This window comes from Pantherophis guttatus, chromosome 2, assembly GCF_059756535.1.
Source record: "Pantherophis guttatus breed Tessera chromosome 2, ASM5975653v1, whole genome shotgun sequence".
NCBI lineage: Eukaryota > Metazoa > Chordata > Lepidosauria > Squamata > Colubridae > Pantherophis > Pantherophis guttatus.
The window spans coordinates 79,072,169-79,208,879 of record NC_142064.1 but is presented as its reverse complement, the minus strand read 5'-3'; the positions used below and the strand labels follow the sequence as shown (position 1 = coordinate 79,208,879).

Sequence of the window (136,711 nt, the reverse complement as noted above, 5' to 3'; positions counted from 1 at the left end):
TTTTTATTGTCTCTAAAGCTTTGGAAACGTGTGGGAAAGTGGAACTGCTGAACTGAAATTAGAATTTTCCAAGGCTGCTGGAAAGTGTTGAATGCAGCTCTGATTGTTAGATCAACAAATAAAATTCTGTTCTGCTCCTCTAGAAACATCAGGAAGAGGAGCACTTCCAGCATCATAGAAGACCAAATAAGGTTTGGTGTTTCTATGACCTTGCATTAACTAGAATGGCTGAAACAGCAACTGTCTGCAAACAAAGTGCAACAGTTGTCTGTGCTATATTCTTGATCTTGTTAAAATGTAGTACAATTCCTATGAGTCACCCATCCATCACCAGTGCTCATCATGTATTAGGTCCACCCAGGCATTATAGAAATTTGGCACCTCACATCTTTGGAAAATTGCTTCAACGTTTTTGCTATTTTGTCTTGTACTTGCACTTTCGTTCTCTACAGCACTTTTTAAAAATCTTTCATTGTATTCCATGTATAAATATGTGGATAGCAACATCTAGGTACTTCTTAGAAAAATAAGTGTATCTGAAACAAGTATGTCTATTTTTTTTTTAAAAAAAAATTGTGGATGTTGAAATAATTAAGAAAGTTACCACAATAATTATTGTAACAATCTGCTGTCTCTTCCTTGGGTGGGTATAATAGCTGAACTGACTGATTGATTTGTTGATTGATTGATTGACTGATGAATGGAATAAGATAACTCCATCCCAACCTTGGGCATCTTATTACATGAAACAATTAAAATAAATGTCCAGAAAAAGAACTTCAGCACCATCTGAATGAACATCCCTCAAAGGGCTCCACAGCCACTCCAGTCCAAGGCCTGGGGCACAGGCCAAGGTTTAAATTCGTCTTTCAGTAGAGTCAGTGTGGGGCCATACAAATTTCTAGGGGAACCTTATTTCACAGGGTAGACACTATGTGTTTTTTTGGATGATGTTATCTAATTGGTGGCTCATCATGTATGCTGTCTGATTGTAGAAGACAGGTGGACACTATAAAAGAAGGATGGCCTCTCAAATAATCAACCTTTATGCCATAAAGGGATAGGTAATAATCAGCACCTATAGTTATCTGGGTATTTGAGATGTACAACTGAATCACCAGTGCTCTGAAGACGCCTGATGAAAAACCAATGAATAAGCTCCCCAGCAGCCTTATGTAGATATTCAACAGAGCTATCGGGAAATCTTACATCTTAGATATTCTTATAATGCCTGGTAGAGATGAGTTATGATGAGTTTTATCTGGTTTTGGCTTACCATGATGTGTGAAATCAGCTGTGGTTGATAGCTTATTGTGTTTGTGCAAATCCAGCCTAAGCCATGCTTAAGCAAATGATGATTTGCTTAATGTGAAGCCTAAGGCAGCCGTGGTTAATAAAAGAAAAGGATTCTCTATTTGTTCATCATAAGCCCCAGAACTGTAACCTTAAATTGTATGCCTTCTTCTTACTAGCAGTGTATTTAAATGCATGCCTCATCATAGGCATGCTAGTTTCCACACACACACACACACCGATATTTAAGATTTACCTAGATCTTTTTCTCCCTCAACATCTGTCTGAATGCACAAAAGAAGTATCTTTATGTTGTATATAAATATTTAGGCTAGGAGTTAAAGAACTAATGGAACTAGCACCTAGTTAGGCTTCTCATACTACAGCCACAAATGCCAGATGAAAACTCTTTTGGACATCTTTAAACCAGGTTCTGACAGGTTCTGAAGAACCGGTAGCGGAAATTTTGAGCAGTTCAGAGAACTAGCAAATACCACCTCTGTCTGGCCCCAGAGTGGGGTAGGAATGGAGATTTTGCAATATCCTTCCCCCAGGAATAAGGATTTTTGCAGTATCCTTCCCCTGGAGTGGGGTGGAATGGAGATTTTGCAGTATCCTTCCCCTGCCATGCCCAATAAGCCACGCCCAACAAGCCACACCACGCCCAACAAGCCACGCCCACAGAACCGGTAGTAAAAAAAATTGGATTTCACCACTACTTCTTGAATACTAGCATGACTTGGTCAACCCCATTTAGAGTCTCAAGACTTTCAAATAACTTTTTCTCATGTAAAATTCTTATTTCAAGCAATGAATCAGTAAGAAAATCTTAGAGTTTTACTCACAGGTTTTTCTCTGTGAGGTAATGCTGGCAGCAGCCTAATCGTGCTGACCTGGGAGCAAGCCCCATCAAATATATGAATCTCACTTCTGATTTACTCTTTAGTTAAGGCACTGGTAAAAAAAAAGAAATAAATAAATCCAGTTTTAAGCTAGACAGCACAAATGGAGCAAAATAGCTTTCCAGGAGCCCCCTTTGCTGATGAAAGAACCACATTTACTAATGAACATAACATTACCGTTGCTGTAAGCATATAGATATACCCCCCGCCACACGCCTATACACCTATGTTGTTTTTTATTCCATAGCTGTGGTGAGTTCTGCTGCACATTTATGCCTACCATGAAAAAAAAATGTGCAGAATATAAGTAGCTTCCATGGCTAGAAGCCAAAGGCTTTAATTTCTTATGGGTGAAAATTCACACACAACCAGGAGAAACTTCAGAAGCAAGAAGATGGTGATGACTAAGAATGTGGGCTGTATGTCATAGAAAGGAAGGCTGGAGAAACAGGGCACATTGGCAAATCAGTGAGCTTTGCAAAAACACCATTTGTGGAGACAACTGTGCAGGAAGCTGTGGGGTGGGTGGTTCTACCGAAAGGAACACTGGCATTTGGAAGAGGCAGGAAACCTTTTCAGGAACAAACAGCTCCAACATATTGCTAGAGTCTCCATGTAGGAGAGCTGTCCTTCATTAAATGCTGTTCCTTCCATTGCTTAGTTTCTATGGCTTTGATATTCCTAGCTGTTTCGAGGGATACTTTCCTGAAGAACTAAAAGTCCTGAAACCAAACAGTTCAGTGGGGACTTAAAACTGGCACGTCTATTGCCCAGATACACAACTGTCACGGAGATAATACAGGCGTGCAAACTCGCTCCAGAATTATTTACTTCCTGCTGCATATTTATTTGATTGAACATTTGCCACCTCCTCTTTGGTTTTAATCCTGAATTGGTGACCATCCTCGGCTGCCTTTGGCCGATCTGAGAAGCTAAGCAGACTTCGCAGGCTAAGCAAAGAGCCACTTGCCCAGCTTCTAACTTGGTGCTGTCCCAATGTTGAGAGAGGGGCACATTGTTATCTAGCAATGCCAATATCATGAATTTATCGTGTTTTACCTAGGCCTTTTTTTTAATCAAAAGGAAAATACGCATTTATTTAGTGAAATTCTGGGAAGAGAGCTCTCAGTGTCCAATGGTAATAAAGAAACATGGTCAGTGCAACCTGACTTTAGCAATTCCAAGCAATTGTCCCCACCCCCTGGAAATTAGCTTGAGTTATTCAGTTAAATTCTTCAGGGCATGTAAGTTCTCCCACTCCTTGTGCCTAGAATCCTTTACTCTTCCTCAAGCCATTAAGAAACATTAATGAAAGAAGAATTGTAGTTCAATAAGAGCCCTGGTAGCACAGTGGACTAAAGCATTGTTATTAACATCTGCTGCTTGCAATTACTGCAAGTTCAAATCTCACCAGGCTCAAGGTTGACTCAGCCTTCCATCCTTTCAAAGGTAGGTAAAATGAGGACCCAGATTGTGGGGGCAATAAACTGACTTTGTATAAATATACAAAAGTATGAAGGCTATTGCTTAACACATTGTAAGCCGCCCTGAGTCTCCGGAGAAGGGCGGCATATAAATTAAAGCAAAAAAAAAAAAATTATTCTCACCAACAATTTACATGAGAGATACTGAGTTACACCTAGTATTCCTAAGGAAGGATCTTTGTGATATGTCCTATGTGGATGACCTTGGAAGGTGAGGGAAAGAGATGCTGCCTAGGAAACTATCAGAGAAGAGAGGCAGGAGTCCCCAGTGTCTTAAAGGTCAGAGAAAGAAACTTAGGAAGGACCCACCCATCCTAACAGATCGAGCCATTAAATGTGGCGGCAGGATGCTTGTATTCTCTGGCTTGCAAGATTCTGTTAACGTAGCCTTATAATAAAGTAGAATTAGTTCATCTGGCTGTGTTTCCTGGGAGGGCAAACACGATCTGACATCCTTTAAATAGCATGATGGAAACCGAACATGAGATATTCTGCACCTGGAAAGTATGTAGCATTTGTTAATGAGGCCCTTTGAAATGCTATAATGAGTTTGAACAGTTCCCACTGCTCTAACGTTCCAGAATACATGAATTATTATTGGTGATTAACTCAGTGTTAGGTCATAATCCTGTGCATCATTACATTACATTAAAGTAATAAGCAAAGAAGAATTTACTTTGCATCAATTGCAGTGTCGGACATCCAAAGTCTAGGTTTAATTTTAACTAATTTAAGAAGTCAGACTAAGTTTTGTTATGCTTTAATGTCAAGACAATCTATATATTCAGTTGTTGTTTTTTAACTGCCTTGCTGAATCAAATAAGAACATCTATTTTTTAAAGAGATTTTCTGAAAAGCTTCCATGAGCAATCCCCAAATATCACTGATTTTTTTAGTTTGAATAAAACTGCTTGCATCCCAGTTGAAATCATACATGCATCCATACACACACATATACACACACATTTATATTATTCCAGAATTTGGGCTGGAATAATAATTTGTGTTGTCAGAGAAAAAAATCTCTGCATGCACAATCAATTTCTCATTGTTATATTTTGAGTATAGAGAAGCAACGTAATTTGAACTATTTTACTTTTGAATTCGGTTTAGTGCTTCAAATAAATGTGGTTTTTTCAGAACCAGCAGGGGTCATCTTTAATCACTGTGAAAATAATTTAAGGCATTGCATCTCCGCTCTTAAAATTAGTAGACTGCTCCCAAACAAATAGCCTGTTGATTTCATTGGAAGGACCACTTCACGGGGTCAATAAAGAGGTGTGTGATGAAACATTGAAAATGACAATCTTAAAGCCCAAGGGAATTTAATTTAAGGGAAAATATTTATTTGAAGCTGTGGATTCTTGGTTAATATCTTAAGATAACAAAATGTATGCTATCCCCTGATACTGATTTTATTATGTGTGTTTATTGTTAGATATTATATGAAAATAGTACGATAGAATTATTATTTTTTACCATGAAACAGGGTTGTAAAAAAAAAAGCTTGGTATATAAATATATTACCATCTTCTTGAATGTATGGCTATAAATGCTGGATTTTAATCATTGTGGTTTGCATACAGTTTTTCGACACTCCTGCTCTGTATTCCTGGCAACTGTGTCTCATCAGGCGCTCTGTATAACTTAAAACCTTTTAAGTACAATAAATAAATGAATACTTTTTTTTTAAAGGGAATGATTTAAACAAGGCTTTGGTGGTGCTGTTTTTTTTTTTCCTTTTCCTTGTCTTAGTTCAAACGGAATGGTAATGGGAGGGAGGGAGGGAGGGGAAGGAGAGAGGGAGGGAGAAAGATGTGAGGCGGCTGGCTCTTGCAGAAGGCACCTGCAATTTTTGTAGCATGCAATTCTGCCCTCCACTTTTAGGTCATGCTGGAGAACGTAGAGAAGATTGAAATCTGCAGAGGACCAATTACCGATCGCCAAGTTGGCCCTTGATATTTTTAGATAAAAGCCGCTTAGCAGCCAGAACGGAACTGTGCTATCTAAATCAAGACAGTCCAGAAACATCCCCTGAGTGGATGCTCAGGAGAGAGTGGGGGGAGGGAGGGAGGGAAGGAGAGAGAGAAAGGGAGTGGGAGAGAGAGAGAGAGAGAGATTTAGGCTCATGGGGAATATTATGCCATTTTTAAAGGTCTGCAGTTCCAGATAAACAACTGGTTGGGTTGGACTTTATGCCTCCCTCTGGTGAGCCAGTCATTGTCCTTGCCACCCAACAAAAATAGCTCATTAGCATAAGACGGGAAACAAAAATAGCATAATTAGCATAAGATGGCCTTAACATCAGCTGTCATTAGGCTTATTTCATGACAGGCACCCTACCCAAAACCTTCCAAGAAGGTGGAGGACGGCCACAGAATCTCCTCAGCTCAAACCTGTTACTGAACGGAACAAGGTAGCAAGGAACTGTAGACAGGGAAGTGATTTTTGAAGGACCAAGTGAGTTTCAGGGAGGACCTAGAACTGCATTTTCTGCAGTTTGCTGACAGTTGTACAGTTCAGCAAAGTCCTGCCGTTGCAGTTTTGGACCTCCTTAAATCTCTCCCAAAGCCTGCAACATGCTTCAAAATACGAGGTAATACAGATAGTCCTCAACCTATAACCACAATTGAGCCCAAAATTTCTATCGCTAAGTGAGACAGTTGTTAAATGAGGATTGCCTCATTTTACGACCTTTCTTATCACACTTGTTAAAGTGATTCACTGCACTGTTGTGTTAGTAAACATGGTTGTAAAGTGAATCTGCCCTCCCCGTTGACTTCGCTGGTCAGAAGGTTGCAAAAGGTGATCCCGGGACCTTTTGACCCACATGATCAAAAGGTTCGTTGTACAAAGGGTTGTAAGTCGAGGACTACCTGTATCCCAAAGGCTCCAAATTATTTGGAGCATACATTTTATTACATTGCGGAAGCTAATAATATTTGCAGTTGTGAAATTTAATTTGGAAGTGTGAGCTGTCTTGCAAACTCTGACGTCTTTTAGCTTTCTTAGCAGTTATTTTTATGTTTGTTTTTCTTTTCTACAAAAAAAAAATAAAATCTGTAACCAGCAGTACATGCTACAATAATCCAAGGGCAAAATTTTAAGTATTCCCATTGCTCAAATCATCATCAGTTTAGGTTGCTAGCATCTGTTTCAGTCACTAAGCGAAAAATCTGCTTAACTTTTTCTATTGCAAATCCCAAATAGACAATAGTTATATTTCTTACCATACACTGAAAGAAGCACCCGCCCCCCAACCTTTTGGGCACCAGGGAACGGTTCCATGGAAAGAGGTTTATCCATGGACCGGTGGGGGTGTGGTTTCATGTGCTGCCTGCAATCCCATGGATGGGGCTTCGCTTGTTTGAACGGCCCGGTTTCTGGCATGCCGCAGACTGATGCTAGTCCATGGACCAGGGATTGGGGACCCCTGCACTAAAAGACTTGATTACCTTACTTCTATGTATTTAAAAGTAGCCCTTATAACCAATGGTTGGATTCAGCCGGTTCGCACCACTTCGGGAGAACTGGTTCTTAACTTTTGGAGCAGTTTGGCAAACTGGTTGTTGGAAGAAATCATTAGGGCAGAGAACCGGTTGTTAAATTACTTGAATCCCACCACTGCTTATAACCCAGATTTCTGACTTCCAGACCTGTGAAAAGCAGTCGCAAGACTAAACCATATGAAGAACGGCTGCAGGATTTAGGTTTGGCTAGTCTAGAGAAAAGAAGAATTAGGGGTGACATAATAGCAGTGTTCCTGTATTTGAGGGGCTGCCACAAAGAAGAGGAAGTCAAGTTATTCTCCAAAGCGCCAGAAGGCAGGACAAGAAACAATGGTTGGAAACTGATCAAAGAGAGAAGCAGCCTGGAATTAAGGAGAAATTTCCTGACAGAACAATTCGCCAGTGGAACAGCTTGCCTCTAGAAGTTGTAGGTGCTTCGTTACTGGAGGCTTTAAGAAGAGGCTTGGACAGTCACTTGTCTGAAATCGCATAGGTTCTCCTCAGTGGTAGGTTTCAAAAATTTTTACGACCGGTTCTGTGGGTGTGGCTTAGTGGGTGTGGCATAGTTTGGTGGGCATGGCTTGGTGGGCGTGGCAGGGGAAGGATACTGTATATTTATTTATTTATTTATTTATTTATTTATTTATTTATTTATTTATTTATTTATTTGTTCAATTTATATGCCGCCCTCCTCCGAAGACTCAGGGCAGCTTACAATGCATTTATAGCAATAGCCTTCATTCTTTTGTATATACCTGCTTATTAGGGCTTTTGGCCCCCCATAAGCAGTGTTTCTACAAAGTCAGCTTATTGCCCCCACAATCCGGGTCCTCAATTTACCTACCTCGGAAGGATGGAAGACTGAGTCAACCTTGAGCCTGGTGAGATTCTCCATTCCCTCCCTAATCCAGGGGAAGGATACTGTAAAATCTCCATTCCCTCCCCACTCCAAGGGAAGGTTACTGCAAAATCTCCATTTCCTCCTGATCAGCTGGGACTCGGGAGGCAGAGAATAGGGGCCAGTCAGAATTTTTACTACCGGTTCTCTGAACTACTCAAAATTTCCGCTACCGGTTCTCCAGAACTGGTCAGAACCTGCTGAACCCTACCTCTAGTTCTCCTGCTTGAGCAGGGGGCTGGATCAGAAGACCTCCAAGGTCCCTTCCAGCTCTACTGTATGGTATGAATCCTACCATTTCAAATATCTGGAAACAAGGATATATAATGTCTATGGAGATTCCCAGCCATCCAAGTTATGGTTGTCCCATAGGTGCTTTTTTCAAGAGGCAACTGGACTTTCTGGTTTTTCTTTGAAGACATTTCGCTTCTCATTCAAGAAGCTTCTTCACAAGTGCAGAAGCTTCTTGGATGAGAAGCGTCTTCAAAGAAAAACCAGAAAGTCCAGTTGCCTCTTGAAAAAAGCACCTTTGGGACAAGGATATACAATGTACTCTAAGCTTATGTTGCAAAGTCCAATGTCTGCAAAACCTAAAAACCCATTGCAGATTCAGAAGGAACGCTAACACCAAGCTCAGTTCACGTGGCACAGACAATTGGGTCAAACCATCATGTGTCAGTGAATCGTCCACTTTTTATTTATTTCCTAGCCATGTGCTTTTTCACTTTGGCATATATGCATTTTGGACCGATAGCACCTGACCTGACTTAGCACTCACCAGATGTGTTGAAACAGCTGTTCTGCACTGCATTGTGGATGTAATCATGTTATTTGTGACTAAAACTAACATAATTTTTAAAACCTTATTTTATTTTGGAAACCTTGGGAGTACCTTGAAGCATTGGATTTTGTCTGTTCTTTTCACTAAAATATACATAATATTCCGTTTTCTGCTACTTTTTAATAAGGCTGGATTGATTGGTGTGGCAGAACACGGCAGACTTAGAAAAAAACATAAATGTTGTTCACTACATCAATTCTGGTCGTAAGTTGAGGACTACTGTTACTTTTAAGTATGGCTAACCAAAGACTACTAAACAGTATCCAACTCTTGACCTGGAGCCTTATATTGTAATTTTGTTATTAGCTATGTGTTAATATAACACTAACACTAAGGGATACGGTGGCTCAGCGGCTAAGACACTGAGGTTGTTGATTGAAAGGTCGGCAGTTCAGCGGTTCGAATCCCTAGTTCCTCGTAACGGGGTGAGCTCCCATTACTTGTCCCAGCTTCTGCCAACCTAGCAGTTCGAAAGCACGTAAAAAATACAAGTAGAAAAATAGGGACCACCTTTGCTAGGAAGGTAACATCATTCCGTGCACCTTGGGCATTCAGTCATGCCAGCCACATGACTATGGAGACGTCTTCGGACAGCACTGGCTCTTCGGCTTTGAAACGGAGATGAGCACCGCCCCCTAGAGTTGGGAACGACTAGCATGTATGTGCGAGGGGAACTTTACCTTTTACTCTGAAAAAAGAATGGTACCCAGAGCACTCAAGTAACAGCTTCAAATATTTTCAGAGAGTTCCTCACTTAGGCAGGAACCTTGGTCCTCACTGCAACACTTTTGTCCGTACGTATGGGTACAAACAATGCTGAAATTGTACAGAGTCCTCGCTTTGCGACAATTAGGACCAGCAACTGTGACACTTAGCGACCCAGTCGCCAAGTGAAATGTCAAATCATGATGGGCTTACAATATCAGTTCTGCCACTATTGTGAAACAAATCACTACAAATTATTAAACGAGACTTCACATGTCTGTGATTTTATTGCCTGCTTCTCAATTGAGTTTGCTTGTCAGAAGCCAGAATGTGAAATGTGAAAATAAACAATGATGTGACCACAGGACACTGCAATAAGGATAAATGCCTCTCAGTTGCAAAGTGCCCAAATGTCAATCGCATGAGCATAGATGGGCTGTGACAGTCATAAGTGTGAGAACTGGTCGTAAAAATTAATTTTTCAGTGCCTTCACAACTTTGCATAGTCATTAAACAGAGCAATGGTTAAGTGAAGTCTATCTGCGTTCACGTATGGGAGTCCTCCCTACAGGCCTGCTTCATTCATAGATTGCCCTGGGGTGTCCAGAATATTGAATTCCATTTTCCACTATGTCCTACAACAGGAGTGTCAAACTCACGGGCCACGGACCAGATGTGTCATGTGCTGGCCATGACCACCCCCAGTTTAGCGAAGCAGGGGAAAAGTCGTGATATGTCACATGATGACATGACAACGTGAGTTTGACATCCCTGTTCTAGAACAAAGGAGTTGTCCAATTGGAAATGTTTATTTAAAAAATAAACAAACACCATTTGTTTTAAATGGGTTGGGAAAATAATATAAAATCTCACAGGCTGAGGACATTACCTGGTTGGTAATGAAACATCAGCAAGAAAACAACCAAGCTCAGAGAGACCCCTCAGACTTCTTCGTCCAAGCCTTTCTAAGATTCATCCTGGAGCCTTCCAGTCTGTTTAGCTGAGTTTGGAACCCTTCAACCAAAGACCCATTTCTCCAGGTCAGCACAAAAGGAGAAAATCAGAAAGGCAGATACTTTGCAATTCCCTGCCCCAAACTTAGAAATGCAGAACTCAAAAAAAGTATGTGCCAACGCTGAAACAAAAGCTAGTTGTGTAGCTGAGTAACAAAATAACACTGGAGGTCTTCTAGTCCAACCCCCGGCTCTGGCAGAAAACCAAGTTTCCTTTCCAAGTGTCAGGCAGGAAACCAATTAATCTTGAACATGGGGAAATTTTTAATAAGAAACTCCCTTATTTAAGCAAGAACGAAGTCAAATCATTAGCTATAAAATAGATCAGTGATGGCTAACCTTTTCTGGACCGAGTGCCCAAAGCGCGCGCACCTGAACCGCCAAAATGCAATGCACTCATGGCCCCCGCGCATGCGCCCCCCACCCCTGCGCATGCACACATGGCTTCCTGCATGCACCCCACCCCTCCACGCATGCATGCGTGCCCGCCACGCATGCCCCCCACCCCCCATGCATGCGCGGCAGAGACCGAAAGACCAGCTGGCCAGTGGGAGGCACGTGCGCATGCACAGCAGAACTGAACTCGGGCGATGGCTCGTGTGCCATCAGAGAGGGCGCTGCGTGCTGTCTCTGGCACACATGCCATAGGTTCGCCATCACAATAATAGATCTTGTTTTTGATATAAAAAAAAATCAGTGGAAGGCCACCACAGAAAACGTTCCAAGTAAAATTCGTCGTCGAACTAAACTAGCTGCTTAATATCCACTTGCGTCTAAGAGCACACGTTCAAAGTACATTGCAGAGACCGTGCTTGGAGAGGAGCCATCTGGGCCACTTGGTTGGATAGGCAGGCCAGCTTGCCTCACTTGATCTTTTGTTGGGTTTCCTCCCTGGTTTTTGTAGAAGACAAAGGACAACCGAAAGCCATCTCCTTTGGAAGAAAGAGATCGTTGCTTTGTCCATTTCTGCTGTTTCGAGACTAACCAGCAAATCAGAACTGATTTAGTGGGCAAACCCATCTCCCTAATGATTCCTGGCAGAATGAAAGGCCGTCTAGTTTGCGGCAATTGTGCGATTGCATAAATGGGATTACATGGGAGAGGATTTGTTGGGAAACAAAAAGCTACATTCCATTTATTCAGGCCTTTCAGCATGGGGTGATTTAGATATGCTTTAGGGGGCATGTCGGCCCATTCCAGAACTACGCATTTGTCAGACAGCTACATTATCTGTGAGTGACAGGTGCCAACTTTGGAACAAACTGCTCTATATATATATATATCCATCCTCCTAAATCAGAGGTGTTATCTCCCAAGTACAGAGATGGGATTGCAGCTTTAAAAAAAAAGGGGGGGAGATTAAATGCTCACCTATTATATTCATTGTCATAACTTCACTGAAAGAAATGGACCTGTCAGATCTACGTTCTTTCAGAAAGAGTTGACTTGCACTTTTCAGCTCTTCCTGCAAAGTGCATTTCATTTGCTGACCCTATTAAAATCTATTCTAAAATAGGACAATAAAAAGCCCAGAATTGCTTTTTCATATCTTTGGCTGTCATCCCACCATCAAAACCGATGCAACTTACATTACTTTCAGCCATTTATGGAAGGGCAAGAACATCATTTTGCAAATAATGTTAAATCAGTACAGAAAAATCAGTTCCTTCTATACAAAAAACCAGTTCGCTCATTTTGCCATTGATCATTACAGTAAATAGGATGTGGATACCTTCCATTCAGCCATTCGCTTCAGGATTAGGTAGTGTTCAGATTTGGAGAGGCTCTGAAACTCCATAAAGTATCAGAACAAAGCTATATTTAAGCAAGCAAGAATACACACGCAGAGAGTCACAAGTTCTGAATAGTGTGAATTGTTTCCTAATTTGCCCACATGATCCTCTTCAGATCGACACCTCTCTGTAGTTGAGTTTTCAGGAAAAGGAGCAAAAAGAGAATAGGCAAGAGAGGCAGAAGGAAGCAGAAACTCTTCCCAACAAATTTGTTTGGAGAACTAGCCTTTTTTTTTTTTTGCATGTGAAATGCTAAATGAATGGTATACGTGAAATGTACCTTATAGGTATAGGACTATTTTGCTGCTTCTGCTACTTCTTAAGTTGCATTCATTGCAAAATGAATTGAAAAGTTTAAATTTAGCTCAACATTGCCCTCTCGTGGAATGAAGTGCTTCCTTCTCACACAAAGGCCAGAAGGGAACTGCAGCAGGAAACGCAGTAGTTTTTGGTCATCTGAATACTAACGTGAGTGTGGCACTGTTTCACGGACCACCAATAGACCGCCCGTCCCACCAAAAGCTTATTTTGTAACAATAAAATTCTTTATTGGCCAAGTGTGACTGGACACACAAGGAATTTGTCTTTGGTGCATATGCTCTCAGTGTACATAAAAGGACAATATACATTCGTCAAGAATCATAAGGTACAACACTTAATGATAGTCATAGGGTACAAATAAGCAATCAGGAAACAATCAATATCAATATAAATTGTAATGATACAAGCAACGTTACAGCCGTGCAGTCATAGTGGGAGGAGATGGGTGATAGGAAAACGGTGAGAAGACTAATAGTAATAGTAATGCAGCCTTAGTGAATAGTTTGACAGTCTTGAGGGAATTATTTGTTTAGCAGAGTGATGGCGTTCGGGAAAAAACTGTTCTTGTGTCTAGTTGTTCTGGTGTGCAGTGCTCTATAGCGTCATTTTGAGGGTAGGAGTTGAAACAATTTATGTCCAAGATGTGAGGGGTCTGTAAATATTTTCACAGCCCTCTTTTTGACTCATGCAGTATACAGGTCCTCAATGGAAGGCAGGTTGGTAGTAATTGTTTTTTCTGCAGTTCTAATTATCTTCTGAAGTCTATGTCTGTCTTTTTGGGTTGCAGAAATGGTGATCAAACAGCACGTCCTGCACTTAAGGAACAATCAAGGTTGACAAAAAGGAGCACAGCATGTTATCTTTTCACAGCTGCCAAAAATGACAGCCCCTTCCTGTTTCTGACCTGTCCAATCAATGCACTGCCACAGCAATGGAATATCAATGAAACCCCTCCCCCCCACACACAAAGGACAAGACAGCCTGACCCTTCCAGTCCTAGATAGAGGGGGGGTCCCGTGATTGCATCGCCTCCCCCCACACGCTTGCCTCCCCCTCAGCGATTCTCACCTTTCTGACTCCCAGATATTGTGCAGCCGGAGTCCGATCTACAAGATCAGTGTTGTGGGAACAGGGCTGCCCACCCTGAAGGCACCATACTTCCGTTTCCATTCCGTTCCATGGCATAATTTACAGCAGGAGTTAAAAAGTGCCGAATTTGAATTTGGTAGACCCACATTCCAGTCCCTTCTCAGCCATGAGTGTCTCTGGGCCAGTCCATCTCTTTCAGCTGAACAGACTTCCACAAGGTTATTGGGGGGGGGGAGACAGGTGGGGGTGAAATGCTATGTATGGCAGAAGGAAGGAAGTCAAACTAATGCATATTTTCAAAAGATTGCCCACAAACAATGGATATTCCAGCAGCAGGATTTTTCTGCCACTAACAAGGTCATAGGAAGAGAACCACACTCTCACTCTTGAGCATTTAAATAGGGTGGCCAAGAAGATGGCTACAGATCGTGTTGAACCTCAAGTGAGGTAAAATCTCCAAAACGAAACTGTGACGTCCTTTCTTTCTCAGCCAGAGTCCATTATTTCATTAATATTATTGTCTAAGATTATAGGCCTCATCCCCATGTTCTTGGGATGCTACCTTAATAACTCTTAAATCATTGGTCACACTAGTTCTTAGACTGCGAATCTATTTACCCACAAATAATAAGACAGCAAATGCTGTCTTATTTTTATAATTTTTATATGATTGTTATATTATTCAGCAAAAAAGCTGAAGAAACAGTGGACTGGCTAGATATGAGCTGCAAAACGATCGTGAAGACTGACTGCAGACAACTGCATGACAAAGTAGCAACAAGAATATAGTGGAGTATGTGCAAGAAATATCATCTGCCTGCACGCAAGAACTGGTGGGACCACAAAATAGACAAAGTAATAGAAAATGAAGACGTTAAAGTGCCCTCGGACTTTAGAATTTAAATAAACAAGCACCTACCACATAAAACCCCAAACTTAACAATTGTCGATATGAAAGACAAGACAAAAAAAAAAAAATCTGGAGAGTGGCTATGGAAATACCTGTAGAAAAGAAGATAAAGAACTGGAGAAAATCACAAAGTACAAAAACCTGCAAATAGAATGACTGTGGCAGAAGAAAGCAAAGGTAGTACCAATGCTAATATGTACCTTGGGTAGAATCCGAAAACATCTGAAGGACCACTTGAACACCATTAGCATTGACGAAATCACCCTTGGTCAATTGCAAAAATCAGCTTCACTTGTACCAGTTTAACCCTTAGCAAAAATAAAAAAATGCTTATCCCAACTCCTTGAGATGGACTCAATAGGTGGACAAAAATGCCAAATCCAGTCTAAATATTCGGCTGTGTGACCAATCATAATTTCTTAAATTTATATGCCACCCGATTCCCAGGACTCTGAACAGTTTACAAATACAAAATACAAAAACTTTTCAAAACAAGAGAAAAAAAATAGCCTGGATAAGGAATATGAGATTTGGTAAACTTTGGGGATGTAAGACATGAAAAAAAATCTTTAAAATTCCATATGCTGAAAATTCTGTGCCTAGACAATATAGAGATTATTATTCTGTCAGTCCTGGAAGACATCTTTTACTTTGGATCTTCAGAGCTGCCACGTTTAGTGCTGTGGGAAACTGGGAGGGGGGATTGTATTGCGTAGAGAGATCTAGCCATAGTAACATTCTTTTGAGAGTCAAGGACATCCTGCCCTGCACCTGGAGTGGGGTGACTGGGAGGCGTCTCCAGTTGGGCCGGTGCCTTGATTGGACCATGTGATGAACAGGTGGGTGCTGGGGCAGGGACTTTCTTTCTCCTGGGTGGGGAAAACCTGGAAGCTTTCAGATTCGGGTTTTTCCAGATGTGCCAATATGACATCTCTAATAAAATGGAACTTTGAGGAACTTCTGGCTTCGGAGTCTTCTTTCGTTGGGGGCGTTACTTGGAACTCTGACATATTCATTCAGACCTTTCTGACTCTTGGCAATGGGCCGTGTCTCTCCACATCTTCCGATCCTGCACTACTTGAGTTCTTCTAACATTAAAAATGCAAATACTACCAACAGATACCACCATGAACAGACCCCCAATATTGATAGGAAGAACATACATTTAATTAATATAAAAACAGGGATGAAATCCAACTGCAGACTCAAAATTAAGAGCTACTATAATAGAGATCTGCCTGCCTTTCCCTCTGCAGATATCAAACATTCTCAACCACCAAGCTGTGTGGAGCAAGAGAAACAAAATTCTATTACCAGAACTGAAGAAACTTCTTGGATGAGAAGCGAAACGTCTTCAAGGAAAAACAAAAAGTCCAGCTGCCTTTTGGAAAAGCACCTTTGGGACAACCATGACCTGGACGACCGAGATTCTCCATAGACGAACAAAATTCTACTACCTGAGCAAAAATCGATATGCAGAGTTGGATTTTATCCCAATTGCTTTTAAAAAGGAAATCTTCAAACCAAACCACACGCTTAATTCGTATCAAATTTGATTTAATTCAGTAGGATGCACTTTTGAGTATACAATTAAAAAGATTAAGCTTCTTGGGGTTTGTTTGTTTTGAATCCAAACAAAACTGTTTCTAGCCCTCAAAGTTGCTCTCTTTAAAGAGCCTTTAAATGGCACCATTTCCTTCCATTTGTTCTACACATGCTAACCCACTTGTTTTAAGAAATCCTTCAAAGTTCCATATCCTGTAAAAAAAAAAAATCACAATAAAATTATTACCCACCCTAAATATGTTTCATCATTTATTACAATCATTCTTCCAAGACGTATCAAATTTTAGTGCAAGATATTTTCTTATTCATTTAGTAGCCCTGCGTTTTCTCTATAAACATGGGTGTGGAGGCTGCCAAAACATATTTCCATGATGAGAGCATCGACTACCATTTTTTTTTGCCTTATATCAGGCAACAGCCATGGAGGATGAAAACAGAAATTGCATATATATCCAGTTCTCTACATCTGTGGTTTCCAAACAGGTATGCCTATACCCCAGAGGTGTGCAAAATTATGTATTGAGGTTCAGTAAGAAAATATTAAAATATCTATTTGCATTTATTTTTATCCAAAAGTAGGAATTTAATCTATTCTAAGAGTATACAAAATATATTGAGTGTCTGTTTTATAATGTACATACTGGTACAAAGAACAGGGATATCATCATCACATGATATATCATATAAATCAATAAACATACATATATTGGGAGGGCATGATCAAAACCGTTTTATTGGTAAGGATACAGAATGAAAGAAATCTGGAGACCACTTTTCTAGATTATCGCTTGTATTTCAAACTCACTTTTAAGAAAGATGTTTCAAATGAAGTACCAGTACTTTTTTACAGTACAACAATGAAGAATGAAGTCATTTGTTCATCAACAGAAAACCGAGTGGATTTTGCATAAAAGCTTACTGAATTTCAAAACATCGTCAAGATACCAAACTTGAGTCCTTAATCGAGTGTTTACATCCCAGAGAAAGTTTGTCACTATTATGTATAAAGGAAAGAAGCAGAGCACAGATGCTTTCAAACTCATTATTATTATATACCTGAGAATGATTGGATCTCCTAACCTTTAAAAAACAAATGAAGCAGCCATATGAAAATGTATTCTCAGCATAATATATGTCACTACAGAACATGCTGTACATAAAAGTATTTAAAAGAAAGAAATAACCCCCCAGTTGCAAGTAAAGCCAAGAAAATTCACATTCCCACCCCCCAAGAATGAGCTGGAAAATACTTTTTTGTTGATATAACTGAACAACTGGATACTAGAGTTACTCTAACTAAACAGTGCCCCACGATTGTTTACTAGAAAAATCCTTTCCATATTTCCCCCACAAAATGAGACACATACAATGAAGAATTTTTACATTTCGTAAATGTTCACTTTTGTATTTTCCAATTATCTGTACAGCCTTGTGCTGTTCTTCAAACACATGCTGACTTCACATCAAATGTAGGTAGATGATTATCAGAAGTTGTAATTTTTTTTAAAAAATGTTGCTGATACAAGACAAAAAACATCAGGAGCATCTAAGAAAATACTAAATAATTCGATGAGACCATCTAATCCTAAAAACATTATTTCCCAAACTCAAAAGCTTGTGTCCCAAATTGCTAAAGTAATTTGATAAGAAGTATTACTGATTTCCTTTTTATTTTCTTGTAATCCTGTAAACAAATATTTCAAGATTTAAACGCTTGATAGTAATAGTAATTGAGAACTGCAAACTAAGGGAAAAATGGGTAACTTTTTAAATAAAATAAAATAAAAATAAAGTGATCTGTGGCCTTTCAGCACGCATTTTACAATATCCAGAACACTACAAATTTTGCTGCTGGTTTACTGACGTACAACTGTCAATTTTCAGCGGGACAAATTCCCTAATTGTTGTTTTGTTTAAAAAAGGGGGGAAATCATCCTTTAACCTTCTGCCCTTCCACAATATTCATCCCATTTTTGTCGGTCGCTGCATTTTTCAGAGTCCTCCCAATGAACCTGCAACACCTAGCAGCAAAATGGGTGTGAACCCCTGGCAATTATTTAAGAATACCAATAACTAGCTAACAAGCAGAGTGAACCCCTTGCCTATCCACTCCTATAACAATGTAAAGGCCTCAAATAGCTGCCTCAAATCACTCAGAATTCAGAGTTTGTCCCAACACTCAAAATTGTATGGGATTAAGGTCTGTGCTGGTAATCAGCTGGCAAGAGATGGGGGAGGAACTGGCGAAGTACAACTGTATCATTGCTGTGCTGCGATTTCATCTGCACTTATTTTGTAACCGGTTGGCCAATGAAATGTGCCTCAAGTCATAGGGGGAAACTTCTATTGATATTCACTAAGGTAGACTGTCCCGGTTTTGAAAAATACAGATGTGTCTTCCATTCTTCGACTGCAGGAACCAAACACTGTAGCTCAAAGGGGGACCACTGAATTATCTTGTCCTAAAACGGGGGACTAGGCCGTGCTGACAGAGCCTTGCGACACTCACTCACAAACAGGCATGGAACTAGGCCGGTCCAGAGCTTCCCCACAGTGATAAAGCTGTCTCAATCAACTCACTTTGGAAAAGTTCCACACAGCCAGTGGCTCCTAACTGGGAAAGTTGGCCCCATTTATTTCATGCTCCATGCAACATTTCTGGCAATGCATCAAGGAACTGAGCAGTCACAGCCAAATGGAATAGAAAGGAACGAAACGTCCAATTCAATTCCACAATCAAGCACAGATATTTACCCAGCTTGGTCCATCAGCAATTGAGAAACGTTTGATGCAAGAAGTGTTTCCCCCCCCCTTGTTTACAACTTTATCTTGGCTTTGTATCCAGGGATAGAAATGCCTGCTTTTGTTTTTTGCGTATGCTAGAAAATAAACCAAGTTATTTGCAGACTGTATTTTCCTTTTCCACCCAAACTACTAAGCCATGGCCGATTATTTATAGGGCATCTCATCTTATATTAGCCCGTACCTTAAATTGAAAGCATTTAAATACAAAAGAGAGGATTCTTTAAAAAGTGACGTTAAAAGCTCCAAATTCATAGGACTCACTGCAGGATCATCTACAGGGTCAGTCAAAAAATAATAATAATAGTGAGTATACAATTGAAGCCCCTTTTTTTTTCTCCTGCATCACAAAAAAAAGGGGGGAGGACTGAACTTTTAACCACATGGCCACAAGCACCATTTTGATTTCATTGAATCCCTGACATGTATTTTAACAAAGGTTCAAATATTTCAGAATCTGGGAAACATCCCAACTCATGCACAATTTAAGAAGTTTTCAAACACCTGCACAAGCCAAAGCGCTGATTCTTCGCTGGCCTTGAAATTTAGTTACATCTGCTTAAAAATGGAAGTGAATAATGAGGCTTGATTGCTCTCTACATAACTAACTCCTAAAAGTGTGTCATGGTAACAAGAGGCAAAAAAAACAAAAAACAAACCAGACGGATAATTAAACTCAAACCTTTCCAAGTTCATTTGCTTGCTTGCAAAGAACATGGAATTAAAATAGAGATTGAGAGATAAACTGGTTTTTTGTTTTTTGTTTTGCAGAAATCTGGTAGATGATTACTGAATTGCTCTCCTTCCGAGAACTCGGCTGAAATATGACTTAACTGCCTGGAGACCGAGTAAAGCCTTACAACCAGACAATTTTTATTCCTTCACTGACTTTTCTTCTACATCTTTATTTTCTGAACTGTAGTAAACAAGTCTCCAACGAGTGAACTATTATATATGGATAAAAATACCCAACATTGCCACAGGTTTATGGTATTTTGATGGATTAAGAAGAGAGCCAGCTTCTCAAGGATTGTTCCCCTCTTAAACTGACCACAGAGTTTAAAGGGATTTCATTTGCTCAATTAATGTGTAAATATACACCGGCAGCAAAGGAGGGACATCTGCAAAGCAATTCTGTTAAATCCTTAATACATAAATCTGGTGATTATTTCCCAACCAGAACACAGCCATCAACATACTCGCAGACACCCACACCCGTTTTTTCCATTCTTCCTTGCTTAATGTGGCAGGGTAAGATGTCACCCAGTTCCCTGCCCACTGAGGGTGTGACAGGCAGTCAAAACAGAAGGGAAATTGCTTTACTTTGGGATGGGGGGGAGGTGCACTTGTGGAAATACAGGCTTTCTGCTTTCCGTGCTTCCTCGTCGTACAGATTCAGGCATTTCTTAGGTCACTCAGAACAAACTTTTTTTTTTTTTTTGGAGATTCTGCTCTGGCCACCTCATTAGGTGTCCTTTGCTTGTGCAAGGACCCCCCTTAGCCAATCTTCCCACTAGAGATTCAGGCCTTTTGGAGAAAAACAGCAGGTAAAGAGGACGGGACACTTCCGTTGCCTTTCAAGTAATCTTGAGGGGAGACTTCTTGTGAGCACAGAGGAGAGTGACGTAGGGCACCCCGATGAATGCCCACTTCTCACTGGGCCAGAACTTGATGACGGGGCCTTGTTCGGGGATCTCGGAGACAGCATCAAAATAGGCAAAGCAGACGCAGCCCAGGTAAGCTGCAATACAGATGAGGATGTGCCTGGAAAAGAGAGAAGGGAAAGGACTGAGGTTTGCTTCGGTTTCAGGTCTTAGAACATAGACTAATAGATTTGGAAGAGACCTCGGAGGTCTTCTAGTCCAACCCCCTGCTAGAGTAGGAGACCCTATATCAGTGATGGCTAACCCTTTCTGGACCGAGTGCCCAAAGCATGGGTGTGCACGCATGAATGCATGCGCACATGCCCAAACCCCCAAAAGGCAATGTGCATGCGGTCCCCGTGCATGCACGCATGCCCCCCAAATGCCCATCCCTGTGCATGTGCAGCCCCCCGCATGCGCCCCGCCCCCCCACTCTTATGCAGCAGAGGCCCAAAGACCAGCTGGCTGGTGGGAGATGCACGCACATGCGTGGTGGAGCTGAACTGGGGCAATAGCTCGCGTGCCCACAGAGAGGGCGCTGCGTGCCACCTCTGGCATGCGTGCCATAGGTTCGCCATCACGACCTTATATCATTTTGGACAAATGATTATCCAGTCTTTTTTTTTTTTTTTTTGAAAGCTTTCAGTGATGGAGCACCCCTAACTTTTTTGTTAGGAAATTTCTCCTTAGTTCTAGTTGCTTCTTTCCTTGGTTAGTTTCCATCCACTGTTTCTTGTCTTGCCTTTTGGTGCTTTGGAAAATAGTTTAGACACACACACCCCAATCTTTGTAAGAGCCTGTCAAATATTGGAAGAGTGCTATCATGTCCCCGCTAGTCCTTCTTTTCATTAGACTAGGCATACCTAATTCCTATAACTGCTCTTCGTATGTTTTAGTTTCCCAGCCCCCTAATCATTTTTGTTGCTCTTCTCTGCATTGTTTCTCAAGGAGGGGCATCGCTTGAGGTCAGTGGAAGTAGCAAATTTACGGACTTTTGCAGCGAAGGAAAACTATGAAGCTTTCTCAAGAAATGGAGAGCTTTTGTAAAAGTTTTTTATTTTTATACTGCTCACACAACAATGCAGAAAACGTTCAGTAACTGCTCTGCCGTCTGTGGCACCCTGGAAACAAGGCGTAGAAGAGACTGTGTGCATTGTGAAGGCAAGCATGGATCCCAGGGCTCAACTCAAGGATACTGAGAGAGCCCAGGGGGAGTTGTTAACACTTTTATATGTGCATTGGCAATTTTTTTCCTCTCTGGAAAGAAGGCAAATTAACTTCCTTTCTCAGAGATGCTGATTTGAGACCTCACAATATGAATCAGCTGCTTTTCTGAGAACTGGGTCTATGATTTATGGGAAATAGGGTTCAAATCAGGATTTGAAGCAGAAATGGTGGTAATCCTTGGTTTGTGGGCCACCTGGAACCACTGGACTATTTTTTAATGATTTCAAAGGTCTTCGGACTCTGAAATTTGATAATAAAAATAGGAGTCATTGATTGTAGCTGGGGAATAATGGTTTAAACCAGAGGTGTCCAATCTTGACAACTCTGAGACTTGTGGACTTTAATTCCCAGAATTTCTCAATCAGCATAGCTGGTTGGGGAATTCTGGGAGTTGAAGTCCACAGATCGTAAAGTCTTAAAGTCGTAAAAATCTTTGCCCCTTATGTAATCCCTCTCCTATCTTGTGTCATTGATCCGCCTACTGTAAATCTGTAGCACCTCCAACCAAAAATATCAGCCTCCAGTTATGGAAGGAGGCCCAGCAATTTCCTTATTCTGGCGGATCTTGATATGCCACTGTCAGAACACAAATGAGGGAGCAGAAATATATTTTTCTACCAGAATTTATTTTGTTGGTGCTATCTAACTTGACTGATTCATGGAACAAACTAATCACCAAAAACACCTTACGCAAGATCTGGTTTTAATATGAAACACACCAAGAAACTATCCTGCTATTGCAATGAAAACAGATACACACCAGTAAAGGAAAATACTTTAAAAAGGAGACTAAAACGAAGACTCACCATACGCAGTGTAAATAGGGAAAATTAAAAGATGACCAAATCTCGCAAAATACTTTGTCACTAATCCAACAAAATAGTGCCAACATCCACCACAGGCCAGAAAACAGTCCTAGCTTATAAACTCGGACATTGTCACACCTAGAGAGAAAAGTGATAACTGGGAGTTACATCGGCAATAGTGTAAATGAATAAAACTGGTGGAAGTTTAAATCAAGCCAAGTCAACCTGGATTATTAATCAAAATACAGTTTTTGGTTAAGTCTGTTGAATTACTGATTGACACAAATGAAATATCAAAGGTAGGAACGTCTACAGGTCAGAGTCCAAACAATCAAGATGGACTGATCGAAGCTCTGCCCAAAAACCACACAGCAATTTAGCCACTACCTTTTGAGACCATAGCTGACCAGAAACATGCAAGCAACCAAATTTCAATTTTAAGAGATGTTATAGCTTTTGATCTTACTGGATTTATCCTTCTATCTAAAAAGGTGAATTTGAAGAGTTTTGCTTCCTTTTGCACCAATATACTATCACCTAAGGCTCTTTATTACGGCAATAACACTTGGGGGAAGATGATTTTTGCTTAGTGAGAAGAAAATCTGTCAGATTTCTTCCATGAGTTCAATTTTGGTTTAAGTTTGGTATTGTATATATATGGTTTATATTAGTTGCATGTGTGTATTCTATACATCAGGGGTCCCCAACCCCGGCACTGGGCCGTGGCATGCCAGCAACTGGACCATGTAAACAAGCGAAGGCCCATCTGCGGGGTGCAGGCAGCATGTGAAACCACGCCCCCTCCCGTCCACAGAAAAACCTCTCTCCACTGAACTGGTCCCTGGTGCCTAAAAGGTTGGGGGCCACTGCTTTACATGGCACCGCTACATTGGTCCATAACTTACAATTATGAGAACTTTTTTGAACATTTACCATAGATGGTTTGAATTTTGATGTGATGGCTGTCCCGTGTTGTGGCATCTAGTCCATGTTCTGTATTTAGGGGAGTATTCTTTGTATTTAACATCAGAGCTTCTAAAGTCTCAAAAGGGGATTCAGGCCACGTGCTACACTAGGAGGTACTAAGTTCACCTTACGTTATGTATTAAACAAGTTTATAAAGGGGACGGGGGATGGAAGAGACTAAGAGTACTTCTCCTAGGACGACACTACCACTGAAAAAGCCAAAGGACAACTTTCAACTAGAAATGGGATGAGATTGTGCTGGAACAAACTGTGCCAGCATTGGACAGCCTATTTGGTCTAGTGCAGGGGTCTGCAACCTTAAACACTCAAAGAGCCATTTGGACCCGTTTCCCACAGAAAAGAACACACCGGGAGCCACAAACCCCTTCCCGTGCCTGACTATTTTCTGAGCGGCCACAAAACTAGCATATGTAATTGAATTAAACGTTCTATTTTCTTCTGAAACTTTTCTTTTCTTGGATTTTATCCCTGGTTGGCCTACCATGGATAAAACGGTTGAAAAGCTCGATAAATCGCATGCCAGCAGGTGTCGCACATTGTGACACATATTTTGAGTGACTGGGAACCGCAGCAGAGGGGTGAAAGAGCCACATGCGGCTCCAGAGCTGCAGGTTGCTGACCCCTGGTCTAGTGAGTAAGGTACCAGGCTACAAAGTGGGAGACTGCGAGTTCTAGTCCTGCCTCTGCCATGAAAGCCAGTTGGATGACCTTGAGCCTGTTCCTCCTACTCAGCCCAAGTCCCCTCACAAAGTTGTGGTTGTGTGGAACATAAGAGGAGGGAGGTGTGTTGGATATTTTTGCCGCCTTGAGTTATTTGTAAAAGTAATAAAGGCGGGATCTAAATAAATGAATTAAACATAATTTATCTGCTTTGCCTCAGTCAGTCTGGTACATACCTTTTAAGTTCTGCAATAAGCAGGGCGCTGCAGGGAAGTCCTAATGTCATCAAGGAGATGTTATTAATGGCGGGTTTCACAAAGGCGAGGCATGTAGTGACTCCAGAAAGAATGCCCACTGCAGCTTTGAACCGGCCTCTGCAAAATATATGTATTTTTAAACAGGTCACTCTGGGATGAAATAAAGACATAAAAACAGGTGTCAAAAACTATTTGCCCAGTATAATTGATGCTTCAGTTGTTCGAGAGAAGAAAAAAACCCCACAGGTTTTGCAAACCCAAATGCGTTTGTTTTAAGGGACATAGAATGGAGGACCACATACTTTACTTACTTAGAAAATGGATATGCTGCCTATTTCAAAATGTACAAGTACTATAGATCTCAACTTACAGCTGGGAAATTTGATCGTCAGTTGTTGCAGTCACCACAAGATCAGACTTGATTGTACAACAGCTGTTAAGTGTATCAGGTGAATTAAATCCAGTTTATCCAATGTCAGAAAATGGCAAAAAAGTCACAAAACCTGATCACGTAACAGTGGGATATTGCAACCAGTCATAAATGTCCCAAAGGTGCTTTTTCAGGAGGCAGCTAAACTTTGTTTTTCCTTCCTTTGCTGAAGACGTTTTGTTTCTCATCCAAGAAGCTTCTTCAGCACTGAGTGGATGGTGGGAAACGGAAGGATTTATACTTCTTGCAGACAGGTTGGTCATTTGCATTCTTTTAGAGAGTCACTGAGGCCACTTGGAGGTTTATCTGTGTCCTCAGGGTCACCCACATCCATGCAAATGACCAACTGTCTGCAAGGAGAATAAAACCTTCCATTCCCCACCATCCAATCAGAAGAACCTTCTTGGACGAGAAGCTAAACGTCTTCAAAGAAAAACAAGACAGTCCAGTTGCCTCCTGAAAAAGCACCTTTGAGACTACCATGACCTGGATGACTGAGAATCTCCAGAATTTTAACCAGTCATAAATGCGTCAGTTGTCATGTGCCCAAAATGCAATTACATGACCAGGAAGTGCAGCACTTGTAACTTTGAGAACAAAGGTCGTAAGTCCATTATAACTTTGAATGGTCATTAAGCAATAGATCACAAGTCAAGGATTACCTGTAATAAAAATGAAACAATCACAGCTTCCGTAAAAGGCATTTAATCTTATATTCTAGGTGAGCAGGAATAATTTAAAATCCCTGTGCAGCAACAAGGAGAGGATCTGGTTTAATTCCAGCAACAGTTTGTTCCACTTGCATTATGGAAAAACCCCCAAAGTACAGGTAGCCCTCAAGTTACAACCGTTCATTTAGTGACCACTCGAAGTTACACCATCGCTGAAAAAAAGTGATTTATGACCATTTTTCATACTTATGACTGTTGCAGCATCCCCATTGTCATGTGATCGAAGTTCAGACACTTGGCAACTGACCAAGTGATCATTTATGACCTCTGCAGTGTCCTGGGATCATGTGATGGCCTTTTACGACCTTCTGACAAGTAACGTCAATGGGGAAAACCAGATTCAATTACCAACTGCAGTGATTCTCTCAACAAATGTGGCAAGAAAGGTCATAAAATGGGGCAAAGCCTACTTAACCAATGCCTCACTTAGCAACATAAATGTTGGGCTCACTTGTGGTCGTAAATTGAGGACTACCTGTAATTGCAACAAAATGTATGTAGCAAGATCTGGAAACAGTGCCCTGTTATTGACCCAAGAACGCAAAGCAAACAGTAAAGGAATAAATGTCAGTTGAGAAGGATCAGGGCCATAATTAAGTTCCAGTTCAGAAGATTTATTGCTCCATCCTATGCAGTGACTAGATAACTTGATGTAGAACGAATTGAGTCCAATCCTTCCTGAATTCCATTGACCCTTATCTGGTGAGAATTTATTCACACGAGATAAGTGTCAAAAACAAGAATCTAGTCAACTATAATGTACAAAGCCTTACACAACTTTAGACCACGGATGTCAAAGTCGTGGCGTCACACTGCCGTCACATGACAAATTGCGATCTTTTTTCCTTTCTCAGAGCTGGGGTGGGCGTGACACCTCTGGCCCGCAGGCCGCCAGTTTGACACCCCTGACTCAGACCAAAGTTAGGTGTTTAAGACAACTTGATGGAAGAGAAGAGCAGGCAAAACGAGTCAAGTCCAACCCTTCCTGAATTCTGTTGAATTCCTGAATTTATTCACACCAGTTAAGGATCAACAGAATTCAGGAAGGGTTGGTGGGAACATAACGACTCTAGGCTGATGAATTGCTTTACTCATTCTGCCAGCTCTTCTCCTACATCATGTTGTCCTATGCCTTAGTATACTCTAGTAAGCACCCTGAATTGTGTTCAAAAACACAAAAGGCAAAACAAGTTGTTTGGTCATTTTGAAGGTGGTTCTATTCATCATCACACTCATTACTGCACAACTGCTTTCTCTGCCAAGTACAATTTTGGTGCTGACTTTATGGGTGACCACATGAAGAAAATTCTGAGGATATGAGTACATGAACCACCGATACTAGATTGCAAGTTGAAGATTACCTGTATGTGTTGAGCTACAGCAGAGGTGTCAAACTCAAAGCCCATGGGGTGCTTAGATCTGGTCCATGGGCCGCCCTGGAAATAGCGAAGGACTGGGCCATGGTGCCTCTGCCAGTGAAAATGGGAGCTAGGGAGGGCCGCATGCGGCCCTCCCAGGCTGTTTTTGCTGGTAGAGGGCTGCAGGAGAATCCCCCCAGGCCCACCACAGGTGCCCCCAACAAGGGTGACGTCGAGCTGGTCACACCCATCCTGGCCATGCCCACCCCTCCCGAGGTCAAACACAGCCCTGATAAGGCCCTCAATGCAATAGTTTGACACCCCTGAGCTCCAGGATGAAGACCAAACAATGAACTTAATTTAGGAATTCATCAGAATACATCAACAGCTCTCCCTTTAAATGAGCCCTATTCTATGGTCACATGCTGTTCACACTCCCAAGGGCTAAATTTTGTTTTAAGTGGCAAAAGGGAAATTTATAATTGGTCCTCTGAGAATTGCAGCAAAACTGGTAGAAGAGTTTACGGATTTGCACCTAATTCTTACTACACAGAAAACTATAAGCAGGGCTGGCACCCTACTGCCTATTTCAACTGCCAATTTGGGAGACAGTAGCAAAATGTTTTCATTTCTTTAAAAATAAGCATATGAAATTACACTTACAGAAACAATGAAAATAACTGTCTGGTGAACAAGGGGAAAAAAGGCATATAAAGGCATGTTTGCTGGAAAAAAATGGAAAGTGCAAGGATAATATTGTATTATGTGTATACAAAAAGAAAAATCATGGCAAAAACTGTAGTTCCAATTCACAGAGCAAAGACTATAAATAATATTGACTATAAATAATATTCCAAGAGAAAATGCAGGACAATTTTGGAAATTAAAAAGAATTGCTTTGGAAGTGAAAGAAGAGGGAGAAACACATAACTCTGGATGAAACTGAAGTGAGGGAGGGCTTAAAACAGAGGTCTTCAAACTTGGCAACTTTAAGACTTGTGGACATCAACTCCCAGAATTCTCCAGCCAGCATAGCTGACTGGAGAATTCTAGGAGTTGAAGTCCACAAGTCTTAAAGCTGCCAAGTTTGGGGACCCCTGGCTTAAAGGGACATTTTATAGATTTTTATGGGAATTACCGGGAGCTACTTTGGTGTAATGGTTTCAGGCATCATCTAAGCATTTTGAGTTTTAGTCCTGCCACAGGCACCAAGCCAGCTGAGTGACCTTGGCCCAGCCACTTTCTCCACCCTCGGAAGAAGGCAATGAGAGTCAATACTGACTGAGAGAATTAAAACAAACACTGGGTTATTGCCCCCATCATGATGAAAAACAGGTAATAAAAGCTGTATGAATATTGACATTTTGGAAGCAGGAAAAACTGACTGCTGCCAACTTGGGGAGAAAAAAAAAGATCAGTACACAATGTTTAAACAAGCTTCAGAAAATACAGATAATCCTCAACTTACGACCACCATTGAATCCCAAATTTCTGTTGCTAAATGAGACAGTTGTTAAATGAACTTGGGTCCATTTTAAAACCTTTTTTTGTCACAGTGGTTAAGCGAATCACTGTTGTTAAGTTGGTTGTTAAGTGAATCTGGCTTCCCCATAAACTTTGCTCATCAGAAGCACTCAAAAGGCGATCACTTGACCCAGGACACTGCCAAGGTCATAAATATGGGTCAATTGCCAAGCGTCTGAATTTTGATCACGTGACCATGAGGATGCGGTTGTAAGTGTGAAAAACGGTAATAAGCCCTTTTTTTCAGTACCGCTGTAACTTCGAGCAGTCACTATAAATGAACTGTTGTAAGTCGAGGATCCCCTGTAAGGCAAAAACCATGAGATTGATCTGACTTCCATTAGCTGTGAAAGAGGCAATCGTTTTAAATAGACCTAAATTATAAAAGCCCTTCCAACCACATTTTGGCAGCAAGGCCAGATTTAGCAGCGGGGATGAAGGAGAAGTGCAAAAGTGCAATGCATCCTTATCATAACCAGAGGATTTTAGCAAAGTGAACTACCCACCATAGTAAAATTCTCTGTAGAAACCTTGCACTCTTGCACTTTTATTTACTGAATGGGACTTCTGCGGCTGTGTTTAGCTCCGTCAGACTTTCTGCCTACCTTGCCAGCCATCGGGGTGTGTCCTCAGGGGCAGATCCAGTATCTCAAGCCGCTCCCACCATTGCAATATATAATCCCCAATCAATGTCAGCCAGAACACTCGCATCTGTTAGGGCTCAACCACAATGCTACCTCAGAGTGATAGTAATGCTGAAGCCTAGGAATGTTGTGGACCACCAAAAGGATGGAGACTTCTCCACCAAAGATCTACAGTCCCAGACGTTTGTTTTTGTGTGTGTGTGTGTGTGTGTATACAATGTGTGTATTTATATCTATAGTTCTATCTAGATCTATCTATCTATCTATCTATCTATCTATCTATCTATCTATCTATCTATCTATCTATCTATCTACCTATCTATCTACCCTGTCTGCCTGCCTGCCTGCCTGCCTGCCTGCCTGTCTGTCTGTCTGCCCTGTTTTCCCCAAAATAAGACATCCCCTGATAATAAGCCCAATCGGGCTGCGCTTATTTTAGGGTTCAAAAAAATGTAAGACAGGGTCTAATTTTTGGGGAAACACAGTATCTATCTGTCTGTCTGTTTATCATCTATCTATCATCTGTCTATCTATCTATCTATCATCTGTCTATCTATCTATCATCTGTCTGTCTATCATCTATCAATCTATCTATCTATCATCTATCATGTCTGTCTATCTATCTATCTATCTATCTATCTATCTATCTATCTATCTATCTATCTATCTATCTATCATCTGTATGTGCATATGCATATATTTTTAATTACTGACTTTTGTTCAATAAATCATCAACCGTCTCTGAAGTGAGATGGCTATAAACCCCTAAAGTAAAGGGTAATTTCTTTAATTCAGATTGCCTGATGACAATGGGAGCTGTAGTTTAATTGATGTAAAAGGTGCTACACTGGGGGAAGGACTAAGCTATTTTTCGTAATTTTGTCACATGGCAAATAAATCCTTGGTGAATAATCGGCCATATACTTATGAGAGATAGAACAAAAGAAAAGGATTAATTGCAAATATGATATCTCTGCTCCTCTCGCCTTTGCTCTGAGGCTCAGGGGCTACACGTTAATCCTATAATCTTTTGGGGAAGAGCTGCTGAGGGATTAGACCAACCATCTCTAACCCAATTCTCTCTCATTACCCCAGCAACCTCCAACAAACATGCCACTGGGAAAATCCTAAGCCTTTTCATAGCTTTCTTCCTTGTGTCAGTATTTCAGCCTGCTCGGCATTATCTGTATAACATTATGAGGAGCATCCTAAGTACAAAAGAATTGAATAATATATCGGTGGCAGCTATGTTGTACAGTATTGAAGAATCCAGGCAGAAAAACTAGATTTCAGTAATTCATCCAGAATAAATTTAGCCACATTACCCTATGGCAGGGGTGGGCAAACGTGGCCCTTTTACAACCTGTGGTCTTCAACTCCCAATTCTGGGAGTTGAAGACCACAGGTTGTAAAAGGGCCACGTTTGCCCACCCCTGCCCTATGGGATATTTATATACTACTAAAACTACCATTGTCATGACTTTTAATTGGGCAAACCAGTGCATCATAGGGCACCAACTTTAAACCAAGGTACCTCAAATGAGCTAACTTACAGTATGTGTCCAAAATCCAGACCCATAATTTTTGAGGGAGTGAAATTTGGGAAAGTTATGGCTGCTTCAGAGCTGATGGCTGCTGCTGCACTGCTGCTATGATCACGTGAACTTCATTTTCAACATTTCATGACAGTTTCCCAGCCAGTCAAGCAATTCCTTGCTCCTCCCCCACCCAGCACCAGCCACTTAACTTGCTGAAAGAGAAGTTGAATAGGGAAGGAATAAAGGCCAAGCAGCCTTCCTGACCCACACTGGCCCCCATGCAACATCCCTGACCTGCATGGCACATCTCATATACTCTCAAGCATCCCGAGGCACCTTTCTCTACCCGCAACCTCCCCATGTGCCCTCTCCCATCTACAAGACACCTCTCATACAGCCCTGCAACCCACACACACCATTTGTGACCTGTGCCACACTTTTGCGTGCCCTACCTGACCAATGTGGCATCTCTTACACCTCCCCATGATCCCCCCCCAAAGGGGCTGCATACTACCTGACACATGTGGCCTCTCTTACACATGCACACACCCTCTTCCTGAACTGAGCAGCACCTCTTGCACATCCCCATGTACAATTCCTGATTCACAGCCCAACACACCATTTGCGGGAGGGCAGAAGCAGGGAAGGGAAGGGGATTTCTAATGCTGCCCATCAGTTTTCCACAAGGAAACTCAACAGGAAGTTGGAAATAGCTCCTACTCTCACCGTTTTGCCCATCCACGGTCATTCTGTTTCTCTGTTTAAGTAAGGAAATATCTCTGAACCAATGACCCATTGGGGCATGGATTTATTTTATTTAATTTATATCCCACATGTATTGCTTTTATAGACATCTCAAAGCAGTGATCATACCTAGTACTCTTTACTCCTCCTATTATCCCTCCTCTACGACAGCCCTGTGAGTTAGGCTGAGAGTGTGTGACTGATCCAAGGTCACCTAGCCAGTTTTCACACCTAAGGCAGGAAATCCATCATCTCCTGATTTCTAGAGTGGTGCCTTAACTACTGGACCAAACTAGTTTGTGTAGTTCTTCCTAACTGGGTAAATTCCATCAAGATAGTGCCCTTTAATTTTCCTCCTTAATTCAACATGCAAGACAATTTTGAACTTTAACATTTATCTTCTTCCCTTTTTTTTTGCATCAGTGTTATGAGGTAGCTACATAGATACACTTTCCCTAATCTTAAATTTTGGGGACAAACTGGAGTCTTCTGCTTTGTCATTTGTCTAGCACTGGCAGCAATAGGAAGACCGTAACACAGGGAGGTTAGCTGCAAGTTGGAGAAGCTGTAATGGAACTAAATCCCAATCTGCTTGCCTATATAAAGATAAATCTAAAGCTAGTTTACAACACATCAGTTCGAATTTCCTGCACTTGTTTTTTGTCAAGAATCTTCTTTCTGTGTTCCTTCTTTCAAGAAAACAGTCATGATATTAAGGCATAAAAAGCTGAACACAATGCTTTCCAGAGATATTTACCTGTCATTCCTAAACATTTTGGGCAGATACCTTCTGGGGAACCACATAGCCAGAGCACACATCAGAACCCAAAGTATAGCAAGTTCATCGAGCATCTGACCCAGGAAGCTAAGCGTAGCATGGAAGTAGACAGATCCAATTCCTAGAGAGATACAGTAAACAAGTATTATTCTACCACTAAGGCATGGGCATATCATTATTTTCCAATGTCTGAAAAATTAAACCTTTACACATTAGATGAAACATACTGTACAAGATGAAAAGCCAAGTTATAAAAGAAAGGCAACATTCACCCTCCAAAATCAACATTAATTTTAATGTACTTTTCCGCCAAATCTTCAATTTGTGAAGATTTTGCTTGGCCAGCCAGTCTTATAGAAATATTTAATTTGAGGTTCTTAAAAGCGCTGAAGCAGGACAAATCTTACACGGTCCTTTGGTCTACAGTGGAGTAATGGGTGATTTTCCCACATAATTTTTTACTTAGATTTTTATTCTGCTTTTTTTATATACTGCATTTGGTCAACTCCAAGTGGTAAACATACTTAATACTTCAATAGAAGAGAATATTTGTAACTCAGGGTTGAAATGAGGGGCTCTTGGTGCTCTCTGAAATTGTTTTCTTGCAGATGTTTCATTACCAAACTAGGTAATATCATCAGTGAGGTTTGCTCTCTTTTTATATACTAGTGCAGGGGTGTCAAACTTGTGGCGTCAGGCGGCATTATGTGACGTATGGGGACTTTTTTCCCCTTCGCTAAACCGGGTGTGGGCATGGCCAACGCATGATGCATCTGGCCCGCAGGCCGGGAGGTTAACAACCCTAGTGTATTAGTGGATTTTCTTCTCAGTCTTGGTGGAAATGTTCTTGGTGGTTTCTTGATTAAGCTCTCATTTACTGTTTGTTTGTCTGAGTTGGTGCTTCCTTGATTGGGGTTTTGTTTACTTCTTGATTATTGTTCTAATGTTAATCTTGGTGTTAATCTCTGCTCATCTGGGTATTGATTAATGGTCTTTGGAGTTTTCTTTTTGATCTTTCTCTTTTTTTGGCTTTGCGATTGTCTCTTTTGAATGATATGTAGATGTTGTTTATCTATATCTTCATGAGCCGGGGTGGCGCAGTGGTTAGAGTGCAGTATTGCAGGCTACTTCTGCTGATTGCCGGCTGCCTGCAATTTGGCAGTTCGAATCTCACCAGGCTCAAGGTTGACTCAGCCTTCCATCTTTCCGAGGTCAGTAAAATGAGGATCCAGATTGTTGGGGGCAATATGCTGACTCTGTAAACCACTTAGAGAGGGCTGTAAAACACTGTGGTATGTAAGTCTAAGTGCTATTGCTATATGTGCCTGTTGATTGCTGATTTGTCCCAGTGCCAGGCTTCCAGAAATTCTGTAGTGTTTTTTAGACCTTGGCTTGGTCTAGGATGCTCATAGTTTACCACGTAATACTCCTGCCTCCTCTTTTCCCCACAACAATCCTGTGAGGTAGTGAGACTGCTCAAAGTCACTCAGCTGGCATTTGTGCCTAAACTCAAGTCAGGCCAGTACCTTCACCACTACTCCAAACCGTTTTCCCCATTCACTGAGATTTCATACAGGGAAGAGCACCAGTTATATGTTTTGGACTTCAATTCACATCAGGTCTAGACACTTTGAACAATGACACAGGAATGTGGAATTTTTATTTAAAAGTATATGGACAACACCTCGTTGTCTACCTAACTGAAGATAATGTCAAGAAGATGTTCTGTAACATAAATTGCTAGTTATGTGACTTTCTTAATAGAATGGTATTTAAATTACACTTTTATGATAATATTTGTTTAGGAGACGCCCAGATGAACGGCTATATAAATATTTTAAATAAATAAATACATAAAAGTAAAATATTGTACAATCCAATTCTCAGTCAAGGAAGAGAAACAGAGTGCAATCATGCTTATCCAAAATAAAAAAAATAAGATTAAACAATTTTGACTTGGGTTGTTTCTGTGTGTTTGTATTTTAATGACTGGGTATTTCTTCAGATTTCTATGGGAACAGAACTTATGGACAAAAAGAGTGACAACATAACTTAGCAAAAACTGGATTGCTACATCAGTTGTAATAGCCAAAGAAATCAGTGAAGTAAGATGAATATATTAGTAAGGCTATTATATGATACATTAAAGGGGTCATGATGGTATCAGTTTCCAATACTGTTCTTCTTTTTGAGTACATATTCTGCTTCTGAATTACATGTAATCCTCAACTTACAACCCATTCATTTATGATTGTTCAAAGTTACAACAGCACTGAAAAAATGTGACTTATTACCTTTTTTCACACTTAAGACTTTTGCAGCATCCCCAATATCATGTGATAAAAATATGGATGGTTGGCAATTGGCACGTATTTATGACGGTTGCGGTATCTATAATCATGTCATCACCTTGACTTGACAAGCAAGTCAATGGGGAAGCCAGATTCCCTTAACAATCATGTTATTAACTTCATTGCAGTGATTCACTTAACAACTGTGGCAAAAAAAAGGTCACCAAATGGGGCAAAACTCACTTAACTGTCTTGCTGAGCAAGACAAATTCTGGACTCAACTGTGGTCGTAAGTCAAGGACCCACCTGTAGTTATATGCTTAAACACCCGCTCAGTTGAGGTATCTTTTGATTTCATGGTAGTACATAATTTAAAAATGATAATAAACTCCTAATTTTCATGTCACATCCCATAAAAATTCAGAATAACTTACCTACAACCACTAGCAAGGTCCATATTAAATATATTCCACTGTTGAAGCAGGTTGCATATTGTCGGAATAAGCACATACATATAGGGGGCAGGACAAAAAACAAGACGTTGCTTATCTAGAGAAAAAAAGTGGAAAATATTTAAATAAGCAGAAAAATTACAGATTTTTTTTTTCTCCATTCCTTCTCTCTAGTAGGAATTTTGCACCATTAATCAAACGACAGCCATAACAAAAAGGAGACCGTAATTAATCAGTGGTTTGCTATTTTCACTGTATACAGCAGCCTTTCAGGCAAAGGCCAAGGTGAAGATCTCCCTGTACACTGTTGTGACACATCTGTGATATATATATATTTGCAGTTAAAATTGGTCACATTTGCTCAGTACCATTTGAGCAAGATTTTGAGACGATTTCTGCGTTTGCAGAGATCAAGGGGTCAAAGAGAGTTCATCACAGCATAAGCTCTGCCATCTGTTGACCAACGCCCTACCCAGCTCCTTCAGGCAATCAACTGGGGTAGTAGATGCTGCTGACTTGCTGGATTGTCTTAATCCAGGTATATTTTTGTATTACTGTAGGAAGGCTGTGCAGAGAGTGGTGAGGACAGCAAAAAAGACTATCGGAAGTTCACTCCCTTCTATCCAGGACGTGGCATTTAAGAACTGCTTGACCAAGGTTTGCTCTACTGTCAGACACTCTACACATCCTCTCCAGGAACGGTTTTCTTCGTTATCTTTTGGGATGAGACTTTGTGGTACCGAAACAAAACTAGATTCTGTAATCATTTCATACCATATAGTATCAACCTTGTTAACTTTCAAGTCTTTTTTCCGCTATGTATTCTAAATGGTCTGTCGTGTGTGTGGTGTGTGTGTGTTTGTGTGTGTGTGTGTGATGTGTATTTGAGAGCAGGCATCAGAATTTCATTTTTTTAAATGTGTGCTAATGTGTTCACAGAAAAAAGGGACAATAAAGTTTCTCTTATCTATCTATATTGGAAACAATTCCCATTTCCTCTTTGAGGGAAGATTTCAGAAAAGGTGGTAAGCTTCAACTACAGAGGATACTAGAAGAAACAGGTTATTCAGATCCCTTCAAGTCAGGATCTAGCCCATGGAAGTCTGTACAAGGAGTACTTGCTTAATGGCTGCCCTATTTAGTGATGAGGGTGCTGAAAAATTAACCACAGGTAGTCCTTGAGTTACAATAATTGGAACTGGTATTTCTGTCATTAAACAATGCAGTTCTAAAGTGTGATATCACATGCTTTGCTTAGTGACTGCCGTCATTAACGAAATCCCACTATTGTCATCAGGGTGGATAAAAATCATTTTTTTAACTAAAAATTTAAAAAATGATTTTTAAAAATTTAAATCAGATTTTTTAAAAAAATTTTATCGGATTTATTTTAATAAAATGCTTTTGGAATAAATAAATATCTAAAGATAGTTTTCTATTTGAGATACATAGGCTGTATATTCTGCAATATTGGGACTGTCGGTGAGTCAACAGCAGGTCAAAGGAGGAGCCACTGAGGGACAGAGGTGACAGTTGCTCTTTAAAAATTATGATTTAAATTGAGTTGATTTAAATCAAGCCTTTTTATTAGTGATTTAAATCATGATTTAAATCGTTTTGATTTAAATCAAATCCACCCTGATTGTCACTATTTGTCCCAGACACAACCTTCGCCGTAATATCATAAAGCAGTTTCATGAGGACAAACTACTTAATTCCTACTACAGGACCTACAGGTAGCTTAGCAAATATTGCAGGAATAAGTTAACAAAATCACCTCCAGTTAATGAAGTACATAGATTTTTTACTTGGTGTGGTTTATCTTCTTATATGTCCAAATAAAAAAAGAGATATAACTAAACTTGGATGATAGGAAAAGTGTACGCAGTTTAAGTTTTGCAAACTTATTTGCATGGTGAAATTATCGTCTTTATTATTTTCAAAGCTACATCTTGTTTAGCACAGGGGTGTCAAACTCAAGGTCCGCAGGCCCACTTTGGAAAAAGCGAAGAACTGGCTCACTGTGCCTTGGCCAGGGAAAACGGAGCTCGGGAGAGCCACATGCAGCCTACTTGGGCTCTGTTTTTGGCTGCGACAGCCTCCTGCAGCCTTCTGCCAACAAAAATGGAGCTCGGGGAGGCTATGTGCAGCCCTCCCAGGCTCCGTTTTCAGCCACAACAGCCTCCTGCAGCCCTCTGCCAGCAAAAACAGAGCCTGGGTGGGCCGCGCATGGCCTCCCTGAGCTCTGTTTTCGTAGGCAGAGGGCAGCCTTGATGAGTGACATCGAGCTGGCCATGCCCACCATGGCCATGCACCACTGCCCCCCCCCCCAGGTCAAACAAAACCCTGATGTACCCCTCAGTGAAATTGAGTTTGACACCCCTGGTTTAGCACAATTTCTACACCGATGTAAAACTGTGGAGGTTTGTCAACCAGTACTATAGCCTCTTCAATGTAACTAAATTTGTCCAGAATCCTCTTTTCCTAAAGCAAGATTTAAAATGACTGCAATATTTGAGACCATTGCTTTGCTCTATTAATCAACAGCAATCCATTTAAGCTTTATCCTCCAATATGAAAAGTGAATTGCTTCCAAAGAAGGTACTTAACTAAAACCAAAAACAATCCATCCAGCAAAGCTACAAACCCTTAGAATGAGAATACACATTCATAACTTTGGAACTTTTCTATCATCCGTCTGATTTTACATATTTCCTATTACCCCCCCCCCCAAAAAAGCCTTAACGTTTGTGATCAAGCTACGTTTAAACTGACCAGAAATGAACTAGGTTAACTTAAGGAGGTCAAATTTACGGCTGTATGTTCACAACATGCTAAGCTTGGTTAGCATTTTGGGTGGCATAGTGTACTATGTTAACGTTAGTTTAGTAAGCATCATGCTTCAATATATCCTGCAGACACCTCCCTCCCAAAAAGGGGATTAATTCAGTAACCAGATTAAATGTGCTGTGTGAATGTGCTGTGAATGCGGTTACCTCCTAAGGCCCAAATAACTACTACTGTAATAAGACGTAAAATCCAATGAACTGTTCTCTGCTGCTCACAAGGCACTAAAAAACTGGTTTTGCCATTTAGCTTGGGCGCTGGTATCATGGATGAGCCCATTTCGGGGTTTTCCTTGAGTGTTTCAACTGCTATTTCAGTTATTTTTAATTTTGGTCAGCTTTGTTTTTACCATTTACATTGTTAGCCATCTGTGTATATGAGATGGACAACCTGCTAAATAAATACATTCCTCTTTGTGTGTCTATTCCAGTTGATTACTCAAATCTTAGCCGCTTTAGGAAGCTGTGGATCTTCAATTCCCAGAATTCCGCAGCCTGAGAGTGGAGATCCAGGCACTTTGTAAAAGTTATACTAAAGTTGAAAAACGCCAGTATACACATAGCAAAAACCTCACAGAATTATATTGCAATTGTGTATCCTAATAATAATAATAAACAATTAATAACAATTAATAATTTTATTATATATAAATATATATTTTTATAATTTATGTAATATATATATATATATATACACACATAAATAATATAAAAATATATAAATAAATATATTTATTATATTATAAATAACCAATGATATTTGTGATACATTTTTAAATGTTCAGTTGAACTGAGTTTCATGTTTAATGAATAAAAGATAATAATAATAATAATAATAATAATAATAAAATATAATAATAATAATAAAATAATAATAATAACAATAACAATAATAATAATAACAATAATAAAAAATAGTAATAGTAATAATAAAAATTTTTTTACCGGACTTGAACATTTTGACTCTACAAAAAACCACTTTACTCGGAACAGCTTACATCCTCCGACGATACCTTAACAGATCTTAGGTTTCTAGCTGCTGAGCTATTAAGCAGCCTCAAAGGCTGTGAATCTCACTAAAGATTTAATAATAATAATAATAATAATAATAATAATAATAATAATAATAATAATAATAATAATAGCAGCAGCAGCAGCAACGGATCCCGTTACGTTAACATTCTCACGTTAGAAATCGTGACTCTCCAGCCGAGTCAAGCCAGGAAACCGTGGTTTACAAACCACAATGGCACATTTTGAGCCGAAAAAACCTAGATCCACCACTGGGATCTCGGTTACACGGGGCAGTCGGGGTATCACCCCACCTGATGCACAGGTTCCTTCTTTTTTCCAGCCCATCAAGCAAGCAAGGAGCTTCAGCCGGACTATTCCAGGAGCGGCTCCCAGGCCGGCTTAGCGTGTAAGCAACGCAATATTTTGTGTTTTTGCAAAAAAAAAAAAAAAACCCCTCCAAAAGCAGCACCCACAAGCGCGGCAACGATTGCAAACGCGCGCGCTCTCTTTCCCCCCTTTTGCAAAAGCCGAGAGGCGGACGGTCGCTCAAAGTTACGCACCGTGTTGTAAAACTCGGCGATGGTGGGCACTATGGTGTAGTTATCCTCGCACCAGTCCAGTTCGGAGCTGCCTGCCCGGAGATGATCCCACAAGAGGAGGGCGATCATGGCAAAGCTTTTAAGACTAGGCTGCCCCGCAGTTACAAACTCCGGGAAACGCTCATCCGGCACCGGCTCGGCTCAGCCCAAGCTGCTGAAATCATTCAAAAGGCAACCCCCCCCCACCACCACCACCAAGCGCCCCCCCGCCCCCCGTGCACGCGGCAGGATCGCCGCCTGAGCGTCCCGACGTTTTCACCTTAGCGCCTATCTCTCTCTCTCTCTCTCTCTCTCTTGGTGCCGCTCGATCTCCGACGGCGGGGGCGACTTTTTGACGGCAGCGGCGCACACGCCTCCTTCCCAGCTGATCCGGGCCGTCTCAACATCGCGCCTGCGCAGCGGGGGGGCTGTCACGTGCTCTTTTCTTCAAAGCCGTTGCCCTTCCCGGTCAAGCTTGTGAAGCGCCGCGGCGCGCGAGCTTGTTAGTTAACTCGAAGCGGGTTGGAAAAAAAAAAAAAAAAAGAGGGCGGTTAGCTATGCTTTTAAGAGGGGCTCGAGCCTTTTTGTGTCCGTAGTTGGCAGGAGCCTTGGTCCATTGAGCCACCGTGGCTGCAATTGGAATCCGCTTTTTTTTTTTAAATGTTAACGCAAATTACTTTTTTTTCTCATGAGGTTTTTTTTCCAGCGTCTTGGGTTCTTCGGGCTTCCGGCGACCCGAAAGTGTTCTGTGCAAATCAAAACTTATCATTTCTTTTCTGCATGATGTGGAGGGGGAGGGTTTAACTCCAAAAGGAACTGCTCAAAATAGTTATGGCCTTTATGCAGTGCAAATGATACTTCAGGAGAGCATGTTTCTTATCGTGCGGAGGAAATGATAAAAATTTGAAACTATTCGGTTGCGGGTTCAATGTATTTGAACTGCCAAGTTCGTATTTTCGGCTGCTCCTTTGGAGATGGACAACTCGCCCAAACTTCTTGAAGATGCCAGAAGCAGAAGGGGGAAAACGTTGCTGCTGCCTGCCATGACATGATGGTTTCTATCTATAGGGGAATTTCTGGAAATAAAAACGCAACAAATTTTTATTTTCTGTCTTGTCATCCTGCCCCCAACTGATTTATATATGAGGTGGCTATTGCATTCACCATTACAGTTATTTCCCTGTCATGAGGGAGCATTCTTTGCTTCCACAAGGTCCTGGTTTACTACATAGAGCAAGCGGCTTCTTCAACTCTTCCAATGAACATGAGAAAATATTTGTATTATGTATTATTTTCCCATTCCGACTAGTAGATTCAATTCATCAGCCATCCAGAACAAAATGGAACAGGATGATTGTGAGGGGTCAAAGTGGGCTATAGCTAGTCCTCAACTTATGGCAGTCATGGTCATAAATCATGCAGGTCATTAAGCAAGGCACATACATAATTAACACTAGTAATTAGCAGACTTGCTGGGGTAATAGGTTTTCCAAGCCCAGAAACTTGCGTATAGAGTCCAAGAATATAGCTTTGTTGTTGTTTCTATACCAGAGGCAAAATGTCACCTGTCAATTCTGGAAGGTGGCTGTGGTGAAAACATTTCTGCTGCTCACATTATTGGGGTTCCAGAGGATAAATAATGGATTTTTTTCCATTGTGTATCCCAACATTGAGGTGAATTAAAATAGGTTTCAGAAAGTAGCAACCCCTGGCTTTTTCTGGACTCAGAAGTCAACTAAAGCTGGTAGGAGAAGATACCAGGGAATTTTAGTGTAAATTAGATCCGGAATTTTTTTTTTAAATCCTGAAAAAATGGCAGTGGAAAGCAATTTCCATACTCTCACCAAGAAAACTACGCAATTCTCAATTACCAGGAATTCAGCTCAATTTAAGGGTGTCTTCATTTTAACAGAGGGTGTAAATTTTCCCATTATAACATAGGTAGTGACTGCTCTAACGAATTTCCTGTCTTACAGGAAAAACTTCATACAAAAACATGATGTGTAGGAAATGACTAGGCTCAACCTAAGGGATGGATCAAAAGCATTATCAGTCTTGAGTTTCTTTGCCTCCACAAGAAATCTAAATCTAGACCAGGGGTGAAATCCAGCAGGTTTTAACAGGTTCTGGAGAACTGGTAGCGGAAATTTTGAGTAATTCAGAGAACTGGCAAATACCACCCTGGCTGTCCCCAAAGTGGGGTGGGAATGGAGATTTTGCAATATCCTCCATGCCCACCAAGCCATGCCCACAGAACCGGTAGGGAAAAAATTTGAATTTCACCCCTGGTTTAGAACATCTTGAATTCCTTATCTACCACCAAATTGCTTTAACTTAGTAGTTCAGATTCTTGTAGAGAACTTAAGATTGCAATAAATCTTTATACCTATTTGAACTACTGGATCTCCTGATTTCTCTGGTGCGTGGCAAGATGTTTATCAATATTTTCTGGTTCGGAAGAAACATGACATAAATTTCATAGTAATCTGGGAGTGCTATCTTTGTAGGTGGTGTCCCTTGGACACTCCTGTTGTTTCAGTTCTTTTGAAAGCCATGGCCCTGGTGGCAATGCCATGCTGTCATGCAAGCTGTTAGTAGCAATTATTTCCATCTAAATTATTCAGTTCTGTTTATATGACATCTTAGTGTCGTTATGACACTAAGGTTTTAAAGAAGATAGGTTTTCTCGGGCTTTTACCATTTCACTGTTTAATGTTAAATCAAAATGATTTTTTATTCTATTCATGGCATATTTAAAAAAAGGAAAAATTAGACTGTCAGTTTAATCCTCTTCAGTATTTAATGCATATTAAATATTCATATAGCAGACATCACTGACACAGTTTTCCTTATTTGAAATAGTAGAAAGCTGTGCATAGGAATGAAAAAAAAAATGCCTATGCTTTCCAGAGGATCAATTTCTCTCTTTCGCTCTCTCCCCCCTATTCTCTCCTTCTCCCTCTCCCTCTCCCTGTATTATTGGCTAACACAGGTCACAGGACAAATAAAATTGAATAAAGAGTACTTCTAATGTCTTGCTATGCTTTTTATGTACAATTAGCTATAAAATTAATCTGCAGAAATTATGTCTGAGAGCAAGCTGTCCATGAAATGGGAGACATCAATGCAGAGTCAAATGTGTGAGATTATTGTGAAGGGAAATTTACACTTTGTCATATGTCTGGGTTGGGTTCATAGATCAATCTAAAAATAAAATGAACAGCTTCTTGAATTTTGTCAGACTGATTCTCCCAAATTGATCAAAAAGAAGCAGAAACAGATGCCCCAATTTATATGGGCAGTGCGGGGTGTGGGGGAAAAAGAGAGAGCCCACACAACAGTAAGCAGATAATTATTACAACTTCCAGATCACCAGATGATTTGTATCAGATCAAAACATTGATCTGTCTAATCCAGTATTTGTTCCTTGAGTAGCAGTGGAGCTTCATAAATAGACCTTTTTACCACTGGTAGAATTCAATTTTTTTTTACTACTGGTTCTTTGGGCGTGGCTTCGTGAGCGTGGTGTGGCTTGGTGGGCGTGACAGAGGAAGGATACTGCAAAATCCCCATTCCCTCCCCACTCCAGGGGAAGGATACTGCAAAATCCCCATTCCCTCCCCACTCCTGGGGGAAGGATATTGCAAAATCTCCATTCCCACCCCACTCTGGGGCCAGCCAGAGGTGGTATTTGCTGGTTCTCTGAACTACTCAAAATTTCCGCTATCGGTTCTCCAGAACCTGTCGGAGCTGCTGAATAACACCCCTGCTTTTTACTGAAGCTTTTCAGGCCTTTCATATGCCAATATACTGTCTTCTCTAACTGTGGCCTTTCCCTTAGATGAATAAAATGTCCGATGAGTATTTTCTTGTTACGTTGTTTGTCTTCACATCCTTCTTTTGCAGAGAGAAAGCATATTTTTCACCACCCCCCTCAGGAACACCAGATACATCTTAAGAGAAAACAACAGAAAGTCACAAACTGGTCAGTATTAGTTACTCTCAAATATCAGCCACATCTTATGGGTGGCATAGAAATTTAATAAATAATGACCAACTAGATAATTGCTTAATTAAATATAATAACTTAGTAAGTGGTTTCTCTGCCTATCAGTATGATATTCACTTATTCAGTCTCTTTTGGAAGAGATTGTAACTCTCCTAAATAGGGAGTAGGTTACACGGAGACTCTGGCCCTTCTTCAGAATCTCTAGAGATCATATCACTAAAATTTGGTAGTCCATTTCCAGGTGGTAGATATAGAATTAAATTATAGAAGATTTAACTTGCCAAGAAAGTAAATACTGTCCTTCCAAAAGGGTGAACTTTTAACTTCTCGCTGTCAGGCTATAGCCGTGATGGCGAACCTATGGCACGCGTGCCACAGGTGGCACACAGAGCCATATCTCTGGGCACGCGAACGTTGCCCTAGCTCAGCTCCATCGCACATGTGCATGCCAGCCAGCTAATTTTCAGGCCTTCTGGACCCACCGGAAGTCGGATAACGGGCTGTTTCTGGCCTCCGGAGGGCCTCCAGGGGGTTGAGGAAGGCAGTTTTTACCCTCCCCAGGCACCTAGAAAGGCTTTGGAGCCTGGGGAGGGCGAAAAACAGGCCTCCCAGTCCCACCCTGGCATCGTGTGCCAAAAGCGGGGGGGGGTGTCGCACATGCATGTGCGCGGGGCTGGGTGCATTGAATTATGGGTGTGGGCACATGTGCGCGCAATCCCCCCCGCACTTCCCCCGCCTTTGGCACGCGACGGCAAAAAGGTTAGCCATCACTGGGCTATAGTGAGCTTTAGCCACTTTTTATTCTCCCCTCAACTGGTCAGACCAAAACCAAGAACAAGAAAAAGTAACAAGGAGTCATTTCCTTTATTCTTCACTTATAGATAGAATCTTGCCAAACCAAAGCAATTGTTTTCATAACAATAGATATAATCTGGGAACAAATAGGAAGGAGCCATTTTATGCTCCTTCTTACTTCATGCTGACCAAACTTTCCAAGCTGCAGTGAATCCAAACTACGTACCACCACTTAACCTTATCTTAAACTGTGGGAATGCTCATGGATTTATTGATTTATTAAATATATACAGTTGCTGTATATACAATACAGGTATTCCTCAATTTACAACACAATTGAGTCTAACATTTCTGTTGCTAAGCGAGATGGCTGTTAAGTGAGTTTTGGTCCATTTTACGACCTTGCCACAGTTGTTAAGGAAATCATTACACTTGTTAAATTAGTAACATGGTTGTTAAGTGAGTCTGGCTTCCCCATTGGCTTTGCTTGTCAGAAGGTCGCAAAAATTGATCACATGACCCCAGGACACTGCAACCATCATAAATATGAACCAGTTGCCAAATATTTGAATTTTGATCATGTGACCATGAGGATGCTGCCACAGCTAAGTGTGAAAAACAATAATAAGTCACTTTTTTCAGTGCTGTTGTAACTTCGAATGGTCACTAAATGAAGGACTACCTGTAATTCTAGGTGGCTCACAACAAAACTGATAAAACAATCCTGTCTACCATGTAAGGGGCATCATCACACCCCCACCAAGGTGTCATAATGTTAATCAGTTCTATATTCTGGCTCCTCTCCATCCTAGTCCAGCACCTGAGGGAAAAGCCTAATCTTCATGACTTTTCAAAAGCAGGAGGATAGGCCCCTTCTGTATCTCAGGTAAGAACTGTTCCAAAAGACTGGGCAATCCCAAAGAAGTACACCTCTACAGTACCATCAGATGATTATGTTTAAGGGAAGGAATCTGGAGCACACTCACCTATACAACCCAGTGAGATAGGCACATGCCATGAGGGACAGTCAGCCAGTCAGCTGTGGCAATAACGGCCCTGTGCCATTCAGGGTTTTATTGCCAATGTTGTGGTCAAAACCGGCTTCACCCAAAGCCAATTAAATCACTTTGAAGATAGGTGATTTTATTAGGCATCCAAACAGTGCAGGCACACTGGATTCCTGGCAAAGCCTTGTTGGGCAGCCCTGATCCAAGGCTGAACTGTAACTTATACATTTAGGCCTTACGACATTGTAAATGCAAGACAAGGAAAAGGCCGACAGAGTGTAAAATTGCAGCATAATGTTGGAATGTTTTTGATAAACCCATTTGGGTGACCCACTTATTATTTATCCCTTCCTACTGGGTCAGAGTTCCACCTCTATTATCTCTGAGACATGGCCACTGTATATAAACTGGGTCATGGGTTTACTGGATCATGGGTTCTGGACCGATTCTTCCCCAAATTGCCACTTAGGATTAATTCAGCTTGCTGTAGATGTTTTATTACAAGGGCGTTTTAAGCAGTTCACATGTTTGTGTCTGGGGGAAAAAATCCCATAGGTTTAGAAGTGAATACATCCATGGGGCTAGTGCAGCTTGCACAATATAATGTAACATGGGTAAAACATGGGTTGCTCAGAACTGTATGAACCGTCACATTTTTGACCAGATGTAGCTTCTAGGAGGTCTTCAAGGATAGTCACATATAGAGCTTTTGTAGTTGGGAAGTGACTTCCCATAGTCATTAAATGCCCAGGTAGCCGCAAGTACTTTTAACCAGCTTGGTTCTTTGTCTCTACTTCTAGCCCAACTATAAGTAGTTCTCCTCTTACAACAGTTTGTTTAATGACTGTTCGAAATTACCATGACAAAAGGTACTTAAGACCATTTTTCACATGACCATTGCACCATTCACATGGTCACGTGATCAGTTTTCAGACACTTGGCAACTGATTCATATTTATGACGGTTGCAGTGTCCCAAGGTCATGTGATCACCTTTTCTGACCTCCCAACAAGCAAAGTCAATGGGGAAGCCAGATTCACTTAACAACTGCAGTGATTCCCTTAGTAATTGTGGCAAGAAAGATTGTAAAATTGGGCAAAACTCACTTAACAAGTGTCCCACTTAGTAACAAAAATTTTGGGCTCAATTGTGTTTGCAAGTTGAGGATTACCTGTATTGACAACAGTACTATAGGCCTTAAATATCCACTGCCTTGTCACCTCTTGCTGGAAATTCTGTTGTGTGGTATAGAAAGAACTGTTTTTAAAAGTACTCCAAAACAGAGCAGCGATATTGTTATCCCAGGCTAGATTTCAGTTCAAAGATTTTACAAGCTTTTTTGCAGCAGTCATTAAGTGGCAATCATAAAATAAATCAATTGTTTACTATAGGGCCTTTTTGTGCCGAGTGCCAAAAAGGTGGCCATGTGACAAGGCTGGCCATCAGAACTTTGGAACTGGGTCATAACTAGTTTTGGGGGAGGCATCGTAACTTTAGATGGTCACTAAGCAATTGGTCATCACTGACTATCGGGGGCGAGTCTTTGGCTCCCGCGGAGAGGGCGTGCAATGTGGGAGTCCTCCTGGATACGCAGCTGTCCTTGGAGGAACATCTGACAGCTGTAGCCAGGAAGACCTTCTGTCAGGTTCGCCTGATTCGCCAGTTGCGGCCCTTTCTTGATCAGGATTCCCTGTGCACAGTCACTCACGCCCTCGTCACCTCGCGCCTGGACTACTGCAACGCTCTCTACATGGGGGTCCCCTTGAGGAGCACCCGGAGGCTCCAACTGGTCCAGAATGCGGCCGCGCGGGTAATCACGGGAGCCGCCTGGCGCTCCCACATAACACCGCTCCTGTGTGAGCTGCACTGGCTCCCAGTGGTCTTCCGAGTGCGCTTCAAGGTGTTGGTTACCACCTTTAAAGCGCTCCATGGCATAGGACCTAGTTATCTGTGAGATCGCCTGCTGCTACCGATGACCTCCCACCGACCTGTGCGCTCCCACAGAGAGGGCCTCCTCGGGGTGCCATCAGCTTCAACAATGTAGGCTGGTGACCCCAAGGGGGAGGGCCTTCTCTGTGGGGGCACCTACCCTCTGGAATCAGCTGCCCCCAGAGATAAGGAGAATCCAAGACCTCGGTGCCTTCCGCCGTGCCCTTAAAACTTTCTTTTTTCAGCAAGCCGGGCTGGTTTAACGTTTTTTTTTTTTTAAAAATTTAATTGGTTTGTTATTTTAAATTGGGGCCAAATTAATATATATCTTTTTAATTGCTTTTAATGTTTGTATTGTATGTTTTTATCTGGCTGTACACCGCCCTGAGTCCCTCAGGAGAAGGTGCGGTATATAAATTCAAAATAAAATAAAAATAAAAATAAAATAAGTTGAGGAGTACCTGTATGTGGCAGATAAACTAAACTAAACTAAAAAACAATTAAACCTCAGTTGACCAGTCATGATGGGCAGAAGATCATAGCTATTGGCCTATCTAGCAATGGTCAAGGCATATGGAAAGTTGTAATTTGGAATACAAAAGGAATACATGGAAAGAATATGAATTAACAAATTAGATGAAAGGAGGGAATATTGACATGAAGCATACCTGTGCAATTAAGAAAAAAAAGCTTGATATTGTGGACTATACTTGATAAATACATACCTGGAAGGGTTAAACCAATGTTTGTCAACCGTGGCAGCTTTAAGATGGGTGGGCTTCCAGACTGGCTGGAGTATTCTGGGAATTGAATCTTAAACCTGCTAAGGTTGAGAATCACTGGACTAAACTATATAGTATAATATTAATATAATATAATGGAATTATAAGGTAGAAGAGACCTTGGAGGTATTTTTGTACTACCCATCTTGCATCAAGATGCTGCTGCATTGTTGGGTGAAAACCTGAAAGATTTGCAGCAAGTTATATGATACAATGAGGAACATAAATCAGAAAAGAACAATGTGATATACGTTTCAGAGGAAAAAGAAGTGAATGATTGTGAATTATACAAACATGGCAATTTGTGTACTTTAGAAAAAAAAAGTGAAAACAGCTGTATCAATCTAGGAAATGGGTAGGTCAGGAAAACAAAGTTGAATACCCTTGAAACACCCACCTTAAGAAGGGTGTTTAATAAAGCAAAAAGAGATAGGATCAAAAATGAATGAGGGCTGACAGAATGTGGATTGAAAATTAAAGTGAGCAAGCACTGTGAAGGAAGTACATTTAAATAGTTTAGTTATTTAAAGAGCAGGCAAAACAAATGCATGAAGAAAGAGCAAATAGGTGAAGAGGAAGGGATAGACTGAGAAAACCATGGTTGGATAGAGTTAATGATCTCCCCAAGCAGAAAGATGAGTTTAAAGAATAAAAAGCAGTGTATGGGATAATGTATAGGTGTGGTAAACACTGATCATTTATGAATTTAAGGATGTATAGAGTGGTAAAGAGAATTAGATTTGTTTAAACCAGGCCTGTTAAACTGACGGCCCACGGGCTGGATGCATCACATGTAGGCCACGCCCCCCAGCTCCACAAAGGCAAAAATGTCACAATACGTCACATGACGTGATCAGGTTTGATACCCGTGGTTTAAACCAATGAATCCCAATTTTGCTAACTTTCTAACATACGTACTTCAACTCCCCAAATTCTCAGCGATTTCCATGCTGGCTGGGGATTTTCTACGTAATTATAGGTAGTCTTCAACTTGCAACAGTTTGCTTAGTGACCATTCAGAGTTACAACAGCACTGAAAAAAGTGATTTATGATAATTTTTTACACTTATGCTTATTGCAGCATCTCCACGATCACATGATTTAGGTTCGGATAGTTGACAACTGACTCACATTTATGATGGTTGCAGTGTCTTGGGGTCATGTGAACAACTTTTGCAACCTTCTGATGAGCAAAGTCAATAGGGAAACCAGATTCACTTAACCACCGTGTTACTAATTTAACAATTGCAGTGATTCACTTAACAAATGTGGCAAGAAAAGTCATAAAATGGGGCAAAACTCACTTAACAAATTTCTCACTTAGCAACTTAAATTTTGGGCTCAATTGTGGTCGTAAGTCGAGGACTACCTGTAACGTCACATGAGGATGTTGCCAATATTAAAAAACTTGGCTTAAGCTGTATCTCTTTTACTTATGCCATAATTTTATTGGGTCTCTATGTCCTACTTTTCTTCTGTACTTTATACTGTATTACATTCATTATAGTGATGCCATCTAACAGTCACCTATATTTTTTCAGCCCAGTCATGGAATTCTTACCTTGGTCATTATTGTTCCTCATTTCATTCTGTTGCCATACTATACAGTATTTTTTAAAAGCTGAGAATATATTTTATTTTATTTTTTACAATGTATTTATTGCCTGTCTTTAGGGTCTCTAGGAGGCTTACAGATATTTAAATATATCTATAGTTTAATATATAATATATATTAATTCCATCTTTTTAGGTGCAATCTCTGACACTAAATTCCATAATTTAAAACAAAGTATTTTCTGTTGTCTCATGTCTTTCATTTGTTCCAGCTGTTGCCATTATCATTCAGATGATTTACATTAATCTAATTAGGACAAGCCACTGTGTTGCTATTATTTGTTTTGTGAAACTATTTCCTTATACTTTGCATTTGGTCAAGCCTGGCACTACTTTGTTTAGGAGGAAATAGGTATCCCACTTGAAATATTAAAAATAATAATATAAAGTTATAAAAGGGCCAGTTTGGTACAGTGGTTAAGGCACTGGGCTAGAAACTGGGAGACAATGAATTCTGGTCCTGTTTTAGTCAGAAATCCAGCCAGGTGCCTCATTCTCTCTGTTCTGGGAAGGAGGCAATGGCAAACTACTTCTGGAAAAACCATGCCAAGAAAGTCTTGCCAAGAAAACTACGGTATAGAGACTTCTCCAAGCAGCCACCAGGAGTCAAAGGTGCAGATATGCAAAATAATAATAAAAATCTATCTGTGTGACTTCAGGAGCAGAACAGTCTTGCAATAGAGCTAAAGATGGAAAACATGAAACTGGAGTGTTTAAAATCCTCCAAATTGGATTTGAATATTTGAAATATGTATATATTTAATCTGATTATGATTATTTTACTGAACGTTACTCTCTTAATTTTATATTTTTGTATGTGATAACTGATTTTCAATATAGCTCTGTACGGTTTTTTTCATAAATCTGTTAGAGCCAGTGTTTCTCAACCTTGGAAGCTTGAAGATGGCTGGACTTCAACTCCCAGAATCCCCCAGCCAGCAGGAGTTGAAGTCCACCCATCTTCAAGCTACCAAGGTTGAGAAACACTGTGTTAGATCACAAACAACTTACCTACTAAGTAACTCTTGGTCAGTCCCACAAAGATATGCAAAGGAAAAAACCCTCTCCTGAACATGCTTTTAGGGTAAAGAAAAAAAAAAATCTTGGACGTCTAATTTAATTCTCCAGTCTTACGATGGAAGAAAAAAAAGACCGCTAAAAAGAAAAGTCTATGTAACCCGGCAGCTCCGTTAGCAATAAACAATGATCATTCTAATTTTTCTAGCTCTGCCGTCGCGCAGGAGTCGAACGAGCCGCTTCCGACGGAGTCTCGCGAGATCCCTCGCAGCCTCTGTGACTTCCGACTGAGCGGAAGTAGGGCCTCTTTTCCGTGGCTGACCTGGAGCGAGCGGCCGCGTTGGTGCCATGAAGGTAGGAGCCGAGCCTTGATTTTTCTCGTCTGGCTTTTCTCGGGGCTCGTAAATAATCATGTTGGCGGAGAGAAGGCAGCCGACGGGGGGAGACGGAACACAAGGCGGTCGTGGGAAGGTCGCCGTCGAGGGGGATTGACACGGATTGGGGAAGGCGGGAGGGCGAAGACGAGAAGCAATGGTGTTTCAGGCTTCCTTTGCAGGCGCTCTGTGTAAGCCCCAGCTTCGCTCCTTCTCCCTTGTTTCTAGTGGGATCTAATAACCTTTTCCTTGTTTCTGGTGGGATCTGATAAGCTTTTTCCTTGCTTCTGGTGGGATCTGATAAGCTTTTTCTGGTGGGATCTATTTTCTGGTGGGATCTAATAAGCTTTTTCCTTGCTTCTGGTGGGATCTAATAAGCTTTTTCCTTGCTTCTGGTGGGATCTGATAAGCTTTTTCTGGTGGGATCTATTTTCTGGTGGGATCTAATAAGCTTTTTCCTTGCTTCTGGTGGGATCTAATAAGCTTTTTCCTTGTTTCTGGTGGGATCTGATAAGCTTTTTCTTTGTTTCTGGTGGGATCTATTTTCTGGTGGGATCTAATAAGCTTTTTCCTTGCTTCTGGTGGGATCTGATAAGCTTTTTCCTTGCTTCTGGTGGGATCTGATAAGCTTTTTCCTTGCTTCTGGTGGGATTTAATAAGCTTTTTCCTTGCTTCTGGTGGGATCTGATAAGCTTTTTCTTTGTTTCTGGTGGGATCTGATAAGCTTTTTCTTTGTTTCTGGTGGGATCTGATAAGCTTTTTCCTTGCTTCTGGTGGGATCTGATAAGCTTTTTCCTTGCTTCTGGTGGGATCTAATAAGCTTTCCCTTGCCTTCCCCCGTTTTGTGCAATTATTTTTAGCTCAATATTTCGTTCCCTGCCACCGGCTGCCAGAAGCTCATCGAGGTGGACGATGAGCGTAAGCTGCGCACGTTCTATGAGAAGCGGATGACTGCAGAAGTCTCGGCTGATGCTCTTGGTGAAGAGTGGAAGGTAAGGCGTCAGGTCTCTTTTTTGGGGGGGGGGAACGGGGTGACTTTGCATTGCTACCTTTTACGGGGTTTCTTCCTGCAAGGTGGCAACATGGATCAAGGGAACCCCCTTGATGTGACCTGGTCCACAAATTTTTGAATGGGTTGCAAGCATTGATATGATTGCACACAGAGATCTCTTTTGTGCTTGAATTCTGAGTTGACAAGTTTAGAACTTAACTTAGAAGATGGGTAAATAAGAGTTCCAAAAAAAAAAGATGTGAATAGGATCTGGGAAAAAGGTAATAGGACGCTAGGAAGTGTGGCTTTGGTGGGAACTGTTGAAATGGCTTTCAGAAAGCAGATAGCTTGATCTGTCAACTAGCTCGCTATTGATTGTCAGGCCAGCACGAGTGGGTCTGAGCTATGTAGCCTTTTTTGTGAGAAAAAGTATATTCAAAGCTTAAGTTTCCAGCTTGCTGAGCTGGATTTAGATTGGCAAAAGCTTTTAAGTGGACATTAGTTATAGAATTTTTCCCTAAAAGGTTCTTGGTCATTGTTATGGGAAAAGGTTAATAGTTTTGAAAAGGGCCTTCTAGCCTTGAGACACCAAGATCTTCCTCAGTTATAAGATAAATTCCACTTACAGAAAAAATCCTGCAAATAACTTATGTTATTTGGAGGGCGGGGATGCCCCCTTTGTGCTGCTTATTTGAGTGAGGATCCTCAAGCTGAAAAGGAACAAGTTTAATAATCACAGTAGTTAAAAGTGGGGCTATATTATTGTCCATTGGTATTTGAAGCGAATGATAACATGCAGTTATGATTTATAAAGTGCTTCTGAAAAGTTTAAATTGCTCCTTTTTTGTAGGGATACGTTGTCCGCATTAGTGGTGGCAATGACAAACAAGGCTTCCCCATGAAGCAAGGTGTCCTCACCCATGGCCGTGTCCGACTGCTGCTTAGCAAGGGCCACTCCTGTTACCGTCCTAGGAGAACTGGAGAACGAAAACGCAAATCTGTTCGAGGATGCATTGTTGATGCCAATTTAAGCGTCTTGAACTTGGTCATTATAAAGAAAGGTGAATTGTTCGTCTATTTTTCATTTGAAGGGGCAGCACATATTAGCGAGAATTTGTCTCGGAAGAATAGAAAATATTCTTAAGCACTTTCACCTTGGGCAAAGATTGCCAGCTTTGGTCCCAGACCATACCTTTGGCATATAGTGAGGCATAACCTAAATGAATAATATGACTTTTGACAAGCTAATAAGAATAATAAAATATTTTCAGACTCCCTTTTACCTTTTTTAAAAAATAATGCTTGTTTTGTAAAGGATAGCATTCAGAAGCCGGGGCTGATTTGTGAGGGATGATTTTTAGCATACGTTTGCTAATAATGTAATAGCACCTATTGTTTGACAACTTTTTCAAGGTGAGAAGGATATTCCTGGATTGACTGATCATACTGTGCCCCGTCGCCTTGGTCCCAAGAGAGCTAGCAGAATCCGAAAGCTGTTTAATCTCTCCAAAGAAGACGACGTCCGTCAGTACGTTGTGAGGAGACCATTGAACAAAGAAGGTAAAAAAAATGGAAGTAATACTTCAGCTGTTTTGTCAAGAAGGAATTACATAGATCAAGTAGTGCTTTTCTGTTGGTCCATTCAAATTTTTACAGAAATCAAAGGAATCCGAGGGCTTGAGGGAAGAAATACGATAGCTAAATGAAAGTGTCATTTACTTCGTTTTCTTTTTACCTTAGACTTCTTAAGCTTTGATACATCTTGGTATCAAATATCCTGGTTGATGTGCAGATGTAGGTATATTTAGGTATATATCTAAATTTATAGTCCGTTGCTGTGCATTTTTCAAAGGTGGCATGCAGTAGCTTTTTAAAGCGGAAAAACATTAATTTGTAGGAGTTACTATAGGTATACAAGGTTTCTGCATCTACTGCACTGCAGAAAGTTGTAACATCATCTGATTAAATCAGAGTAAGAGAATTTTTTTTTCTGGGATAAAGACTGCACTTGAGACTAAAATGTTTGAATAAAGCATGACATTTACTGTGATTACTCTTTTATGATCATTACAAATCGTTCTGCCTGGTTTAGCATAGTACATTGAATCCATGATCAAACTGCATTGTTGGTTAGTGATTTCTGCATTTGATCCAGAGGTCTTTATCTGCACACGAATGCTTGAGATCAATTTCAGTTATTCATTTATTTTATTTTATTTTATTTTTATATCGCCCTTCTCCTGCGGGACTCAGGGCGGTGTACAGCCGAGATAAAACATAGCATATAAAATTTAAAAACAGTTTAAAAAACAATTAAATAATTTCGGCCCAAAATTTAAAACAACCGAATTAAAACCGAATTCAATTAAAACTCAGAGGATGGGATCAAGCCAGCCCGGCTAGATGGAATAAGTGTGTTTTCAGGGCCCGACGAAAAGTCCGGAGGTCTGATATCGTGCGTATCTCAGGGGGTAGGTCATTCCGGGGGCGGGTGCTGCCACAGAGAAGGCTCTCCCCCTGGGGGTCACCAGCCGGCATTGTCTGGCCGACAGCACCCTGAGGAGGCCCTCTCTGTGTGAGTGAACCGGTCGGTGGGAGGCTATTGGCGGCAGAAGGCGGTCTCGCAGATACCCCGGCCCTAAGCTATGGAGCGCTTTAAAGGTGGTCACCAACACCTTGAAGCGCACCCAGAAGACCACAGGAAGCCAGTGCAGCTCGCGCAGGAGAGGTGTCATATGTGAGCGCCCCGTCGCTCCCATAATCCCCTGCGCGGCCGCCTTCTGGACCAACTGCAGCCTCCGGGTGCACCCCAAGGGGAGCCCCATGTAGAGAGCATTGCAGTAGTCCAGGCGGGAAGTGATGAGTGCTTGAGTGACTGTGCATAGGGAGTCCCGATCCAGAAAGGGGCACGACTGGCGTATCAGGCAAACCTGATAAAAAGCCCCCCTGGCCACGGCCGTCATATGCTCTTCTAAAGACAGCCGTGCATCCAGGAGGACACCTAAGTTGCGAGCCCTCTCCGTGGGGGCCAGTGATTTGCCCCCAATAGCCAGTGATGGCACCAGCTGGCTATATCGGGACGCCGGAAGCCACAGCCACTTGGTCTTGGAAGGGTTGAGTCAGAGCCTGTTTCTCCCCATCCAGGCCCGCACGGCCTCCAGGCACTGGGACATCACTTCAATGGCATTGTTGGCCTGGGGTGGAGATGTACAGCTAAGTGTCGTCAGCGTACTGATGGAACTCCACCCCAAAGCCACAGATGATCTCACCCAGCGGCTTTACATAAATGTTGAACAGAAGGGGCGAGAAGACCAACCCTTGTGGCACCCCACAAGCAAGGCGCCTCGGGGTCGACCGCTGCCCCCGTCAACACAGATTGCGACCGGTCAGAGAGGTAGAAGGAGAACCACCGCAAAACGGTGCCCCCCCCCTCCCAGTCCCTTCAACCGGTGCAACATGATACCATGGTCGATGGTATCAAAAGCCGCTGAGAGATCTAACAGGACCAGGATAGAGGAACAATCCCTATCCCGAGCCCTCCAGAGCTCATCCACCAACGCGACCAATGCCGTCTCCGTGCTGTGCCCAGTTATAAATGTATTTGTTTCTGATTATCTTTCAAACTAGGTTTAGTAGAGGTAGTCCTCAATTTACAACCACAATTGAGTCCAAAATTTCTGTTGCTAAGTGAGACATTTGTTTACGATTTTTGTGGCCACACTTGTTAAGTGAATCACAGCAGTTAAGTTAGCAATATGGTTGCTAAGTGAATCTGGCTTCCCCATTGACTTTGCTTGTCAGAAGGTCACAAAAGGGGATTCTGGGACACTGCAACCATCAACAAACGTGGCTTGAAGCTCCTGGGAGGGAAACTGTCCAGCAGCAACAGTTCAGATGTTGGCTTGCGTGCTTCAACTCAGCAAAAGGCAAGCCGAAATTGGAGACTTCAAAAGGCTCCCAGCTATCTCAACTCACAGTTGCAGCTAGCTCCGTGGGAGTATCTTTACACAGCTTTTCGGCTCCTTTTCTGCTGCAGCCGTCAGGACTCCTTAGCTGAGTTCTCCTCCCTTCTGCAGCTCTGCTCTGGGCTCTGCATCCAGGTGCTTCAGCACTGGCTCTGCATCTAGGCCTAAACAGCGTCTAGGCCCAGTAGCAAGCAGAAAGGTCTGTGCTTATATGGGGAGTTAATCTGCAATTAACTAGGGCGGGGAAGGCTTGCAGTTAATTGCAAACAGGATATGGCTTGATTGAATCCATACTGTTTGTAACTGATCAAGTAGCTACAGCAATTCTGAAAACACTCGTGACAAAGTCAGTTGCTAAGCGTCTGAATTTTGATCAGGTGACCGTGGGGATGCTACAATGGTTGTAAGTGGAAAATGGCTAAAAGTCCCTTTGTTCAATGTTGTTGTAATTTGAACGCTCACTAACGAACTGTTGTAAATCGAGGCCTATATAAGGTGATCCTGCATAGTAGTTTTCAATTGGCAATACACATGAGGAGCCGGTGCTCAAAAGTTCTGCCCAAGAACATGTAATTAAACCATGACTTAGAGGACTTAAACTTTTGTCATCTACAGGTAGTCCTCGACTTACAACAGTTCATTTAGTGACCGTGCAGTTACGATGGCACTGAAAAAAGTGACATGACCAGTTTTCAGTTTGAAGCATCCCCATGATTGTGTGATCAAAGTTCAGATGCTTGGCAACTGATTCATACAACCGTTGCTATGTCCCAAGGTCATAGGTCCTCGACTTAAAACCCTTTGTTCAGTGACCATTTGAAATTGCAACCGTACCCAGGGTCACGTGATCCCCTTTTGCAACCTTCTGACCAACAAGTCAATGGGAAAGCCAGGTTCACTTTAACAACCAGGTTAGTAACTTACCAACTGCAGTGATTCACTTAACAGCTGTGGCAAGATAGGTAGTAAAATGGGGCAAAGTTCACTTAAATGTCTTGCTTAATAAAAAATTTGGGGCTCAGTTGTGGTCGTAAGTTGAGGACTATCTGTGTATTTTTTTTTGAAGAGGAATCAGATTGAATTTTGTGCCCGCCAGAGTTTGCCAGAACAGGTTATATGTTGCCCAGTACACCTTGAATTTCCCTTTCGCATATTTCATTCTATGTATTATGTGAAATTATGCCTTTGTATCACACTGTAGATGGGAAGACATATCCTTAATGATCAGCCAATTTATCCTGTGTAGTTATTTTACTTTTGCATTACTGTTTTAACTGTAGACCAGGGATGTCAAACTCGTGTCATCACGTGACTTTTCCCCCCTTCGCTAAATCGAGCATGGGTGTGTCCAGCATCCAGGCTGCGAGTTTGACAGCCCTGGTATAGTCCATCAGCCTCAGATTTAAATAATTATTCAAATTATTGACATACCTGTCTTGCCCATCTTAGGAAAGAAGCCAAGGACCAAGGCACCCAAGATCCAACGTTTGGTGACCCCCCGAGTCCTGCAGCATAAGCGCAGACGTATTGCTTTAAAGAAACAACGAACTCAGAAGAATAAGGAAGAGGCTGCTGAGTACGCCAAACTTCTGGCTAAGAGAATGAAGGTCTGCTTTCCTATATATGCTTGGGGAAGGGAATTCTTTGGTGGGAGGGTTATCTTCCTTTTCATGTGATTCTCGAACGTGAAGCCATGTATCATAGATAGATACCTCACTGCAGAAAGTTGATGAGCTTAAAGCTGAAACTGGAGGAAATAGTTGGCTTAAGGACTAAACACCCACGCATGTATAATAGGTGTAATTGAAGTTATACATAACATGTATGTGAATATTTCTTATTCCACAAAGTGATTAGCATGTGTGTGTGTGTGTGAGGAGGGGAAGCCACCTATTAACTTCAATAAAGTACTGACATGGTGAAATATGTCCCAACACATGGAGCAAATAAAATAAGTTAGGTATTTTTTCTAACCCATCCCTAGCTATTTTAATCCACAGGCAGTTGAGGTTTTAAACCATGTAATTGGTGCATTAGTGGAAAGATCAGTTTCTCAGTTATCCCTATTTACAATGTTGGCTGTGTGATTTTGAGCCAGGCTCTCACTCGGCATCACTTGTGTGATATGAAGAGTGAATGAATGAGGATGATGCTAGGAATATAAATATAGTAGTTTTACTATACAGAATCACCTAAAAATGGCTTACACTGCTTTAGGGAAATATTTGACTTTGGATATTGGGGAACAAGGAGATTGTTGAAAGTATTTCATGTAATAGCAGAATTTATGAACAGGAAGATGAGGCTGGGGAGATATGCTTTGTTAAGGCTGTTGGTGAGTTCACAAGGTGAATGTAGCTGACATTTCTGGCCATTGCCTTAAATGTTATTACAATATGCTTACATATTTGGAAACTGACAGCTACAGATAGGAGTTTCTGCTATGGTGATAGAAAAGAAAGTGCTTGCGACTTCACACAATGAATTTACAGCATTTAAAGAGTTGAGATGCAGTTTTATGCTAATATGTAATATTCTTGATCCCTTTTTCAGGAGGCAAAAGAAAAGCGGCAAGAACAAATAGCTAAGAGGCGTAGACTTTCTTCTCTGAGAGCTTCTACATCTAAATCTGAATCAAGCCAGAAGTAAGCAATGAACTGAGCTCCTAAAAACGTTAAAATAAAGTTTTTATGATCAGAACAAACTTGATTCAGTGTTATCCTTTTTGCTAATTCCTGTCAGTTTAAATTACCACTTTAATGAACAAATGTCTCTGGTAGATTTCTGCTTGATGCAGAGGTTTCATTTTTGTATCATTCAGCGCTGTGATGATTTTGGCTTTTCCTTACTCAGCAAATGGCCTCTTATTTATATCATTCTTATAGCAATAGAACTTAAGACTTATACACCACTTCACAGTGCTTCATAGCACTCTCTTGAACATATTTTCCCCAACAATCTGGGATCTCATCTGGGATGATAAGCTAAGTCAACCTTGAGCCGGTTATGATCAAACTGTTGGCTGTGGGCAGAGTCAGCCTGCAATATTGCTTTCTAACCACTATGACATGGCATACGTAGGGAACATATATTTAATTTTAGCTTTAAACCTCTGCTAAACAGTACCTCCTTCATACACAAAAAGCAGACATGAGAAGATATATCTGTATACTTTTATTTATTTATTTTTATGATAATATTAACAAGTGGTTTCTAAATTACTGAGGGTTCCTATACAAAAGTAATTTTAAAAAATTACCACCCCTTTTATCTACAGGTATTTGTTAGATTAAAGCAAGCGTACAGCTGACATCGTATTTTTACAACAGAATTATAATTATTGCATTGGTAATAGAAAACTCTCCCATGTCAGTCTTTTCTTTCCATATTGCAAATGCATAATGAAACATTTCTAAAGAAACTCGTGCATTTTTCTTTGATTTTAAATCCTCTCCCTTTTTATACTTCGACTATCTACATTGCAGGATAATTTCCAGTTTCTCTTAACGGTGCTTGGAAGATTAAAAATAAATGTATCAGTTAATACTGACTTCAAAGATGATTTTTGCAAATTTTCCTTAAAATATGAAAAGCTTGGGGATGTTCAGTGCTTCATTTCTAAATTACTAGAAGCTGTAAAACATGTTTTCTAACATTACTTCTATGAAGTAATGGTCAAGTGGTCAAGAGTAACATGCACATTTCTCTTAATATGTGTCTTTTCTAAAGCTATGGTTATCTAATGCATGTTTTAGAAACAGCTCTTTTTAAATTATAAACTTAATTTGAAGCCAGATATAGTAGTGTTTTAGATATGCAGATTAGCTAATGAGCATAAACCTGTTGTAAATGATTTTATAGCAAATCTACTTTATAAAATACAATCGAAAATGGGAAATAGTAGCTTCATTGCTAATTTTTTTTTAAACGAAAGATTTATCTGACAATGGATTTTCCAGTCTGATGCGCAGTAATAACATCAATAGTAGTAAGTTGTGTGCAATTTTATATTCCCATATTTTTCCCTCTTACAATTAAATAACTCTGAATTATGTGAATTTTTACATGGCATTTGAGAGCAGATGCATCTCATTTAACTCAAGACTTGTTTTAGAGCAGTGGTTCTCAACCTGTGGGTCGGGACCCCTTTGGGGGGTCGAATGATCCTTTCACAGGGGTCGCCTAAGACCATCGGAAAACACATATTTTCAATGGTTTTAGGAATAATTTTATTGTTGGGGGTCACCACAACATGAGGAACTGTATTAAAGGGTCGCAGCATTAGGAAGGTTGAGAACCACTGTTTTAGAGTATAAATACATAAGGTTGCCCTGAGGGATATTTTTCTACCCCTCTCCAAAACACATGGATTTTCAAATATGTATAAAAATTGGCTGTACAAATAATAGTACAGTACAAATACTGTACTATTATTTTATAACTCTGAATACTCTCCTTTTATTGTTTTATTAAGGTTTTCAAAAGTATTCACCACCCACTGAAATGTTAACCTTTGAATCTGTAAATAACAACAAAACACTTAAATAAATCCCACAGATTTCACTTAAAATATTAAATATTACCTACATCAAAGGATATTATGAGATCCCAGAATTTGCATAATCACTAGTTCTTCCTGTGTGGCTTCTAATATACATGCAGTAAGGGCAAAATTGGCTATTCCTCTATAGATGGTAAGAGGGGATCTGTGTCTACTTGATTTCAAGAGCAAATTTGGAAATAGTTTGTGATTAGTGAAAGCTCAATTGCAATTGGATCTCTACCTTTTGAAAAACATTGAAACACTGAATATTGTTTTGATCTATACATATTTATATTAAAATAAGATCAAAGGTGAAATATTCAAAAGGCACAAAAGCTTTGGTATGAAGCCTACGTAGTATTAAATCCACTGTCATGGATCTAATTAACATTCTAAATTATACTTTGTTAACTAGTTTATTGGGCAGTTGGCTAGGCAATCTTGGCAAGCGCAAGGTTGTTGAATGCTTGATAGAAATTGAACAAAGATTTTTGGTCAGCAATGCCCATTTAGGGATGCTGGAAAATTTCCTTCCAAGACCCTCTCATGGAATTACATGTTCACTATCCTGAGAGGGGCGACCCCGTAACTAACAGTGAATATGGGGATACAGGTGGATCCTACACTGGTGTTCCAAATGACAAAATATTTGTACTTCTGGATCAACAGAAGTTGTACTGTGTACAAGGCTAACAGCAGTTCATAAAACCAGTTTTGAATTTTGACTTGTATTAGCTAATTACAGAGGGATCAAAAAGATTACCATTAATTAAACATGCAATGTTTTAGGGTGGCCCACTTTGCTCCCGATGACAAGTAAACTATAAACTATCAGTTAATTTATAAATGAAACAAGAAAACAGTAGTGGTAAATAGCTTTCATTTTTTAAAAAAATCAAGAGCATTATTTTTGTCCTTATGTTAATATATAATTGTTATAATGTAAATATGACTATATAGAATTGTGTTTCACAAGAGGTTTATTAACATAAAATCATGCGTAGATGAAAAACCCATTGTATTTGCAGATGGACATAAGTGATTCAAAAATTAAAATAGGTAATTGTACAGAAAGTGTTAATACCCTAATCCCCCAACACTTCCTTGAAAGGGTGAGACCAGAAAGTAATACAATGGAATCTGTTTTAAACAGTAACTTTTAAAAACATGGAAGTTGCTTTAAAAACAAATTTCCAAGAATTTTGAAATGTGACTTAGAATATTTTTTAAAAAAATGCTATCACACCAGATTGTTCCAAAAAGTGCAAAATGTTGTGTTCTGTGTAATGTTGTGCTAATTTCACTTTGACTAAGATTTGCAATAATTTATCTCCAGCAGTACTACTAAAGAATGAATAATTATATGGGCAAAAGACAGCCTTGAAAAGTCATGATCAAGAATGCATTTTGTATCTAAATCTTAATCCGTTTTTAAAAATCATAATTGTTTCTTTGCAAAAATATTGAACATGCCCAAATCTTTATTACAACACTGCTTTAAATGAATATCTGATGTTGGGAGATAAACCCAGGAATTGTCAAGAAAAGTGAGGTGTGAATATAATAAGCAGGGAAATAAAATATTTTAACATTAAAAATTAGTATTTTCATTTTCAGTAAATTCATCTTCAAGTGTATGAGTATAAATACATTTAACAAAGACGTATTCAACTCAGCCAGTGCAAAAAAGATACATATCCCTCAGGTTAGAAAAAATAAGCAGGGATGGGACATTAGTGCACTGAAATTTTAAGCTCTGTTCCATATATGTATATACATATGTGTGTGTATACATATATACACACATATATGTTTGTGGATCTGTGTATTTGGGTATATAGACCCACACATGCAATTTTCTATGAATGCTAAAAATGTGAATATTTCATGCCCCTTTATGTACCTTTGTTCATCTACTCTGTTTTCCTTTATAAAAAGTCTTAGAGCCACTCCGGGTAGACACCCATCATTGCTTCAGAAAACATGTACAGTTAAAAAAAGTTACTATGAAAAGAAACAATAAGCTTTGCTTTACACAGCCACGATAAAGGTTATAATATTTGTGTGAATTGGGACAGTGATGGCTTTTAAAAGGCCCACTTGCTAAACCTACAGCCTATTCTTTTGAACCAAGGGAAATAACTGCATTTCATAATGAAAATGTACATGAAATATGTACATATAAATGTAGTAGAATTTCCTCCATACATAAATCAATGTACTCTTGAGCTAGAAGTCTAATTTACGCTAGAAGGAAGAAGTCTTATGAGAAAGAAAGTAAATGAATCTCCCTTTGTCGTCACTCTTCACTTCTACATAGAAGGAAGGGAAGGATTAAATAGAGCATGGTTGAAAGTTAACTCTCAATTTGATTATTTTGAGTTAGTATATTTAATTCATGAGCTGGTATAAATATCAAGTGTCACAGAACAATGTTACTCTTAAGTGGATTGCACACAGCAGTTGTTTTAACTAGAATTCTGGAGCTTGAAGCCAAATTTATACATTCCCAGTTATCTCTCCTTTTTTTCTTGGTAAGTCTTCCACTGTGGAATCTATATGAGAGGTGCCCCAAAGCATTTTCTGCACCACTCTACATTGTCACTGGGTGGAGAATCAATCTTTTCCATTTTTTTCAGTACTTCTGCTGGAAGGCTTTTATATGCAGCTCTGTATTCGTTGTCAAAGGCCTCTGCAAACAGGAAGACAATTTAAGAGTCAGGAAGCACAGAAATTGTACTGCACGAATTGATTTTTCATCCTTTTATTCCCCCACAATTCAAAATCCAAACATATTTTATGAGATAAGATACATCTCTTCACTCTTGGTTTGCTTGTCCAAAACCCCCCTGTGGTGGTTAAAAGTGGTGGATTAAGAATGATAGATCAAGGTTTAAATCTATTCTTTGGAAATTCACTGGGTGATTTCAGCAGCCAAACACACAGGCCAACCTACTTTGTTGGGAAAAATTAAGAACATTGAACTCTTTGAGGAACATGGCTATAAATCAAATAAAATGAAAGTTACAATATTCAAAAAACAAAACAAAAACTCAGCCAGTTTTGTTTGTAATGCTATATATACTGCTCAAAAAAATAAAGGGAACACAAGCAGAAGACATCCGAGATCTGAATGAATGAAAGAGCCTTATTAAATACTTTGTTCATTACATACAGTAGTTTATACACTGCTCAAACAACTAAAGGGAACACAAAACTACTGTATGTAAAGAACAAAGTATTTAATAAGGCTATTTCATTCATACAGATCTTGGATGTCTTCTGCTTGTGTTCCCTTTATTTTTTTGAGCAGTGTATTTTTAATATTGGTTTGATTTTTTTTTTAAAAAAGCAAGAGTATAAACTGACAGCTAGTACTCCCCTGTCTTCCAGGAGTAATTTTTGGAGTAAATCTGAAGCCCCTGAATCAGTGAAACATGCTGTAGATTTCCTACCAAACAGATATGAGTCATGCTATAATAGATTAGCTTTCTTACCAATATCAATATATTCTCTTCCAAGGGACACCAGGGACAGGAAAAGGATTTCTCTGTAAAAACTCCTGTAAAAGATGCATAGACATTTAGAGAAGTTCAACACCACCTTACAAGTTTAGCCTATAGCAGGGGTCTCCAACCTTGGCAACTTTAAGACTTGTGGACTTCAACTCCCAGAGTTCCTCAGCTGGCAAAGCTGGTTGAGGAACTCTGGGAGTTGAAGTCTTAAAGTTGTCAAGGTGGGAGGCCCCTGGCCTATAGGAAGGAATTTATGTTAACTTTCAGGTGAATTTCATTAATCAAATAGGCTCTAGCCTTTTTTCAGTAAGAATATTCACATTAGTGACTCTAATTTTAGAATCAGCATGCAAAAATCATCTGAACTCTCTGAAGAAATGCTCTAAAAGTACCCAGATATTAGTATTTTACTGGCAGAATTCTTTAATCTCTATAATTGATTCCTTTGTTTCCAGTTGTAGATTTAGAGCATAAACTTTACAATCACTACACACTAATTCTTACATATTCCAAGAGGGTAGGACCAAGAAAAAAAAAGCATTTAAAACTAATTCCCCACAAAATTAGATTTTCAAGTAATAAAATTGACCTTTTTGTTTCTTATGACTGCTTTGTGCACAAAAACATGTATATAAACACATATATATTTCTCTCTCCTTCCAATGGATACAAATGAGGAAAAAAAACAGGATTGAAATGGAATATGCAGAGAACAGGGAGCAAAGGCAGATGTACAAATGAGGCAAGAAATTGTACAGGTATTCTGAAAAGGATTAAAACAAGAGGCCAGCAGGCCATTCCCAGCATAAATAACTCTTCAAGGCATCTTGATTATGGATGCTACACAGTTATATGCACCTCCACTAATTTTACTTCTTTTCGATAGCTATTCTGCTCTTTTCAGGTGTTATATGCCACCTTCACCTATTATAGGTTATCAGGGGGAAAGACCTGCTTCAAATAAATGCTATTTGCCCAGGCTAACTTGTTATCTCTAGTTATATTTACTTCATACCAAGGAAAGCATCTACATACCACCTAATGTGGTAAAAAAAAGGACCCAATGGACAACTGAATGCTAAACATACTCCGAGGGATGCATGGAACTTTTCAAAGAGTTAATATTCATATCCAAGTGGTGATGCCCTTTACCTTTGCCGTTGCTCCCACTTAACTCTCTGAACAAGGAGATTAATAGGTGTAACAACATCATTGTGCTGAATGTTCAGTTTGATGTTTTCAACTAAAGTGCTTATTGCTTGTTGCTCTTCAGAATTGACGGAGGGCTTCTTTTCTGCAGAATCTAAAAGAAGGGAGAAAATAAAGGGTTTTTTTTTTTAAAAAAAAAGTCATGCAACCCAAGAAAATTAAGACCAGCTGCCTGCAATTACTGCAGGTTCGAATCTCGCCAGGCTCAAGGTTGACTCAGCCTTCCATCCTTTCTAAGGTAGGTAAATTGAGGACCCAGTTATGGGGGCAATAAGCTGACTTTGTATAAATATACAAAAGGATGAAGGCTATTGCTTAGCACATTGTAAGCCACCCTGAGTCTCCGGAGAAGGGCGGCATATAAATCAAAATTTTTAAAAAAGAAAATGTTGTGCAACAAAGACTTAACATATAAGATAAAAGTGGCAGAATTGAGAGATCCGAGATGTACAGAAGAAGAAAAGGGCAAGGAGGGAAAAGAGGAAAGGGAAAAGGGAAAGGGAAAAACTAAACACAGTTTTGTTAACTGGAAGAATAAAGATGATCTGATGATCTGAGCACTAGATAGATTATATATGATAATAGTTGAAGACCTATGCAGCATTTTAAACTTTGCACAATATTTGATGAATGTTGTATTCTGCTGGAAGTCAAATCCATGAGGGTGATTCCCATTGCATTTTTACAGCAGAGCGGATTTGCTTTCTAGGTGCTGCAGCAGTAACAGCAGCACAGATTTTATCAAAACAGGCATATGGTCAAAATCATTTCAATTCAAAGAACTATGCAATAAAATCAAAGTTTAGTCTCAGTTTTAGAAAAAAAAACCAAGTAACAGTAAGAAAATCTTATTTATATAGAAGACTTTCTGTGGAGAACCAAGTTCTTATGGCATCAAAATCCTATTGCACTTATTAAAGTGGAAGCTGTTATGACTGTACTGGCCAAATTCTGATTGGGATTTTTGTGCTTCTTTCCCTGATTCTCAATTCTGAATTCTTCTCAATTCTGGAAAAGTGTACATATTTTTTTCTTTGAAAAATTAAATGTTGAGCTACGCGGTGTACATTATATATCTAACACTGCAGAATTGAAAATGTTCTCCGCTCATGAAAAAAAACTTTGTCCATCTACTAATTTATGAGTAGGTTTTTTTAGGACATAAAAAAGACATTTTGAATAAAATATCTGAGGGAGATGAGAAGTTAAGAAATACTAAGTAAGTAAGCAAGCAAGTAAGTAAGCACCCTGTTTCCCCCAAAATAAGACATCCCCTGATAATAAGCCCAATCGGGCTTTTGAGCACATGGCAATAAGGCCAAGCACTTATTTCAGGGTTCAAAAAAATATAAGACAGGGTCTTATTTTCGGGGAAACATAGTAAGAAGGTAAGTAAGTAAGTAAATGAATAGCTGGTTTTTGTCATTTGGAAAAGTTGCCCTCAGATGTGCATAAGTAAATATTTCAGAATTTCTAACAACAGCAAAGATTTTTATCTGGACAAAATTCTCACAAATGTTTTACTCACTCTGATTTCTCCAAGATACATATAGTGGATCCCCGGGTTCTTGGTGAAGATTGATGTTGTCCCATAGTAGCTGTATGTACACTAGCTTGCTGTCTTGAGACAAGTTGGTCAGAGGAAGCTAGAATGGAGGAAGCATATTTTTTCTTACCCCTTTACTACAGACTGAGAATCCTGCCAATGTTTAGCAGCACCAAATACACAAATCCTAATTTCATTATTTTTCTACAAAAAGGGAACAGATGCTTGAAAGAGTTTGTATCTTCTGATTTAAATCAAGCAAAATTGAGGAACAGGAAAAGATTTGTTATCAATCTACTGCAAATGAAGGACTCTTTATAAAGCAGATGGGGAAAAGCTTTTGCTTAGATACTTTCATAGAGAACAGTGTCATAGAATAAGAACTCACTTCCTATATAACTGTACTTTTAACCTTAAATGTTAAATAACTAGTTAAAGCTGCTTCAATGCATTTTGCTTTTGCTTTGTTCTTATCGGCCTTTATTATTTTTATAAGTAACTGAGGCGGCAAAAATTTATTTATTTATTTATTTGGTTTTTATGTTGGTTTTATTACTTTATAAGCAACTTTATAAGCAAATATATCTAATACTCCTTCCTCCTCCTATTTTCCTCACAACAATCCTGGGAGGCAAGTTAAACCGAGAGAGACAGTGACTGGCCAAAGTCACACAGCTGGCTTTCATGCTTGAAGAGAGAGTAGAGTTCATAGTCTCCTGATTACCTCAACAACTAAAACAAACTGGCTCCTCCAGTGACAGCATGATCAATCCATATCTTCTAACTTACTCTTAATCAAATCTCAAAAGGATTAAGGTGTTATCTCAATATTACAGTTCTCTCTCATTTTAAGTCTTAATGTGAGCATTTACAAGTTTAAGAATTCCAGTCCAGAGTTCATTAATTTTCAGTAAACGAAGAAAATGTAAAGGTCCCTTCTGCTTTATTTCTCTCTCCCCCCCTCAACTGAAACCAATGGGACAAATCTTAATTTTGACCTTTCCATCAATATTTTGAATGGAAAAAGAACATAATTAACCATTTGTTCTGGACAATCCACTTCTGTAAACATATAAACCTCTCCCACAACCCTTGGACTGGATTGCCCTAATGAAGTGTTTCACAATCTCAGCAAGTTAAAAATGTATGGTATGCTGGCTGGGGAATTCTGGGAGTTGTCTGCACATTTTAAATTTACTATAGTTGAGAAATACTGCTCTAGGGTTATGAAGTAGAGTCATTCTTTTTCAGCCAGTGACATGTGTTGAAATTCATCCCATCGACATATTTGACTTCAAAGTGCAAGTGCTTCTCCAGATATATTCATTCAATACTATCAGTAGAGGTGGTCATTTCCAGAATGAACAAAGAGGAAAAGTAATCAGTTTTTAGTTCCTCCAAATATTAAGGGTCTGCATTTGCTTGTGGTGCCAAAGCGTCACCTACCTGTGTTCCATTGTTGCAGTGTTCAGATGTTAGAATGAGACCGGGCAAGTTACTTGGGAGGTCCAGGCGTCGGAAATACCATACCAAATTCCAAAAAATAATGGGATGCTGATTGATGAATGTTGATGTATGAATTACTTGTTCTCCTTCATTCTCCAACAAAGATTCAAGCTCCTTCCGGAGAACCAATGGGCTCAAATAGGGAACAGATACAGGCAAAGGATTTGTCCTTTTTGCTAAGGGATCCTAAAAAAGCATCAATGATCATTAGTGAGCAAACAATGCTTTATCACTTCTACCAGCTTCTCTCCCTAATAAAAAAAATCTCAATAAACCTCTGAGCTGCATTAACAGGAATGGCATCCGTGCAATATTGTAAACATACAAATATCACCATCTTATCCAGTGAGTTACAATACAAAAACCATTTGAGAGAAGAGAGAGCTCTGTTTTCTAAAAGGGATCATATACAAAACATGGAAGCTGAACTACAACTGAGGCAGAATAAACAATGGGGGAAGGGGGAAGTCTCTTGATATCTACCGGTAGTTCCTGTACATATTACCAGGAAAACTTTGGTTACCTACCACTGTCTCTTGTAAACTATTAGGGAGGCTAACTGTTGAAATGCCATGAGATGGTCTTTGCAGGAGATCAATATTTTGCAGTGGGCCACCAACACTGTGACTCCGAGTCAGAGAAGTCCCGCGTTTTGATGAATTATTTGTAACAGGAGGCTTCACGCGTTTGACATTCTTGTCTTCTTCCTCTGCTATACTGATGCTGAAACACAATACAAACAGTCATGAATATTAAAGCTAGCAGATCTACAACAAAATATTTCAATGAGCTTCTAGTTCACTAGTCCAGCCAATCAACCATCCCTTCTCTTCCAAGCATTTTTTACCCTGAAATCTGCTCAGAGAGGTGATGGGTATGTGATGCAGCATTCTATAAGGTCTTTCCTTCCCTTCCAAAAATGTTATATTTTTACAAATCTAATTGTACTGATTCCTTGTGAGTTTCTTAGTATTGTGTTTCCCCGAAAATAAGACCCTGTCTTATATTTTTTTGAACCCTGAAAAAAATGCTTGGCCTTATTGCCATGCACTCAAAAGCCCGATTGGGCTTATTATCAGGGAATGTCTTATTTTGGGGGAAACAGGTACTACTAAATTTGTGGCTACAGTAATTCAGTTAAGAGCATTATTACATATTTTATATGATGTGATGAATGAAATGAGTTGAACTCTTCATCCTTCCCATACCAACACTTTCCTGGGTCTTGGCATTTCATTCCCAAACAAGGCCTTTTCTACAAAATGGGGAATATGATGCCAGTCCAGTGTCTTATATTTGAAAGAAATCTGTTTTTCAAGTGAACCAATAAATTTCTCCTAAGCATAATGACTCAAGACAATCCCATTTAATTCCTGTCTGTACCTTTGTGTTGCTGGGCTGCTATTTTCCTCACTGATGGTCTGGTTGGCACTTGAAGATTCTGAAAAACTGATCAGATCTGTGGTAGGGATGGAGGCAGATTTCGGTTCCAGAGAATCCGTGGTTAATGGAATGTTAGTGCTGTGTAAACTATCACCAGAGGTACTTGGTTTCAAAAGCAAACTGGTAAGAAAAGAAACAGGCAGGAAATATACAATTAAAAAAAAGGAAAGGAATGTGATCAGCATAATTTTGTCCTTTGTAATAGAGATGGTCCTTGATTTATGACCACAACTGAGCCTAACATTTATGTTGTTCACCGAGACATTTGTTAAGTGAGTTTTGTCCCATTTTACGACTTTTCTTGTCACAGTTGTTAAGTGAATTACCACAGTTGTTAAATTAGTAACAAAGTTGTTAAGTGAATCTGGCTTCCCCCATTTACTTTGCTTGTCAGATGGTTGCAAAAGGTGATCACATGATCACAGATATTGTAACTGTCGTAACTATGCAGTTGCCAAGGATCTGAATTTTGATCACACTACCATGGGAATGCTGCAACTTTTGTAAGTGTGAAAAATGGTCAAAAGTCACTTTTTTCAGTGCCACTGTAACTTCGAACAGTCACTAAATGAACTGTTGTAAGTTGAGGACTACCTGTACTTCCTGTTATTCCAAATTTATCATGCATATCAATTGTTTTTAATTCCTACATTAAGACTAGAGGACTCAATCAGCATTGCCACTCCGGTTAAAAATGAGATTTATTGACTATTTATAGTCAATAGAATCATAACACATAAACACTAAGCACACTAAGAAGAAGTGAAAACCAAAACTAAAACTCCTTGACTATATAAATAGAAACTTATCCATATCCAGCATGTGATATAAGGACAATTTAACGGGCATACCTAATATTTGTTTGGATGACTACCAAGTTTGCTATTATCTGCAAAGGATAAATTATGAAGGTATCTCAAAACTATTTAGTCGCTACCAAAGTTTACCAACCTTGCAAGGCCACGTAAGTCTTTAAATTCCACATTAAGGAGAGGTAAAAAGGCACTTTTGCAAAATGGACATGTAGAATTCAAATTAGAATCATCTGCAGTCCATCCTGCCATAATTTCTTCATCATAAACCAAGGCACCACAGGCTCGACACTGAGAGCAGCTCGACATTAAGACCTATTTTAAAAAACAACGTTTTCTTTACAGTCATGAAAACAAACATTTAAAACTACAAGTTGTTTTGTTCATTAAGAAGACAAAAAGATCCATATTTAACTGACCAAAAGCATATCTAGTTTAGCACACTATTTCAAATCTTTTTCTACTTCATACTTCAACAGGCAATTAATGTTTTCAATCTGCAATTATACATATTTGACACAATCTCTCTCACCTCTGGGCACCAGAGATGTGTAAGACTGCAACTCCCATCAACTCATACTAGGACTGAAGATGAATTTCAGCCTAAAGTGCCTGTAAGGCACCTGTCAAAACTTAATAGTGACATGTTAAACCAGTGTATGTATTAACAGTAAATACAGACAGTATATGTGGGTCAATGGATTGAATGCAAATAATATATGAAAAGGCACAGATACTTTTAAAAACTATTTAAGTAATAATTCATTTCAAAAACAGTACTCTTCAAAGGAAACAGAAATGTTTTAAGGTTTATTATTTTTTAAAATGTTCTGAAAGATAATCTTTATTCAAGATTATAAATTTTACCTCCATTGCACAGTTTTGGAAGATACTGGATAGACTGGTATTGTACGAAGAGCCATGTTCAGATTTATCAGACTCCAAAACTTTCATACCTCGTGAAAATTGATTTTCCCCTGTGTAAAGTAATGTGGAACAATTTAAAAATTATTAAATTACATATAAAAAGATAAGGAAATATTGACATGATTGCAATATTTAACCACAACTCTTATTACTCCATTATTCATCAACAAGCCAGAATTCAGAAGGAAAATCTATAGTGACTAGCTCTATTTAGAAGAACTTTAATTTTCAAAATGGACAGGATGAAAGAACAATTTTTATGCAGTTAGTTGTTTGGGGACAAAGAAAAGGAAAAGGAAAAATTCTATTTACTAAGTAGCAGGTAAGCTTCTTACAATATATTTTTCTCCCACACCATGTTTCCCAAATGCAGAATGTCATAAACAGTTAATAGAAGAAATTTTGGGTATATCCAGGCAACAGTTTTAAAATGTTGGAAAAACCACTCTACTTATAAGGAGAAAAACAGAGCCAGCCATCTTGCTGGAGATGTACTAATCTGGATTTCTGCATGAAGAAGGATAGACTTGATGAGCAATTCAAAGTTTATGGTACCTGTAGGATAGTGTGGCTTCCCTAAGTCTCCACTGCTGTTGCTGCTTCCAAGACTTGTGGTGCTCTGCGCAAGTTCACTGGTAACCAGTCCTGGGATTCCTATTTTTGGTGACTGACAGACACCTAATATATGATCTTCAAAGCCAACAGGAAAGGTAAAATCAGGATGGCTGGTTTCCTCCTTCGATTAAAAGGTAAAAAATAAATTCAGAAACTTACACTAATGTAAAATGTTCACTATTTAGTTATTATTATTGAAAATGCAAGGGCCAAGGTCCTGACATTTCAGAAGTGTGTGTGATTTGCTTTCTTGTTTAATGTGTTTGCAATGTATCTCTCGAGAGACAAAGAATAACTGGTTGAAGAAACTTCTGAAATGGATTAAGAGGGAAATTAAAGCCTGAGAGAAGAAACCAATAAAATATCTTTGGTAGATAAGGAACAGAATAATGCTTTTCAGGCCACTGAGATTGGGTGATTTTACAGTGTATATAGGAGATAAAAAAACTCCCCCAAAGAACAATGATATTATTAATGATGATGATGCAAATATTTTGCAGAAGTATTATTATCTAGTGCCACAAATATGATAAACGAGACAAGTACTTCAAATAGATATTTCTAACTAGTCTTTCTTTTTTGCAGGAAATATCATCTTAAATTCATAGTGGTTTTCCTTTTTACTAATAATAAAAAAAATCCATGGGACCTCATGAGATTATATGAATTTTAGTCATTTTATTGTTCCAGAATAAAGGTTAATAAATGCTATTGCAAATATGGTTATCATTTTGCCCCCGCCATAACACATGGAATGGAATTTAAAGAGAAATCCTGCTTTTCAAATTCCTCACAGTCTCAAAATAAAATTAACCTAGGAAGTTGCAGGCAAACAAAGAGAAAATTTGAAGGCAGCATGAAAGCCTCAATGGGGCGAATGCAGCTTATGAATTGCCTCCTATCTGCATTAAGAAAACATAGATTATAACAGGAAAACAAAATGCATGCTTCAGGTAAGAACAGTATAACCAATTTATGTTCTGTGTTACAATATTATGGACGACATGGGTGAAATTCAGCTATGTTAATCAGATTAACACTGTTTTTCTGGAATGAATTCTTCCTCCCTTTTTTAATCCAAAGAAATGTGATCTAAAAGTTTGACCCAAACATTTGTGGCACTTTCTAAAATAATGTCAGAGCAAAAGAGAAATAATTTATAGGAGTAACATTTATTAACGTAAGTAAGACCTCAGTGATCTCTGACATATTAAGATAAAGTGTACGGTGTGAAGATTACTTGATACAACTGAACTATCTAAACACTTACATAGGTGAACTAAAAACAAAGAGGAAAAAATGCACATCATTTACCTCATCATCTGAATAACTATATGCTGATGACACTGCTCCCCACATCTTGCTGGCGACATTAGCTGCTTGTTTCATGCCAGATTTCAAGACCTGTATTTTAGGCCCAGATAATATGTGGTCTAGCTTCAGCCCCGACAGAGAGGTGACAACTGCACCCAATGAAGCCTGAGGAGAACGACCCAGCCCTGTTAAAGATATTGACCGTTCTTTTTGGGTGCGCGAAAGAGCCAGTTGCTTTGGCCTTCCAGTAAAGGTTTTGGACCTGGAGACAGCTGGACTTTTATGATTAACATTTTGAGTCTGTGGTGGTGGGGGCAGGGGTGGGGGAATGGAATCTAAGCTTGATCTTCTCTCAAAACTGGGCCCTAATGAACTAGGGGAATCCTCTTCCCGATTGCTCTCTTTCCTGTGTAATTCCATACTGGAAGATTTGCTGCCCAAGGGACTTTTTAAATTCATGTAACTTTCAATTTCCTCAGCCAGATTCCGTGCTACAACTGGTGACATGATCTTTTCTTCTGGCTCGGCAGGTTTGGTGGCTTTTGTTTCCGTGGCCAGCAAAGATAAAGGATCCAAACCCATCTGAACATCTTCCCTTTCAATTGGTTTGGCTACACCATAAAAACTATTCCTTTTGTTTGTTGTCTCTTTGGGTTCTTCTTGCTCAGTTTTAGACTGAAGGGTATCAGGAGGTCTGGGGCTACTGCACTCCGATTCAACTGTGCTGTCACTAAGTCCGTTTTTCAATTGATCTTCAGGTTCTTCCACAACAGGTGAAGACTTAGCCCCTACTTCCCATGTATTTTCTTCTGCATGAGTTCTGGCACTTTCTGACCCAAAGAAGAACTGTATGCCACCGGCATCATCAAAAGTATGAGATTTATTCATATGGGGTGGAGAGGTTTTGGCCCCTGATAGAGCAGCGGTGAGGATCTTTGCATCTGCTCCCATCATTATTGCAAGATCACTGGAGTTAGAGTCTAAGCTGTTCTTCTTCAGCAGCATGTCTGCTCTGCTTTCAGTACTGAAACTGCAACTCCTTTCAGAAAAATGTTTTTGCCTTTTCTTCCCTTTTTCACTTGCTCTTTTGGGAGAAGTGTTACAATCAAACACTGAATCCTCAATAGAATCCTGAACAATAAACAGTGGACTGCATGTAGTTCCTTAAACAAAAATATACAGGTCAGTGTTAAAATAATATCTCATATAAAGCACTTTTTTAAAAAAAAAATATCTATTAGAGAAAACATGGAAAAGGGATGTCTTGGCAATCAAAATCACCATATAGAAACCAACTGAAACCAAGACTGTCAAAATAAATCTAATATAACATGTTAAATAGCTCTGACAGAAATATTTAATACTAAAATATTTATAGTACATTTCAAAATAATATATCACTGATACAGAATTTGAATGGTCTTTTAAATGGGTGGGGATTCTATATTTGTATATTTTAAGGGAACTTTCTGTGTCCCTTAAACATTTTAAAATAGCAATTTTTGGAATACATACATGTTTATCAAGAATCATTCCCTCAAATACCACAATTATATAATTGCTGTTGTATATCCAAAATTCTGCCACGAGGGCACATTAAAAAAGATTCACAGCAGTAAATCCTTTACTCCCTGGCATAAAAGATCCGCTGGGTTTCAGTCAACCGGTTATGCTTTTCTTTGTTACACTTTGTTACACTTTCTAAAAGAATGGTAGCAAAATATGTGGAAAAGAGGACAAGACTTTGTCTGTCTACCCACTGGCAGGATAACTCTGAAAACTGAACAGAATGAAAGGAAATTTGGTAAGATAGGAGAAGCTGACCAAAAAAACCCCACCCAGACGACAGAATGTGGCTAGAGGTTACAGAGAAAAAAATTCCAGGAAAAAATCACGCAATGTATCTATTCTTCAGGGAGAGGCAACTGAGTAATCATCTGGAATACTACCAAGGCCTCTCTGTCATATGACCCAAAGTGAAAGTTATGCAGCCTACTCTGTGCTTCCCAGGGCATAAATACTCAGAAATGTACACACAGATATGTTAAAAGCAGAACAAAACCAGAATCACAGAGATAGCAAAAGGGCCATGCTCTAATTAGACTATTTCATGCATGCACAAATACATACAGAAGGAATATACACCCTGTTTTCCCGATAATAAGACCCAACCGGAAAATAAGCCCTAGCATTTTTCAGGATGCTCGTAATGTAAACCTTACCCCCAAAACAAGCCCTAGTTAAGATTGTCAGCCAGATGGGCACACATAATACTGTATTTCCCCGAAAATAAGACCTAACTAGAAAATAAGCCCCAATGGAGCAAAAATTAATATAAGACTATTTTCAGGGAAACATGGGTATGATCTAATCAGAGAAAAGGCATTATTTGCTTCTCTGTGTATATATAATATGTGAACACATGATGGAGGATCTGATCACACACAGACACATGGAGAAACAAAACATGCCTCTTCTCTGATTAGACCCTTACAAGTACACAACCAATATTTAATCACACCTTGATTAAACATGAATGTGCACATAGATGCTACACATAATTCCGTTACACAGAAGAAAACCGAAACACCTCGTATAACTCAACATTTCATGATTACAGCCAAACACCAAACATGCCTTGTCCTTATGAAGCAGACAATGATCATTCTTGATTTTTTAAAAAAAAAGTGTTATTTTTTATAAATCTTGGTCATGAAGTCAGCCAAAAAGATGGTCATGAAGTCAATCATGAAGCCAGCTAGCAAGTGGAAGACACAAGAATTGTTTCCAAATATTAATTATTGAGTTTATCTCCTATCTTGATAATTTTGTGGCCACTCCTTGGAAATAGTATGGATATAGTTTGCCATTCCCTTCTTCCAAAACGTTTTTCAACCTTACAAACTAAACTACCAATCTCCCAAACCAAGGCTGATCTTTATTAGCTTCAAAGCCTAAACATGATTAACCAGATGCTGCCATTGCTAGCCTCTGTTGGGGGAATGGCACACAGACTGTTGGTTTCCTTCATCGGAACCTTTTAAAAAAATTATTAATGTTAAGAATTAGCAAGGCACATTTGAAGAAACTAAATCAAGTTTAATTTGGTACCGATATTTACTGAATTAGTAAGAAAAACAGATAAAAATGTTAGAGGTTTTAACACACATGTATCAAATGAGCCTCATTTAATTTTTATGAAGTTTATAAAACTATTGGGAATCATATAGCCCTTGCAATTTAAACTTAGGATAAATATATATAAAGCGTGAGATTACATTTAGTAAAAGAAAAATAATCATCAGCATCATCAATTAAATGAATACCACAGTCCTTAGATTAGGTATTTTCTATTATTTGGGTTTTAATCAAGAGCCTAAATAATGGAAAATACCTAATCTAAGGACTGTGGTATTCATTTAATTGATGATGCTGATGATGATTTTTCATGGAAGTATCACTATATGTAAGACAGTGGTTCTCAACCTTTTCTTCGCCACTTACCCCCTTTAAATTCCTTTTGTGGCCACAGACTACCAAGACATAACTCAATATTTAAATCATAATAACATTACTTCAAGCCTTCGCCGACCCCGTGACTGCATTGCCGTCCCCCAGGGACCCACGGACCACAGGTTGAGAACCACTGATGTGGGAAGTTCCACACAGCAAGGTGGTTGTTAATTATTACTGAATGATTTTTTCACATAATAAATTTATTCTCTTGGACAAGTCAAGCACAGCATCAATGATTTCTAATTTTATTTCTAATAAGCCAAATATATTGATTAGCTTACCACCGCTGCTTTTCGTGCCAGAACGAACAAACATACCAGAAGGAATCTTCACAATACTACCTGAGGAATGCAAAGGCACTTCCACAGGGGTTTGAGATTCTATATTAGAGTGCTGTTTTTCTGCAGATTCATTGGTGCCAGAAAAATCTTCAGAAGAGAGAGAGAGAGAAAGAGAGAGTTGACTTCCATGCTAGTGAAAGTAGAGAGAAAAATGAATACCATATCTAATAGCAAGTACCTAACTAGCATTTCCCTGAACTTCCAGTCAGCATGTTTTTTCCAGTAAATCTGGGAAGAGTCTAAGTTGTGTCCCAAAAAGTACAACCAAGACAATCCTTTTACAGCACATTTATTTTTATATGCAGCTTTATCCCCCCCCCCCCATCAATAAAACAGCCATCCATATTATAACAAAGTATTTAGAATGGAGAACAAAATCTTGAATAGGGGGGAAATTGTAATAGAGTTAGAATTTCTTAAATGGTAGGGTTGGCAGATTATCCCCAAAAGTACTTTAAAAACCAGATTGTATCTGTATTTTTGGAACCTTCTTTTCAGTTTTGTTTTGTTTTTTTAAATTTGATTTATATGCCGCCCTTCTCCGGAGACTCAGGGCAGCTTACAATGCGTTAAGCAATAGTTAAGTTCTTTTCAGCTGTAGTCTCCATCTATGGAATATTTTCTAAAGAAATGTTCACCTGATCTTCTGTTCTGTTTAATATCTTTGAAGATTCTTTTTATTTTCCTAAGCAATTTAAGAAGCATGTATTCATTTTAGAACTGGAAAGTTTATGCTAAATTTATTGCCAATATTAATTCTGCTTGATTTTTATCATTCTTAGTGTGCTTTTTTATTTTTATTATTATTATTATTTATTAGATTTCTATACCGCCCTACTCCCGAAGGACTCAGGGCGGTGCACAGCCAAACAATAAAAACACATACAATACAAAATTTAAAAAATAGAATAAAATCAAATTAAATAATTTTGGCCCCGACAAATTTAAAACCCCAAACTTTTAAAACCAATTTAAAATTGAATATATAAATACTAAAAAATATTTAAAATTTTAAAAATCTTTTATAAAAGAGGGGGAAAATTGTTCTTATACTGCTTTCCTTTTCTTTTTACTTATTTAATGTCTTTCAACTCACTGCAGACCACCCAGCCAATCCTTCTTTTGAGCGATGTACAAGCACAATCAATAAAGATAATCCTCTTTAAAAGTGACATTCCAGAATGTAAATTCTGCCATTAGATCCCAATTAAACTTAAAATCATGGAAACACTAAGTTGGAAAGTGCCGTTTAAGCTATCAAGGCCAATTCTTGCTTAGTGCGGGAATCCAAATTCAACTCCAAACTATCCACATAGATGGCTGTCCAACCTCTGCTTAAAACACATCTAATAAAGATTAGCCCCAATCATCTTGGTTACTCTTCTCTGAATCTTTTCCACTCTGAATCCTTAAAATACAACTCCAGAATTAAACAGAATAGTGGAAATGGAAATATTTCTTCCCAAGATTTAGAAACTATATTCTGTGGATACAACCCATAATTGCAGCTGCCTTTTTTTACAGCTACAGTACATTATACTTGTTGATTCATACAGGTAGTCCTTGACTTACGACCACAATTGAGCCCAAAATTTCTGTTACTAAGCAAGGCAGATGTTAAGTGAGTTTTGCCCCATTTTATGACCCTTCTTGACACAATTGTTAAATGAACCATGGCAGTTGTTAAATTAGTAACACAGTTGTTAAGTGAATCTGGTCTCTCCATTGACTTTGCTTTTCAGGAGGTCACAAAAGTTGATCACATGACCCACAGGGACACTGCAACCATCATAGATATGAGCCAGTTGCCAAGCTTCTGGATTCTGATCACATGGCCATGTGAATGCTGCAATGTTCGTAAGTGTGAAAAACAATTTTAAGTTGTTTTTTTTCAGTGAAGTCATAATTTTGAACGGTCACTAAACGACTGTAAGTTGAAGACTACCTGTGTTTATTTAGTAATCAACTAACTAGATCTTTTGCAAAGTGCTATAATCAAAACAGATAAAACCAATTCTAAATAAGTCCAATTTAGAAAGCCTATTTTAAAAGAAAAATTATCCCATCCATCTAACGCACCTTCAATTAAGTCTTCAACTTTTGCAGCAAGATCTTTTTCTCTAAGCACATCTGTTGAATGAAGGTGGTCCCCGTCATCCTTTATAAGTTCATCTTTGGAACCGTAGCCTTGATCTGACTGACCTCCTGTGGGGGAGGAGAAGGGGGGGAGAAACAAGACTTGACCATTTGCTTTTCTCTCTCAGAACATAATATTTTAATTACAAGAAATGTGTGTTGCAATGTTTTATTTTAAAAAAAAAATTATTAACAAAGCGTATCTGAAATTCGGTGAAGAAAGAACAGCAGCAGAAGGGGCAGTGAAAGGCATGTTTGAGATCTAACTTGCAGAGTCTATTATTATAGGTGAACATTAATAGAAAGTGATATGGGTAACCCAAAATAGAGAAACAGGAATCACGTTCGTTTCCGTTCATTTCATCAAATACAATCAAATGACTCTCAGGGTTGACCAGATTTTTTTTTTTTTTAAGTCTTAAAAATATCTGTGGTAAAATCAGCATAAAATCAAAACAGTGCAATAGTAACAGTAACTCATGAATAAAACAACTAAAAAAAAAAAAGCAGAAATGGACCAATATAGTTAGGGTGCTCTAGAACAGTTCAAGGAGGACGCCAGCCTCATTTCCACAGGAAGGCCGTTCTACAGAACCAGCACTACTAATATGAAGCCTCAGATCCCTTTATCTCCTTTAAGTGAGGCACTAACAGCAGTTTCTCCCTATATGACCGAATAAGCCAGGTTCATCCTGGTTGGGGCATGTGGTGCTATAGGTACCCAAGTGCCAAAGCAAAAAGTTTTATAACTCCTTATAAATCAGCCGTTATAATGGCACATATCAAGGACTTTATTAACCCCTTTGCATCTCTTCCTTCTGAGGTAAAATGATTTCATTGCTGTTGTTTACTTGTTTATATGCATATCTAAATTCATATTCCCCCTGTATTAATCTCGCCTGAGTTCTACTAATCTGGTATAAGCCCTACTCTCCTTGGCTACAGAATTTAGCTCTGCTAGTGCTACCTTCATAACCTCAAGAGTGGTGTTTTTCTTAATTCTAATACCGTTTCCCCCAAAATAAGACATCCCCTGATAATAAGCCCAGTCGGGCTTTTGAGCACATAGCAATAAGGCCAAGTGCTTATTTCAGGGTTCAAAAAAATATAAGACAGGGTCTTATTTTCAGGGAAACATGGTACAGCCTTTCCTAACCAACTGGCTTCTAGATTAAGTGTGACTATAACTCCCATAATTCATCAATAATACCAATGTATTCAGAGGTTAAAAAAAAATGCTGGGACTTGAGGCTGAAATTCTTATATAACCAGTTTGAAAAACACTGATTTTAAATTTATGTTTTTCAAACCTGTCAACTTTAAGGTGTGGAACTTCAATTCTCAGAATTCTCCAGCCGGCATGCAAAGTTGCCAAGTTTGGGGGGAGGGAGGGAAATACTGTCCTAAATGGTGGCACACTGTCTCCATACTCCTCTAGTTACATGGCCAGAGATAAAAAGGCTTGCAACTTGAACAAGAGTCAAATCCCAGACTGAAGAAGCACAGCATCTTTTCTATTGAATAATAAATGGAAGGAGCAAAATTCCATCAATTAGTGAAAGCTGAGGTATATGCTATGTGTGGGTGGGTGTTTCCAAAGTAACTTGCTATTATTTAAAATAGCAGGTTGAAAAGTCAGTCACTGTTTTTTATATTGATTTACATTAATTCATGGGAAAATTACCTGCAGGGTTTAACATTCAACAGCAGAATTAATGCACATCTGCCTCCAAGGATTCGCACCACACAAGTCTGCACCCCACACCATGACAGCCAAGGACAAATGCAGCACCAAGAGACAGCACAGAGCAAGAAGCAGAGCAACAAGGATCAGAGAGAAGGAATATTTAGTTATCTACTACTAGACAAATACAAGAAGCCATCTACGCAAAACAGAGACAGACTAAAATTGTTTTAAAAAGAAGGAAGTCAGAAAGTTTAGTAGAGAAAACTGAGGAACAGGACAACATTTAGATTTACACCTAAGAGCAGGATTTTAAAAATATGATTATCTTTGTTTCATTTAAAATATGTAACTTACAGCTAAGTGACAGTCAGGAAACTCTTTTCAGAAAGATTCAGCTATCTGCACTTTAAAAACCCTTTACAAACTTATCTTTAATCACCAAATGTGGGCTATATATAGAATACTCCCCACCTAATACAAGTTACTGTGAAATTTTTCTGAAACACAGTGTTCCATGCTTAGCATAAAGTGATCCCAGTGTACTCCTTTGCCCTCATAAAAACTTTACCCAAGTTCAAATAAATGTATTTGGGATACAGCACAATCCCCAGGAAGATATACGGTATATTAGAAATAAAGAGCACCAGTTGCAGCACTCTATCAGTGCCTCCTTCACTCAAACATGTATTTTCCAGGATCACATAATTCTATCAGGATTTAGTTCACTGCATGTCCTCACATATAATTCACCTGTGCTGAAAAGCCAAAAAAGTTGCAGGCTGAATAAACATAAAAGTTCAAGTTGGTATAAAACCACAATTCTTTACACTGAACTAATACTATCATTTTCCACTTGCCTCTTCCTCTTCTGCTGATTAGCTATTTTTCTCATAAACGAGAGAGAGAGAGAGAGAAACAGAGGGAAAAAAAGCTACCTACAACAGTTGCACAAGTTAAGCGTGTACATCCAACTTGTGATCTATACATGCAATCTGCTTCCTGGTGAAGCAATCTGGACCACAGTTTGGATTCTGCTATTCATGGGACTGGCAGGGAGCAGAAAACATTTATCTTTTCCTCTTTCTATAACACACAATCTTTGTAATAGAAACATATTAATGCCAGCAGCATACAGTATTAGAAAGACATTGCATAGTTAGTGAACCCCAACAGATCTAATACCTGTGCTAGAGTGATTATCAATGGAATCAAGCCTGACTAAGTCTCTGACGAAGAGTGTGTGCTCCCCACTGTTAGCATCATTAGAACTATCCACACTACCATGGCTCACCGTGTCCCCATCACTTCCACCTGGGATCTTCTGTGAAGCTGAGGACAGGAACAATAATATATTAATTAAAAAAAACAAACAGCAGCAGTATTGTAATCTACAATATAGCTGAAGGATTGACTCAAGACCTTTTTTGGCAAATGAAGACCAATTCACTCAAATCAATGTGCTTATTGCAGGTTATTTTGGGGGATCCAAAGCCCAAATCCACACATCCCCTTCCTTTCAGTGATATCTTAAAGCTCCTGCTTCACAGTACAGCTATTTAAGACATATTGAAAACAGCACATAACCCCACACGCATTGCAGTACCCCATTTGATACTCTGCACTTATACTTTAATTGTGCCTGTTTCCTCACATGCAATCACATCACCGCATAATAAGAATTTATGACTAATCTAAAGCAGCAGGATTTATATTTTGTTTATGGCAGTTAAGGATTGTGACATTACCTGGTACTGAAGCAACCTGTGAAGTCTGTGTAGACTTTTTGAGACATTGCCTTAATTGTGCCATACTGTGTACCACATTTCGCAATTTTGTCCAAAGAAATATACCGCTACGATTACTGCTAGGCCAGGGATTCTCCAAAACTGCCTGAAAGAGTGAAATTACTAAGAAAAATATTTCCAAAAAGTCAACATACAGTACTTGACATCTGTATAATCCATGCTCTGTAATCTCAGTCAGATAAAATTATATCACTGTTATGCAACGGTGATAAGGAAGGAAGTTATATATAAATTTTCTTTATATAGTATTTACTAATTCTTTGCTTACCTTATTGTAGTAGCCATAAGTAATTGCGTTTGGTTCTATGCCAGAATTTTTCATCTCAAAGAGAATCCGCACAGCCAGAACAGGATGGCCCCAAAGTCCACAGAGCAGCATTAAAACTCTATAACACACCTGAAAAATATTGAAAAGAGTATAGATGTTATAGATAGTAAAGCATCAAGTGTGACTATTCTTACAATATAAGTTTCTCTTGGCAGGTATCATCAATCAGCAGAGGGAAACTAGTTTAAAGCAGAGAGGTATTGTATCACTGAATTAGAAAGCTGCCAACATATTAAAATAATATCCCAAATACATACCATACATAACTTCTGGTCCAATTCTCTCAGCTGCTGCCAAAATCAATAAACCTATTGATACTGTAGGAAGGCAAAACTACCTATTTTTACCACAAGCCAATCCACAGAAAAGAAAACCATACAAACTGCTTAGCATTACAAAAAAAAAATCATTGCAATCCTTTCTTAGATTAAGTACTTAAAGGGGACTGTACTGCAATTAATTGGTATATTTTTGTGAAATTTTAATTCGGGTAAATATGACTAGGAACTTGCTTAAGCACATCTAACTTATAATCATCTGTTTTTAGAGAGCTCAAGAGGGCTGGAGGAAAAGGAATCCTTTTAATTTTATTTCCACAATCCTACAAAATTCTCCCATACACTATCTAAACACACCGTGCCTACTGAAATTTACAGGATCTTCTTCCAGGTTAGGGTAAAGAAGAAGGCCAGCATGTCCAGGCAAGATGGGACTGAATTGTGACTTCTCTACTTTACTGCAACGGGGGTGCAAATCTGAGGAATGTCCTAGGACCTAGGTGCTTGGGCAAACTGGCAACTGCAGCAATGGGCTAAGTCTCCCTCTGACTGCCAAGTTTATCTGAGTGTTCAACTGGAAAAGAACAACCTAGCCAGTTGTTGCTCTGGCTCTCTAAGACCTCCAGCCCTCTTTTCTGCAAGATCCAAAGTTTCCCCATATTTCCATTCTCTGTTTTATTCAAGACCTCTATTCCATCATGCACTCCGTTCCTGATCCTGTTACAGCTGGACTGAGCCCAGGTCTTCAGCACACGTGCTTGACTCTTCCTGGACCCACAACCCATGTGACATTCACACCCCTTCCAGACTGGTTGTGTTGGCAGATTCCTGCACTAGCATTCTGTTTGCCTCTGACTGCTTACAGTTCCTTGAGCCTAACTCTTTAGCACAGCTGTCTACTTCTCTTCCCCAATCCATCAATCTGTGTGGTTCTTTAACCCTCCTCATAGACTACTAGCTCTTTACTTTTCAACTCTATTCTAATATGCTTGTAACTTCCTTCAAGGTTAAGGCCAAATTTAAAGGAAAAGTTCTTGGCACAAAAGTGAAGCTATTCAAACTTTGAAGATGCATTTGAGCTAAGATATTGATTCTCCATTGCAGTACTAGTGGAAATAGGGACAAGTTTCAGAATTTTTTTTTTTTTAATTTACAGAAGACTGAAAATGACAGAGCTAAAACAATTTCCTTTATCTGCCTCTTATGTAATAATGGTGCCATGTTTAATCATTTTTTTCCCAAAATGTCAGGTTTTTACCTACTAGTTTGTATTTTTAATAGATGAACTGCATGGTAAAATTTCATACACAATGAGCATTTGAATGTAAAATGATGTAATCTCAAGTAATTATAAAATTTCTTACTTTATAATAATCACAACCAGAAATTACAGGAGAGTTGGATATTAACAGTATAATGAAGCAGATTTTATTCTCTTAGTGGGGATATCTACAGTATCTATAGTATGCTATAAATATCTCCCAATGAAAGGGAAAAAAAAGAATAGAGAGGGATCAGAAAATTGTTCTCTACTTTCAGATCTAGCCAAGAAAAAATATTAAGATATTTATGTTACAAATAAAAAGATTTAATTCTATCAGTAATTTGGGAATGCACAGAATGATGGGTCATCTGGTATCAGTTGCAGGTGGTTAACAAAATGTTTTCTTACTGCATTAAATGAGCTGTAACTTGCCTGTTTTACAAACTATATCAAGCTATCTTATTTAGAACTGATTGGAATTTAAAAAATTTACTGGAAATCCAAAGTTGCAGAACATTGTCTTTTTGTGGAAAAACAATAGGCCAGTATAGATTTTTTTGTTCAAGAACCTCTCTTGATCCTAGTGTGAATATGCAAGCAACCAGATGAAGGATTAGTATGAACAAGTGTCTCCATTTTGTCAACTATCCTTGCACATACATGCATGTACACGCACATAAAGTCCAATCTTGGGAGATAGGTAGCAGCGTTTCTGAGTTTTCAAAAAGATGCTTCATACCTTTGCACCTCAGATTAAAGGGTGTTTGCAAAGCACCTGATTATACAATCTGCACTGGACTAGAAGGCAGCAAATATCATAAATATTATTCCCAGACAAAAGATACATCTGCATCCTTTTATAGCACCCTTATAGCATTGACTTACTTCATCTAGTGGTTCCACATCTGTTTTTTTCATTTTAATAAGAACTTCATATGCTTGCTGCAGGGCTCTGACTTTGGGATGTGAAAGTCTAACATAGGCTGGGAGACAAATAAACCATAAACTGTAACAATGACTGAAAAGGAATTTGGCCCACTGTGGGGCGTTTGTGTAGCATCTTTTGGCGAGTTTATGGGCTGCTTTTATCTCCTGCAAAAACAAAAGAGTAAAAATAGACACATTTTAAAAGGAATCTAAGGAGTGTCAGATAACATGCTTTTTTAACAGCATACAATGTGGAAAAAAAGAATATGTGCTTCTGCTTGTTATATCATTTCCCCCCCCCCCCAAACTTATTTCAACTCTGAATGTATCTTAAAAATAAAAATAACCTGCTTGGTTCTCTTTGCCATAAGTGCTGGACTATTTGAAATGTTGCTTTTAGCTGGCTGTCTCTTGAAGGAAAGTTTGAGATCTTGTGGTCGGTCAAAGAGCTTAAGCTCTAACTTAGGGAAGGTCTTGTAGCTGGAAAAGAAAATCAAAATTATATAACACTGTCTTCCATCCACAATAGGACAATAAAATGAATTTAAGGTCCACCCATTCTAAACAACAGCACACAAACAAATTGAAATGATTCTGAAAGGAGAGGATGCTTATTCCAAGATGAAAAGAACAAAAATGGATTATATTGGGAAATAGCTTTAAGCAATTTGATGCATTATTTTAAAAGTTTCAATTGTACGATATTGTCACATGGAACTATTTTTCTTATGAAAGAATTTGAGGGAATCAATACTTTTCACGTATCAAAATAATTTCTGAAATCATTCTGATACCCAAAGGACTCCCAATTTAATTATTTATTATTTGGAACAAGTAACTAAGAAACAGTAACAATGAGTAACTTCCATGCTAGAGGTGCATTATTAAGCAAGTTATTAAAAATAGCAGAATATGGTCTATAAAATGTTCCAAATTTGCACTAAATTTGAACCACTCCAATTTAAGAGGAAAATCTTTTTTCAGTGTTTTGAGTTGAGTTTTTAATTCAAAACAAGGGTGTTTCAAACTGAAAGAATTCCAAAATACTAATCAAAAGTAGATTATCAGTGGAAACAGCATTTCAAAGTTGAAATAATTCAAATTCCATGTGTTTTGCGTACCCCTGATGAGTATGTTGGCTAAAAAATTATTCTCTAAATTTCAATATTTAAAAGAAATTAAAAGTCAAGGTAACAGTAATTTTAGTAAGACGAACTTTCAGTATAATGGACACTCTTGATAAAATATCCTTGTCCGATCTTTTGATCTCCAGATGTGAGAGGAACCATATTTTCTAAGATTCCTACCTACCATGGCTACCCCGAACCCATCTGGACAACACTAAATTAGAAAAGGCTGGATGGAAATAAAGAGAAGTTTATCCAAGTGCCATTAAGAGAATACCTATACTTTGGTAATCTTTCCTGTCCATCGTCTGGAGGTGGCTCTGGTGGCATTATAAATACTGTATGTTCACTCTTCTGAGATTCATCAAATTCAATTAACCGGATATCCTCTGCAGAGTCTACATCAACCTGCAAATATGTCACACTTTAATATCACAATGCTATTTCAAAGCCTTAAGGATGCAACTGTAAGCAGAGTGTGATGTATAAGAAAATATAGAAGAAGCTATGACTATGTACACATCTTGCAGCTGTCTGCCACTAGCACCGCTAGAAGATCCACAAAACACTAATATAGCAGCCATTCAATTTTCAAGTAGCAGATCTAGAAAAAAAGATATATTAAGATTCCCAGACAACTACTTGATCAATCACATCTTCCATTTCCATCTTATTACCATACATGCTTAATTATCAGCAAATTCTTGTCCCATGAGAAGTAAATAAATACCTTATCTCCTTTTTCTGATCCTTTCTCAGGAAAAAGCTAAAATAAATATTAGAAATAAATGCTTAATTTTTGTAAATAAGCACAATGTTTTGCTATTATGTATAGTGTAAACTTTTAAATTTTCTTGCCTAATAGAATCTTGCCTGAATCTAATGTGGATAACACGAGAACATTTCCAAGATAAAACACAACAGGCAGTTAACATAAAAACTCAATCGCACTATGGTTAAAGAGTTAAAATGTTGCTCCCCCAAAATAGTCATGCCCCAAATTTAAAGCTAAATGATATATTTACCCAATAAATATCTTTACCTTTTCTACACAGTCATCAAAAAATGCTAATCCTGTATCTTTGTCACTCACAAAACTGCATTCTTCAATGAAGCGGCTAAAAATCTGGGTCTTTGTTAAAGCTGTGTAGAATTTTGTGTAGGCACGGTCTCTACTCTTTAAAAATCCTAGTATATATAAAGGAAGAAAATACAATAGCTATACATTACAATTACAATTATCTCATTTTTCTCTTTATTCATCTCCTATAACACTGAGCAGGGTTTCTACAATATGGACATTCTGGGTACACACCTATTTATTGAAAAGACCCTACACAAATTGCTTTCAGCATATATCCTGCTCTTTCGATACAACACCAAGTGTCAGTATTTTAAACAACATAAACATAATAGCCAGATGACAGTAATTTTTTTTTTAAGTTCCGCTTCAGAGTTTTGAAACGTAACATCTCTTTAGTATCTGTGTCCTGTTATTGGACACAGGTTATTGGAAAATTTAGAACTCTTAAAGCTCTTTACAGAATTGGGAGATAGTGCATTCTTCTTCTGAATTCTAGCTGACAGAATCACTTCATGTGACTCTTTAAAGAGCAAGTTTAATCCCACCTTCTATAATATGTAATTTAGCATTTTAGACAAGCAGAGACAATCCTATAGAACAGATGACAGAGAGGGAATTATCTGCCAGTGTTTGCAGGTCCTCCCCCCATTCTCTGGTTGTGTCTACCCATCACACAAAATTGGACTGTGGACATATTTTGGATTCACTCAAAAGAGATCATCTAATGGCACTGAGAACGTGTGCCTGGCCTGAATGCCAGCAAAGCTCATACTCTATTCTATTCTAGTCTTTATTCTATTGCATACAAAGAAGAAACTGGCAAGCTGAGAAGACGAGCATTTGTTACATTTGAAGTTCGACTGGTATTTTGTTTGAAAACTACCATTTATTCCCGTTGATCTCCCGATCTTACCTTGAAGGTCAAATAGGGAATCCACAGCAGTAGTTTTATTTGAAGGTGCTTGTGTGATTGGCTTAAGAAAAATTCGATATCCTTTTAAAATATAGGCCATAAAACGCAGGAAGGCTTCCTGAATCTCCATTTCGAATTGCGTCATCTTTTTCTGCCAGGTGAAATCTGCCTCTATCGGCTTCATTTCGACGGCAGAACCTTCTTGGGGCTTTCTGTGAACTGGATTAGAGAGTGGAATGAGGCATATAGAATTAAGGAAACTTAAATACTTAATTAAATGAATGTAGTCAAACACCACCAAAGAGACAATACAGAATAAATGTTTGAAAAAGAATGAATTTGCAGGAAGCAGTGGTTAGAATGGAGTATTGCTGGCTAACTCTGCACACACCCTAGAGTTCAATACTCACTGGCTCAAGGTTGACGCATGACTCCATCCTTCCGAGGTTGGTAAAACCAGTACCCAGATTGTTGGGGGCAATATGCTGATATTATAAACCGCCCAAAGAATGCTGCAAAGTGCTATGCGGTGGTTTATAAGTTTAAGTGCTATTGCTATTTCTATTTCTGTACTCTCAAAAGTATGCTTTGAAATCTGATAATTTCTACTACTGTATTAGGTATTTCAACTTCATAAAGTCTTATTATATTCTACCTGTGAGCTGTAGAAACAATGGTGTCTAGTAAAACAGCATGATTATTCATATTAAATCTTGTCACTGTGCTTCAAAAATTAAGGTTTTTATATTTATTAAATTTTTATTTTGCATTAACACAGAAAAAAATTGAAGAAAACCATAAATGAGAAAAACAAAAACCAAAGAAAAGAAAAATTGAAATATCTAAAAAATGACTTTATAAAGATATAAAACTGGATGGGACTGAACCAAAATTGTTATTGCATACTACCTGGTTTCCACACTGACTTTGCTTCATACGCTTACTATAGTTTCTATGGAAAACTATAAAAATGAGGTTTTTCTGTTGATTGAATTGTTTTAAATATCTTGGAATAATTCCCCCCCCCCCCAAAAAAAGTGTCTATGGTTGTAAACATTTTAAATTGCATATCTCTGTGTCTATCTGTATATGGAAACAGTATGTGGGAAAACAAATAGTTCAGCTGAATTTTCTTCTTTTCCAAAGATTAGTTCCTTTTAACCTCATTTGTTTTACCTAAGGCAAGTTGTGGTTTCAATTTCCTTAATGTGCCAAGAAGGCTTTTGCAAGGTTTCTTAGGGAGCAGCTTCCAGTTCATATTCTTCTTATCATCTGATCTATATAGCAGAAACAAAGGTACATATATCAAAATGAGTAATATATAAAAAATGGAACCCTCAGTTTTTACTGTTTCCTGATACTGAAACAAGAATGAGAATGGACATTTACATTCTCCCACTAAAATTCCAAAACTCCTTTCATTGTTTTAATGCCAAGTGACTTGAATAAACTTTGGGGTTTCTCTGATAAGCATTAAGAGTCCTCTCAGCTAAATTTAGATTTCATTCCAAAACTATACCAACTTTTCTTTGAGTATTTTTATTTAGATACGTTATTTCAACGTACAGTATCTAAATAAAAGTTTATCTTGAGATATGATTGCAGCATTATTTTGACAATGAATTTTTGGCCTCATATTTTCAAGCTTGAAATTATATCTAGTAACACGCAATATTATATTTTTATCAAAGTGTTTAGAGTTATAGTCAATGTTGAATGTAAATAGTGCCTGTATAGAAAAGCTGGCTCAAATATTAATTTTTCATGCACAGGCACTGAATCTTGACAAAACATTTTAAAACTTAAATATTCAGGTTGAACAAAGATGAATCAGTATATGTGCAAGTTATTTTGCACTGTATGCAAAAAAGTTGTATGCTGAAAGAAAACTGCAGAGAATGACAGAAAATGTGAAAAATAATGTTTGCATCAGGACTTTTATTTATGATCCTGTGTTGTAATTGCTTAGGTCAGTAAAGTATAAAGTTTCATTCAGATATAGAAGTCTCATTCAGCTTTGCTTCAGTTTTTCAGCACAAAAGAAAGAATGAGAATGAGAAAGAAAATAAGAGAAATGGGGGGGGGGGAGTCACATTAAATCATTCTGCATAATTTCTTACATAAATCAGGAGTAGTGAACCTACAATCTTCATGGCTCCTGTTGAGATTTAAGTAGCTCAACATAATTTTCAAAATTATGTGAGTTGAGTGTGGGACAGTTAAAAATTCAACACTCATTGTAGGCCAATTTACAACTCACTTGGTCATTAAACAGATCTAAATATGAGAAATGACCTTGCTCAAGACAATAGCATAATTAGTTTAAACCTGAACTATCAAGATTTTGTACAAAACCATGCTAAAAGGAGACTAGGATTAAGACCACAAGACTTCTAGAATTTAAGCATACAGTTTAGGCTTGTATATAAATCTGAAGTAGTATAACATTATCCAAATATATTTGGTTCTGAAATTTCTTTTTTTCAGAGCATTTTCAAAAATTTAGAGCATGAAAGTCTAACAGCACAGAAGCTTAAAACACACCATAAAGCAAAACATTGCCAGTTCAAAATTCATCCTTACCAATGAATTAAGCTGCTTAGGAAAGTCAATATCAGTCACTCTACTACAGAAATGATAAAAGAATTTAGGAATAAACCAATATTGCTTTACTAATTGATAAGAGTTGAAATGGATTCAAACAAACTTTCTTCTCCTAAAAACATGGTTATGTAACTCAAATCTTAGTATATCAATTCAGACTTTTGTGCTGGATTTGGTTAATTAACCATAGAGTACCTCTTGTATAAATATACTTTGAAAAATATATTATTTCATACAATATTGTAATTTTAATTTTCTTTATCGAACTCCAGACAAGGTAAACAAATAAATTATGTTGTATATGCTCCTTTTTATGAAACCAGAACATAGGAATCAATCCACACAATCAGTTCTGCAATATAAAACCATGTTTTTGAACTGATAGAACTTTACTTCTCCTTTTAACAATTTTCTGAGATGGAAAAACCAGCATGTTATTTCACAAGGAAGAATAAGGCTCAAGATAGCTATTATTATCAACTCTGTAATTTTAGCTTCTTTAAATAGCCTATTTTCTTTTAATTCCACTCTACAATTTGCTTATTCCGTCTTGAAATGTATTATTGTGTAAAGTATATTTTATTCAGAGGATTTTGTTTAAAAAAATGATTGCATTTGTAAGCAATGCTAATTGCAATTTATTGCAAGAGCTGGCAATATGTCTTGCTCACTAAATATCAAACAAATTTAGAAAAATTATCAAACACAATTTCAATTAAGAATACCAACATTTCATGAAATTTTAGTGTCATTTTATGGAATCTTTTAACTCTGTAAATCAGTTCCATAGTTCTTGTGAATTTTACAATGTTTCTTTCAGCCAAAACGCAAAACAACTGAGATGTTCCAACAACAAAATGCTTTGATTCAGCTGAACTATGACCCATATTAAAGTTAAATAATTTAACTGAGTTTCTAAGCCACAGTAGTGTTTAACTGAGTTTCTATGCCACAGTCTTGTTTGAAGTTCAAAATGAAACACGTTTTCCATTTGTGCATATTTATAATGTAAATAAATCCATAGTCCCTTTTTAAAATCCAACTGGGTACAAACTGGAGGATTGCTTTACTACAAATCCATATTCTGCAGCTGACTTGGACCCACCATAAGGACATAGCATAAGAAAAAATGATTATAGTTTCTTTGTCTAAAATTTGCAAAGCTCTGATATAACTACATTCTTACCAGTCTCATCCAGCATGACATGTAGTAAGATCTAAACGGTCATAGTGTAATTTTAAATCTGCTTTTAAATCTTAATATTTGAAGATTTGCAAGTAAAAATATTACTGATTTGATTACTATTTAACTTGTAAGCATGTACAAGTAATAGGTTTGCCAAATGACTGCAACAATTCAAAATTTCCTGCTCTATATTCACAATGATATTTTCCTAATTTTTCCTCCACCCTTTCTCCTGTTATTGTATGAAAACTCAGCACAAAGAAAGGAAATTAGCCACAACGAATAGGGCCAAGACTTATATTGAGTCTGTAATAGGTGTATAAACAATATGAACTAAACTCAGAAGCTAAAGCTGGCAAATCTTTGCTGTTGTTCGCTAGCAAACCTTCTTGTTTTCCTAATGTGCAATCTCTTTTGAATTTTATTGGTTTTTAGAAACCTGCTCTAATCAAATTCTAACGTAAGACAAGACCTTTGATTTCCTCCTGACAGAGTTGCCAAAAATACTACAAAGTGTGTCACATGATACCGATGTCATTTGATTACTTCAAACTGAAATGTGAAACTAGAAACAAGCAAGTAGGGAAAGAATATTTCCCTTTTAGAAAGAGATTAGCTATAATGTTAGGGTTGTTCACATTTTGCAGGAAGTATTCCTGAAATAAGTGGGAGCAATTTCAGGCTCACACATACCCTCCATCAACATTCCCCAGATGCACACATATGATATTACAGGATGCAATTGTTTGGGTATAAAAACTTCCAATCTTTGCACAACCACTTCTTTATGCAGATTCACTCAAATGCAAAATCTCTTTGTGCTTGCTTTGGGATGGACAAGAACAAATGTTTTTGCTCACAAATCCTCCTTCCCTGCTATCCCTGATGTGGAGCAAAAGTATACCAGAAAAAAATAACCCTTCCAGTCAATAGAATTTTGGTTGTTTTTTAAAGATAACAATTCCTCTAAACATCATGCCGTTAAATAAACACTTGTGTAATACTAGCATGTTTCCAGGAATAAAAAATAAAAAATAAAAACCTCGCCTTTTTATGATCCTGTAATCCCTTAATTCAGGGTAGAGTTGGGATGACTGGATGGAACTGAGCATTTACTGGCCGGATGCCCTTCCTAATGCCTACATGGAGTTCACAGCAGATTTTTTTTTTTTATACCCTAGGAGATAAACATCTGCCACTACCTAGGATTGAATCTCAACCTCCTGAGTGGGAGATGATAATCTTCAGCACTAGGCTACCACGCTGCTCTATGAAAGCTCATACACATTATAAAAATATAAAGGAACATTAAAAGATGACTTAAAGATGTGGCATGACTTTCCAGAAAGTGTTTAGTCAGTCAGATCTTAGATATGATGGGACGGTAGTCCATCATCACATGACAAATTCTCCATCTCCGATTTACATCTTAGCAGAGCAACAAAGAATGACTTAACATTTACTGAACCGGTTAGAATTATGAGAACATCAATAAGAAAAAAAAGCCACTAAAAATCCTTCCTTTTTAAGCAATACATTTTTATCAATTTTTCTTCTTTCAGATGACAGTATAGTGCTTTTCATGTGATGTCACTCATAATGGCAAAAATCTTTTCTATGCCTATGAATTTTCAGCATTTCTGATGTTTATCAGTTTTTCTACTGAAAAATATAATACCCATAAGCACACATAGAAAAGAACACACACAGACTCACAGATACAGACACACAAACACACAAACAAACACACTTTCACCTCTACAATGCCAGTTGGGAGAAAAATCTCCCAAGCTATCTGAGAAGCACTTCACTGAACTAGAAATGAAACAAAAAGTTACAATTGATAGGGAAGTGAAAAGGAGAGAAGCACACACGCACAAAAAAACCCCTAAACCCACAACTCAGAGCACAGAAAATACAGGTAGTCCTCATTTAATGCCCACTCATTCAGCGACAACCATTACAACAGCACTGAACGAATGATCGTTATGACTGCTTCTCAAAGTTCCTGCCAGCCATCCCAGCACCTCCATGATCACAATTTGAGTGCTTGGCAACCACCTCACACTTATGACTGTTGCAGTGTCTTGCAGTCACACTAAAACCATTTGTGACTGTTCCTGCCAGTTTCCCACAAAGAAATCGAGAGGCAGCTAGCAGGGAAGATTGCAAGTCATTCTAATAAGTTGCCTATGAAGATTCTCAGTCATCCAGGCCATAGTTGTATCAAAAGTGGTTTTTATTTTTGGAAAAGCAACTGGACTGGTTTTTTGAGAAAAAAGATGATGTTTCGCTTCCTATCCTGGAAGCTTCATCAGTTGTATTGGATGCTGTGGGAGATGGAAGGACAGTTATTGACAGCTGAGATTAGTTTGGGGGGAAGGGAATGTTAGCTTCTGATAGGATGGGTGGGCTTAGGGAATCGAAAGATTGTGTTTCCTTTGCAGTCATCTGCTCTTAATCCTCTCTGAGAGCTGTTGTGGTTACTTGGGATTTTATCTGTGACTTCAGGGTCACCTGAATCAGAAGTGTGGAATCTTCTTGGATTCCTATAAGTTGCTTCCATTTTCTCCCACCTGGCAGTTGCCCCCCTCAGCCCCACCACGCCTCACGGGCCACCCATGTACCCATCACTGCCTGGCAGCAGCCCCCCCCTGCCCCAAGCAAACCATACTTGCACCATACTTCATGGGCAACCTGTACATCCTCCTCTACCAACATCAGTCCTGCCTAGCCCAGCTCTGTTCATGCCACACCAGTCACCCACACAATTTTCTCCACCTGACAGCAGTCACTTAGCTGTTTGACAACCTGCTGGCAAGCTACCTGAGACTCAGTGACCCTGTGATCCTCACTTAACGATAGCAACGATAGCCAGTACTGCTGTTGCTAAGCAATGTGGTCACACAATGCCACACTTTACAACATAGTTTAGCAATGAAAATTTCAGTCACACTCGTTGTCATTAACCGAGGACTACCTGTACTCGCATAAACCCGATGGGCCTTTGGTCTGTTTTAAATTTCAGATTGGATAACATGAGCAAAATAAACACATTCAAATTTTACATCAAATACTTCAAAAGACATATATATGAAGACAAAGGATATGAACAAAAAAAACTCAAAAAACACACTTACATGTACACCATGTTTGTGTCTAAATCAATGCAAACCACATCTTGTGGTGGCTCATACAGATCAAAATACCGTGAATCAACTCCAACTATAAATGGGACGGGAGCACTGAGCACTGTTGCCAGAGACAAAGGACAGAGGGGGATGTAGGGACACTGCCACTGAAATGGAAAGATCATCTGAAGAAAAAATGAAATGAAACCCATCAATTAAAAAGACAATGAAATCTAGGTAACACCAAACCATGTTAGATAATGTGAATTTCACAGCAGCTCCAACATTACACAATAAATCAATTGATCACCGCATGAATAGAATCTGAAATTATTATTTAATCTTTGTTTAGAGTGTACTGTATACACAAGGCATTTAGCTGCTTGGGCATGACTGCTATCAAACCTACTGGGTATATACATAATTTTAAGCTCAAATAATAGGTTTTAGTAAGAATTTTATTGCAAATCCTATTGTGCAATTTTCATGTATCTAAATACTATTTTGTAAGCCATTCAACAGTCACTTGTGTAAATGAAAGAAATATACGATGACTAAGATACATAATTCATAATGCTGGCAAAAAAAGTCTTTGTAATTATTTTGTAAGTATTTTATTCTAGAAGCACTTAAATTTATCATGTGCTGTAACAACAGTAAATTTAAAAGTTAGTTCTACCAAAAGACTATGTGTATTTTTAATCCTATTGTGGTGGCCCAGCATGTTTCCTAACCACAAATTGTTTAATGTATTCATTTTATTCCAATGCTACTAATATGTTCAATCTGAATTTATATATAATCTCATTTGGATTATGAAACAGTAGTTTTATTTATTTTTATTTCTATAGCTGCCCATCTTAACAAGTAACTCTGGATGGTAGATATCATAAAATTCAAAAATAAAACTAAATAGATAGGATCACTGAGGACAACTATATTATACGTAAGATACAGGAGATGAACTTCAAGAAACTGCTAACATCTTTCTCTGTAACATGCAATTTGAGAAAAAAAATTCTTGAAAAAAAATTAGGAGGGCAAAGATAATTTGTCAGATTAAAAGAGTGATCCAAAAAAAGCAAAAAAGTTTATTTCTGACTCTATCTTCTTGAAAATGCTGCTTGTGTATGCATTGAAAAAACATCTGTTTACTTCCTAATTGCATTTCAAACTAAATAAAATGGAAGCCCGGGATCCTATCAATCCTTCCAATGATAAAATATAGTAATAGCAACAGAATTGTAAAAACAAGCAAATTTCTCTTCCCTAAAGAGTTTGACAATAAGCTTCTGAGAAATGGAGAACTTCTGTAGAGAATCAGGAAGAAAATTTTGGTGGAGATATGTAGGATCTGTTGCCTAAGCAAAGGGGGTGAAGCGTTTTTAAGATGAGAATGAAATAACATTTGGAAGCAGGAGTATAAGGAGAAAGGAATACAGCATAATCAGACTTGCAAGATTTTGTTATTACGGCCAATAACAATAAAAGGACTTTTAGTGTTCCTGTGTAGTTTCCTGATCTTGTCTACCTGATAGGGATGCTATCTGCTGAGAAACATAGGGAATGAATAAAGGGGAAAAGATGCATTGTATCCAGAGAATTTGAAGAGTACCAAAATACTGTGTATTATGGCAGGGTTTTGGATTTTTACTTGTTAAATTAATTTAATAATCAAAAAGTCCCATTCTGAAAATTTACAGATGTGGGGAAAAAAGAGAGAGAGAGAGAGAGAAAGAGAGAGAACCTATTGTTCTGATGCAATAGTTCTTTTGGGCATTAATTAATAATTTTGCAACAAAAAGCTGTGAATCACTTACAATATTCTAATAGAAAATCCTTGCAAGTTAATTTCCCCTTTAGGAAAATAAAATAAACAATTTAAATGACCAAGTGTGCCTCATCTTATTCACATAAACAAAATATATTTATTCTGCAATTTAAATATTTAATTCAGAAATATAAAAAACTTTTTTTCCAGAAGGTCACGTGAAACAAAAGAAAAAAAAAATTATGTGTTTAATGTTTGTGAAGCAAGACAACAAATAACAAAGAACCAATCAGATAAAAAATTGGTAATCAAAATATTCAAACTTATTAGTACTTACAGCAGCCACAGCTTCGGCAACTCCAGTCAGCACAGCTGGACAAAGAGAATGTAGTAGAATCTTGCCTTCCAACAAGACAAAGAGGAGTAAAGTAGCACAGTTTTCTGGTCCAAGGTTCATAAGCAGAGTGCTGTAGTTTGCCCCACTATAATGAGATCAGGACACTGAGGACTGTAACATTCATTGCTCTTTATGACAATGACAATAATAATAATTGGTTAAATTTATATGCCACCCAGCAACTATCATATACTGGATAGTGATATAGGAAAACTTATCTGATTCCCTTAACAACATATTTTATTATTATCACAGTAACTTGTTTAAGACACGGACCACAGAGATTAAATAAACAATAATTACAAATTAGAAAATAAAAGATTAGAGAGTGGGCTGTCTGAAGTTTTTTCTTAAGTTTATTTCTTGAAATGAACACAAGTCATATTTGTTTGATTGTTGCTTTGGTAACGGATCTTTACCACTGTCGTTCAAGACCATTCAATATGTCCTATACAGCAAGACTTGGAAAATCGGGGAATTAACTCACAGTAGAGCTATTTACCAAAGACTATTGAGGAATTCTTCCAATTTGTCCATTTAAAAAAAATTAAAATGATTAAATAGAGCTGCTTTCCAGAGAAGGTAATATTGACTACCAGTGCAATGAAACAGCTATTATTTATATTTTCAGCCAATTAGGAATACTCTTTCAAAATGCCACCAAAGCTTCTAGAGCAGTGATGGCTAACCTTTTCTGGTCCGAGTGCCCAAAGCGTACATGCACAAATGCACGCCTGGACCCCCAAAATGCGCCCCGCCCCCTGTGAGCACTTGGGGAGTGGGGAGGGGTATATATCCATTACAAAAAACAATTTGAAAGCATATGCACATAAAATCTGTACAGCATGCATTAGCATGTTGCTCATTTGCTGCTAAACAAATTATGTTTACTGTTATATAAACTGGCTCTTAATATTTTAATTCAGCTGCATCTTTAAAATACTCCACTGACCATTATTACCTGAGTGGTAAAGGTGTACAGACTGGTTGAGATAATATTAATGCATCATGGGCCGAAAGCTGTAAAAAACCAAATATTAGTTATTTGGCAGTTTGAGAAAATTCACGTAAGCAATATCAATATCACGTAGACTTATATACCGCTTCATAGTGCTTTTACAGCCTTCTCTAAGCAGTTTACAGAGTCAGCATATTGCCCCCAACAATCTGGGTCCTCGTTTTATGCACCTCGGAAGGATGGAAGGCTGAGTCAACCGTGACCCGGTGAGATTTGAATTGCCTAACTGCAGCTAGCAGTCAGCTGAAGCAGCCTGCAGTACTGAACTGTAACCACTGCACCACCTCGGCTCTTAGCAAACTAACTAATCAAGTGTTAATTTATTTCAATTTATCACATTAACCCCTGTAATATGCATTATCTACAACTATTTGCATAGGAAACAGACATGACCAGATAGGTACGGCCGACCAGGTGTGAAATTTGCATTTCTAGTCTTCTGGCACTTCACATATATAACTGTAAAAACTTTCACAGTATTTCTATAACTGCTTTTCTACCATGTGTCAGCAAGGGGTCGGGAAGAATAAGAATGAGAAACATTAGATCAACCGTCTCACTCCAATAGGATTGGCCTGCTCCACTCAGCTTGGGTACAAAATGAAGTTGTCCCATTCTGAAAATGGTTGTAGACGAAGAAGATCCCATCTCCACCTTATTTACATACTGGTTCCTTTTTTACCTAGTTTTCTTTTTGTTAATTTTCAATGCTTTAATTTTTTTAATGTTTTTAATATTCTAATTGTTATATGATGTTGTTTTATGATTTTGTAAGCTGTCCAAAGTTGTTCACAACTGAGATAGGCAACATATAAATTTAATAAATACATAAGCCGCTAGCATTTTATAAATACAGAATTCTCACTTTATGCACCACTTTGAAGCTGCATTGTTTCAAACATGGATACTTATCTGAGAAATTGAAATAATGCAACCTGTCAGTTCATATTTCTAATTCCAATGCTAGTCATTTTGATATGGATGTTCCACAGAGAACTAAACAGTGAGTTATTTTTAGGAATTGTTTGATCAGGTACATAGAAAATAAAGAAAGCTGGATTTGTAGCTCACTATATAAGGAAAGTAGTATAAAATTCTTCATGATCCCTCAAGTGTATGACAAAGTGGAGCAAATAAAAGGAACATGGTGCCCATATGCTTAGTGAACAGCATGAAAACCTATAGGAACAATACTCAGGAAATAAAATGGTAGTAAGTGCGATGGTGGCACAGTGGTTAGAATGCAATATTACAGGTTAATTCTGCCAACTGCCAGCAGTTCGATTCTCACCAGTTCAAGGTTGACTCAGCCTTCCATCCTTCCGATTGGTAAAATGAGGACCCAGATTGTTGGGGGCAATATGCTGACTCTGTAAACCCCCTAGAGAGGGCTGTAAAGCACTGTGAAGAGGTACAGTATATGAGTCTAAGGGCTATCAATAGTATTATTAAATTGTATCAAATTTCTAACTTACCTGCACAAGGATTCTTGGTCTTTGTGGTGAAGGGAAAGGTATGTTGTGCATAAAGTGAGATATGTGCCTGTAAAGAAATTTTGTAAAGCATCTGTTACCTCAAGCATTTAAGATTTAAAATATTAATCATCAAGAACAGCATCCAGTGAGACTTACATGAAACAACCATGGAAATGGGAAGATACTTTGAGGAATCTGTCACTTACTTTTCAATTGGAAGAGGATGTGGACCAGACACAGACAGTTTATAGATAAACATTAGAAATTTTCGGAAGGCTTCAAAGAAAGGCCAGTGTGACAGAAGGCAGATGCATTTGTTGGAATTGATAGATTTGGAGGTAACTTTTTTTCTCCCTACAGCTGTAAGAAGGCCAAGTTGCATGTGTTGTTTTTCATTTAATAACTCTTGTGCATAAGGCTCATAAAACTGGATAGCTGCACCATATACCTAGAATACAAAAGAAAAAAAAGTAGGAATGGCATTAACAGCTATAGAAATTGGATAAACTAACAACACATATTGAACTTGATAAACTAAAAAATGAAAGGAAAAGAATATTTCCCCACTCTGAGTCCTCCACACAACCAACTAGATATTATCAAAAGCCTCACACTAAGAATATAAAGATAATTGTGACATTTTAAATATCATTAGTGGGTTATGTTTTGTGATAATACCTAGCTTTGTCAGAGATGGGAAGTTCATTAGCATCCAAGCATCTAGTAGGCTGTAACTCATTTTTATTTGGGCTATAATTTAATTAATAATTCAATGGCATAGTTAAGCAGAATATTTCATCTTGATTCATGCACTTGAATCTCTGTTAGAATCTCTGTTACCATCTTTAGAAGCAGCTGTGCTTTAACAGTTATGATAAGATACACAAAGAGAACAAATGTTCCGATTATCTCCTCTAACTCCTGTACCATGAACTTGAGATAAGATTTCAAGATTTTAGTGAAGGCTTTCAAATGTTTAAAAGTGACAACATTACAAGCATCCACTAAGGATCATTCAACTACTACATAAATTAAATATTTTTCTATCCAAAATTTTATCTGTAAAATAAAGGGATAAGCAACAATTAAGTAGTTTTTGCTTACTGAACATTTTGTTCAGCAACTCTTTGAAGTTACGACAGTGCTGAAAAACTGACTTTATGACCAATGCCCTTCACAAATTTCACAGTATTCCTCAGTCACATGATATCCATTACACTTGTATTGTCTTGTGACTTACCTCTTTCTTCCCGACCCCTCCTTGCAGGATGGAGAGATTGGAGAAGGGATTACAAGAGACTAAATGGGAATACACTGGGCTGTTTGTGTGGTGTGCTCAGGGCTGCTACCATCACTGCATTACTTTTAATGTGTATTCCCCATTGTGTGCCTGCTTACTCTCTTGTAACCCCTTCCTCTCCAATGAGTGTAAATACAAACATTAATTCCCTTCTTGCTAATTATCCCAGTGCTCATGTGAGCATTCCAGGGTGTGGCTAAGTGGGGGACAGGAAAGCAAAACTGTGGCCATATGATTTCCCACACAGCAACTCCTTCACTTATAACAGAGCTGCTAGTTCCAGCTGTGGTTGCTAAATGAGGACTAGCTGCAAACACAGAGGAGCTAACCCTTAAATTCATTTGTTGCATTTTTAGGCTTGTCTTCCTAAATGCTCTAAGGTGTATCAAGATAGAGGGCATAGTGTGTGTGTGTGTGTGTGTATTTGTTTCCAGTCTAAAAATAAATATTATGGACTAAAGTAATATTTTTATTTAGAAATTTAATAATAAACGAAAGCAAAATATTACATTTCTCAAAACATACTTTTTCTGCAGATGAGCCAGTCAAAACAAATGTTGAGAATATAGGTAGTGGGTATTTTGTTTGAGGATCCCAGCATTCAATGGTAGCCCCCATTGGAAGACAGAAGAGAGGTACTGATTCAGACAAGGGGAATGACTCATAGTCATCTTCTGGATATCTGAATATTAAACCTTTAAAGCATAAAAATAAACAAATAAGTATATTGTCCAAACACAATAGAATGTTGTTCCTTCTGTTCTGAATGCTGACTTTTTAAAAAATGCTAAAGAATACAGAAGCTAAATACCATATGGTATAAAATTAAATTCAAAAACACCTCCTCACCTTTCAGCAATTCACCCAAAAGACTCCTCTAAGTATCAAATGATTTGCTGAATGGTCTGGACATATGGTGCAAGGGATTGAAGCACAGTGAGGCATCTCCCCAAAGAACACATCCTCTATGTGCAAAGGTATAGCTACTGGCAGATTTAATGTTTAAAACAATGTGAGTATATATCCCTATCAAATTGTTTAAGCCTTCTATTATTAAAAGGGTTCCAACCTAGTGATTCTTGTTCCACAGTTATCAAGGTAAGAAAGCTCTCATTCATGTTGTAGTGCACAGTTTATATAATCCTTTTAACATGCTGAGTAAACGTAAGGCAACAATTCTTCAATATATGTCATTATCCTTAAATATATACAAACCTATCAATCTATTCACTTCAGATTTGGGGCAGAATTCTGACCTACAGTTGGGAATGAAAATGCCATGTTTAACAAAAAATATTCAGTTTCCCTATTATTTCTTGAAATCTTGACTATTCTCCTTCATTTCACTGCAATGAATTTCTATACAGCAGGGCTGTCAAACTCCCGGCCCACAGGCCGGATACATCATGCCTGGTTTAGTGAAGGGGGAAAAGTCCCAATATGTCACGTGACGCTGTCATGACGATGTGAGTTTGACACCCCTGCTATTCAGCAAGAGATGTTCAACATAAGATTTAATTTCCAAGTAGTTTTTTTATACATTTTGTTTTGTTTCAAGTACTATATACAGAAAAGTATTAGAATGATAAGGCTCTTCATCATGCAATTCGTGATTGATAAAGATATATAGTGGAAGGATACAGCAAAGAGAATATAAACTGTTTTGATTTTTTCCATGACAACATAATATATTCAAGAACTATTTTTAAGGATCGTCATCTAAGGATCCCCTTAGATGAATCAAATAGATTAATGAATGTTCTTTGATCAAGCAATTTCAGTTCACTATTTAACAGGCAAGTTTAATGTACTATAAAATACCCTCTTAATATTAGTCTCTCCTAATATATTGCAATTTATAAAAATAAATACTTTACCAGCTTTATGTGCAATTGAGTTAGAAGCTGGAACTGACTTCTTATAACAGAGGTATACACTGGAACCCCACTGTAATGAACAAAAAGGAAACAGTTTCCATAACACAGAGATTATTTTATTTTTAAACCTTCTAATGCTAAAGGCAATAATCTTTTAAAGATCTGGCTCACAATACATAATCATATAATATTTGCAACAATAATCACAACCCAAATAAAGCACAGAATTTTGATTCTGCTATTATTAGAAGTTGTATATTTAAAGATTCCAAGACACAAAGCAAATAAACTTGGTATTTGCTAATAATTCCCTCCTAAATGGTAGTAAATGTTTTTCACGGAATGCTACAGAAACATACAGTCAGGTCCAGAAATATTGGGACATCGACACAATTCTAACATCTTTGGCTCTATACACCACCACAATGGAGTTGGAATGAAACAAACACAATGTCCGTTAACTGCAGACTGTCAGCTTTAATTTGAGGGTATGTACATCCAACTCAGGTGAACGGTGTAGGACTTACAGCAGTTTGCATATGTGCCTCCCACTTGTTAAGGGACCAAAAGTAATGGGACAATTGTCTTCTCAGCTGTTCCATGGCCAGGTGTGTGATATTCCCTCATTACCCCAATTACAATGTGCAGATAAAAGGCCCAGAGTTCATTTCAAGTGTGCTATTTGCATTTGGAATCTGTTGCTGTCAACTCTCAGGATGAGATCCAAAGAGCTGTCACTATCAGTGAAGCAAGCCATCATTAGGCTGAAGAAACAAAACAAACCCATCAGAGAGATAGCAAGAACATTAGGCATGGCCAAAACAACTGTTTGAAACATTCTCAAAAAGAAGGAATGCATCGGTGAGCTCAGCAACACCAAAAGACCTGGGAGACCATGGAAAACAAGTGTGGTGGGTGACCGAAGAATTCTTATCCTGGTGAAGAAAACACCCTTCACAACAGTTGGCCAGATCAAGAACACTCTCCAGGAGGTAGGTGTATGTGTGTCAAAGTCAACAATCAAGAGAAGACTTCACCAGAGTGAATACAGAGGGTTCACCACAAGATGTAAACCATTGGTAAGCTTCAAAAACAGGAAGGCCAGATTAGAGTTTGCCAAACAACATCTAACAAAGCCTTCACAGTTCTGGAACAAGATCCTATGGACAGATGAGACCAAGATCAACTTGTACCAGAGTGATGGGAAGAGAAGAGTATGGAGAAGGAAAGGAATTGCTCATGATCCTAAGCATACCACCTCATCAGTGAAGCATGGTGGTGGTAGTGTCATGGCGTGGGCATGTATGGCTGCCAATGGAACTGGTTCTCTTGTATTTATTGATGATGTGACTGCTGACAAAAGCAGCAGGATGAATTCTGAAGTGTTTTGGGCAATATTATCTGCTCACATTCAGCCAAATGCTGCAGAACTCATTGGACGGAACTTCACAGTGCAGATGGACAATGACCCAAAGCATACTGCAAAAGCAACCAAAGGGTTTTTGAAGGGACAGAAGTGGAATGTTATGCAATGGCCAAGTCAATCACCTGACCTAAATCCCATTGAGCATGCATTTCACTTGCTGAAGACAAAACTGAAGGGAAAATGCCCCAAGAACAAGCAGGAACTGAAGACAGTTGCAGTAGAGGCCTGGCAGAGCATCACCAGGGATGAAACCCAGCGTCCGGTGATGTCTATGCGTTCCAGACTTCAGGCTGTGATTGACTGCAAAGGATTTGCAACCAAGTATTAAGAAGGGAAAGTTTGATTTATGATTATTATTCTGTCCCATTACTTTTGGTCCCTTAACAAGTGGGAGGCACATATGCAAACTGCTGTAAGTCCTACACCGTTCACCTGAGTTGGATGTACATACCCTCAAATTAAAGCTGACAGTCTGCAGTTAACGGACATTGTGTTTGTTTCATTCCAACTCCATTGTGGTGGTGTATAGAGCCAAAGATGTTAGAATTGTGTCGATGTCCCAATATTTCTGGACCTGACTGTATATGCTAATATATGAAAGGCAGTGCAGCGTTTTCTCTTGTTTCATTCCTAACCTATTTAGCTCTAATTTTTCACCTTCCCATTTTAAAAATACATATGCTGATTTAAAGTAAGCTTGGAGACCAAACTGCAATCTTCAATTGGCCTCATTCATGTAAAGCTCTAATGTGAATTTGGAAAGTCTTGATTAAATTATGGTCCACAATGAATACATGTGGGCATATAGATAGTGTACAGGAGGATTAAAGTTAAGATAATGAAGAAACCCAGGTTCAAGTCTTCATTCAAACATCCAGTTCACTAGATGACTTGGGTCAGTTACTGTTTTTCAGCCCTACATATCTAACAAGACTGTTGTGCACATATAAAGACCTCAAAAGCAGAATTTAAATGCAGTAAGAATGTACATATTTTTTGGATTATAAGATGCTCTGGAGTATAAGACGAACCTAGCTTTTGGGGAGAAAAACAAGAAAAAAATATCTGGCTCTGCCTCCCAGCAATTTGCTTCCTTGCAGCAAACAGCAAACAGCCTGGTCAGCTTCAGCACAGCCTGATTTAGCATGAGCAGCTATTGGCAGTTGGATCGGACTCCCGGAATACCGACGATCAGCTGTTCCAGGCTGTGGGGATTGCTGCCGCCCATCGGCACCGTCACACATCCCATTTTTGGATTCCGCGCACCCCATTTTCAGCACATTCCAGGTGGCGGGAATCGCTGCCAAACAGGATGTGCAGAAAATAGGATGTGTGGCGGCCGAAAATGGGGCATGCTGAGGCGGCAGCAATCCCCGCAGCCTCAAACCGCTGATTGTTGGTATTCCAGGAGGTCGATCCAACTGCCAATCAGCTGCTCGTGCTAAATCAGGCTGCTGAAGCTGACCAGGCTGTTTGCTGTTTGCTGCAAGGAGGCAAATTGCTGGGAGGCAGAGGCTGGCGGGTGGGCGGGGCTTCGGCAACATTCGCTTTATAAGACGCACAGACATTTTCCCCCACCTTGGGGGGGAGTGCATCTTATAGTCCGAAAAATACAGTATGTAGGTATGTGTATGTACTGTAAATAAATATATAAGCAGAGATATTATTAATTTTCATTCAGTAACCCAAATCGTATATGTTACAAACATAAAGGCCGATCTTTTTTCTTTCACAAACCAGCAGTCTTCCAAAATTCAATATATACTTTTCCTCCCACCAAAAAAGTAATAGTTGCCTATCACACAGATTTTGGCAACAATAGTTGAGGAACAAAAAAAAAATATGCAAAGTTGTGGAAACTAAAGTGATACAAACTGAATTCTGACTTAAATACACTTTTTACTTTTTTTTTTAGCAGCTCTAATCCATTCCACATTTTTCACCCCCACCCATTGCTTTTTGAATGGCAACTTTTCAAATAACAAGTTATTCTCACCATGCCACAATTTAAATTCTTATCAACTTTGCAGAAAGTATGAGGTGGGGTTTCTCCTTTACTAGTTACAATAACACATATGTCGGTAACAGCCAAGGAGTTTTGAGCTCGCACTGGAGGAGCCCTCCGAAAGGTGATAAAGATTCGCTGGGAAGTGGCTGAGCTGTTATTGACATTTGCACAACGGCCATAGGGAGTAGCCTGGATCACCTCACAATCTTGCTTTACGACGTCCTTCCCGTCATATAGAACTCTGCAGATAAGAGGAAATAACACACATAGGAATATTATTTTCAATAAACTGTTCAGTTATTCTGCTCTCATACAAAAGAGCGGGCCCCAAGACAAGGAACACTGGAATAATTCCAAGTGCATATTAGACCGGCAGATAAGATGAACTTCACCAAACTTTCTTGTTAAAAGATCTTAAAATTGAAGATGAAAGGCATATGATCCTTTTATTTAAAGCAAAGGAGGAGTTGGGTTAAACCACGGATGAGTCATGTTCAAAATTGCCTCCATCTAGGAAAGCTTACTGTAAAAGTTTAGATAAGTCATAATTGGTAGTTTTTGACTTACACGGGTCACTTAATGATGGCTTGAATTAACGATGACCTCGGAAAGTGTACAGCCTGTAAAGCACTTCTGACCATCACAAAATGTCTCAGATTCTGGGTGCTTGGCAACCTGTTCACACTTATCAGATGCCAAGCTCTTCATGAACATGTGATCACCATTTGCAATCTTCTCTGCCAGCTTCCCCAGAAAATCAGTGGGTAGGCTAGCAGGGAACATTGCAAACAGCTGCTGTTGCATGCTGAGGTAACTCCCTCTCATCTCTGGGGACTGGCTGAAAGAGCTCTGTGCCGAAGGATTTCAGTTCTATGGAAGCCTGTACAGAGTGCTAAGATTGCGATTGTTGAGTGAAACAGTCACACCACCCTTAAAGACAGCTTCGTTCAACAATCAAGATTCCAATTCCAATTGTGGTTCTAAGTTGAGGAATATCTATCCTTCGTAGCCCAACTTATCTCAAATGGTTGCTATTATGAGAAAAAGAGAGCTCATGAAGGGAAGGAAGATTATAAATCTAACAGTAATTAGATACAAGGTTTGGGACTGCAATTCCCAAATTCTCAGACCATGTTGGATTAGGAATATGGGAATTGTCATCTCAAATCATCTGGAGGCTACAAAGTTGGGGAAGACTTTGTAATAGTCTATTACAAAGTTTTATCAATTTTCCCATGTCTTTGCTATCTTTTAATGCTTTAGTATGTGCAACATCTTCTTCATCTACTTTGCAATACTATGCTTATCTACATAAAAGAGTAGTAGCCCATTAAGTATAAACCAATTAATATAACATGAGGGTTTCCTAAATTATTTCTTTTAAAGTGAACAATACTACCAAAAAAAAGGTCTCAAAATGTTTTTAGTAACATTTATCACAAAATAGCACATGTTTAGCAACAGTATTGTTCTATTTATCATGTGGCGGCACTGACAAAAGTTGGGCACATAACACGGCCACTGGTGTACATGTAGTAATGTCCATGAATGCTTATATGCCTGCATACGATTCAGTTAAACAAGTACCTGTAATTTCACATTTTTTAAAATTGATTTGCAATGACAAGCATGGATGAAGCCATCAATCCAAACAAAATCATATCTGATATTATCAGCTAGACTAGAACCAGTGGTTTCATAACAATGTTTTGTTACGGTTTTGCAATTGAATTGTTCTAGCATTCATGTTTCAAAATGCTGTGGCTCAAAACCCTACATAATGCTACATTGATGGTAGAAACCACCCACAACTATAAATAAATCACTATGACACCATATTCCACCTATATTAAGCTTAATATATTACTGTTATGTGACATGTTGGGCATATCCTTGTCCACATCTTCTGTGCATGTATTTTTCCTACAATTAAAATGGTTTATATAGGTTGATATACCAACTACTGTTCACCGCGTCCTATTAAAGTTCGGAGGTGGGGACGGGTTGGAAATCAACTATCATCTCTTAGTAATTGCTTCCTTTTTTCCCCAATTATTACAGATTGTAGGCTACCTAAAATTCAAAACTAAAGTCATTGGTATGTCCACATCAGAGTATTTTATGAACTTTGTGTATTATCGAGAGATGAATGACCAAATGAATATTAGACATATCAGAAGTCATTTATAATATTGACCACCCAATTTGCTTCAAAATAAGGACACAGCATAAATTATATAGCACATAGCTCATAAATACATTTACAATACAAAGTATGTAACTAACTTAGTTTCTTACAAACTAAGAAACTGTTTGTAACAACTTTAACAGAGCCTTTCTCCCTTCATCACAATATTGAGGCCCACAAATATTTCAACATCAGCTCACCCAATGTCAGTAAGAGGTGGTTTGTCCCTGCTTCTCTTGTAGCAAAGAAAAAGCTCCGGACTTTTAAGACTTCCATAGTTCAAATTGGCCTGAAGTCCTGTAGGAGTTGCTTCTACACATGTATATCCCTCAGGAACAGTTTCACCTGCTGACTTGATGATCACAGCAAGTTCAGTGATTGGAGCCTTTGGACCAAAAGACTTGGTTTCAGAGCGATTTCCCTCTTGATCTAAAAGTGCTGACGTATCGGTAAGACCTGCTACTACAAAGTAATCAACAACTCTTGGACCTTTATCTTCTCTCATTGTTATGCCTAGGATTCCTGTAAAAAAAAAAAAGTTAATTTCAATTATCTTATCAGGTTGGTAACATAATGCAACTTGAGAATGCATAATGAGATAAAACATAGGTTATCAATGAAAGGTTTCCTATCACTACTCAAACATGCAAATTGATTTAGGTGTCCTTTGCCTTCAAAAGCTGTAATGGCTTATAAAAGCCAGGTTTATTAAAAACACATACAAAAATTAATGAAAGTCGGGGCTATAAAAAGCTTAAGAGGTTCCAAGCACTAGTTGAAGTAATGGATACATCCAGCATCCAATCAAGAACCGGTCAGGTAATCCTTTTCTCCTTGAAGTAAGATTAAAATGCAACAATGCACCTAACTGAAATAATGGATATACATTTCCAGTAACTATTAAAAATATTAAAATGTCTCAGAGTTTCTTCAGAGGAAAGTTTACCATACTGTATAAGTCAATGAGCTTTCCTTTACTAATGCAATTCTTGTGCAAGTTCAAAAACCGCCTTTGTGTATAGCATAATCAAAACACATAGCAGTGAATAAGAAAAGCAAATTAAGTCCTACAAATTGTGATTGTTTATACACATATATAGTCACACAGGTACATCACAACATGAAAAAAGTTTTACGTAAAAGGGACAAATATCTGTCAATCTAGAATAAATCCTTTTAATTAGATGAACCTTGATAAATTACTCAAAATACAAAATCTACTGTTCACAAAACCAGTAGTATTTTTTTGCCCTAAAACATACAATATGATTTGTACTATCAAATTGTTATTAAGCATTGCAAATTCTGTCCATAGTGTGACAAGTAGAGATAACTATCTGAAATTTCAAGTATACATTCCAGGGACTTCTAAGCTTCCTCTTCTTACAAATCAACGAAGGCAACATCCCTGCACAACAAATATCTGTTTTGATATCATAAAACTATTTCTCTTGCTAAGAATAAGGGTATGAGAACCATTTTCTGCTTAAACAGAATAAGAATGGAACACTCCCACCCTCCTTACCTTACCACATTACCTCTCTGCTCAGGGGCTGAACACCTTGCTTAGATTTTGGCTTCCTCTTGTCCCTTTTTGAAACAGCTGCCTGCTGAAGGAATTCAGCTCAGTGTCTGCTTAGATTATGGCAATCCTAGCAGGCACAAGCCTGAGATCGTTCCACAGGCCTTTTAGCTCATCCTTTAATCCAGCGCTGAGACGAACAGGAATCCTTTTGCAGGCAGTGGCAGTAGCTTGTAATATTCCCTGCTGGCTTCCCCGTTGACTTTATGGGGAAGCCAGCAAAGAAGATTGCAAATGGCAATGACATGATTGTGGGGCACTTGGCAACTGGCCATAAATGTGAAGAGGTTGCCAAGCACCCACCCCATGATTGTATTTTGTGATTGCGACATTTTGCAACAATTGGGAGTGTTTTAGAGGCAGTAAAGAACCTTTTCCAAGGCCACTGTTAATTAGAACTGCAATTAAGCTAACAATTGTAAGTCAAGGATTACCTGTAAAACAGAGTAACTCTAGTTTTCATTCTTATGTTTCCCTCTTCCCTCCTTCCTCTGTTTTCCCAGAGCCTGTTAAACATTCCACTGCACATATTTGCTCTTACTTTTACTTGGCTGAGGCTAAAAACAAATTACTCTTATCTGGTCAATTGGACAGTACATTGTCTTCAGTCTCACTCAAGAATTCTGGAAACATTCATTCTTTTTTTAAAAATGGTTTATATTCTTCATATGTGTCATACACCTACAGATGAAATATTTCTCATTTTTCAAAATCCAGTGTACAACGTCTCAAATCTGTAATACGAGCAGGTCTAATACAAAGACTTGGGGTGACTTGGGGACAGCTAATGATGACTTGGGGACAGCTTTCAGTCTTACTGAAAAATCCACCAAAAGGGGATACAATATTTCTGCAAAATATTAGGATGACAGAGACTAGGATTGTAGAGAGAATTTGTAGTTATCTCCCTTTTTTTATTCCATTTTTAAAAATTGTGGGGAAAGTGCTTCTGTACAGAGCAAAGGGAGAAAAACCTGCAGGTGGAAAAATCTTTAAAGTAAGGTTTCAGTTTTTTTCAGGCATTGGGATAGAATTTCCTTCCCCTTATTTTGCAATCTCACTTTTGCCCCATTTAATAAAACAAAAAGTTGTAGTCAGGAAAACATTTCAGAGAAAACACCATGTGGAAGATGAGAGCAAGGGGAGTGCATGGTAATCAGAACCATTGCACAAGATAACAAATACCTCCAGCACTTTCAAGTATAGTTTAAGTGACAACTTCAAACATCACCCACTTTCAATATTATCAGGAAAATGCTGTAAAGAAGAACTGTAATATTGAAAGTGGGTAGTGGTGGCAATTTACTTCTATTGCTAAAAATAGTAATACTGTAATCTAGGGAAAAGTTATGTCTAGTCACATATCTGGCTACGGTACAAATGACTTCAATCTTCTTTAAAGAAATACTTTTAAAAGAACTATATCTAACAAAAAATATTTCTAACATCCACTGACATTTCATCATATAGAAATCTTTACAATCCCTCACAGTGCATGAATATCCTATGGATGTCTAGGGGAACATCCCAAATAGACTACCAGTGCCCAGAGAATCTGCATGGGAGAGGAGATGCTTGTGCAATTAATTATAACACAGCCCATGTACTCCTAAACAGTACAAAAATTCAGAAACAATATATAATTGGATATTGCTGCCCTTATTATTTCACTTTTGAAATACCAGATACCAGAATGATTTATCATCAGAGTAATTCCTGTAACAGTGCTACAATATGTAGATTGAGAAAAGTTATAAGAGCATAATACAATTTATTTAAAAAAAGTAATTTTAAATTAAATTAAAATTAAATTAGAATTAATTTAAAAAGTGCGTTTAAAACTGTACTATTTCTCTGAATGCTAAATAATGCAATTACATCAGCAGCTGCCATGTATCTGGTTCCACATTATCAAGCCCACTAATAAAAATTAAAGAAAAGGGCAAAGCATCTTAGATCTTGCCCTTTTATTCCCTAAATAAAGTGATTGCTAAATATTTTATGAGGTTGCTGGGAGGTACACCACACTTTTTATAACTGTAGTTTAAGAAGTGATACTTCATCTCAATCAAGTTTTAAACATTTCACACGAGATTATTATCTTTTTTCAGTACACTACCTTTAGGGAAATATCATTGTCATGAGACAGATTTCATTGAAAATACTGGCACCAAACTTTGTTAGGTGCATACGGGAGTTAGATTTTTCATTAAATGATCTAGTCTCTACTCTAATGAAAACACCTGGTGGTTGTGGAAAATAAAGAAAAGAATCAATATGATCCTTCTTCAAGGTACTATGCTTAATTTGAGTTCACATCTTTCTCAAATTGCAGTATTTTACCCCAATACCAAAATAATTTCCCCACAAGATTATCTACTATCAGTTACACACAAAAAAAATACAATTTCTATTAATTTTAGCTTACTGAACTACTCACTGCAGTGTATCCAGTGGTGGTATTCAGCCGGTTCGGACTGGTTCAGGTGAACCGGTACTGGCGACCTGCGAGTGAGCCCCACCCACCCACCTTGGCACTATGTCGTCCTATTTAGCCACATTTTCTAAGCTGCGCGCATGGGTGTGAGCGGTGCATGCGAACAAAGCGCATGCACGGAAGGCGTGTGAGCGAGCGACACGCGCATGTGCTCGAGCTCACATTTTCAATGTGCGGCAAACTGGTGGTAAAATTATGTGAAACCAACTTCTGAGTGTATCAGAAACTTTAGCCCCCAAGGTGCCCCTCAAAATAAATTAGTTGATAGGGCATCCAGGGGTGAAATGCTCCCAGTTCGGACCGGATCGGATGATCCAGTAGCGATTGTGGCAGGTGGTTCAGAAAACCGGTAGCGATGGCAGCACGAGGCTCCGCCCACCCGTCCGGGTGTCGTTACTTCCTGCTTTTAAAAGGTTAAAAAAGGCTCTGACGATCGTGCGCCACAGCTGTGATTGTCCGAGCCTTTTTTTATCTTTTTAAAGCATCTTTTTACCACCTATTCGGGTGAATAGGTTGTAAAAAAATGCTTTAAAAAAGTAAAAAAAAAAAAGGTTGGCCACGCCCACCCAGTCACATTACCACCACCACCACGCCACGCCCACAGAACCGGTAGTAACAAATGTTATATTTCACCACTGAGGGCATCCCCTATGTTCATTATAACTACCAAGAAAGCCATTGTCCCTAATTAACATAATTTAATTAGAGATACTATCAGGATCAACACCTGTTATGGTACTCAATGATGACGCTTCTGAAGAAATAGTCAATACTCAATTTTCCTCACCTGACCCTTTCTACAAAAAAGATTAATATTCATTATTATATAAAATTAATGTACAAGGCTGGAAGGCTTAACAAATCAAAGGAGTTTCAATTTAAAGCCTCCTGCCGGTTTTACTACCAGTTCTATAGATCCGGTCCGAACTGGGAGCAACCCACCACTGGGCTGAGTCAACCTTGAGCCGGTGAGATTTGAACTGACAAACTGCAGCTAGCAGTCAGCTGAAGTAGCCTGCAGTACTGCACTCTAACCACTGTGCTACCTCGGCTCTAATAGTATATTAGTAATGCCAGCTTTTGCTGGGAAGAAGAAACTGAATATAAGAAACTAAAGCTAGTATTATATTAATGAATATTAATGAATTTCTTGAATTTTCTGGGTGGGCTACAAAATAAAAGTAACACAATAAAACATGAATGTAAAATATACACACATAAAAGTTAAACAGTTTAAAATCAACAGTAGTATCAGATAAAGATAGCACAAGCTTTAATAGTATCATTTTCATTTCAGCAAGTCCACCAACGGATATTAAATCAACAAAATCCTTTTGTCTTAAATTTTTAATTAAAGCCAAGCTAAAATCATAAGATAAAGTTTTATGTAAACATTATGATGCAAGTCAAGGTCTTAGACAATCGGTCGCAGTCACACGCCCATGCTCACTTCACCCCAGGCCCCACATTGCAGCCGGCTCTTTGGAGGCATTCATCCTTGGCTGGCTCTCTGAATCTGAGGCCTAGGAAGCTCAGCTTCATTCTTTTTTTCCCCCCTTGGGTATATATGCATATTATCTGAAAAAAATAAGTTCCAATGGCCGGCTGATTGAGAAGTTTTCCAGCAAGGCTAGGAAAGTCTCTCCTACCCCCTTCCTCTCGATGCGCAGATTGGCTGCCGTGATGCACAGCTAAACGTCCCATGATGCAAACTGACCGGGAACAAGTATCCTTCAGCAAATCACCTGGGATGAGGGGGTGGGAGCAGAGTGCCAGGAGACCAGTGCTGAGGAGCGTTGGCAGAGAGCCAAGTGAAGATTAATGCCTGTGGTGGGTTGGCTGTGGTGGTGGTGGGGGCAGAGTGAAATAAAAGTGGCCATGTGGCTGTGCCCAATTGTCCCATTCTGTGCAAGTCAATAGTCTCCTTCACTAAATAGAAAATCCAGAAAATTCAATAAATACTATACATACACTGTCAATTACCATTACTTTCTCTTAAGTTGACAGACACACACACACACATTCACACTCACACTCCAATACCTTCTCATTTAGGAAAATAGATATAAAAATGCCCCAGGTTTACCAAGGTACTTTACATGTAGTCCTTCACTTACAACCATTCATTTAGTGAAAGTTTGAAATTATGTCACTGAAAAAAGGGACATAACCGTTTTTCATTCATGACTAATGCAGCGTCCCCTGGCCACGCAATTAAAATTCGGATGCTTGACAATCGACATGTATTTATGTAATCATGATTTATAATCTTTCAGCTGGCTTCCAAAAATCAAGTCAAGACAGGAAGACAGATTTGCTCAATAACCAGATGATTCACTTAACAGTTGCAATGATTCACAGTGGACTACCTGTACTCACAGTTTGAAAAAAAAATGGGCAGACAGGCATGTATACATAACCCTATTTAGTGTGGAAAGTTAAATATCTGGAATTCGGGAGGAGACAAACAGATGGAAAAATGCATTTAGATTCTACCTGCATCTACCATGGATTTTATGAAAGGTTAACATGTATATTTGTCAACATTAATTCAAAATAAATTCTATATCTACATCTTCCAAATCTCATTTTTGCAAACCCACAAATTGTAGCTGTAGAGATGTCCTAATTTTATTTAGCATATTTTCATCTTTAATAAAAGCTTACCATCTAAGCCAGATTTGTTTTCAATGAATCATCACATTAACATCTTTAAGATATCTCAGTAGCGTTATATAATGCATAAATGTAATTGCAAATGTGCGTCTACTAGTTTCTGTATTTATTTATTTATTTATTTTGCATTCTAGGCTAAATTTGAAGTAATATAATGGATTTCTTGCACTTGAAGATTTAGCATAATTAAGAACAAGTTTTTCTTTTCAACATTCCAAACCAGCCTAAACTACTTGACAGTTTACATGCAGTTCCTGCATTACAACAGAATGAAATTTGCACTTGGATTCTGCTTAAGAGAATCAAAATATGAAAGACTGAAAAAATGGCCTCAGCAAGTCACAGCATGAGTACAATAACTTCAGACAGAATGACTCACTGCTAAAAAAGAAAAAGGAACAGGAAGTTTGGCAAGTTCATGAGTTTAAAAAAGTCTTCTGCATCATTTTTAATTTCTATAGATATTTCAGTGTTCTACAAAATGTACATATCCTTTTCTTATGCCTACCGGAAGGTTGACAGCCAATTTCTTAAAATCAAAAAATATGAGCTTTATCACTTTGTTATAAACACCAAACATGCCTTTAAAATTAAGATTATGAAAAGAAACTAAATAGTTTAAAATTTTCTGAATAAAAAGTATGCTAACACTATTCTCATTTCACTCCTCAATGTTGTCATATCTATGAAGTGTGAAGGGCATTTGATTTTCAAGTTCAAGAAATCCATATTACATACTGCCAAAGAACAAACAAAACAAAACAGAATGAATAAACAATCATTGGATTTGGTTCCAAAATCCAATATTCAGAGTAAATGGATATGCAAACATAGGAATTGTCTTTAAAGCAAACACATATTTTTCTGTCATTATTCAACTGTTTTAAACACTTACAAGTTTGCTACATTCATGCTGCATGTGCACCAAAGCACCTTTTTAGATTCATAACATAATGAAAATATAGTGCGAATTTAACAATTTTAATCTAAATGGGGGAGGGGGGAAATCTGCCATCCTTAAATTCTCTAAGACAGGAAGTGGCTGGTATTTATCTGCAGTGCTCAAATTATTTGAAACCAAAATAATAGCACAACTTTTTTATGGGTACCCATCTGAGCCCCTTCTAAGATTACAATTTGTATGATCCAATTTCTAAGATCAGGCTTTCAAATCCCCAAATGTGTCTCTAATGCCACCCTGTGACTAGAGACAGGCCTCATGAAAATGTGGGTGATCACACTCAATTTTTGGCTCAGATTATCCTTTTTTTCCCCTTGGCTGTTCCTCATTAACTAAGTGTGACGATTTTCAGACTACATGGAAACAGGCAGTGGCAACTAAAATTTCATCCTTAAACTTCTCTGCAGGTCTTCAGCTCAGCATGGCATATGATCTAGTTCAAAAAACACATTAAACAACATGTTTCAAACACAAAGTGGCAATTGGATCTAGCCTATTCTATATTGCCCATGAATTCAACAAGTATTCTGCCTCTTCTATGGCATGCTGAACTAGTGTCCAAGTACCTAAGCATTGGGGAGTTTTTACTCAGACATAATGTAATGCTCTTCCTCATCTGTCCTTGAAGGCTGAAACAGAAAGATTCCTTTCCTGGAGACACAATGCTCCTGTGACTCCGGACATGTAGAAACAACACAGCACGTGCAGTGCCTGTATTACAGAAACCTGAATACTAGCCTCATTTCATCATTATTGCACAAATACCGAGGATACACAGGGAAATTCCACATCTTCCTATTGCTTTCAGATATCAACCATGCTACAATATATAATATGTTGCCAGGTTCTGCAGAGCAGTGTTTAAAATCCATCAAAAGATGACCTGTGCCATTAACTAGTACTAATTAATTAATTAATTAGCATCTAGTTTGTCATACTAGGGTGCTCAGTAATTAGATATAGTCTGCCATACTGTAACCTTTATACTTCTCTACATCCGTCTAATGTCCTACATTTCCTTTTAGAATTCCTTCTAGACTTTTGTTTTCAATATATATATATTTTGGCTTTTAAAAATATATACTAGGCTTTGATGTGCCCATTATCCTTTTTAATTGACTCTACCGCCACTGGTTTATGCTGGTTTATGACCATAATAAAGATTTGATTTGACTCAGAGTACATGAACATAAAACTTAAGAACTGCTTTTAAGGAAACCATATATTTTCTATCATCATGCAACTGTTTTAAAGACTTATAGAAATTTGCTATGTTATGTTCCCATGTGCTCCAGCATTTTTTAAAAATCAGATCCAAAGCACCATACAGTCCTTTGGTATAAAACTGTCACCAAAATATCCATTTTTAAAAAAGGAGAATATACTAGCAAAGCAGTAAGACATAACAGCAAATCATCTTAAAACTGTTTCTTCTTGTATCTAAAAAAGACCCTTATCAAGTACCAGATAGTTTAAAGAAATCATTCTTACCATATGCTCTTGACTGTTATATGATAAACAGTCAAAAACATGATGAGAATGATTTTTTTAACAGCAAAGCTATACTGGTCATATTAAACTACAGTGATGAATTCAAACTCAAATATCAATTATTTAAAAGGAAATAAAGTATAAGATGTGATATAGGATAGCTGCACACGCATCATTCACTTTGAATCTTTTCAAATCCTAGCATAAAATTTCTCTGTAACATAATATAATAAAAATAGACTGTAAACTTGATATTCTCAGTCTAATTTTAGGAGGGGAAATCCTTGTTCTCCATAAGAGTTCATAATATTATCCTAAGAAGAGTCATGCTGGCTCCAGCTATCTAATCCAATATTCTGTTCCCACAGAACAACCAGATGCCAATGGGAAATTTGAAAGAGAAAATATGAGCACAATTATGTCCAGCAATGAGCATCCAGAGGAATGTTTCCTCTGATCATACAGTGTTATATTGCCATTAGCAACCATTAATGTTGGACTAGAAGATCTCCAAGATCCCTTCCAACTCTGTTATTTTGTTCCGGTTCTGTTCTGATAATCTACACCCTCCATGAATTTATTTCATCCAATTCTAAATTCCTTGCCATTAGTATATATTAAAATAATACTTTCACAATTTCAATGTATACTACATGAAACAATTCTTGCTGTCCTGAATATCTCCCAATTCAGCTTCATCCGGTGACTTGGAATTTGAATGGAGAAAGACATTTACCCCTTCCTCTTTTTCTACATAACATATAATTATATAAATCCCTATCATATCTCAACCTATCAATTACATTTTCTTTCCTATGAAGCAGTATCTAATGTCGTATCTTTTCCACTTAAAAAAATTGTTCCCAACGTGTAATCATTTTAATTGCTTGTCATTATAGAATGAGATTCAGATGGATTTGTTCTAGTAAACTACATTAAATGTTTGTTGCTGTTACAAACAATGTTAAGAAATGTAATATTCCATAAATTCAGGAATAGGATAGGCTAGGGGTCTCCAATCCCTGGTCCGTGGAATGGCACTGGTCCATAGCATGCCAAAAACTGGGCTGCGCAAACAAGCGAAGACCCATCCACCGTGTGCAAGCAGCACACGAAACCATGCCCCCTCTGGTCCACGGAAAAACCTCTCTCCACTTAACCAGTCCCTGGTGCCCAAAAGGTTGGGGGCCCATGGGATAGGCTACTCCAAACCTTGTTCAGTTCAGATTACTCATTGGCAAAAAGGGCACTGCTAAGACCTAACCCTGTGATTAGTCCAGATCTAATCACTACCAAAGACTTACTACAGTACAAAAAACAGTACAAAAGAAAGAAGATTCCTAACAACATCTATCGTCCAGTCTCCAACCTTTGCTTTGTGGCGAAGGTTATTGAGAATGTGGTGGCGTGACAACTTCCCTGGTACCTGGATGAAGCTGTCTATCTAGATCCGTACCAGTCCGGCTTCAGGCCTGGGTACAGCACGGAAACGGCATTGGTCGCATTGGTTGATGATCTCTGGAGGGCTCGGGACAGGGGTTGTGGAGTTGGAGTCGGAGTCGAGAAGTCGGAGTCGGAGTAAATTTTGGGTACCTGGAGTTGGAGTCGGAAGCACAAAAAACTGAGGAGTCGGAGTCGAAACATTTATCTCCCGACTCCACAACCCTGTTCTCCTCCTTCCTCTCTGACTGCACACAGTCTGTGTTGGCAGGAGGGCAGAGGTCGACCTCGAGGCACCTTGTTTGTGGGGTGCTGCAAGGGTCGGTCCTCTCGCCCCTTCTGTTCAACATTTATGTGAAGCTGCTGGGTGAGATCATCCGTGGTTTTGGGGTGAAGTTCCATCAGTACTCTGATGATACTCAGCTATACATCTCTACCCCAGACTAACCCAATGATGCCCTTGCCGTGATGTCCTGGTGCCTGGAGGCTGTGCGGATCTGGATGGGGAGAAAAAGGCTCAGACTCAACCCCTCCAAGACCGAGTGGCTGTGGTTTCCGGCGTCCCGTTATAGCCAGCTGGTTCCATCGCTGACTATTGGGGGTGAGATTTTGGCCCCCTCAGAGAGGGCTCGCAACTTGGGTGTCCTCCTGGATGCGCGGCTGTCTCTAGAAGATCATGTGAGGGCTGTGGCCAGGGGGGCTTTTTATCAGGTTCGCCTGATTCACCAGTTGCGTCCCTTTCTGAATCGGGACTCCTTGCCCACGGTCACTCATGCCCTCGTCACTTCCCGTCTGGACTACTGTAATGGTCTCTACATGGAGCTTCCCTTGAATCGCACCCGGAGGCTCCAACTGGTCCAGAATGCGGCCGCGCGGGTGATTATGGGAGCGACACAGTGCTCCCATGTAACACCTCTCCTGCGCGAGCTGCACTGGCTCCCGGTGGTCTTCCGGGTGCGATTCAAGGTGTTGGTTACCATCTTTAGAGCGCTCCATGGCTTAGGACCTGGGTACTTACGAGATCACCTTCTGCTACCGATAGCCTCCCACTGGCCAGTACGCTCCCACAGAGAGGGACTCCTCAGGGTGCCGTCGGTCAAACAATGTCGACTGGCGACCCCCAGGGGGAGAGCCTTCTCTGTGGGGGCATTCGCCCTCTGGAATGAATTGCCCCCGGAGATACGGATGATCCCTGACCTACACACCTTTCGCCATGCCCTCAAGACGTTATTGTTCCAACAAGGTGGGCTGGCCTAAACATTAATTTTGACAGGTTGCTTTTATTTTATTTTTTTAATGATGTCGGGGCCATTATTTAATATGTTTTTTAAATTGCTTTTAAATTTTATATATGTGTTTGTTTTATTTTTGGGCTGTGCACCGCCCTGAGTCCTTCGGGAGAAGGGCGGCATAAAAATTAGATTAAATAAATAAATAAATAAACATAATAGCTGATCAACTTAATGCTCAATTATTAAGCTAATAGGTAATATTGAGACTACCACTAGTATTTTTCTTAACATTGCACCTTTTATAAGGCTGTTTATATGTGTAAATAACCCTACTAATAAATAGCATGGGACAACCAGGCTATTTTTATCTTCAGTGTGTGTTGTCTGATCAAACTGATCTCCTTTAATGTCTCTAAATAATGCTTTATGGCCTGCAGAATCCAAAAGGGAGTAACTGTTTAATTGTTTGTGAGAATAAAGAAGATGATCTAAAGGATTTTAGACTGACCAGACAGCACAGGCCACATTTAGTCTGCTATTTCATTGCATTACTGTGAAACAATAATTATATTTTATATTTTTAATTTTTCATGAATTTAAATAACAGACTTAGTTTTACAGATTTACTGTTAATAATTTAATGTCATGTTGTATTTTATTTATATTTATGATTGATATAGATATATATATATATCGGCCATTTTATTGTATTGTATCTTTCTTTCTGCTGGTTATGAATGAAATGGAAAAAAATAATTGTCCTTTTCTGTGAGTTTTCCTACTGTGTATGCTTTCTGAAGTAAAGATTCTAAATTATACCCAATATTCTAAATGTAGAGAAATCACACTGCCTCATTTAATTAGTTTTAAAAATGTCCAGAGCTATATAATGAAAGAAAATATACTTCCTCAGTTATATGCTCTTTAATATGTTTGATCGAAGTACCTGGAGTAACTATAATAAATAGGTATAAATAAATTACCAAAGAAGCGATTTTAAGATGCTAAATCAAAAATAAGACACCAAGTTTGTTAAATTATAATTTACCATATAATCCATTCAAAAAATCTTAATTTTAAAAAAAAATATTACTTATAATAACAAAAAGGGTTCCAAGTATACTTTTAACTCTGAGACCTACATAAATCAATATTGGCTTTAATGATTTATTGTTCTAAATTACATGCCGTATGCTTAACAACCTTTATTTACATGACTGCCAGTTTCTGATTATGTCAAAACACTGTTAACTCTTAGCAGTCACAATACTTGACATTTGAGCTAGATTATTTTGTGATGTTGACATTATACTGTAAATTGGTCCATATAATTCTTAAAAAGTTGCAGAATGAGTCACTATGAATAACCTGATGAATCTGAAAAGTCTACCTTGCAAAACAAAAACAAAGAAAGAAAGAGCTGACTCCTACACTATCACCTGACTTGGTTCTTGTTTTGTTTGGCTTCAATCTGCTCTCATTTCCTTCAAGCGAAGTCCCATTTGTTCATGATTGCTACGAAATAACCTGTTTCGTCAATTCATCCGCCCATTTTCCTATTCATTTCCCAGCCTCCTAGGAACAGAAAATTTTTCACATTAAAAAAAACATTATCAACTGCCATTAATAAAATCTAAAGCACTCATTTTTCCTGGAAAGAAATTACATTAAAATTTTACTTAAATGTCCCCTAGAGTAACGGTTCTACCCAATACCCAAACATACACTCTCTCCCCTATATTTCTATGCGGTCATAATTTTACCATACTACCTGACTAAAAGAGATATGCTCAAATATACAGTATGTTTAAATAAAGAGCAATTAATTCTGCTGCACTTCTGCATCAGAAATGAAGATGCAAAACTGTTATTCCCAACGATCTTAAATGAAAGCAAGAGAGGCCAGAGCAATTAACTGGAAGAAGGCAAACAGATTTGGTCAACAGCTCTACCGATAATATTTTAGTTTCAGAGAAGCATTTATAGGTAGTCCTCAACTTATGACCTCAACTGAGCTCAATTGTTAAGTGAGTTTTGCCTCATTGTATGACTTTTTTTGCCACAGTTATTAAGTGAATAACTGCAGTTCTTAAGTTAGTAACATTGTTGTTAAGTGAATCAGGCTTCTCCATTGACTTTGCTTGTCAGAAAGTCGCAAAGACCCTGGGACACTGCAACCATCATAAATATGAGTCAGTTGCCAAGAATTTGAATTCTGATCACGTGACCATGCGAATGCTGCAATGGTTGTAAGCATGAATAATGGTCATAAGTCACTTCTTCCAGTGCTGTTGTAACTTTGGTCACTAAATGAACTGTTAGAAGGACTGTAATTTATTTGTTGCTGTCCATTAACTATTCCATTGTGCCACAGTGTGAGAATTACTGGATTAGGCATAAGAGTAGAAACTGCTGAAACATTTCTAATGCGCCTAAATCAGAAGTGTCAAACTCAAGACCCGCAGGCCGGATCTGGCCCATGGGGTGGTTAGGTCCGTGGGCCACCCTGGAAACAGCGAAGGACCACTGGTACCTCTGCCAGTGAAAACAGAGCTCAAGACCAATACGTGCGAGATGTTTTTGGCTGCGACAGCCTCCTGCAGTCTTCTGCCACCGAAAACGCAGCTTGGGATGGCCACATGCAGCCCTCCTCAACTCTGTTTTCACTGGCAGAGCACTCGGGCCACCACGGGCGCCCTCAACATGAGTGACGTTGAGCTGGCCATGCCCACGCTACCCATATCCACCCTGCCACTCTAGGTCAAACACGACCCTGATGCGGCCCTCAATGAAATAGAGTTTGACACCTCTGGCCTATATGAATGCATGTAAGAAAATGTCATAATTTACGAATTATGTCAAACATCAATTTAGCCAGAAAAATATATGTTCTAGTTTCTTCTCCAGGATCTGAAGCTAAACTGGAAGAACACAGTAGTCAGCAATTAATATAGTTTCAGTGAAGAGCAGCAGGAATAATTATCATATTTTGAAGACAGAATATAAGAAATTTGTTCAGTAGAAGAAAAGTCATTTTCAATAACGGCATTCTTCTAATTTACAAAAAAGGGACAAATAAGTTATATATTTAAAATGTTTTTTAGAAAGCTTGTTAACAACTCCCTCACTGCCTTTTGACTCTCCACTGCTGCCTTCGGACGAGCAAAGTCAATGGGGAAGCAGGCAGAAGTTGCAAATGGTGATCATGTGACATCACAGTTATGGCCACACAGAGTTCACTTAACCATGGAAATTGGAACTGCCACAACTACCATCATATCACACTTTATCACAACATCACTTGGCAACATAGTTGAAGGTCCCAATTACTATTGTTAAATGAGGATCATCTTTAATGGCAAGGCCATAGGAACTGATAGCTGCAGTGGTATGAGCGCACCTGGAATACCATGTCCAGTTCTGGTTGCCACAATATAAAAACTGGAAGGAGTGCAGAGAAAAGCAATAGGAATGGTAAGCAGGCAGTGGCTAAATTCTACAAAGAGCAGTTAGAGGAACTTTAGCATGTTTATCTAAAGAATAGAAAGCTAAGAGCAGGCATGATTGCAGTCTTCCAATACATGAAAGAATATCATAAGGTATAAATTGTGGGTTTATTTTCCATAGCACCTAAGGATAAGACAAGAACCAGACAATGGAAGCTACCCCCGGAGATACGGAGGATCCCGGATCTGCGCACCTTCCGCCGCGCTCTCAAGACCTTTTTATTCCATCAGGCGGGCCTGGCCTAATCTTTTCCCTCTTTTTTAATTATGTAAATTTTAATCAGTTTTTAAATGATTGGGGTGTTTTAATCTGTCTGGGCCAAATTGTCTAATTCGATTTTATTCTGTTTTTAAATTTTGTATTTATATATTTTTACTGTTTTGGCTGTTCACCGCCCTGAGTCCTTCGGGAATAGGGCGGTATATAAATCAAATAGATAGATAGATAGATAGATAGATAGATAGATAGATAGATAGATAGATAGATAGATACAGAGAGATCCAAATTTGCAATAATCATGAATTTTCTGATTGTGAGAGGTTGTATTCATATCAGGTTGTATTCATATTTGCTCCAGCCTTTGAGGAATAATTCCACTAGATTTTTAGTAAAAAAAATAGTGATAGCAATGTTGAAACCAGTTATCTATCATCCAAAATATAAATAAATAGCCCACAGCTCATGTGTTACATTATAGGTTTATTTTAGAAATATGTACAAATCATGCTAGATAAATATTATATAGTTTTGATTCATAACATTTTTAAAGATATGGGATATATATGAAATATTTTTCAAAGCATGCCACTTACTGGCATTTTCAACAGAATAAAATAAACAATAGGATAAAACACTACTTTTTAAATACAAAGGATCATAGTAATACAAAGATAAAGGCAAATAATATCAACTCTGCCTTACAAATTGTCCTAAAGAAATCCAAACATGTACTTTCTCAACTGTTCACATGATTTTATAACCTAAATGTGTACACAACTCTACATGTTCTTAAAAAAAAAAAAAGAACAGAGGAGGAACAGGACATTATATTTAATGTTACTGTCCTAAGTAGCATTTCCCAATCTGACATTTTGTAAAGATGTTGGGTAATTTCAGTAATCATTCTAGAATTTTTAATCTTATATAGAAGACCTTACGTTGAGGGGGAAAAAATTCACTAAGCCGTTTTTCTACTAATACTGAAAGATTCTTTCTCTTGTCATTAATTACAAACTATTAAAAATCTATTTCTTCTACAAATGTTAGCTCCATGATTGTTGAAACTAAATTTCAAGTTCAGCAAATGCATATTTGTAATATAATGCAATATATTAATTGCAAAAGGAATTATTTCAACAAAGATCTCAACTTAATGGATTGTAGAACTCATAACATGTCTGTGTGTGTATTTACATTGGCAAATGCCAAACTAAACATTACAACTGCTTAAGTTGCAACAAAATGGTATATCATAAAATATGTCAATAAAACAACATCAACATACACAGAACTGGCTACTTTCAGCAATATTCCATTACAAGTTCTAACAAGAATTATAGCGCAACAATACTTAACTAGTAGAATATAGTTTTTTGGGCTCACATATGCATCGTCTATTCTGACACACTTTAGTATTATATTACATTTTTAATTATAAATTTAAGTTCTATATAGCTTACATGAGTACAGGGTTGGGTTATAGGACAGAGTAAGATGGCAGCATACATGGAGGAAAAGTAATAGGGTTAATGACAAGAAAACAGTATGTGTGTTTTTCCCCCTATTAGTTCAATAAACCACACTGAATGTCTGATAATCAATGGCAGGACCAGGATGTATGACTGGATTTCTTGGCAGCCTTGATACCATTAACCTTGCTATTGTTACAGATTGGGAGTGAAGATTGGGAGCACAGGGCAGTAGTGTGTTACAGTGTTTTTTCTCTTTACTGATTCCAGCTGGGAGGTAGAGGTAGGGGCCAAATTCTCAGTTGCTGTAATGTGGGGTATTGCGGGGACTGGCCTTCTACCCTCCTGTTTAATAATTATATGAAGCCATTAGAAAAAGCAAAATGACAGCATGGCCTCATGTTATCATTAATTTGCAGACAGCCTGTTAAATACCTTTACCCAAAATCAAAAAGGAGATAGAGCACAGATGTCAAATTCACTGCATCACATTGCTGTCACGTGACGTTTCATGACTATTTTCCCATTCATGGAGCTGGGGTGGGTGTGGCCTGTGCATGACGCATCTGGCTCACAGGCTGCCAGTTTGACCCCCTTGAGATAGAGGATAGATAGCTGAGGGCTATTACGGTCTGGATGGGAAAGAACAGATTCATGCTGAATCCTAGTAAAATCAAGTGGATGCAGATCCAAAGGCCAACTGAATGTAGATATGCAATCCCTCTTTAGTTCTGGATAGGGTCCCCCAAAGCTTGCAAACTAGAGGTCATCCTGGACTAATGACTCTTGCTTGAAGAGCAGATAGAGGATGTGATAGAGAATTTTTGCCCAATTACTATATATCTTGTGCATCAATTTCAGCCATTCCTAGGTCAGGAGACATTATGTAGAGTCATTCAAATACTTCTTTCCTCAGAGGTGGATTATAGCAAATTGCCTAAGTGGGACTGTTCTTGAATACCATCCAAAAGCTGCAGCTGGTATGTAGCATATAGCAAGCCAGATACTAAAAGCATTCAAGAGCAGAGGTGGCACAGTGGTTAGAGTGCAGTACTGCAGGCTACTTCTGCTGCTTGCCTGCTGCCTGCAATTTGACAATTCAAATCTCACCAGGCTCAAGGTTGACTCAGCCTTCCATCCTTCTGAGGTGAGTAAAATTAGGACCCAAATTGTTGGGGGCAATATGCTGACTCTGTAAACCGCTTAGAGAGGGCTGTAAAGAACTTTAAAGCAGTATATAAGTCTAAATGCTATTGCTATTCCTAGGCTTGTCTGTGTAACATATTGCTATATGAGCTGTACTGGGTACCAATTAGCTTCTGGTGCAAGTCCAGGTGCTAATTTTAAAGCCCTTTTAAGTTCCAAATCTAGATAGCTTCTCTCAATTGAATCTGTCTAAATCTGTCTGAGAGAAAAAGCTTAAGGATCCAACACTGAGGAAAGTGCCATTTACATTGACACCACAGTCTAGCCTTCTCAGTAATGACTTCCTTTCTGTTGAACAGTTATTCTCCGGACCTCTGCACTGACCCCTCCGTGTTGCAGTTCCAAGTAATTCAGAAAAAAGGCTGCTCCAAAATATATTTGGGGTTGCTGTTCATTAGCCTAATCCTATTGAATGACACTTAGTGGATATTGTTGCTATGTGGTGTTATATATTAATTCTTGTTACTGTTGATACAAGTTGCTCAGAGGTTTGGGCAGCCAGAAGCCCAGATCATTCGTTCACAGGAAGGAAGGAAGGAAGGAAGGAAGGAAGGAAGGAAGGAAGGAAGGAAGGAAGGAAGGAAATAAATATAGGTCCTTACCATCAGGAATTCACCAGCATAACTCTTATTAATAGATTAATAATATTTTTGAATTTATATTTATGATGCCAATTACAAAGTCACCCATTTACATTTATAGCTTTGGGCAGTTTACAGCAAGTTAAAACAATATAGTCAATTAAAAGATAGTAAAAATTGTGTTGTCAAACATAATAATTAAACCATCTCAGTGGTAGGTTATTTATTTATGTATTTATTTATTCCCCAGCTTTATTATTTTTACAAATCTTTGAATGGCAAGGCACTGAATTTATCAACCCACCTTCCTCCTATTTCACATAACATGCCAACCCAGTGCCTGTGGGAGAGCTAGGTCTCTAAAGTACTCTTGGAAGACAGCAGAGTTGGGGCCATACAGATCTTGGGGAATTCCTGAGATTAGGTTTAGTCACAAAGAAATTTAGTAACCATTATATGGTGGCAGCAATTTCTTTTTTACTTTATAACAGAACAATACCAATCCAATTGGTGAAAGAAATGAAAATTTACTAGCTTGCTTATTAGATTTATATCTTGTCTTTCATTCAGAAATCAAGTCTTACTGTTTTCTCCTCTTCTTGTTTTCTCACAACAATAATCTTAAAAGAGAGTGACTGTCCCAAGGTCATTCAGGGATTTTTCAAGACTGAAGGTGAAGCAAAAATGAGTTTTTCCATTCCTATTCTAATAGATTAACTATTGCCTCACATTGGCTGTCTGGTTTTAATAGATAAAGATGCTACAGAGTAGTTTCTCCAAGTGCTTTTCCCTAACTGCTGACATCAGAGGATAGCTAAGGAGAAAGAGTTATCATTACTTGTATGCTTATTATACTAAAAAGGAGACATGGTCTGCAACCCGCTTTCTATAGGATGAAATATATAATTGCACAAAATGAAGAGCTGGTGTGATCACTGGGAACAAACCCCATAGTTATGTGCATTATTGTGCATGATCAACTCTGTATTTTGTAATAACAAACTTCAATTATATTCTTAAACTACATGTTTATTTATTATATCTTTCCTTGTATTTTTAATGGCAACTCATAGGCCAGCCAATAGAAATCTTAAAAAAGAATACAATGCAACTATTGAAGAAAATTTGAATTCTTACATTATTTCAAGTAATGTATTATTGTTAGATTTTAGAGTCCTTTGCTCCCAAGATTTTGCAAGATCTTTAGCTTGAATCCTGTGAGATACCACATGAAAATGCTGTAATCTGAATTTTTTTAAATTTATGATCATAAAAAAAATAACTGTTTACTTTTGGGTCTCCGTTTCTTACCCCTGATATAGCCTTCCTTTATGTCTTTTAAAATGTAGTTGTGAGAAACATTTTTAAAGCTCATCTTGAATAATATTTGGTAGACCAGGAACAACCACACAAAGGCTATTCAGTAACAAAATTCAGAATATATATGTATTGCCCTGTTATTAAAGCTTAGAAAAATATCACTTATAAATCATTATTAACACATCCAGCAATGTATCAGTGGAATAGAATTAGCTTGAAAAAAATATTGGATATTTAAAATAACAACTTACATCTATGCACAATAACTAAACACCTACTGAACTATTTTTCCATATAATGTTTATGATTGTTTCTTTCAACAACAAAAGCAACAGATTCTATAAAAAATTATTTCAAAGTTACATATAGAAGAAAATGGCAGATTTAGCTAAAAGTAAGCATTTTCACTGAAAACATCAGGCATTACAGAACAAAACAGGCAACAATTTTATTGCAATTCAATGCATGTTTAAAACCATGTTCAATACCTTGTTATCTAACACCCCATCATTAAAGATATACTGAAAATAAATAGACCCAATATAATCAGCTTGGGTTAAAGTGATCAGTAAGGAAACTATAAGTCAAAATACAATTTGCCGATTTTGTTTAGCAAATTATATTAATCCATTCAAGTGCACTACATATATCTACAGTAGATTAGCATGACACTTGAATCAGATCTTAATACTGTCACCCAGATACTCTACGCATTAAGGATAAATTTAAAGCAACATTTCTGAGGACTATTTATGCAACTTCAATCATATTTGTTAAACTATTAACATATTCATTAGGTGACCCCACAGATACATCATATTTCATACTAACTGGCTTACTTTTCTGTTTCTTAGAAAACAGTATTCAAGATTTCTTCCACAAAATCCTATTACTGTGGAATTCAAATGAATCACTTAAGAGTCAAAAAGAGGAAAAAGGAAGTCAAAACTGCAGATAAGATAAAAAGAGACAACAATTTTAAGTCAATTCCAAGTGTTGGTATCTTTAATGCTAGCATTTAGGGGGTTAACTAATTGTCTCCTGGGCATTAAGGAAATCAGGACCTTCTGAGGAAGTAACATTAAGGAGAAAATAAATGACTTACGTATAGTGAGCTTTAAACAGGAATTATATGAATATTTCAGATTAAGCTATAAATGATTTTCTAATTTAAAATAAACCTATACTCAACTATTTTTGGGAAGTTTGTTGACCATGTGAAAGTCCAGTGTACGGCAGTTTGGCTATCACCTGCCCCAAAGCTATGCAAAAGTAATGAATAGATTACATAGAATCAAGAGGCTACCCTGTTGCCATAACCACTTAGCACCTAAGCCATTCTTCATAACAATCCAATTTTACACGTATCTACCCAGAAGCAAGTCTAACTAAGTTAAACAGCACTTCCACATAAACAAAGCCCAAAACTGTAGCTTACATCACAAACGCAACACATATATTTTATACACAGAGAGAGGATTTTCTCTGCAGGACAATGGGGCAGCTTACAGATGATAAACTCAACTTTTTACTCACAGCATCACCCAAGACACTACGGCCACAAAATAAATTGCATTATAGCTGGATTGATTCGGAGGCAGCCAGGGAATCCCGGCTTCTCTGCCCTTCTGCCATTTGATTCTCCCTAGCCTGGTTCACACAATATGCGAGAATAACTGCTGGATGCCCACAACGTGTGGAACCACCAACTATTTTCAATCTCGTTTCAGCCCAAGTTTGCCTGGCCCCTCTGATCCCTTCGCGGTTGCATCAATTCAAATCAATAATTTCAAGAGGAAGGAGATGAAGAAAACAATATCGCGGGCCTTTCTCCCGGCTCCTTCTTAACCCTAACCCGCAGGTGAACTCCACAGACAATTCTGCACAGGTAAAAAAAAAAAGGACACGTGGGAAGCAAATGCCATTCGCGGGAGGAAAGAAAAGGGGCGAATCTCTTCCCCACATTCGGCACGGAAGGGCTGCCACCGGATGCCCCTCGCTTCCAAAGGCCGCTCCGAGTCCAAAACCACCCCGAACCCCGGTTGCAAAAAGAAAAAATAAAAATAATTTCCCGCTTTTCTCCTCCCAGCGGCCCTGTCCGACACCTTGAGGGCAGCCCGGCGGGGCAGCACCACGCTCCCTTCGCGCTCTCTCAACGTGATCTTGCATCCCAGCGCTCAAGGCGGAGGGAGGACAAGGCGAGGCGAGACGGGGGCGGGGAGGGGGAAAGCGAAGGAAGGAACAGGCGGCCAAGTGCGTACTTGCTCGAGAAAGAGCACCGTCCCGCCTGCACAAGCGGGCATTTCCCGCCCTTGCAGAAGCCGGTGTCCCCAAACCTGAGGCGGGGGTGAAAGGGAAAAGCAGAGGGAAACGGGGAAGCGAAAGGCAGCCACCCGGGAAGCCGAAGGCGCCTCCTGTCAGCTCTTCCAACCTCCTTCTCCCGACGCACCTGTGGCGGCGTTGGCGGAGTCGTCAGACAAATACCGGACTCCCTCGGCTTCCTCAGCTCACAGACGCCCCGCGGCCTGGCTGACTCGGCGACGCCGTGCTCGCAGCTTCCCGGCCCCCTCAAAGAGAGCCTGAGCCGCCGCCGCTGCTGCTGTTTAGGAGGGAGGAAGCGGCCACCATGTTCCTTTCAGCGGGCAACTGGAGGCGGATCCGGGGCCCGCCCAGGAGGCGGTGACGGCGGCACCGGGGAAAAAAAGCGAGGCGCCCCCGCCGCCGAAAAGGGCTTCGCTAGGAGGCGCTAAGCAGCAGCGCGTAGAGGCCTTCCGTTGGGGGCCGGCGTGGCCTCGGGGCTCGACTCGGGCCTCGAGGCGGAAGCCTTTCTTCTCGGCCGCCTGGCGGTATTCCGCTTTTCGACGTTTAGGGTTCAATCTTTAAGGGCGTTTACGGGAAGAGGAGAAACTGAATTCGGTGTGGCTTCCGAGTAAGTTGAACAGCCTGGAGGCTAAACGGGAGATTCCCTCCCCCGCGCCTCAAGGATTATCGGTGGTCCTCGATTTACGACCACAGTTGAGCTCAACGTTTCTGGTGCTGAGAGAGTTTTGCCCCGTTTCTTGCCACAATTGTTGAATTAAAACACTGCAGTTGATGAGCTAGTAATCGGGGTTGTTAAGTGAATCTGTCCAGTCCCACCCCCCGGTTGACTTTGCTTGTCCAAAGGTGGCAAAAGGTGAGGTTGAGGAACGGTCAGTATGAACCAGTTGCCAGTCGTCTGAATTCGATTGCATGATCATTGGGGATGCTGCGGAGGTTGTAAGTCGTTTTTTTTTTCAGTGCCCTTCTAACTTTGAACTGTCACTAAATGTACTGTTAGGTTGAGGATTACCTGTTAGGTTGAGGATTACCTGTACTCACAACAGTGTTTCTTAAATAGTGGTCCCAAACCCCAGGGATTCTTCCAAAATCACTTCAAGGGTCCCCAAAATCAAAATTCGAGTCTATTTTGAAAAATAATAAACCATATTAAAATCCCTTCAAATAATCTTGACCAGTAGTAGTGAATGTGTGAATTTTAATTTTCAATAAAGTAAATATTGAAAATATAACCCATATAAACAAAAGCTCTTTTTGGGGCCTCTGTAATTTTTAAAAATGGGAAGGAGCCTTGACAAGAAAATAAGTTTAAGAATTACTGACTCAGAATGATACTGTTATTCCAAAATAATTCCAAATCCTTTATGTTTCATTGCTTGGGGTCTCTTTCCACAGGCTTTTTCTTTAGTGGAAACAAGGTTTTAAGATTGCATTGCAGATCATCATGGTGCAAGCTGTACACTATTCCAATTGAAAAGGTCCGTAATTTATTAATAAAATCATTGCCAAAACATCTTCATATCCTCAACAACTCAGGAGAACATTTTGGTGACTGTAAATTATTAACTGTGAAAACAGTCCAAAATACTAGTCAGGTGATCAAACTAACAAAAATCATAAGATCGGCTCACCTTTATAAATTAAACCTTACATTTCAAGGTATGTTATAGAATGGCCCTCTTGTCTGAACTGTTGGGAAAACTATTTGGCCCAAACAAAGTAAAATAAGGATCTAAACATCAACGCCATAAAATTAGCAGTTGAGCAGCAGATTGAATAGACGTGCACTTCAGCAGGTCATAGTTCTCCTTTTATAATAAAAGTGTGTTTCAATTATTTCAAATTTTTGATTAACTCATTTAAATTAATTTAGACAGATTTTTATGTAAGCTTATGGTCTATTTCTCCCTTTTGCCATTTACTGGTGTTTGCCATTCTAAAGCACTTTTAATAAACAGAATTGTGGGAAAGAATTTGCATAGACACCACTTCTGAAGAATCTGACTTAATTAAGGCCACACAATAGGCAACAGCTATGCCAACAAACAGCAACATCTCCAATTAACACACATTCTGATATTGGACAGCCATATCTGGGGCATAGGATATTTCAGCAATTATTCCAGACAGTCAATAGTGTAAACGGGCGGGAGGGACGGACTAAATGATGTGAGTTTAAGCAACCACAATTATTTTTCTCTCATTAACAGGGATATTATATTACAGATAAATGGAATACAAACAAGCAAAGGCAAGCAAAAATATCACTTTATATATAATGCATGCTTAATCATATCAAGGCACCACACCTCTATCCAAGATGGTTTAGATTTATTCTTAAACATTTTATTTTCATTTATTTCATAATTCAGCCAAAGAGTGTAGTAACAATAAAGTACATTAAGTTTCTTCCTTGCTACTGGCTTTTTAGCTCTGCTTATGATCCATATAATGATGAAACCAGTGTAATTGCTAATGCATTATAAGTCAGATGTCTTATGGTTTCCATGGAACACAGTGACGGACACCAAATAGATGAGGAAAACATTGTGAAATATTTTGTGAAAACAAATAATGACTGGGCTTGAAATTGTGACTATGTATTCTGATACAAGTAATAAAAAAAAAATCTAAATCAGCAAATTACTGTCAGCATTTGTGACAACCCAATGAATGCCATAGCTTTATATATCTTTGCTATTTACCTGGTATTCAACTGAAATGCTTTTTATTGAACACATTCTACTTTATATTGTTTCTGACTATTTATAAGATTGGGAAAAATAATGGACAGTGTTTCACAATAAGCAGTGCCAAGTGTGTCATTATTTCTGTCCTCAAAAATTGTTTAACGCATTGTAAGCCGCCCTGAGACTCCGGAGAAGGGCGGCATATAAATCAAATTTAAAAAAAAAAAAAAAAATAACAGCAATACCCCCTAACCCCAATCCATTGGTCCCAAGCCTGCAGACTTTTGGAAAACCTTTAAAAACTGAATTTTCCAACAGGCCCAGAGCCAGGGTGAATATGCATGAATGTTTGCTATTTTAATTTTTGTATTCCCTGATGTACTGTTGGACATGTATTTATTTCAACAATTTAAACTTTATAGCAATAAACTTTATTCTACAAAGGTCTTGAACACTGAAAAGTGGATATTAAGAAATCAGAATTTCTTACATGAGTATTGCTACTTAAAATTGGAAATGTTATTATAGATAGTAATAACTTGTCTTTATGTAGCTTGTGATGCTAGACAACTTTATCATTAAAAAAGAGGCAAGGTTTTTAATAAACTAAAACTGAAAACAGGCTATGACATTACCTTAATTTAATGTCACTTATAATTAGTTTGCAGGTCAAATAATGCTAAGAAATGAGATTTAGATAGTATATTAATGTCATCCTAATACAAAAGTAAGAGTCTTGAGCTTTGACATCCTTTTATTTTTATTAAACAATATTTTACAATAATTGGTTTCTCTTGATTGTATCAAATTATAACTTTGTTATAATTTTGGATAGAGCCCAATTGAATTTAAAATTTAACACTATTTGGTATTATTATATTAAAAATATGTAAAATGTTTGAAATTTGAAATTTTATTTTGATCCTCCAAAATAAATGTCAATATGTAAATATATTTATATATTAAGAAATTCAATTGGAATTTTGTAGAATATGGAATCAATACATCATATTTAATCTATTGACAAATAGATTCATAAAGGAAACATGGCTATATAACAAATCTCTCATCCTAGGCCATAACATAGCTTTCCAAATATTTTTTTAAAAAAACAACAATCCTGTATTCTTGAGCCTTCCATTTTGGATACTTTTACTAAGAACGAACAGTACTCTTATGCTTAGATATCAGCTTAGTAAAAACATGTTTATAATGAAATGCCCACTCAGGATGATTGATTTTATAAGAAAGTTCAAAACTGTGTGCATTGTAGAAATTCAAATGAATTCTTATCAGTTGAAATAAAGATAATACTGAACTTCAAGGCCTATCTGTTCTCCCTTTTAGTAAGCCTTCAGTCCAGTCCGCCCAAGCCACTGCTCAGGAAAAAAAAATCTCACCAGTTTTGTAATGAGATGATAAACATTAAGCTGTAATGATATTCTCAGTAATGTAGTTAAGGCTGGAGCTTATGGCTAAAGTCCATGACCTTACAATTCAGAGTGGAGCAGATTTGTCTGGCTTTGCACAGGGAGAACATACAGTATGCATCTGTCACTCATAGACAATTGTATAGCTGTTGCAGTGATAAGGCTGCAAAGTTGGATCAACCAATCGGCACCCAGGACTTGCACCTTCACACAACTGTGCAGTTGGAATTTGGGAGTCTTTGCATCAGTCCATATGTAGCTATCCACAACCTATGCTTATCCATCAACCCCTTTGTGGTGTAGGTATGCAACAGCTACCATGGGCAGTTACGGGAAATTCTAAATCAGCTTTTAGACAAAGTCTAAAATTACATGACTCCACTACTGGATATTGTGATGTTCCAAAAATACCTTGTCAATGTTAGATTGATACTAGATTTATCAAGTTTCTAGTATGATCTTCATAAATATTGCAGATTAGCGTATGTATACAATGTGGAAGTCAGAAACTCAATAGCTTTTTTACCTTTTTGCCCTTTTTAAATTTTATTTTTTAGCATTTTAAAATTGTTGACTTTCAGTTCAGTCAACACATACACAAACCATGAAACAATATGATGGAGATTTTAATGACAAGTAATTTACTTTAAGATGAATATTTTTTACAATAATACTTTGATATATGCTCTTTTCATTAAATATTCATTATACTTAATTTTGAAGAAAAGTGAAATAACTAGAATGTTTCTAATATTAG

At 38.5% G+C, this 136,711-nt stretch overlaps 3 protein-coding genes across 5 annotated transcripts; 1 reads left to right on the top strand and 2 right to left on the bottom strand.

Annotated features, from left to right (window-relative positions):
• Nucleotides 1-17,030: 17,030 nt before the first annotated feature.
• Nucleotides 17,031-40,050, bottom strand: ACER2 (alkaline ceramidase 2). 2 transcript variants are annotated; one of them, XM_034410508.3, is made up of 6 exons: nucleotides 39,915-40,050; nucleotides 35,179-35,293; nucleotides 32,433-32,574; nucleotides 24,686-24,823; nucleotides 22,803-22,940; nucleotides 17,031-20,890 (listed from the first exon to the last, which is right to left on the bottom strand). In XM_034410508.3, exons 2-6 carry the CDS (start codon nucleotides 35,252-35,254, stop codon nucleotides 20,704-20,706), a joined length of 681 nt encoding a protein of 226 aa, XP_034266399.1. In that variant the 5' UTR covers nucleotides 35,255-35,293; nucleotides 39,915-40,050; the 3' UTR covers nucleotides 17,031-20,703. The 2 variants fall into 2 exon arrangements, with proteins under 2 accessions (XP_034266399.1, XP_034266398.1); XM_034410507.3 differs by having other exon boundaries at nucleotides 39,617-40,048.
• A 3,322-nt stretch (nucleotides 40,051-43,372) lies between these two features.
• On the top strand, nucleotides 43,373-58,821 carry RPS6 (ribosomal protein S6). Its single transcript, XM_060690449.2, has 7 exons — nucleotides 43,373-43,619; nucleotides 50,996-51,141; nucleotides 52,022-52,153; nucleotides 53,003-53,213; nucleotides 53,566-53,712; nucleotides 57,567-57,724; nucleotides 58,671-58,821. Exons 2-7 carry the CDS (start codon nucleotides 51,136-51,138, stop codon nucleotides 58,764-58,766), a joined length of 750 nt encoding a protein of 249 aa, XP_060546432.1. The 5' UTR covers nucleotides 43,373-43,619; nucleotides 50,996-51,135; the 3' UTR covers nucleotides 58,767-58,821.
• A 2,801-nt stretch (nucleotides 58,822-61,622) lies between these two features.
• DENND4C (DENN domain containing 4C) lies at nucleotides 61,623-132,744 on the bottom strand. 2 transcript variants are annotated; one of them, XM_034410504.3, is made up of 33 exons: nucleotides 131,965-132,744; nucleotides 109,535-109,856; nucleotides 107,135-107,387; nucleotides 103,713-103,782; nucleotides 102,361-102,530; nucleotides 100,742-100,983; nucleotides 100,536-100,602; nucleotides 99,004-99,062; nucleotides 97,983-98,127; nucleotides 95,884-96,059; nucleotides 90,130-90,230; nucleotides 88,954-89,172; nucleotides 87,999-88,144; nucleotides 87,687-87,722; nucleotides 87,234-87,364; nucleotides 86,177-86,309; nucleotides 85,788-85,994; nucleotides 83,301-83,429; nucleotides 82,973-83,117; nucleotides 82,410-82,556; nucleotides 79,484-79,609; nucleotides 77,345-77,491; nucleotides 73,548-74,710; nucleotides 72,174-72,354; nucleotides 71,559-71,668; nucleotides 70,831-71,006; nucleotides 69,820-69,999; nucleotides 68,964-69,159; nucleotides 68,377-68,622; nucleotides 66,913-67,030; nucleotides 65,328-65,478; nucleotides 64,158-64,222; nucleotides 61,623-63,352 (listed from the first exon to the last, which is right to left on the bottom strand). In XM_034410504.3, the coding sequence occupies exons 2-33, from the start codon at nucleotides 109,837-109,839 to the stop codon at nucleotides 63,216-63,218; spliced, it is 5,877 nt and encodes a 1,958-aa protein (XP_034266395.2). In that variant the 5' UTR covers nucleotides 109,840-109,856; nucleotides 131,965-132,744; the 3' UTR covers nucleotides 61,623-63,215. The 2 variants fall into 2 exon arrangements, with proteins under 2 accessions (XP_034266395.2, XP_034266396.2); XM_034410505.3 differs by lacking the exon at nucleotides 87,687-87,722.
• Nucleotides 132,745-136,711: the final 3,967 nt, after the last annotated feature.

Excerpts from the sequence above, each read along its gene's own strand:
- DENND4C (XM_034410504.3), bottom strand. The coding sequence starts at position 109,839 with ATGAGAGAAGATAAAGGTCCAAGAGTTGTTGATTACTTTGTAGTAGCA. Across the intron at positions 102,531-103,712 it reads CTCAATTGCACATAAAGCTG|GTTTAATATTCAGATATCCA; the intron begins GTAAAGTATTTA and ends TATGCTTTAAAG. Across the intron at positions 79,610-82,409 it reads TGATAATCACTCTAGCACAG|GAGGTCAGTCAGATCAAGGC; the intron begins GTATTAGATCTG and ends CCTCCCCCACAG.
- ACER2 (XM_034410507.3), bottom strand. The coding sequence starts at position 39,724 with ATGATCGCCCTCCTCTTGTGGGATCATCTCCGGGCAGGCAGCTCCGAA. Across the intron at positions 35,294-39,616 it reads TCGCCGAGTTTTACAACACG|ATAAGCAACGTCTTGTTTTT; the intron begins GTGCGTAACTTT and ends TTTTTTCTCTAG. Across the intron at positions 22,941-24,685 it reads CTTATTGCAGAACTTAAAAG|GTGTGACAATGTCCGAGTTT; the intron begins GTATGTACCAGA and ends TTTTCTCTCTAG.
- RPS6 (XM_060690449.2), top strand. Across the intron at positions 52,154-53,002 it reads CTCTTGGTGAAGAGTGGAAG|GGATACGTTGTCCGCATTAG; the intron begins GTAAGGCGTCAG and ends CCTTTTTTGTAG. Across the intron at positions 57,725-58,670 it reads TTCTGGCTAAGAGAATGAAG|GAGGCAAAAGAAAAGCGGCA; the intron begins GTCTGCTTTCCT and ends TCCCTTTTTCAG.